Below are 144,179 nucleotides of genomic sequence, written 5' to 3' on the forward strand. Positions count from 1 at the left end.
GAATTGTGAGAGGCCAATGGTGATGGGTTTAAAGTGATCTCAATTTGTTTTGATGGATTTTCTTGAGCAATGTCTGCCCAAGTACTTGAAGGCTTAATTGCAAATGGTGCCTCTCTCTTCTTCTCCTTTTCCTTTTATAGGTGCAATTTAGCATGTTTGGACGAAGTGAATAGTAATTTTTTTTTTCAGCTTTGGCCGAATCTTCAGCAGCAATAGTAGCATCATCAAGTATTTTTCTTCAAAAGAAATATGATGACATTCTTGAAAATCTTTTTCGTCTTTTTTGGCCATTATCTCCTTTTAATAATTGGTGATTGTTATTGGTAATTTTTTCTATTCGTCTCCATCTTCATCTGACGAGTTGATGCCGTAGCAATCATTTTCATTTGTATTGCTAGTGTGATTGGATTCATAAAAGGAATTTAGAGATTTTTGATATGATTTGGTGATTGGTAATTCTGATAAAGGCATAATTCTTCTGGTGATTGAATGACTGCTAAATGGGCTTGGGCCAATGATTTTTGCTAAAGAAATTCGCTACTTTTGTGGTTAGTTGGTAATTAGTGATTTTACCAATTTAACTAGTTTAGAACTTATTTCTCGGAAAGGTTTTGGTGAACTTAAAATTGTCCCACTGCTTAGTTTTGAAATTCCTAAGTTGGTGCTAGACATGTGAAGAGTGAGGATATTGATGATAGTCGAATTCCCAAATAGTTATCTAGAAGACTCGAAAATTAATGAAAAAGTGCATAAGATTACAATATAGACTTTTGGATTTTTATGGTGAAATTCTTTTGCAACTATCATGAGGTTTTGATATTGGCTTTTAATGCTGAATTGTGATTTGGCTAAAAACCGTGAGTGATGTTATTGCAGTGGTAGTGGAGGTAGAGGGTTTAGCTACTATAGAGGAAAGATGTGGCTTTATGACTATTTCACTAGTTATTCTTTTAAGTGATTATGATTCTTTTGGATTATGAAATGCCAATGGTGATCGGTTTAAAGTGATTTTAATTTGCTTTGATGGATTTTCTTGAGCAATGTCTGCCCAAGTTTTATAGGATCGGATTGTGATAGTGATTTTTGAGTTTGCAATCTTGTTGAGGGCTTGTGTGATTGTGCTGAGCTAATTTTCCATTTTGCTTGTGAGAGTATTGGAGACAAATATGGGGCAAGATTAGGGATATTGATTGTACTAATGGTGTTTGTTGGGCTTTGATTAGATCTAACCATATTTGCAACTACTGGGGTGATTGTAATGATAGTAATGGTGGTGGTGATTGTTAAGCTTTCATTACATTTAACCAAGCTTGGAGCGGGTCTATTGTTGGTGATTGAGGTTGTGATTCGGAGGTCTCGGCAATGACTTTGTCTGTCTTTTTTGGACTTTGGCATTGTTTTCTTTGCAAAAATTCCTTTGTCAGAAAATTAGGCAAAGAATTTGATGAACCATTAATAAATTCAAGGGATAAGTGCAGTAGAAGTCCTAAAACTTGTCACGAAAATGCAATCGAGTCCTAAAACTTGTAAAAAGTGCAATCAAGTCCTAAAATTTGTCAAATTGTTTCAATCAAGTCGTAAAGTTAACACCATCAAATTTACTAATGGAAAATGTGGACGTGGCATTTTAAATAATTTTTCATTTTCCACTTGGCTTTTTAATTATTTTTCATTCAATTTTTAAAAAAATTAGATTTAAAAACTAGAAAAGAAAAGTTAAAATTTATTTTAAAAAAATTTAAATAAATATTAAACTGTTTTGTTTTCTAAATAAATTTTAATCGGTCACCAGCCCCTCCGGCGATGGGCGACAGCCATTTTTTTTTAACTGTTTTGTTTTTTAAATAAATTTTAACTTTTCTTTTCTAGTTTTTAAATTTAATTTAAATAAAAAATAATTTTAAAAAAGCCACGTGGAAATAAAAATTCATTTTAAATATCACATCCGCGCCACATCAGTATTTTCTATTAAAAATGTTGACAGTGTTAACTTTAGGACTTGATTGAAACAATTTGACAAGTTTTAGGATTTGATTGCACTTTTTACAAGTTTTATGACTCAATTGCATTTTCGTTACAAGTTTTAGAACTTCTATTGCAGTTATCCCTAAATTCAATGTAGAAATCAAAGATAGATATAGCTTGCCATCGAGCAAAAATTTCTTTTGAAGTAATATTTAATATATCCTTTTGTAATATTTCTTTTGCTGATTTGCAATCAATACGTAATAAGAATTTTTGATTTAAAAGATCACAGCCCATATCTTATTCTTTGATTGGTTTGAAGAATATTTCCTTCAACCTAAAGAAGTCTATGTCTTGGATCATGCTTATAAATGACAACTCATTAATGACCAAACTATAGAATCTAATCCTCCTCCTTTGAGAAATGTTAGAATCCACTATAGAGATGGTGAAATCACTGCCACCTCTTTCCGGGTCACAACTGAAACTGATGAATCCTCAAACTGCAAAGATAATACAACAAAATAATTATACTAACCAGCACCTTCATACTATTGGTAATCAATTAAATATGATAGAATCTTCTATTCAATCATTCTCTTCTCAATAAATTTTGAAACTCTTAAATCACCAATTTTTAAACCCTTTAAATTTCCTAAAACTTATAGTTCAAAATTTGCTAAAGCCTTACAAAATAGAATGAGGTCTCTAGAAAGATGCCAGTCCTAAACACTCCAAGTGTTAAAGGTCCCCCTCCAGTAGAAGAAATTTCTAGGATAAGAGGTCTTGTTATCAATGATACTCCTAACCAAATAAATGTCCTTGAAAAATCCATTGAAGAATCAGAAAATGAATCAATTCTCGAAATAAATAGACTTTCATGGAAAAATCTCCAAAACTCTATTACTAAAGGGCCACACCTCCTGATATTGCTATAGAAGAGTCATCACAAAAATTTCAAAATAAGTATTCTCCTAATGCCATTTATGAATGGAATATAGATGGCGTCTCAGAAAATAATGTTCATATGGCAGGCTCACAATATGTTTCTTCCTTTCCCAAAATGCACTAGGCAAGGTAGAACATATATTTTATTCAATGTGATTTTGAAGAGAAGCAATTTTGTCTTTTATTTTTGGTTCAAGCAATTTTTGTTCTATCCTTCTAAATTATACATACATACATACATACATACATACATACATACATACATACATATATATATATATATATATATATATATTGCATTAAAAGTTTCAAAACTTATCACAAAATTGTAATTGAGTCATAAAACTTTCCAAAAGTTCAATCAAGTTCTAAAATTTGTTATCATTTTTCATTTGTGAAGTTGGATGAGATTAAATGAAGAATTTGATTGTACCAACTTGACAAGCTTTATATTTTGATGGCACTTTTAAAAGTAGTAGAATTTCACTGTGCGTTCATAACAAGTTTTAAAGCTCAATTACACTCTTTAAAAGTTTTAAGATTCAATTGTACTTTCATGACGAATTTTAAGATTTTGAGTACATTTATCCCATTATATATATATAGTCTCAAAGTACCAACAAAAACAAAATAAAAAGAAAGCATCTATGAGTTTTTTGGTAACAGAGCTCAATAAAATGTATAACCAATTATGTTTTCCTTTGCTTAAAAATTTATCATTCCACACTTTTTGAAGATCCACACTTTACACCATAAATGTTATTCCGATTTTTTCATTTTCAACTAGATAGTCAAAAGCTGATCTAAAAGTTACTTCACCATATCCATCCACTTACATCACCTTGTTGTAAAGTTTAAAATAATTGACACTATTTTAACCCAACGACTTAATTGCCGCTACCATCTCTCCATGTTGTTTTGAAAGTGTTGCATATTTATCATTGTTGTTGCACATCTTCGTCTTTTGCAAGACTTTTTTCGAAGGCACAAAAAATGAAGATATTTTTTTATTCCATCATCAACTCATCAAAGTTATTGCCTAAATCAATTGGTGAGGAGTCAACTTCCGTCACATCAATATCTACAAATTGCTTAGCAAAGCTTTCAATGGCCATATCTCTCCCAACTACTAGAGCCATCTCATATACATTCCAATCATCTTATTCAAATACTTTCATAAGAAGGATGGACATGTTAATGCAGATTATCCATAAATAGTCTAATTTGGTCTCAGTCCTTTGTGCAACTCATTTTTCATTAGGTTGTTCAACGAGAAATGAACAAAATAGAGAACCAATAATTCTAATTTCAAAAGAGAAAAAACTCATTTATGGAAAGTAGTTGGAAATTTAATGGTTACCTTGTTCAAACTCGAGAAATTAAGACCGATACTTTAATGATGTGAATATTGGGCCGACACTTTTACTTGGGGTATTGAAGGCAAATGATTCCAGAAGGAAAGTGTGTAATCGGAAGCAAGTGAAGAATGTTCTCTTTTGAAGTTTAAATAGTTACCCTTCAGTATGGTAACTCTTTAAACTTCAATTGATCGAGTTGTTTAATCCACCAATGGTAAAATCGTGAGGTTTATGGGTAGAGAGGCTTGTTGTTCCAATTAAATGGGTTCACGTGGCTCCTAAGTTAGTAATAGGGTGCAAATGGTACAATAAGAAGGCTTTATGTGGCCTAAGGTAAATAGCTAGGGGAGTCTGTGGCTAAATATGATTAACCGCAAGAGGAGATAATTTCGAAATGCCTCTTCTCTATTAGCCAAGTGCCTGAATCACCCGTTTTCATTTATGAACTAAAGTTAAATTTGATGAAATATGGTATGACACAAAGCATGACATCAAAGCTTGAGCAAGCTCAATGTCTAATTTAGAGCATTAATTTAATTTTGGTAAATTAAGAAATAAACATATCGATCAAGGGGAAATTAAAGGCTAATTTTCCAAGGTAGATGCTTTAACAAAAATATTAAGTGAATCAATGCGTAAACAAGAAAAAACCAGTGACCGCTTAAAACATTGGCAATACGGAAAATATTTTAAATCCACCAAAAATTTTAGTGAAAATTACCGAACGAAGTGGAAATACTTAACTCGATAAGACTCTAACCATCACTCAAACGATATATAAACTCAGTAAATTTTCTAATTTATTGCTCATTTGATTAAAATTCCCACATGTAACATTAATCGCATTGGACCTTTTTTTTTTTAATATTAATCAATGTAGAAATTTTTTGGATGTCACAGTGGACATTGTCGCAACTAACCTATTAGGGGAGAAAGAGTTAGGTTTAGGGATATTGTCAACTTCGGGCCGACGGCCTTTTGTTAACTTAGATTTTTCCAAGCTCGTACCTTGTGCAACATCAGGCATTCTAATTTTTTATCAACTAAACTTATGCAAAATTTGACTAAGGAGTCACCGCTAGCCTTTTTGGAGTCGTTTAGAAACCCATAAGATATGGAAAATATCTTACTATTTACGCAATCTAAGATTTTAGACTTGTGGTCTTAATTATATTAGTCCTAAGACTAACGCCTTTTAGGTACCTTACTTGATCACATTCCAAGAGTTCTAAATAGCATCCTAACCATTCTAAAGCAAGATAGCAACATCTAAAATTGAAAAGCACAATCAATTGTAATCGCAGTATGCAAGTATCCTAAAATTGTCCCTAAAAAGAAAAATACAATAAAAGGGGGAACATTATTGTAAAGCCTTGTCCAATTTTAGGATTTAATTTCTAAGGGTTTTCCTTTTTTTAATTAATTAATTTATTTATTTTAATGACTTTTTTCCTTTTCTTTTTAAATTTTTAATGATTTTCTAAAACTCTAATTTTTTTTATTGATTTTCAAAATTTCTAAAAACTTTAATATCTCCTAAACTTTTAATTTTTTTTATATAAAATTTAAAATAAAACCTGGAAATTTGTCTTTTCTTGCATCACGTGAAATTTCTCGCTGGAGTTAAAAAAAAAAAAAACAAAACAAAAAACAAATTACTAAGATTACAGAAACCAGAGCAAAGAAAGTACTTTGCTTGCAAAGCAAGATCGAGCAAAGTACCAAGATCAAGCCTAGCGAGACACGAACTCCCCAGACAAACAAAATACCAAAGATCAAGCCTAGCAAGACAAATTACCAAAATAGTGACAAGAGAGCACGAATCAGCACACTAAAAATAGACTCGAAATCACAAACAAAGATTGCCAATGTAGCTAAAAACTAAGCCAGATCTGCAATTACCAACACAAATTTCCACCCCCAAAAAAAAAAAAAACTTACTTATATGAACAGATAGAAATCTTACCTGCGAAGAGAGGCGAACGCAGCAGGAGGAAAGACAGATTGGAGGCAAGAGCGCTTGAGGGCACACGTGCGGGAAGAGAGGCGCAAGAGAGCTTAGAGGCGAGTGGCTCTTGACCTTGTAGAGAGTGGGCAGAACTGATATCTCTCACGAGTGAAGTGTAGCGAGAGAAGTGCAGCGATCGGTCTTTGGGTTTTGTTTTAAAAGGGTAAGAAAGGAAGTTTGCTTGATAAATGAGGTAAAATAGGAGTTTTCACATTTTCATTAAACCAAAACTTAGCATTCCAAAAATGCAAGTTCTCAAAGGAGCATCAATCCTTCAGCTAAAGTCTCTTAAAGAGCTTTGGAGATGCAATTGCATATCCAAAGTGAGTAAAAAAATTTGTCATATGACATTTACATTTGTCCAAGAGACTTCATATGGTTCTAAAGCCCATTCCAAATGTTGATTCAAATTAGGCCTAAATCCGATTTGTCGAGGCCTTCATGGCGTGTATACATGAGTTTCTCTCTTATTTCCTTTCCATTTCTTCATTTTCTTGTTTACTCTTTCCCTTTTCTTCTTCTGTAAGTGTGTTTCTCTCTCTTCACTGCATTTGTCTTCCCCTTTAGTAATGCGAACGTCCACCTTTTTCTTTTTTCCTTTTTTCTTGCAAATTAACTTTTTGATTGATGGAGGGTTGGTTGGTCTTAGTAATGCGAATGACCTTCAAGCATGTCATGGATACCCCAAAAAACAGAAGGCTGCAGCGGAGCTGGGACTTGAGTCCTTCTATCTTTGATTGATGGAGGGTTGGTCGGTCTTAGTTTAGCCTTTGTCTGTTTGGGTTTCCTCTTCGGTGTTGCTCTTGTTGTTGTTCATTGGATCCAAGGCACCCCTACACTCTTCTTGACTTCAGTCTCTGTGAGTGTCTGTTTTGTTGGTGCCTGATATCGCCCCCTTGTATATTTTCTGCAAAATCTATTCATATCTTACCTTTACCAAAAAAAAAAAAAAAAAAAAACTTTTTGACTAGTCAAATAAGCATAAATGTTACATTTTCCACGTGTGAACAAGTTGCTCGCTCAAAGTGATTAATCAAAACTATTTGCAATGCAGAGTTTATGTTTTGAACTTGGTCGCGCCACAACACTCTCCACAAACCTTCGTTTTAGGCGAGCTTAGAGTAAAAAGAAAGTTCTTTCGAAGTTCAAGAAGGCTCATAATTTAATTGACCCAAAATCGAGCAAAAAACAAGTAAAATTGACATGGAAAGCAACTAATTATTACTGTTCATCATGCATGAGTAACTTCGGAAATTCGTTTTGAGCAAATCATGTGTACGAATTGAGTTCGGAAAATTTAGAGCTCCACCACACCCCGAATTATCAATCCTCCATAATTTTACAGCTTAACAACTTCTAAATCGGACGCCGTAGTTCCAATTTCTCTTAATTTCGATTTTGTATCATAATTCTAAGAACCACTCTGATCAGAAAAACAACAGGCTTAAATCCTTACCATGCATTGCGAATTGAACTAAATCCGACTAAGCAAGACTTACGTGGCCTGTACGCGCGAGTTTCCCTCTCTTTTTTTTTTCTCCCTTTTTTTCTTCTTTCTTTTCCTTTTTCTTCTTATGTTTATTGGTAACCCTTTTCACTGCCTTTCTCTTCCTCTCTATTAATTTGGACATCCGCCTTTTTTCTTCTTTTTTGCGAATAAACTTTTCCACTGGTCAAATAAGTACAAATGTTACATTTTCCATGCACAAAAAAGTGCTCACCTAAAGCGATTATTCAAAATTATCCACGTGAAGCTTGTGTATTGAACTCGGTTGCGCTACAATTCTCTCCACTGAATTCTGTTTCATGTGAGTTTACAATTAAAATAAAGCTCTTTCGAAATACTAGAAGTCTCATAATTTAGCTGACCTAAATTGGGGCCGAAAACTGATGATAATTGGCATGAGAACTTGCTGGTTATTATTGTTCATCATACGCAAGTAACTTTGAAGATTCATTTTAAGTGAATTGTAAATCTAAATCAAGTTCTATAAAATCCTATAGCTCGACACCCTAAACTATCAATCCTCCATAATTTCACAATTTAACAACTCCTAAATCAAATCTCTTAGTTTAAATTTCAATCAATTCCGAATTTGAGCTATAATTCCAAAAACCACTATGATAAGAAGAATAAATGGCTTAAATTCTTACCGGGCGTTGCGACTCAAGTAAATTTGACTTGCCGAGACCTCTATGGCGTGTACGCAAATTTCCCTCTCTTTTCCTTCCCATTTTTTCTTTTTCTTTATTTCCCTTTTCTTCTTCTGTCTCCCCCTCTCCCGAACAATTTGTCTTCCTCTTTATTGACCCGCACGTCAATCTTTTTCTTTTGCTTTTTTTTGCAAATCAACGTTTTGACTGGCCAAACAAGCATATATATTACAACCGCCTCCACAAATCGAAGCAAGCGTCAAGACTTCAATTCAAGGCTGCAAATCGTTGGCTCAGCCCTGACAAGTCCCAAAAGGCATATACCAAAGAGGCTTGGATGAAGAACGAAGAAGAAATTGAATGGGGAAATGGAGGAAAAAAAATAAGTGAACGAAGAAAACAAAAAGAAAAGCCCCTAGACAAACCTCATTATGTCTAGGGAAGTGGCCTGTGAAATACATGTGCTCGCTAACTAATGAAAATTCAGCTGGTCAGAAGGTCCGACCCTCATTTCAGACTAAATAAGCCACTGCAACCCTTATTTGAGACAAGGTCTACTTTAAGTTTTCTCTTTTTCAAAAAAAGACCCCAACTTCAGGGATATATTTGAAACTTTCCCTTGACATCTAGCGCATTCACTAAATCCTTCACAAAATAGTTTTACTTGCATATTATACAGAAAAGTAACTCCATATTTATCTCATTACCTCCGGTGCCGAATTTTCAAGGATGATGTTCTCAGTAATAAGACCTTTTTCTTCCATAATCATGCCCTCACATCCAAACTTTTCAATCCAATCAAACGAGACACTTAAAAGAAGATAACATTAGATTCATATGTTACACATCTAGTTGGAGGAGCGCTCTGAAATTCACTTTCAACTATAATCCAGAGCAACAAAAAGAGAGGACTTGGATGCAAGAATTGAGCACGACAGAGGTCGGATCGAGGACGAGCTTATTGCTATTGGAACCAAGTGGAATCAGACAAGAATGGCCTTGCAGATGTCAACCTCTCTACTTCGCTCTCTGTCGCGGGTAAAAGAGAAGCATGAGGCGACAGCGCATGACGAGGAGGAGCAGGAAGAGGAGGAGGTGTTGGATAATTCAACAGTTTTGAAATATTGTAAGCTACTAATTTTTGTAACGGTTTTTTACAATTATCAATTTGTAACGTTTTTGTCTACTATTAATATAAAACAGTTTTTGTAATGTTTAATAACAATTATTTAACGGTCATGTAATTACCATCTAACGACTTTCTAACGGTCATATAACAGCTTTATAACATTTCATTTATTTCTACATAAACTTTTCATTATTTTATAAGCAAACATAATTGGAAAGTGATATTGATATATCAAAACTAGAATATTTACATTTCTCTTTTCCTATCTTGTTCAGTATCTTTCCTTTATCTGATGGGTTTCTTCCAATATTCTGTGTGGAGTATAAAAGAAGATTTGTTGTATTTAGGAGGATAGCTTAGGAGGATAGCCGTTGAGACCTTATATACTGAGTTTCATACTCTGAAGGATGGACTTGTCCCTCAGGAAAATGCTTGCACGCCTCAAACATTTGTTTTTGCCTTCTAATCTTTTTCAATGTATTTCCAACAAATATTATTATTTTCATGTCATCTAATATTTTCCAACAACCTCAAGGATAATTGCATTATGGATTCCCAAATTGGAACTACCGTTGCTACCACCTCTATTGGAATTGAATGAGGAATCGGAAATGGCGAAGGACAAGTATTGCGTATTGGTGGGCAGTTTGTCATGGAATATTACCGAGTATCAGCACAAAAGAGCTTTTGGTCATTTTGGTAAGGTTATTGAATGTCAAGTAAAATAGTTTTTGGAAACTTTGAATTAATGCCTAAAGGGCGTAATGTCATGTTGGTATATTGTTTCAGCCTCTTAAGATATCATCAACTTTATCTCTTATTTTGTTGATGATCTTCATTGATTTCAAAAATTAGGTGATTTGAACTAATGTCAAATTTGGCTTTATGCATTTCTGATTTCTTAGCCTAAAATAGGATAATGATTGCTATTGTTGGCTTTACTAATTCATAGCAGTAGCTTATAAGCAGGTTGGTTAAATTTGGTGCAAATTATGTAACAGATTGAGGTGAATGCAAGCCTCCTTGCGATGTTCATGACACTTAAAACTAATGAACGCATTCATAGGTCATGATCCTTTCATTCCATCTTTCGAAATTTGACGTCACATAAGTGAGTTTCTAGTGAATTCTTGTCTTGTGTGCTCTCTTCAAATTTGATTTGATCGAGTCAAGCATATTCTATGAATGTGTTTTATACGTTTTATGAAGGGTGCGTACAAATTGTCAAATTACCCATTTAGAAAATCTTTAAAATGACATTGTGATTATGTGTGGTAAAAGGACAGAGAAAAGGAAAACTAGAAAAGAAACGGAAAGAAGTCAGGCTAATCTTTCTCTTATATATTGATTTTTATTTTGGGAAAATCACGGTCATAGATTACATGTCGTTGATCCTCGAAGTTAGGAGAAACGTGTGCGTGTGTCTATGGGAATGAATGGGCTACGCTTCTGTCTCTTCGATCTTTTCCTGGAGGTCTTATGTAAGGTCCCCGAAATGGAATAAAGCCTCAAATGGAGAGCAGCTGATTGTGGACAATTACCGATCTGAGAACTTATATTTTCATAAGGACTCGTTTTTCTTTATTGGTAAAATTCATAAGAGGACTTGTTGAATGGTTTAGTAGATGCTTTCTGTGACTGCCCTGAAGTCTAATTCCTAACCGGAGCAAATCCCTCGAGGCAAGGCTTGAACAACTTCATGGACATTGTCTTATGTGATGGAGTCCAAAGGTATAGTTATGCAAGCATCACAAACTGAAAATTTCGCAAATTGTCTCTCTTGTTTGGTGAATTTAAAATTGTTAGCTTATATGTTGACTCCATGCTTACTTTTGATACATGCATTGATGTTGTGGACGAAATAAAATGTTTTATGACTTCTAAATTCAATATGAAGGAAGGATATAAGAGAAACTAATATTAGTTTGGGTGTTAAAATCATAAAAAGTGAACGGAAGAAACTTTGCCTTTGATTTGAAATGTCAAGGGATAAACTCAGTAACTCTCGGAGAAACATTGGTTACCCTCTGAATTATTCATGCTAGAGATATTGGTATTAATTTATTAGTAAATTTGGTTCTGCTTTTTGTTCTTTGATGGCATTCAGTTGCGTTTTTCTAATTTCCACGCCATCAAAAAAAATAAAAACAAAAATATGGTGAGTGTGTAAAGGCATCAGTAATGCTTTCAAAGCTGCCGTTGTTCATGACTTGATGCATATTAATTGGCTGGTGGTATTTTGCACATCAATATGCATCTCTTCAACGTTTCTTGCCCATAATATTATACGCCTTTCCTTTACTTAAAAGCATTGAATGTACTACCACTTATTTCATATGTTTGAAGGTTGCTTGGCCGGGGCAAGTTCTGTAGTTCATACTGTTGACTTGGTACACTTAGTTTGGATTTATCGCAGTGGACGCTTTATTTTTCATAAATGTAGGTTATGTATGTGAAATATCGTTGGGCAAGGCCAACAGTTTTGGTTGGGAGTTAATTGTAAGAAGCCTTGGGCTCGCTCGCCCGATATAGTTTATGTAATGTATAGAATAAGTAGATCACTCAACTGCCTTGAGTAGTATAATGATACATCTGAGAGAAACCATAAACTATGGCATCATACATTGTGGATTTTCCACTGTATTAAATGAATCTTGAATTCAACGAGACAAAATCCACCAACGGATATGTGTTCATCCTTGGTGAAGGTGTTGTAATTTAGAAATCAACCACACAAATATTATGGAGGAAATGACAATTCTACTAAACCAAAAGTTGACTTGGTTGAAGCGGATGATTCTAATGACATAATAATTGTGTTCATTTCTCAAGTCCATATGATGACCAATGCAAAAGAAGTGAAGGTAGACTCAAGTGCTACCAAGCATTAAGTTAAAAACATAATGCTTTATCCTCCTACTCTCTAGTAAGGAAGGAGAAGAAAATATTTATCTTGGTGATTAAAGAACTACTCAAGTTCTTGGGAAGAAGAAGATTTTCTCAAACTCATAGTAAAATTGAGGCTAGGTAGTTGAGAAATTCCTTAGCCTATGTTCCTATGGAAATGAAATGACACCTATGTCTAGACATTGTGATTGCCAAAAGGCAATAAGCATTGCAAAGAATAAAACTTTCAATGGTAAAAAGAGACGTCTGATTAAGATGTGATGTGGTAAAATAATTCATTAAAAAAAGAATTATATTGATCAATTATGTTAAATCAGAAGTGATTTTGGCTTATCCTCTAACTATACATCAAGGGGAATGGGACAAGCCAATTGAAGAAAATCAATTAGTAATGGTAACCCGACCTATGCAATTGGCAATCCCATGAATTAGGTTCATATTGGTAGTAACAAATCATTTGTTGATCTAGTGCACCATTAAAAATTTGGTGTCCCTACTAAGGTGAGAATAGTGCGAACTGCAAGGAAAAAGAGGTTGAGTTAGGTTCTTAATGAAATTCCATAGCCATTATTAGTGATGTATTAAACTGTAGAATACACTTGATAGAATCACTTATATAAGTGTGGAGTGAGGCCACTCCTATGAGAATTACTAGCAATAATCTCTAGAGCATTTATGAATAAACCAAGCACGCGCATGGCTTATTAGCACAAAACTATGTTGAATAACAAAGTTTGTGGGAGTATAATGTGATTGATGAAAATTATAATTCACAAAAAGAAATTATTGATTCCTAGAAGTTTCAAACTTCACCAATGATTTCTTGAATCACTTCATTCTTTCTAGGTCTAGTTCATAGCCTAACAAGTACCAGTTTTGACACATTACTCTTCGATAACCCAACATTATTCTATTTTTGCTATTAAATTTTTTTTGAAATATGTTGGGGATTGTTGTATATTACTAAATTTTGTAATGGTTTTTCACCATTATCAATTTGTAACGGTTTTTGTCTACCTTTAATATAAAATGATTTTGTAATGTGTTATAATGGTTATTTAACGATCATGTAACGACCCTATGATAACTTTCTAATAGTCATGGAATGGCTTAATAACGTTTCATTTATTTCTATATAAACTCTTCATTATTTTATATTAGCTATGCAACCGTCATTTTCTTGTTCAATTACCGATTTATTTATAACTATTTCTTAATTGCTCTCTTTTTCTTTTACATATAAATTGTTACCGCAAGCATAATGGGAAAGTGATATCAATATATCAAAATTAGAATATTTATATTTCTCTTTTCCTATCTCGTTACGTATCTTTCCTTTCTTTATTGGATTATATACATAACGTTGTTCTGTTCCTTCTAATGTTAGTGCAGAATGTGTCCAGTTTCGTACTTTGAGGGGTGGAATTATCTTTAAATATAGTGTTTGCATGCCTTAGACATTTGTTTTCATCTTCTACTTTTTCCAATGTATTTCGAACAGATATTATTATTTTCATGTCATCTGATATTTTCCAGGAGGAGGAGCTCTGAAGGTAGAGAGAGATGAGCAAGATGGCAGAGTGAGGAAGGAGAAAAAGGTGCAGCGACAAGGAACGTTCAACCAAATGGGTTAGGGCTGCATGACACAAGAGTCTCCGTTTTCAGAAAGCAAGAATCTTTTCTCCCAATCACAAAAGACTTCATCAAAATAAAATTATCTTTTTTGACCCATTTGTTTTCCTTAGCGAAAAATCCGGAAAACCTTTTGATGGAAACGAACAGATCCTTAACACATTTATTTGTGCAATATTTATTACTGAAAGTCAAAACCTTTAATTAATCATGTTATAACGAGTTTCTACATTTTATTTCCAGTTAATCGATTATTTGAAAAGAAAATAAAAAAAAACAAGCCTATTACAGCATTCGCTGAATGTGGAAAGAGAGAGAATGTTCTCGTCTTGGTAGTTATTTTTGACGTGGGAACTAGGCTGACCATTATCTAAATCAATTCAATAATCAAAAGCTTCGCCATGAACAGAATTATTGCATTTGGAAAGATTCAATTCGGATAATTTTCATGATCGTGCGAAGATGTTGATCTAATGATCTGTGCAGATTCTTCTGCTAGAGTTGAACGTGAGCTGCCTCAGGCATGAATGAATGAGCCACGATCCGAACATGACATGGCCGAGAGCACATTGGTGGTGTTCGAGCCAAGTGACCATAGAGGTTGAATCGGTGGCCGAGTTACTTGGCAATTGACGAATCTATGAGTCCCTTTGGTAAAATAAGACCATGCCTCATGCATAAGCGAATGAGCCACATGCTAGCAAAGCTACAGTCCGAACAAGACATGGCCGAGCGCATCGGTCGTGTTTGAGCCAAGCAGCTGTAGAGGATGAATCGATGACCGAGTTACTTGGGAATTGACAAATCTACGAGTCCTTTTGGTAAAGATGAGACCATGCCTCGCGCATGAGCGAATGCGCCATGCGCTAACAAGCGACGACCCAAACATGACATGACTGAGAGCGCATGGGCCACGTCCAAGCCAAGCAGCCATAGAGGATGAATTGGTGACCAAGTTACACGGGAGTTGACAAATCTACGAGACCCTTCAATAAGGTGAGACCATGCCTCGCGCATGAGCAAATGAGCCACGCACTAGCAAAGCCACGGTCCGAACATGACATGGTTGAGAGCGGATGGGTCATGTTTGAGCCGAGCGGCCATAGAGGATGAAACGGTGACCAAATTACTCGGGAATCGACAAATCTATGAGTCCCATTGGTAAGGTGAGAACATGCCTCGAGCATGAGTGAATAAGCCACGTGCTAGCAAGCCACGATCCAAACAAGAAATTGGTTGTTCTCATGTCTAGCGGTGTGGATGTGACCTCTTTCGATGAGTCCGTGTGGTCCTCGAGTCATCATGCTTGAGGAGCTATGGGTGAGTCGGCTTGGTTCATTTCCAGACAAAGATGAATGCATCACGTGGCTCCCCTCATGCGGGCATCATGGCAGAGCGCATGGGTCATGTTCGAGCCAAGCAGCCATAGAGGATGAATCAGTGACCGAGTTACTCGGGAGTTGACAAATCTATGAGTCCCTTCGGCAAGGTGAGACTATGCCTCAGGCATGAGCGAATGAGCCATGCACTAGCAAGCCACAATCCGAACAAGACATGACCGAGCGCATGGATCGTGTTCAAGCCAAGTGGCCATAGAGGATGAATCAATGACCGAGTTACTCGGGAGTTGACGAATCTACGAGTCCCTTCGGTAAGGTGAGACCATGCCTCAGGCATGAGCGAATGAGTCGCCCGCTAGCAAGCCACAATCCGAACATGACATGGCCAACTTCATGGGCCGTGTTTGAGCCAAGCGGCCATAGAGGATGAATAGGGACCGAGTTACTCGGGAATTCTTCTGCTAGAGAGGAACGAAAGGTGGAATTCCAGTAGCTGTCTTTACTCTTCTTCACCCGAGTCATTTGAGCAGTGATTACCGATTGCTCTTCACCGCCGTGTTGTTTCCAGTTTGATGAATTTGGTGAGGTTTCGTCGCTTGATTCTGCTTAAGAGAGAGAAATGAATTTAGGGACGTTGTTGGGCATCGATTGTGATAACACAATAAAGTGCGACGGATTAAGCAATGGTGGCATTGAGAGTGTTTGGTTAATGCGCATGTCAATGGCAATTCATTTAAGCGGTAATGATCTCGTTGAGTTAAGCATCATGCTAATTCGGCACCGACATCAGATAATTCTCGAAAAGTTATTGCTCCCAGACAGACAGGAGGGCACCGATTGAGGAAATGGAGGCGAATTAGAAGAGAGTGTGAAAGAAGGCAATGCCAGTTTTGAAGCTGGTGACAATTTGAAGCAGGAGTTTTCTGGTTTGGGAAGACAAAGTGAATCGACAAGTTCTTTAGCTGATGTTGAGTGTAACGGTGAGGGCTCGATCGTCTCCGCAAAGGCAACATGGCACAGGGATGTTGCCAATGGTTGTGAATTCATGCCGTGTTGCCTTTGCGGACAAGCTTGGAGTCCAACTCGAGGCGTTTGCCAACTCGATGAGTTTGGAATTTGTATCCGCTAATGGTATGGCTTTTGCAGCTAGCAATGGAAGGAGGAATGGCATGGCGAGAAGCTGTGATGGAGAAAATGTAAAGGCGAATCTCGGGAGGGTGAACATCAGTTCAGCGAGGAGATTCAATCTGATAGCAGTAACGAGAGTGGAAGAGAATCAGGTAGATTGTAATCCACAAAATGTTCCATCTGGGGACGATTCTCGTGGACCAAAAGAGCAAAGTGTGATCCCTGCCCTCGGCAGACTGTGATCCTCTGAAGACGTCTCTCGGTACTCTCCAGCATGCAGAGAAAGAACCTGTAAAACGGTTGCCACTCTCTTTGTTCAGTTCCTTGTGAATGTACAGCTTCTTGCGCCTTTTTTTTAATGTAGTATGAGTTTAAGATGTGATTCGCTTCTGCATGAATATGCTCCGTCACTTGTTTCCTGTAAATGAACGTTGCTGCTGTATGGTAGAATTTGTTCAATGTCTACAACTTTTTTCAAAGTCGTGTTGTCTTCTTCTTTGTTCTGTTTTTTTCCCATACTATAATTGTTATGGTTGAGATGGGAAAATGTCGAAGTCATCCAGTTTCCAAAGATAACGGGGGAAGCTTCAGGCGTGTATAGATGAAGTACAAGTACAGTCAAGTCGACAAAGGAGGAGAATCTGTGCAATAGTTGCTGAAGCAGTTCTACTCGTTTCGGGTTCAATAATCAAGAACCAGAGGCATGGCGGAACCCCTTCGAAATTAGACTTTGTCGATGACTTTCATAATTACTCGATAGGAAGTGAAATGAGGAATCCACTTGCGATATTTAGACTGCAAATGAGAAGCCACTTTTGCTGTGAATGTTTCTGAATTCAGTCAAATGTCTCGTCGCTCGAATTAACCGGAAATTAATCACTATAGCAGATGGTACAAATAAAGAGAGAATTTGATTATATTTTGAATTGAAGGGTATGACGAGACAAGGTCTCTATTTATGGACTGATGCTTACTTGTCTAGGTGCTGGTGTGCCGTTGATTATGCCAGATTGAAAGCGATAACCTTAGCATTTATAGGCAAGGGGAGAAGTAAATGGAGAAACAGCAAATCCAATGACCTTGATTTGTCCATTCATACCATCCTGCTAACATCAGGTAGTGAGTCACCCAAAACTGAAGGACGTACTTGCTATCGCTTGGCTCTTGGATTTGGTTCGAGTCCTGAGTTTTGGGAATGCATCTTTGATCAGCTCTTTGAGATAATTGATATACATATAAGAACAACCAGATCACAAAAGCATCATCACCTTTGGCAAGCTTGGGCGAGGCCCGATCCCCGCCCAGCTCGCCAGATCTAGCGAGTCCCGAGCTCACCGGCCTCGGGCGAGCTCGGCTTTGCCAGATCAAGTGAGGCTCCACCTCGCTGGAAAATAGCAAGCTTGACCCTCACTGGCCTAGGGTGAGGTCAGAGTTTGCCAATGGCTAGTCACTGGCCACCACCGTGGCCGGCCACTGGCCAAGGCCAAGGAAGAAGAAGGAAAGGAAAGGAAAAAATTAAAAATTGATTTTAAAATAATAAAATAAAATGATTATTGAAAATGAGTGCATGTAAAAAAAGATTTTCCTTATCAAACGGCGCAAAACATCTTCTAGTTCATTTTCAGATTTTAGCCAAACATTATAAAATATGGTTATTTTCTTGGAAAATGGCTTCCTCAAAAACAATTTCCAGAAAGGCCACATTTTCCGCGAAACAAGGAGAACCTTACGTTCCTTTGTGAGTCTACTGTGGTCTGAGGCAATTCTTCCTTTAGGAACCTTGCCTGTCATCTGCGACTTGGTATGGTTGCTTGCTGTAATTTTATATGCTATAGATTAGTAAAGCTTTTTGCAGAAGTAACAAAATAGTTTGCCGACATGCACAAGGAACCTTCGGTCAGCTCACACGACCATCTCGATTCAGACGGTATTAGCCCTCGTGGTCCGTGTTCTTAGGAAATTCCGGCGTTTAAGTTTAACAGAAGAAGTGAGACGCCTAGAAGCCAACCTAGTGGAGGCAGAGCCATTCTCAAGACTAAGGACTCGGGGATTTCCAAACTTGAAGCCGTAATAAATAGCAGCAGATTGCCCAAGAAGGAATCGGAGAAGAAATTGAGCGAGAGAACAGAGACAGAGCTCGAGGGACTTTACGGGCAAAAGACTGAAGCTGAGGTTGAGCATTCGGCAATCATTAGGACAATCCAGCAGCTGAGATCTGCTGCCAACAGTCCAGTCGGACCGCTCAAACATTGAGCAGCTCTCCACCAGGAGAGCATGCAGATGCACAACGATCTCGGGGAAGCAGGAAATGAGATTGCAATGCTAAAGAAACAGCCAGACGATTTGAAGAACTTGCAAAGAGACAATTTAGGCGTGGAAGGTTATTGAGGTTGCAGATAGGGGCATGTAAGGCAAGTGCCTGTTTTGCAATGCAGTTGATATTGCTCGTAGCATCGTTTTGGATCGTCATCATGCAGTTATCGCCTGATCCTCCAATTCTTTTGCCGACATAAGCTCGTTCAACTGTCGATCCCTTTTGTGCATTTTGCACAGATCCGAGCAACTTCCCAACCCTTCAAACTTCTCCCTAGTCTTTCACAATTCTGCGCTGTACTTTCCCCTTTTGTCAAGTCTACTACGAGACGGCATTGTCCCTACGACTTAGTTGCGTTCGACGACCATCTGTTCCTAGTCGTGCAAACTTGTAATGTAAACCCAATAATTCTTCTCTCCTGCTTTTCGCACCTTCTATAATATCAACAGATGAGCCTTTTGCCCCTTCCTTTTTGGCTGAATTATAAGCAAAAGAAGAGCTTCTTGAAGTGGCAAACATGATAGCAAAAACTTGGTATACACCTTGGCCATGCGAAACTGTTCTAGGATGAACTTATTATGTAGGTGATGTGGCCGGACGTGCTCCTCCAATCGTCCGCACGCCCTAGTGATCATCCAGTTTTCTCTTCCCGCTTTGCGGTCTGTCAAAAGTTCTCCTACAGGCGGTTCAAGAACAATTATGAAGGTCTCTTCATATCCTTCCTTACTTCCCATTCTCTCTTCGGTACAGGACAAGATCGAATCAGTACTGAAAATGGGCGGTTTTATGTAAATAGATCGCCATGTTTTGACCATCAATATGAGCAAAAGAGGAAAAATCACAAGCACTTACAGCTCTAATGGTCGACATTTAGTTTTAGCGCATTGACTAGGTTCATTGAATATCTTCCCCACTTATTCCGACTAGCGCACCATTTTAAATGGTTTGATCAAGTAGCAAAACTATATTGAAAAATGCAATTATATTCCAAAATTATATTCTAAATCTTTCGATTTGTTCAATTAAACTCCAAAACATTTACATGAAAATGCGATTAAGTCCTTAACTTATACTGAAAATGGAAATTAAGGATGCCATGTCAGCAGCGTTTGAGTGCCATGTAGACAACTTTGAATATTGTTCATCAAGATGACTTGATTGCACTTTATTTAAAAGACTTATGGCTTTATTGAACTAATTGGAACTTTTTGAACTTAGGTTATGTTGATTTTGCAAAAAATAAATGATTTGAAAACTATTTTTATAAAAATAATTGCTTGTATCCTTAATATAATTAGTCAAATGACAAAAAATTATGCCCTAAATGTTTTAATGGACAATGAAAGTATTTTTCATTTACTCATTTTTATAAGTGATACAAACGACCATATCTTGCAAAATGTTTTTGAAATCATTTATTTTTCGCGAAACAAACTGGTTAAATAAAAAATTCACTTACTATACATTAGGATAATTTAAAACTAAATGATAAAAATAAATCTTTTTGAAAATTTAATTTTTTTCTTATATTTGTACAGTCCATTTATGTTAGTTCCGTACTTTAGAAACTTACTTATCTCATAGTTACTCAAACATTTATTGTTAGAAAATTATAGTTTATTTTACACATTATGTGTTTACACTTAATTTAGTTTATCTACAACAATTCTAGCCAAACTAACATAGCCTATATCATTAAAGAAATCTGCAATGAGAGAAAAAAAAGAAAATATTACATTTCAAAATCCACTTGATTTGAAATAATTGACATACTAAAAGAATTGGTAAGAGACGATGATAAGCCTTAGCCTTTAGCTTAGTTATATAAAACTTTCTCAAAACTCACAACTCAAATGAAGTTCAGAATAATGAATAATTAGTTATGGCCTTGAACTTTCGTTCAGCCATTGCCATAATTAAAGTAAAGTCAATCATTAAAAAAAATTAAGAATATAATATTCTGATTAGCCTCATTTTGTATATCACAGTTTCATATAATCAATATATGAATAATTGGTAAATACTTATGCCAGCCAAATAAGCAGTCTCTATGGAGGAGTTGGGAAAAGGGACACTAAAAGTACTATAATTTGTGCACGGTGCTTAATGTAGTGTCAAAATTTTCATTGGACCACTTAAGTACCGGTAAAAAAAAAAAAAAAGATCATTTAAGTACCAACTCTGATTGCGAGTCGGAAATCTGACGTGATAATTTTATTGTAAATTCGCCTACGTGACTCACTAAAGAAAAACCACAAGAAAACGACGTCATTTTATCTCTATCGGTTAAAAAAAAAAAAAAAGCTGAACAAATGCTAAATCCAAAAAATCGCTAGACCCAAATCAAAATGAAAAAGAATCGAAGCCAATGCAGACAAGCAATAATCAATTGCCAATCCATAGGAAAATAAATAGTCTCTTAATCAATTTCAGTTCAATTTTCCCTTATTGCCCTTTGAGATGAAAAAACTTTTTTTCATAAGAGATTCTCATTCCATTAGCACAATCCAAGATGAATGAACGAAAACGCGATCAAACTGATTCATGAGTAAAAACGAAACAAAAAAAAGGCGAAACAGACATGGACAACACTTCTGGTGAATCTTGGGGCAATTTCTTATCTTCTTCAAAAAAGACCCTAAACCCTAATTGCTCAAATTGGGAGAAAAAACTACCTTCTAAAATTTGCAATGGAGGGTAGGAGTAGAAGAATCTGCACATGCTCGTGTAAGGCGAAACAAATGGGCTATGTCATTGATATTTCCAAAAAGATTAAAAAAAAAAAAAGAGGATGAATTCCCCTCGGTTTGTTTCATGAAGTTAGCCTCCAACTATTCTCTGTAACACATCATTGAGGAGGCTGCTGAGCAATTTGCGGTCATCTTCCTAAATCTCGAACGCGATCTCCTCATCTATGTCATCATTAGTGCACCATCAAGAGTAGGAGAGAGAAGCACGAGCAAAAAAGAAGGCGTATTTTGATCACCCAAAGAGGGAAAGAAGAAGGAAGGAGAGAGAGATGAAAGGTTGTCATTGTAGTCCCATTTGCCATGTCTTCTCCTTCATTTTCCACTTTAGACTTGAATATGTTTTAAAATAGTCACGTTAGACTCAAAAATTTATTTAAAAGGTCATACAAGAAAAATTGTCAGAATTTATCGTCACAAACTGATCATTTTTTCTTCAATTTGACATTAAGTGATTTAGCGATAAGTTTTGATATCAAAGTGAGTGTCGTATGAAAAATTATGCCACTTTTAATATCATTTTCTCGAAGGAGTTATTAAATCAAATAAACCTAACCCTTTTGTGCTAATAGTCATATAATTGAATTCTCCTTAATATTTGCTAAAGATGATGATGGATGTAACTTATACTTTAGCAACTTTATCTTTAACTACATCCGCCATAACTTTAATTCCAGCACATAAGATAGCGGATAATGGTGTCTCACCTAACAAAAATAAAGTCACTCACGTAATAACTTCTGATTAAACCTGATTAGTAAGATAATAAAATTCTTAGAGCGTGATGATAAAGATAAAAGCTTTGTTTAGCCCGAAAATCTGATGAAATTGTGTAGGGCACGCCCTTTAAGCGCCCTAAGTGCGTGCAAATGTCCCATACGATACGATATTGACTTCCCTGGGTTTGATCTGGTCATTAGACGCATAAGCATATTCACTAAGAAGCATCTACCAATTACAGAGATTCAATGAGTTTGACCAAACTAATAAAAGGAAAACCCTCCTGAGCCTCTCCATCCTCTCGCTTTTAACCAGCCATCATGCTTAACTTTACGTTGGAGAAAACTTGAAGTTGAAACAACAATGACTAGATCTCCAAGAATCCATGGACTTTCACAGTGAAAAGAGACCCAAGAAACGATATGAGAAGAAAATTATTCATTCATCCTGTGTGAGTCAAACGAGAACAAACTAGCTAGTCAACTGCACTCACCTCCATATCCTAATTATCAAGAGTTCCTAGGAAATATCAAACAATTCTCATTTAGCTGATCCTTTTAGTGAAGAAGCCATACTCACAGTCAAGGGAATCATCATCCCTCTTGCTCATCCTCGTCCATAGGTGGAAGCTCATTGAGGTCAATGACAAGCATCTTACAACCCAATGCCTGCACCGACGGGGCACCATCACCGCTGCTGTCTCCAAGGCATTGAGCATCTGCGCCACCATCAGTTTCCGCTTCTTGGGTCGCGGCTGCGGCTACAGCTCTCTCGTCGGCTTCTAAATCTGCATCACCATCAGTTTCCACTTCTTGGGTCGCGGCTGCGGCTACAGCTCTCTCATCGGCTTCTAAATCTGCTGATGCAGATCCTTTATGATCATCTCCACTTCGGCTCTTTTTGATGGTGACCTTGGTGTGGCTGGACATGTGACCGCCCAAGGCTTGGTGGGTCGAGAATGATTTATTGCATATATTACACTTGAACCTCTTGGGTGCCTTGGAAATCTTCCGGCTATGGTTGATGCAACAAGCAACCTCCGCTCCTGCTTCTAAATTTCTGGGCAATCTCTTCCTTCTCTTTTTTTTGATGTTTCCCTTTTCAACAAGAATATTGAGCTCAAGTTGATATTGTGTCGATTTGTATTCTCCATCTTCACAATTCGACTCAGCTTCATTACTTCTTTCATGAGTGCATTCTTTGTCATCAGCATCACCATCACAACCTTGAAACTCGTCCATCTTCCCCTTGCCTTTGCCCTCTCTCACGGTATAGGCCAGATTAGCTCGTGAAAACTCTTTCTTAACTTTCTTATCAGGTGGGGATGATTTGATCTTTTGCTTTGTGGACACCTTGACCAATTCAGGGCTAGCTCGAGTTTTATTGTGCTCGCCCTTGATCACCTCCTCAGCATTGTAATTGTCGCCTGGAGCCGACTTGCCCTCCAAGCCACTTGGGCTCAATTTTGTGCTCAATGAATTGTGCAAAGTATGATTCCCTTTCGCAAGCAACAAGAGGTTATCACTAGCTTCTAGTTCCACGGAGGACATGCTTTTCAGTTTATTTCTCCTCTTGCCAGTGACCCTCTCGTCCGACGTAGATTGCAGCAATGCGTCCGATGATATCTGCCTCTTGCCAGTGAGGCTCCCCAATGTGGATTGGGGCAATGCAGGATGAACTGTTGCCCGATCATGGACCCTGCAAGGGCCGGCGGAGTCCACTATTGAGACCGACATGCTGTGGTTTGACCTCGCAGGAGGGTGAATTCCCCTCCACTCCCTGTCAGGGTGCGATCTCATGTGTCCAAACAAGGACTTCATCGAAGGGAAAGTTTTCCCACACATCAGACAAGTCGCATCGATATCATGCGATTTAGCCTTGGAGAGATAGCCATCGTCAACACCACCACTTTTCTTGAACTTGGGTTTATGAATGTTCTTGTGGAGAAACTGGTGATTTCTCTTGCTTGCTTGCGTGTGAACCCTCTTGTGCCCTCCTAATCCTTTTCCTGAACTGAACCTTTTATTGCAGAAATCGCAAACATAGGGCTTCTCTAATTGTACGTCGCCTTGCATGCCGGTTTCTTCACCGTTAGACTGTTCATCCATCGGGAACTTCAACTTGATATACAATCTTCCTTCCGCAATATCAACCGGCTTGTTCTCCCCAGCGTTGTCCTCGTCGTGATAGTTGGGACACGACTCAGTCTCCTGAGATTCATCCATGGATAGAAAAACCTAACCAAAAAACTGAACCCAGGTAAAAAAAAAAAAAAAAAAAAAGTGTAAAGAGACTTGTGACCAAAACAAAAGCTTGAAATCACGAGTACACAACTTGTCATGATGAGCTAACAAAGAGGAAAAAAGAAATCGACTTGAATTTGAGACGTTTTAAACAGCGAGACAATGAGGCATGTAGATTAAGTGCACCTAGATTAGCCGAGACAAAAAGTTCCGAACTCACCTCGTCGAAGATCGATCTCTTTTGAGACTGAAAACGGATAATAAAGACGAGATTTTTTTTATGATAAGAACTGCCAATTGAGCTGAGGAAGAAGAAGAGGGAGGAAGACAAGAAGCAGCGAAGGGTTGATAGAAAGAGAAGAAGCGGAAAAGCTAGAGAGAGGAGAAGAAATCAAGACTTGATTCTTTATTGTGTAGGATAAGTATTCTTAACTGCTCCCACGAAAATTTATTTATCACATTTAACTCCTACCTTTCAATAAATGATTTCTTTTTTTTTTTTTTTTGGAATTTTTAGGTGGCTTCATCTTTGATCAAATTAATCTCTTTTTTTTTTTTGAACGAAGCTGCAGAGAATTTTCAAAAAATAAAATTACATGAATTTTCGCTTGAACTAAGTATATGTGTGTTTTTTGTGATAATATATTAATTTTTTTTGTTTGAATTTAGATTTTGGTATCTATCAATCTCCCAAGATCTCTCCCCAAATAAAATTTCGAGATTTGTTTTCTTAAGTGCACTTCATATGGTGGGATATGTTTGAAAAAAAATCTGGTCAACGAGATTCTAGGGTTTCCCGAATGTCCATTGCCTACTAATCAGGATATTGTCTAATTTACTTGAAAGGAAATTTCAACTCAAAAACAACGCAAGTCACAAGGTTGGAACATGCAAATACATGGAAATATAAGTGATGATAAATGAGATTTGACCTTATAAATGGAATGTAGACATGATGTTGACTGGAATGAGCTTTTGACTGATACTGGTTCAAAGTCTATATTTGGTCATAATCACAGTTGATTGAGACCAAACAAGAGAAGAAAAGAGAGAATTGTGCGAATTAGTACGAGTCCATGGGGAGTCGAATTAGTCGAGATATGCAATAGTTTGGTCTGGGTATTATTCGATTTCTAAACTATAGGCTCCGTTTGTTTTGTAAATTATGATTGGTTTAGAAAATATTTTTTAAAAAATAATCACTTATATCACTTGAAGTGATTAGTAATTAAAAATGTTTTTATTGCCGAGAGCAATCTATAACTAAAAATTTTGATTTTTGCTCATTTGATTTGTAAGACATATAAGTGATGATTTTTAAAAATATATTTTACTAATCATTCATTTTTCGTAAAGCATATGCATTCTAAGGGAATAAAAAGAGCTAGCTAAATGCCGCCTAAGTGGCAAATTCTACAAAAGCATTTCAGGCTCCTTCAACAAGAGTTTCATTTTTTTTTTTAATTATTTCCTTTAATGGCCAGTAAAGATATTAATTTTTAACCACTTTGATATTCACTTATATTAACCCTTTATTAGGCGACCTTTTTTTCGGTGAGCAAAAGCGATTCTTTTATATAATTTTTTTGACTGACCTTATCCTATATCTATTTTAGAAACCACTATGTATGATGTGTGTGTAGATTACCAAACCGTGCTCTCTCATTCATGTATCCCTACCCTAGCAATAGAATATAATTTCACAAGCAATAGAATAGTAGGAAAAGAAAAGCAATAGAATATAAAAACACTTTCATTTCAACCAAACAATGCAAGAAAAAACACTTGCAATTTGCAGGGACAGAAGAGCATGAATCAAATACGTGAAATTTGCTTTTACCAAGAGAAGTTCCTCTAGATCCCAAAATCAAATATGCAAAAAAACAATTTTTTAAGAGGGATAAGATAATATTTATTTCTATCCCAGGAGATAATTGTACTTCAAAGGAGACAAATGTATTTCAAAGAAGAGACAATTGTATTTAAAAGAAGAAAAGAGATATCGTTTCATCACTGCTCTCAACATGATAGATTATTTTAAAAAACCAAATTTTGCTTGACGAGATTTATCTCCTTAATAAATTCAAATATAAGAGCAAATAATCGACGCATAATTTCACAGATTAGAAACTACGGATTCATACATTTTCCAGATGAGAATAAGTTTGATCAAACTGAATAAGTGAATATAAATCTTGGAAGCGAACCCACCTATCTTTAATTCAAATGCATCTAAATCAAATCGACATCTGCAATCTCGTCTAACTTCTAGTCTCAATTGGATATAGAAAAAGAGTCTGCAAAAACAAAGCTTCATGTTCCGACAAAGAAATGACAGTCACCATACGCTCCAGAGCTCTAAGTAAAACTAAAACTTCACCAAACTATATTACAAGCTTAGCTCAAAGTAAAGAGATTCAGCCAGCAGTTCTTATCAACCGACGATAAAGCAGAAAACCGAGGGCGACACCCTATGCACGACGTCTACACCGACAAAACAAGAGCATCGTTAATGATGGATGTGCAAAGGCGCGCCGGGGGTTACTCCACATATGCTACCAAAAGGATGAATGTCCGAGGAGCCCAAAAGAAGGAACCGAGCGCAAGAATTGGTCTTCCCTAGAACATGGATTGCCTATGCCTAGCTATAGACTAACCTAGGAGTCTAAACCTTGCCGATGTTCAAACCCTGAGACGACCGGTATTCCTGCATCTCGGACTTGTACCTCTCCTTGTCCCTCACGCCTTTCTCCTGATACACCTGCGCCGACAGAAGGAAAAGCTTAGAGACGATGACTAGAGCAAGCGATCCGCTTCATTAGCAGCTGCAGAAAGCATGCGCGAGATGCGTCTCGTGTTTACATGTTTACTGCGTTGTCATGCACGTGTTTGACAACAAATTTTCACAAAGCACCGTCAGTGCAGGAAAAAGTATGCATTTAAAGTGGTCAGTGTAGATGCTAAACGTGCATCATTGATCCAGTAACACTGCTGGAAGGCAAGCTTTTCTTCTTACTATTCTGTAGTAGAAGTATTCTCTAAACACATCAGAAACATACATATATCTTGACATCCAAATATACCGCACAATCATCGTTCTATTCACATATCCACATAATCCTAAAAAAAAGCACATATTATCCTGCAACTCAGTCGCCAAACAGCCAGGATCACAGTTATTCCCAATCTGCTAACTGTAGAGAGAAGGAAAATATTCTGCAGGTGCGAATCGACTGTAGTCAGACATCAAATTGCCCTGTCCATGTGCATTTGATGATATCTTTAGGTGCATCGAGCAGTGAATTCCATGTGCTCAACCACAACAAATGAAAGGTTGATGTTACAAGATACCTGTTGCAACTAGCTTTTGGTATGTAGATGTAATTTTTTCGTTTCAATAAGACAGTCATTAGCCAAATGACCAGAAAGTAGAAATGGAAAGAAAGGGACAGTGGTATTTCATAGTAAATCAGAAAAAAAGAGGAAAACCCAAAAGGAAAATCTAAGGCATTCAGAATAATCTCAATCGTCTGACTAAAACCTCATCATAAGCATCTATTTTAGGATGTGATCCGTCCAAATAACATTCCTCTTTAGAAAGTTTTGCATGACACGCAAGCGTGCACACAGGGAAAATAATAGGAAGGAGAGGGAAAGAGATGTAGCATAATAGATATAGTGTATTATTAGTACCTGCTTTTCAGCCTCTGTAAGGTTATTCCACAGATACCCAATCTTCTTGCTGATGGCTCTCTCACGGCCATAGTACTGAGGCTTTAGCCTCGCATAATGCTCAGCAAAGAAGAAATTGTAACCGCTCCTGTTAGACTTGGGGCGAAAAGGGTCACGTAATTTCATCCGTGATCTTCTTCGTTTCCGGTGAGTAGCAATTTCAGAAGGAACAGCACTCTGAGACATGTGCATGACCTGGGGGATATGATACAGGACCCCTTTCAGTTCATGATTACCCAAATTCACCGTAACAAGGTACCCATTATCGAATTTCCCATCGATGAACCCAGTTATTGAACTGCCAGGATGCATTTTCGGATTTCCTGCACACAAAAAGGTCACCAGATCATCACCTGGCTAAACAAGTACAGCTACTTAGAAATTGTAACCAATTTACCGAGAGCAGAGTGAGAAATGTTTGTGAGGCCACTATACCATGAGGAACAAAGCAACATGAGAAGTAGAAGTTAATTTTGACAAAGCGTCACGATAAAAAGTGCCTCCTGAGCTTTTGTTGAATATGCTTTTTATATTTTGATTTTCAAAATGGTGATTGTAAATATCACGAGGACAAACAGTGTATTGCAAATCGCAATATTTCCTCGTTTTGTTGCTTAACAAATGTCATGCAGCACCTTTTTAACAAAATCTCTTTTCCAAATTTTGCAGAACCCTAGTTGAGGAATCAACCAGCAATGCAAACAGCTAACCTTCTCATTGTGATTATGCTCTTGAAGAAAGAAACACAACGCACAGGTTACACTACCAACCTAATGAAACCTCTAAGCTGATGATATCTATCATGCTTATCTGGCATAAGAGCATCAGACATGAGGGAATAACCTAAAAATTGGCTGACATTCAGCAGAGAGCAACACTGGCACTTATATTTCCAAATACAACTGTTTAACTTGCATTTCGCAAAAAGGCAACTGAGAATGACCATGAACCTTATCTATATCCATGTCAGCAGCAAAACTTCATTAATCATAAATGCCACCTGTGATTTTTAGTTCCAGAAGACCGTCCAATGCAACAATTTAGACTATCTAATTTAAACTCGCCATGCCATCATGATAGTTCAAAATTGCCCAAAATATGCAGGTTTCTCAAAGGGAGGAACCAATAGGTCTCTGACTCTTTCTTTACCAGCAACAGAAAGTAAGCAGTTCTTTTTTTTTGTCATAAGAACTTCAGTGAAATTCTTTCTTTATGGAGTACACATCAGATTCTTCTGTAAATGACCCAGCTGCTCCTACTTCCTATCTTTATCAATTTGTTTTTTCCTTTTTCTTATTTATTTTGCCTTTTCTCACGACTCACTTTACTCCTCATACCACTACATAACATGCTGTCTCCTTGACATTGTTCCTTTCAATTAGTCAGTCCTTATCAACCAATTGATAAGCATGATATAATCAAAATCAAGCCATTATCACAAAAACCAAAGGTCGTACCCTGACTAGACAAGAAACTTGTGGACGCTCCATTGTTCTGGACCAGTGACCCCTCAACCTCATTCCCACTTTCAAGATCTGCATGAATGTATGCACAATGATATGATTAATAACACTTCAGAAATGACATTTCAAAATAAGTGAAACATCTCTATTTATTATAGACAGCACCTGCAGCCAAAAGTGAAGGGGCTTGTCTGTGGAAGTAATAGAGCTGCTCAAAGTGATAAAGCAAGGACATATAGTACTTTCGTAAAACAAATGATGCACTGGTTATAGTTGTTGGGAAGTTGAACACCACAATCACTTCCTTCCATTTACGATCTTTGATCACCTGTAAAAAGTTAAACGAAATTAGTGGAGCTAATACATCTAGCCACTGGTGGCACACTCCAAAACAAGATCATATAAATTTATCAACCGAAATGGAGCATCTTGCAAGTCTATATTCAAGTACTTTCAACAAGGTTCTAGCTTAAGACAATACAGTTCAATCATACCAAATATATCAAAAAACAAGAACGAATTACTCATAATTAATTGCTGAATGCTTAGACTTTCAAGAAATAAATGAAAGCTGCATAGGGTCCAAGAACAGGTGCCCTAGTAGTTTCCAATTGAAATATTAAGTTTCAAATCATGCAATACATGGAAGAAGGAAACAAGTGTAGAATCCATACCTTTTCAAGACCACCGCGTGACGTCACCTCCACAAAAAGGAGATGCAGATCAAGAGCCTTGCCTCCAACCGTAGGAACCCTGTGTGAATAATATTACAAAAGTGTTTATGCCTGTCTTCCATGCCCATGCAGATGTACTTCATAATGATTTAGAAATCTATGCGTCACAAGATCTATGAAATTCAAATAAAAAAAGATAAACAGAGTCACAAGAAGGCGGTCATGATAATACCAAGCCATTTGATGAGCTAATAAGTTCATTTGAATATTCTCCACCATGGAAAAAGCTCTCTTAAAGCAATAATCAGAGCGGACTTGCTATCTATATTGCTTAACATTATCATGCTAATAAATATCGGGTGCTTCATATAAGAAATCTTTTTATAAGGAAATTGCAATGGAAACTCCTCGCTGTTAACATTCATGGTCTGATCACAAGCAAAGATAGCCCACACAAGATACGGGATAAGATGTTGAGCAAGGGAAAGGTACTTTGAGAAACAGATCAGCCTGAAATGGAACAAAAGGTCCATTTATTATATATCGGAAAGCTCTTACATGGCAAATCACGATGATAATGTCGTCAAGAAATTACCAAAATAGATCCTCTCATAAAGGTAACATTTACACACATTGACATCACCCACACAAGCATAAAACAACTTCGTTCGCAATTAACTGCTCCAAATGACATTAGTTCTCTTTCAATACCGAAATGCAGATTAAAATAATGATACCGCCGTATAGCAATCATAGCCTTCTTATTCATCACTTCTGACGGTTGCACCAGTTAACAAACAATCAAAACAAGTCAGCCAGTGAAAAGACTCTTCTCAAAATGGCAATTGCTCAATCCGGAAACCCCCCCACCCACACACACACACACACACACACAAAAGGAAAAGAGGAACTAACCCGCAAGGAGTTGTGAGAGGTTTATCATATGCCAGTCAGATTGCAGACAATATTCGTTAGAATTCGAAACAGAAACTACATGCAAAACAAATCTATCTAAGGCCAACCCTCGTGTCTTTTCACAACCAAAATCTCTCTCCGAGCCACTTCGGCGAATCCGCATGCATGCACCATCTCTAAGAGCTTAAAATCCAACACTAATTTTCAAACTGAGAAAAGGGGCACCAACCGAACCAGCCATAAACCAAAACCCAGAAACACAAGCACGAAAAGAAAAGAACAGAGAGACAAGAATCCGCCAGCCCTGCACTCAAAAATCAAGACCCAGAACAGCAAAGCAATCCATTTTTCGAAAAACTTGAAAAGACTCACATGAATTTGGTGCCAAAAGACTGGTGGAAAGCCTTGAGCTTTTCCCAGAAAAGCTCCGAGCTTTGCACGAGCTCCTCGTACTGGGCCGTCGCAGGAGGGTAAAGCTTGGAGCTTGACGCGACCGAGGGGTGCCCATTTGCGCTCTCGGAGAGAGGTTGATTTTGCGGGGATATGACCATGGCCATGGACATAGTTCTTTGGTAGGGCGGGGTTAAACAGACGAAAGATCGATGGGTTCTTTTTTTTCTTTCTTTCTTTCTTGGCCCCCTTCCTCTGTGAAAAAAGAAAAAAAAAATTGAAGAATTACAAGTCACAGCAGGGCCTTACCTAATTAAAGATTCCTCCTTTTGCCAACAAAGTAAGATAAAAATCCAAACTTTACTGCTAGAACCGGTGAGATAAGATCTGATATCAGGAATAAAAGAGGGGGGGTTGAACTTGAACTGTGCTGCAGAGGCAGAGAAATTTGGGGGTGATTTAGGGTAATGGGGGTGGAACGAAAAAGAAGGTGACAAAGGTATGATGGGAATGATGATTTTTTTTTGCCTGGATTGAGGCTGTGAGGATAGGTGGTGATGGTGGTGGTGGTGAATCTGGTGATTTATATATACAGGGGGGAAGAAGAGCATAGAGATTAGCGAAATCTTAAAGTTAAGGTAGGAATTGGACGGTGATGATATTTTCGGTCAGTCCACCGTTTTAAGCAAGCCCTTTATGCTTTCCCCCCATATATCTTAATAAATCCTTGATTGATTGACTAATCTTTTGTCCATTTCCCATAATTGGCGACTCAATATTACACCGCCTTGTAAAGTTTTTTCCCCTTCCCCCTTTTTATTAATCATTCATTGAATTCATCACATTATGTTGGTTCGGTGCAATCGACTCCTAACTTTGATTTTGATGTTGGAAAATCTAGGTGAAATTGCTTTTGCCGCGAACTTACTTTAAAGAAGTCTTGTAATTCTTTTTTCCCCTTCCCCTTTTTTACTTTCGTTGACCGTTCATTGAATTCACCGCATTATGTTGGTTCAATGCGATCGACTCCTGACTTTGATGTTGATATTGGAAAATTTAGGTGAAATTGCTTTTGCTGTGAACCTACTTTAAAGAAGTCGGTTATCGATTTTTATAAATGAGAAAATTTTATGAATGACCGTTTATTAATAACCTTACTTGGAAGGCTACTTCGAAATAAGAATCTTTTCTAATGATTTCACCTCCGAAAAGTTACTCCTTCTTTAAAATTTTTAACTTAAAAGTCAAGCTATTTCCTAGTGCATGTGTCCGTCATTTATTGATTTAGAACTTCTATGTTTGCAATTTTAGGATTCGTCTTGACTTATGAAAAAGCAAATCATCTCTTTTTTACTTTCTTGTGAAAGTCTTTAATTTTATTCGAATTTTAAAAATTATGAAAACTTCATAGGAATTGTCTATGAATTATATATTATAAAAATTTCAGGTTCTTAAGATTAAAAATAAAATAAAACGCATGACCCCGCGAGATTTAAAAGTCACCCCAAAAACGCACACCCACTGTTACATTTATTTATATTTTAATCTCAAAGAGATTTGGGTATAAATTCCCATATAAAAAAAAAAAAAAAAATGGTTCGATAATGGCACCCAAACGCGAGGCGATGAGTACGAGCCTTTGCCCTCTTTAAAATTTTCATTTTCCTTATTAAGCCCTTACTTTTCTATTAAGTGCACATTTGATTTGTTACCCTTTTAAAAGGTTTAGTGATATTACATATTTGAATTTTGAACTTTCAAATAAAATTTTAATCTGCAAAACACACCGAACAATATTGTAAAATGCAATTCCACTATTTCCTCTGATCTATGCATAGCATTTATAAAAATATCTCACTCAAATAGTATAAATTTTGGTTTAAAGTGCAATGTAGTTTCTAAACTTTTAATTTGTTTATTTTGATCTCTAAACTTTAGCTCAATATGCAATGTTGTCTTAAATTTTTAATTTATTTAATGTGGTCCATAAACTTTTAACACCCATTCAATTTAGTTCTTGGATTAAAAAAAATGTTCAATATTGTCATTTTATTAATTCAAGTTCAAAGATATTATTGAATATTTTCATATAGTCCGAGAATTAGATTGAACATAAATCAAAAGTTTAGGGACTGCATTAAACAAATCAAAAGTTCATGAACAATATTGTACATTGGAATAAAATTCAAGGAACAAAATGAATAAGTTAAAAATTTAGGGATTACATTATATATGAATGAAAGAGAGAGAGAGAGGTGAGGGATGGAAAGATTTTGTTCATTTTATTCCTAAGCTTTAGGTAGGCGAGAGAATACCTGAGTCTGTCAAAGTAGGATAAGAAAAATAAAAGCGAGACCTTGGATTGCCCCTAGTCCTAGGGCAGGAACCATGGAGAGAGAGAGAGAGAGAGAGAGAGAGAGAGAGAGAGAGATTACGACTGGTAGAAACCTGCCCAAATATTGGACAGCAATCAACATATTCCGCCTGGATATGCAGATTTATGGGCATCTGGAATATGTTGGTCAAATAGCACTGACAGCTAAGTTTTACTTTGAGAAGGCACTGAATGATCTAGCCTTTTTGAGAAGTTGCATCAGGGTGTGATAATCGACATACATTACAAAAACCATAACCAGTTCCTATGTCTCAATTAATGCGAATGAAATCGAGGTTAGTAAGTCACCTATCACTCATGAATTTAGAAAGCGGAAGAATATTATGACGAATCTTTCACATTCACCCCTTCCTGAGAAAAGTATAGAGATGCATTGTTTCGGATTCTTCATCAATGAAGCCAAAGCTGAACAATCTCCTTCAAAGAACATCCTTAAACTGGCTTGACAGCGCCTTCCTTCCACGAAAAAGTAGAGGCCTTCCATGGTGTGCTGAGGTGCTCTGGGAAGTTCGAAAAGAGTTCAGGGAAAGAGCTTCCTTCCCTTTGCCTTTGCTTTCCGTCATTCTACAAATTGTCAAAAGAGGGATGCGAGAAATCATTCGGCATTAAAGAGGGTGAAACCTATGAATTTGTGTCCGCATAATCGAGCTTCCATATGTATAGTCTTTGCTCATTTGTGTGAATATTGGTAAGAAAAAGCTTGGTTTTACCCAACTTCCCTTCTTTTTCCCCTTTAAAGGAGCGAACTTCTTTCCGCAGAGCCCGCGAACCAGAGTAACTACTGGCCACCCCCTCCTCACGTTTTGTTCAACTTCACTTGAATCTTTGGATTTGTCTAAGAACCTTCTTACTTTTAAACTGGGTATGAGTAGGACACTGAAGATTGGATTTCTTTATCGTTGGTAATGTTGAGTTCATCTGATTCTATCGATTCGGAAAGTCCTCACTGTTAATTACATCAGTAAATTGCTAAGGCGACAATATTCACTCGATTATTGGATTCAAACATCTGGTTCGGGCAAGACCTACTTGACCCTTGCATCACCACCAGGACAGGTCGATGTTGGACCATGCCGACAGGGCATGGAAAGAGTGGTTTCTGTCTAAGAATGAAATAGTCAAGACTAACCATAAAGATGGCTCTTCCCAGATTAATTGAAATTCGGATCCATATAACAGTAAGTCTTAAAAAAATATAAGACCGTGTAACAGTAAAGTAGTGGCGCGACACATTAGATAATTCTAGCCACTAGAGAGACAGCACGTAGTAACCAAAGAAGAGTTTGCCTCCCGGCAAGGAGGGCTACACAAAATCCTGAAATCCCAGTCTGTAATGCCGAGCACTAAACCAGCATGGACAAACCAGACAACTTACAAACAAGCTAGATATCCCCCTCCACAGAAACGTTTCTTAAGCTGAAGGCGATGATGACCTTGACGTATTAGACCTTGAAACTGCTCTGGAACGTGCACTAACACTATGACACAGAGAGACTCCTAGAAGAATAGCTAACCCTCGAATACCTGCACCCGGATGAGTAGCTCCGCTTAGAACTCCTCCTCGGGCTTAGTGAGATGCTACGAGAGTAACTCTACCTTGACCTTCTCCTAAGTTTTGGAGCTTCGCTAAGGGAGTATCTCCTCCTCCTCAGGAATAGCTGTTCCTAGGGTATCTTCCTCTTCCTGATGACACAATTCTAGAAATAGATTGACAGCGGCTCCTTCTGTGATAATGATCATCCGGTGAGTAGTTCCTGGAGTCATATGGAGAGTAGGAGCAATCACACCAATACACTGGCAACCTACTGCAAGGGGGATGGGATCTAGAGTACGATCTTCATTGACTATAACAAGTCCTTAATGCACCGCTCAGCCTCCTCAATAGTTGACATAATTACAAACCCAAAACCACAAGATTCCCTTGTCTATGGGTCAACCATGATATGCACATCCACCACCTACACATCGATGAACTAACAGTAAGAGAGGTTTACAGAAGCTCCAAAAAAAATTGATACAAGACACAGATCAAGATTCAACTAGGTGAATGAGAAGGAAAACAATTGTACCTTCTGGAGTAAGACATCTGGTAAGATTAAAAAAGACCACATTTGCATATACACAATGCCATCAACCATCATTACAATGCCCAGACAAGATGAAGAAAAGCTGGAGAAAAACAGAGCAGATGACCAGCACAGCAATTCATCTCAAATGCCTTAAAACAATGATTCTTGAGCAATTGATGTTCGTTCTCTAGATCATATTCTGCATATGGTTGATCACATGACAGATATGGTTTCATAAGTTGGTTCAACAAAGAGTAATCACGTCCCCAAAACAAAGCTGAAAACCATCCTTTTGAACATCGAGCACCTTCCATTGAGCATGAGTAATTCCACACTAGAAACAAGCAAGCTACAAAGCCCCGTCTCTCAGCTCCAAAAAACAACAGGAGATCGTCTTTCTTTCTTTTCAATTTGACAAGGCCAGGCAACCTCTCATGCCCTATAAAGGAATATACAATCCTCTCACTCCTCACTTGTCAGGTACTTACCAAGATAAGAATAACAAGATATTCTCACCCAAAACATTTTAAAAGGCCAGAAAAGGAAAAAAAAATTACCGAAAGCAGGTCACCAATAACAAAAAAGTTGGAACTGATCATCATATGATTTTCAAGCACTAGTGGCAGGGGGACACAGTAATCCACTACTCCAAATACCAAGCAACAACATCTGGCAAAATAGCTCAAAAGTGCATGGTTCAAGCAAATTTAGAGAACTTTCTTCTCTCATTAGGTCCAGCACATCAATCAACAGACCAAGAAAACATTAAATAGCATAACCAGCATTCACTTTGCAATTTACACTTCCCCAACACAGGAAAATAACGGGAAAAGAAAGCCAGAAAGAACCACAATCGTGTCTGTTGATTATGCCCTCAGCGATTGCCCAGAACCCAGGATAAATAGCAACAAATAAATATTTTTTTTTTTGTATAGGACGGTTAACTGGAGTGGTCGATTCCACAATTCAATCGACACGGAGGATAACAAGCATAGCACATACACATCGAGCTTAGTCGATCACATCCAGTCATTTTTGTGACAGACACAAAAAGATTTTCCCCATAGCAGAGCCCCAAGCGTCAAGGGAGCAAAGTAAATCCAGCTTCTGCCTCTTCTGCCTTCCTGCAGCTCTCTCCCTCCCATCACTGTAAAAATCAAAGCCGAAAGTTCAACTAGCTAAAGTCACAATATGAACAGGTCTTGATAATCAAAAGGCTATGTTACAATTATTAGCCCTCTAAGGACCAGTTTGCAAAAGGCCTTACGACCAAAATGAATGTCAACCATACATACCTTAGCATTGGAGAAACGAGGAGCATGAACACAATTCTAGCTTAAAATCAACAGTAAATTACTAGGAAGACACTGGTGGAACAGAGCCCCTAGGTGTAGACCCCAAAGATGATGGCAGTGCTAGTGGTGGAATGGGTGCAGAACTCAAGGGTGCGGACACAGATTGCACATGATCCTGCTGATACTGCAGAGTTGCCAGAGGGGGATGCAACGGAGGCACCGTCGATGGGTTCGATAGTTGGTACTGTTGATAAGGAGGGGGGGCATCATATAACCATAAGAAGGGTAAAAATGGGAATAATATTGCCCATGAGGCAGGGCCACTGCGGAGTAAGCATAATGCTGCCCTGTTGCTGCTGCTCCGAAGGTGGCCTGTTCTCGCTGGACCCTGAGGGCCCACTGAAAGACCCTTCCTCGGAAGGAACAATTGCACTCATCCTTCAGGGGTCCATGGAGGGATAGAAGGTTTTCTCTGGCTGCAGAGGCAGTAGCATGTTGTAGTAGTGCATTGCTGGACCCTGGTCCTGAGAACCAGGCGCTTGCATTTGGCTCTGTTGCTGAGATATAACTGCCCTTGGTAGCAGCCCACCAGGAAGGATGGCTGCCTGCTGCCGTGCAACTTCTGAACCTTCAGTTTGTGGTTTTGGGGCTTGAGGTCTACCTTACATCAGCTTCAGCCTTAACCCCTTTATCACCAGTTTATTTGAGAGCTCTTCTGCAGCTTTTTCTGCACCTTCCCTGGTTGTATATGTCACAAAAGCACATGCTTGTTGAAGCACCATCCTTATAGATTCAATTTCAATGTGGGTGAAGAAATTATCCCTCAAATCCTGCTCGTTGAACCCACATACAGGGTTCTGATGCTCTCATCCTCAGGGGGCTCCAATGAGGGCATCTCCCCAGCTTTGTTAAGCAACTTTAGAGCCACTGGAGCATTTACTCTGGAAATATTATGCAAAAATCCATTAAAATAAGCAATCAAATTCTGACATATACAAAACGGAAGGGGTAATAGATGTCGTATACACAAATACAATATCGAGCAAATTGTGTGCTCCCTATTAAGATTCAATTATCAAAAAACCTTCATTAATCTTACACTCGTCAAGAAGTTTGAGCAGACTACATAATCATCTAGCCGGTCATGTGAAACATTACCTCACTTACACAAAACGGCAAGAGAAATTCCTCTGAAAAAAACTCAATCTAATTGAGAATTTTACTGACAGCATTAACAACAACAAATGCACAGATGAAAAGCTTCACCTGGAGCTACCAAAACCTGGCCAATATTTCACTTCTAGCGGGCCTAATAAATGGCACTATCAGTGTCTACTCCCTTGCATCCTCTCTTTATTGCCATGTCAAACTAAAAATAGTAAAGAGAAATACCCACAATAATTGCAGTATAAGATTCTTGAGGATCATAACTCGACACAATAGCATGAATGGATGTTTCTGAAAGCCCCTAAAAAAATAACTCACAACATAAGAAGAAAAAAGAGAACAATCTTCACTTTAGTCTCAAAAGAACATAGAACTAATTGCAAAAGATAAAAGAATTTAAACATAATCCATGAGATGAACTCGCCCAACTTTCCTATATGAACTCATTCAAATATGCAAAAAGAGGGAAAAAAAATTCGTGAATAACATTTAAATTCTCAACTAAAAGGTAGGTCAAAACTTAAACCAAAATGCATAAGCTTTTGACAAAAAATGCATTAAGTAGCTTTGCCAGGGTGAATAATAACATACCACGCACCCAAGCAGATGAAAAGACAAATATCAAGAAAAGAACATCAAAGTAACATCAAACAATGAAGGAACAGTTTTATGTAGGAAGGGATGAAAATTTTCATAATTTGGTACTCTTTTCTTCTAAAAAAAATTTAAAATTTCTCCCATTTTCTTAACCCACTACCAATATTCCTCACCTCTCCCTCCTCCCCAAACAAATCATTAGAGTCTCGAATGCATGAGCATACCTTTGGTAACATATATAACTTGCAAAGAGGCTTTCTATTTCACACCAATACAGTTTGAGATCAAGAAACCAGGAAACCATGAAATGTGTTTGTCCAAGGGCAAGAACATGGATATGCACAGCAAGGGACTAATTAAGGAGGTTTTACACAATAAATGCAATGCAAGGCAAGAGACATGCCCAGAGTAACGATCTTTCATATTTTGCTGAGACAACTCCCCAGTTACTGGCATTTCATGCCTATATGGACACTCGGCACCTCTGGTGCACTCCCCCTAATGTAGAAGCTGCACACACATACTCTGTTTCTTTTGTAATACAACGTTGTTCTTCGAAGTCTCAGAATAGTATCATTGGGCCAAACCTTGCGATATGAGGATTCATAGTCTAAATCAGCCCTAGCCTGCACAGGAATGGTAACAAGTTTCATGATAATACTGAACTACTGGTGAGACTCACTGTCAATCTCCACATAATATAATTTCATGGTTAAGGATATAACACAAAGGTCCACCCCAAATGATGAAAAAGAACAATGAGCATATACAGAAGTACATTAGAATAACCTACATACTGAAGAAGGGAATCATATTAAGGTTCTCTATTTATCACAGACAAGTGCGACGAGTAGCAAAACATTATCATGCAAAGACCTTTCAAGGATGGGTTGAAGCCTGCGAATGTAGCGCTATCCATGCAAGCCATTGGGTAGCCTAATTCTTTCAATGAATAATATGAAACATACCATTTAAGGGTGAAACTTCTCACCCCTGGCACCAGAATCATACTTATCCTATGAACCAACTCGGCATAGCTCTAACTAACTAAAGATGGACATGATAATCAAGGCTCTTTGCTAATCAAAAATAAATGCAATTATCAGAAGAAAATTTTTATCCAAAGAAATCTCCTTATTGATCAGAGCTCATGTGTACTGCAACTCGAACCCATTTAATAGACAATATGACAAATTCAAGCACAATATCTCTCACCACCACCGTCTCACATCAGGTGCATTTAGCCTAAGAACCTCCCTTTAGCAGAATTTATCACAAACCAAGGGATGTCTGCAAGCAATCATCACATACTGTGACAAATTTGCAGCTACCGCTCTTAACAGCCTTGCTGTTTCCAATATTCTCCTAATTATAATGTGAATGCACATGGATGAGAGTGAAAACATGAAGTGCAACTGTGCAAGCAAGGACGGGTGTGGACTCGGTGCATGAGGGAGAGAGAGTACTTTTTGATCGTGCTCCTCTGCGAACTAGTCCCTGTTAATAACACTCTTGGTAATGGCGTCGTGTGAGCTGATCAATAAAGCAGCATCTCGAACCTGAACTGGCAACACATATTCAAGATCCAAAGGCAGACTTGACAGACATTTTTCAACTTGCAATAAGTCAGGCGAATTTCAGTTTTCTTGTATCTAGCGTCGCGACCTGGTCCCCACCTGAAAACTGTAAATGGATGGTGGCAGATTCTGCATTCAATTACATACGCCCAACAGCACAAAGAGAAAGATAGGCCAGATGAAAACAAATCAGAGCATGGCACTATAAACCCTTCAGCGAAGGAACCTTAAAAAGGGCAAATTGCAGGAAGACTGATACGATTAACGAGGTAGAATATAAAGAACGTAAAAGCAAACTATGCAGCATGCAAAGAACATGGCCGAGAGAGCGCAAAGAGATGTAACGGGCCATGCGAGGGGGGGGTGTGTATTCGTGGTCAACGATCCAAGCCAACCTCGTCTCGAGAAAACCGGAACCAACTACCATCGCATTTTATCGAACAAGGAACCCTCGTTACGGAAAAAGAAAAGGGCAGGCAAATGAACAAGAAACTAAGGCGAAACCATTCGAGGGAAGGACTGAACGGGTCAATGCAACGCACAGCGGCACCGTTCCAATGTAGGAGGCTCGCTGATCAGCCGTTCTGCTTCTGGGCTACTCTAAAACAGCTCGATCAGCGAGCCCATACGACAACGCGCGGTGCTCCTCCTGCTGCGATGCCGGCTTCGAATTCAAGCTACCATCGAAGGGGGCTTTGGTTGTAGAAGCCGATCGCCGGTGCAGGCTGCAATGGCGATGGAGAAGCGCGGGAAGGGATTGGTACCGACGAGCTAAGCACTTTCCCATCCTTTTTTTTCCCCCTCTCTTTTGTCATGAGAAAATTTCAAATTAAAGCCCAGAGTACACTTCTTCTTTTTTTTCCCCAAAATAAACGTTATTTCAATGAAGGCTTGAGATAACGATAATAGAGTCAAATAAAAAGACTCGATCAATTGCATTTTCGCTTGGCAAGATGAACAAGGAAGAGCGGTGGCCTTAGGGACTAATCAGAGCAACAGCCGAGCCAGAATCGAACGAGAAAGTAAAGGTGCATTCGATAATCATTTTATTTTTAGAATAATTTCTACTTAAAAATAATTTTTTTAATTATGCTCGCTGGACAAGCTTTTGAATATTCGAAAGCATTCGATAACTATTCAAAATTTCTATTCTCGACATAGAAACACATTTCATACGACTCAAAATTTTTATGACTTTGAATTTCTTTGAATTTTGTTAATAATTTTATTACATTTTTCTCTTCTTCTTTTTTTCTTTTTTCCGTTTCTTCTTCTTCCTCTTCTTCCTCATGCCGATCGCCATTTTCGGCCATGGCTGGCGACCTGCCATACGAGGGTTAGTGAGGTTGAGTCTCATTAGCCCAAGCCTTTTATCGATCAGAGGGCTAGTGAGGTTGAGTCTCTAGAGGAAAATGAAGAAGAAAAGAAAAGAGAGAGAGAGAGAGAAAAAAAAAAGACTTGATTCTAGAGTTGTTTCCAAAGACAAAGAAGCAATCTTTTTTAACTTCTTGATCTTGTTCTAAATTTATTTTTTAAAACAAAAAAGTTATCAAATGAATTTCTATTCAATTTTTGTCTTGGTGAACAAAAGCATAGAATCAAACATAGTTTGGTACGTTATCAAACAGACCCTAAGTGATTAAATAGAGATTTTCCTTGGCGCAATGTCCAAATCGAAAGCCGCCCTTGGCCAAGGAACCTAAGGGAACAAAACGAGATGACATTTTTGTTTAGTCCAAGCTTGTTGCTTGCAACTTCAAGGATCGAAAGGGGGGATGGAAATGGAGGAATACTCTAAGAGATAGAGTCTAGTGTTGGCCATGGAGCTCTCTATTGTTTGGCCTTTTCTTGTTCTTCTGGCCATTGAGGTGCACATGGTAACGCATGGTAACGCTTTTTAACTGGTAACAGTTTTTTTTCAAAAATAGTTCTTTTCTATTTCTACTTCGAGGAACAATTTCTAAATAAAATAAGGTGTTTGGTAAGTACACAAAATTTCTACTCTCGAAATAAATATAAATGTGTTTGGTATGAAATGGTTTCTTTTTTGTATTTATTCATTTTTTATTCTTGCTCACGAATTGCCGACCGCCAACCGCCACCTACCGCCGTTGTTGCACGACCCTTGGTGGCGGTGGTGACAGCCGATCAGTGGCGACCGTCAACGGCGGTAGCAACGGCCGACGGCGGCCGATTGGAGGTGGCCAAGACAAAAGAAAGGAACAAAAGAAAAATAAAAATAAAATTAACTTATTTTTAGAAATTGTTCCCGAGAACAAGAAGCAACTGTTTTTTGTTTCTTGTTTTTGTTCCCGGAACAAAAAAATAGAAAATTGTTCTCGGAAACAAAAATTTTACCAAACGGATTTTGTTTTTTTTTTTTTTTTTTTGTTCGGGGAACAAAAGAACAAAAACAAAAATGTTAGCATGCAGAGCCTGAGTGCTAGAGTGATGGGTTCTTTCTTCTCTCTCCTTTTTTTTTTTTGGGTCTAGTTGTGCGGAATGGAAAATTCCAAAACTTATATCCTAGGAAGCATCTACACTCTTCAAAAGTCTTTGTGTCGTGTCGCATATTCTAACACGTGTCTCACACTCTTTAAAACTTGGTCAACATGTATTGGAAAATCTTACACCTGATTTTGACACCCGAGTTGGAATTCTAACATGCAAGTTTCCCATACGTGATTTCAATAGGCAAAGTCAATTAAAAAAATTAATAAATGAAGAGTCAAAATGTATATGTGAAAAAATAAAAATAAAAATAATAAATGGGGAAAAATATAATATTCTACTCTTTTCGACTCTCACTTCTCATAATATATAATTGAGTTAATATTTTGAAAAACCTCAAACTTGTACACATGTGACAAATTTACCCAAAACTAATTTTTGACCACCAAAAACCCTAAACTGATACACCTTTAACAAATTTACCCAAAATTGATATATTTGTGATAAATTTACAATCTGTTAGTTTTCATTAAATTTTACTGTCAAATTACTAAATTGATAGACACGTGATAGTTAACTGGTATATCAATTTAGGATTTTATTCTTCGTTTGTTACAGTTATACAATTTTTTTGATTTTTGTTGGTATTAATTTAATTTAACATAGGGTATATTTGTCACAAATAAACCAGTTTGGGGTTTTTAGCGGTTGAATAAATTAGTTCGGGGTAAATTTGTTACAAATGTATCGGTTTAAGGTTTTTTATGATCTAAATTTGTCATGAGTATACCAGTTTAGGGTTTTTTTTATGATCAAAAATTAGTTTTGGGTAAATTTGTCATATGTGTACTGGTTTGGAGTTTTTTCAGGGTATTAACTCTATATAATTCACTCCCAAGTTTTTTTCTTTTTTCTTCAAACACGTCTGACACAGGAGTTTAGATTGTGAATTGCTTGTTTTTTTTTTTCCTCCAAGCTTATGGATTATTGAAATTGAGTTGAATTTGTCAAATTATATCATTAATAAATGATGGATTAATTTTTTTAATGTAAATTCATTCTAAACTTTTTTATTATTTATTTGTGAATTTAATTAAATTAATTTGATCGAAATAATCATAAAAATATATATTTAATATATAATATGTCCAATGTGTCGAAATTATCTATGTTTGAGAAACGACATGTCGACATATCGTGTCGTGTGTCACATATCAATATTGGTGTTACTTAGTTTACACCGACTGACAAGAGAGTTTTCCCAGTGATATGCTTCATTCTTTGATTTTGCTGATGAATCTTTGATTTTGTTTGTGTGGCTGGGGGGAGTGGGAAAAGCAATCGTCCAAAGCGGATTATGTTTGGGACAGAAAAAGGACGTAAAAGAGAGGCATGGACCAAACAAGCGAAAGAGCGAGATCGGAAGAGAGAAAAAGGAGATGGAGAAGGATCGTACCATGCGAATGCAAGGGTTGTCGTCGAGGCAGGACTTGCAGGTGATGGGGAAATCGGAGCGCTCCCATCCGTCGGCCTCCGCGTCCCTCAGCAATCGGTGCGCCATCCGGAGCCCCGAAGATGGTCTAGGGCCTCTTGTCCAAGTGAGCATGGATTCAACATTTCTCTCCCGCTCTAATTGTAAAATCCTATCGTCGGTGCAGGCTGCAATGGCGATAGAGAAGCGCACGAAGGATTGACAAGACGAGCTTAGCTGTTTTTTTTTTTTTTTTTTTTTTTTTTTTTCAGTTAATACCATGAAAATCCAAATGAGTATATTTAAAATAAATTTAATCTTAAATTAGTATATCTATAATAAATTTATAAATTGTTAAGTTGGATGACATATGACAGTTAACGAGTGTATATTAGTTTGGATTTTACCTTTCATTTATCATAGATGATTCAATGATTTTAATCTAATTCAACAGAAACTAATAAATGATAAATTTGTCATAAATATTTTTTGATAGTTTGGTTAAATTTATCATAAGGTACATTAAATTGAGGTTTTTGGTGGTTAAAAAATTAATTTTGAATAAATTTATTAGTGAATATGCCAGTTTGTATCTTTGGGATATATACTCCTTTTCTTTTTCTCTGTTCTAAGTGGAAAGTCTCTTAACTTTTGATGAATCACCACTTAGACATTTTTAATTTCGCAAATGAAATTCGCAAATCTTTAAATAAAATTTCACATTGGAATAACCAGATTGCCTCTCCTCCTGCAAAAAGCTGATCATCTCCCCCGAAATCTCAAACCTTTGCCCTATTGACAGATCCTGTGGCTGTCACTGATGGTTTAATCCCACAAGGAGTAAGTTCTTCAGCTCACGAGCACTAGGATTATAAGTTAGAAAATTGAATACCGGCCTTTGAAATTTGGTTCGGAAGAAGCAGCGGTTTCATGGAGCTACTCTGCCTTGATTCATCGCCGGCAAGTGTCTCCCATTAATATGCTTGAACATTTACTTTCTGAAAAGCTCTACTTACCAATGATCCAGTTTGGGCATGCACCTCCATGTCCCCTCTCCCATGTAAAATTTAACTTTCTGAAAAGCTCTACTTACCAATGATCCACTTTGCCGCCAGACCCTATTCCCTCACATAGCACATGCACACTTTTCATCCTATCATATTGGACTCTAGAAGCCTATTAATGATCAAGACAAAAATGATGAGCGCTATCTTATGTGAGAAAGGGTCTTTTTAGCTACTTTGCAAGAGCAATTTCTGATGCATCGTCTTCTTTTGGCGGAGAAAGGAAGATCCCAGCACCAGTTGCATGAGTTCTTGTGCATTCCACTGGCATTACTGCTGCCTAGGCATCGGAATTATAGTTAAAAGTAATATCGTTGAATCTGAACATTCAAATTATCCGAGTTTGATGACATTATAGTTGCTAATCAAGTGTTGATGGCTATTGCGCCGTTGCATACTTAGACAATTCGAGTAAATACAGTTGCAATATATTTCTATAAAAACCACGATTTTGATGAATTTTCATCATTTCTTAAGAAGCGTGTGAGTTCCTTATAGTGACGTCTTAAATATATAAAATGGGGTTACTTCAGGAATGAGCCAAACTCTTATTATATATATAGAATGACGTACTTATCATTTTTTATGGAGCATATGAGTTCCTTGTAGAAATCATGAATTTTGGTAAATTTCATTACGAGCTACTTAAAATAGGAGCTAATTGGTGCTGTGGAGAAGGCACTGTCAATGTCAGGAAGGCGACTTTAATTATAATTTTATGATTGCCTATCATTATCTAATTGTAAATACAGTTTTTTAATTTGAAAATTTAATGCATACGCACACAACCACGTGTTTCCTTACTTAGACACTAATGCTTCCAAAACGATGAAAATCTCTTGCTGATTCGGTCAGGAAAGAAGGGAAAGGAATCGATGCCGAATCGTATTCTTCTGACAAGGGCGAGTCACATTCCTATGCGAATAAATTTCCATCCAATAATTCATTGGGGCGGCGAGAAATTCAATGCAAATTGATGTAGATGGATAAAATAATATGAAAACAGAATCCGACCGATTAGATTCGAAGATCCGGTACGCGATACAGACTTGTGAAGGGCAAAGTAAACTTTCTTTAATTCTTATGCGTCATTCTTACTCGAAGAGCAAATCTTGACTAATACCAATTAAAAGCTAATCGATGAAATACATAAATATCTTAACCCTGCAGAAAAGATTATCTTTGAGAGGAGATGAGTGTCTTAAAGTCACAAATAATCACGTGTTGTAGACAGTAAATTCTTGTGCCCATTGTTGTAAAGATCGAAACGGACAATCAAATTTGAACCATTTTCTATAAAGCTAGGTATCGAATCTTGACCGTCAATCTTTGAGAAAAATGCTTTGGCTAGCAAATCTAACTTCTATTTACCATGCCTATGATAGGGAGTTACCTATGGGGGTATAGAAGGAATCGGCAATGAATCATCAGCTCACACAAACATGTTCCTTTAAGGTAAAAATGAGGAAAAAAAAAGGTTAAAACCGCGAGACGAGGAACACGTGTCGGGCGGGATGTCGCCACGTGATACTTAAAGAATATATAGATTAAAGCTGAGAAAACCTAACAACGAGGATCCGTGGCGCAATGGTAGCGCGTCTGACTCCAGATCAGAAGGTTGCGTGTTCGATTCACGTCGGGTTCAAATCCCTTTCCTCCGTATCTCCTTTTTCATTTTTTATTTTTATATTTTAATTTATCCCTTTTTATTTTTTTAAGGCAGCTCAACACGGTCAATTGCGTTTCTTAATGTGTATAATTTAATAGTCCCCGTCCTTCTCTTCTCCTTCCTTTTTGGGTCTGATTGAGTTGACCTTTTCCAAAGGCTTACTTTTTATAAGCTTTATAATAAACTATTCTTCTCTTCCAATCATCCGGCTTCGCGCGTCTGGGTCAACCATCGCGACTCCGATTGCTGAGGGCCTTCCACTGGGTCCGCGCCACCCTCGGCGCCGCCTCGCCTGGCCTCTTCCGCCGTCGCCGGCGGCGGGCCTGGCCGGAACGATCCTCAAAGCCCCCCTCGATCTTCTCTGCGAGCCACGCATCTCTCTCTCTCTCTCTCTCTCTCTCTCCAGGATCTCCTTAGTTTCTCCGAACGGCAGGCAGTGATTTTCTCGGGGTTTCGCTTCAGTCGTCTTTCGGACCGGTGCTTCTGCAATGATGTGGTGAATTTTCCGGGAAAATCTTCGGGAAAGAAAATTCGATCCTCGAAGAGGCCATATAGACCAGGGCCCTCGTTTCGCCACGTGGCGCGTGTTGTCAATGACCACGTCATCGCCGTTTCCCACCCCGCCTACCAAAAAAATGCAAAATGATGAAAAATCCTCACTAATCTCACCTGCCCTGTCTACAATGCTCCTTCGTCTCGCCGTCCGCTCCCCGCCGCCGCTCCGGCCGGCGATGTCGTCGATCCTGAGGAAGATCGTCGAATTGGCGTCCAACCGGCCGCCCTCCGCCGCCGCCGGCGGGGCGGCCTCGGCCCAGCCGTCGTCCCTGGGGGACTTCGAGAAGCTCCCGGTGGACGTGCTGGTGCAGATTCTGCGGCTGCTGGGGCCGAAGGACGCGATGCGGACGAGCCTGGTGTGCAAGTCGTGGCGGTCGCTCGTGTCCGACGATCGCCTCTGGATTTGGTTCCTCGACGAGGAGTGCCCGAACCAGCCCCGGGAATCGATCTTCTTCGCCGAGACTCATCTGCGGCACGGCTACCCGATTCAGTGAGTTCTCTTCGGCCGTTTCGGATGCGAGTAGATTATTCAATTCGTAATGATCGATATGATCGCGATCGTCAATTTGTCGTTCGTAATGTGCTTTGAAGAGGTCTTTGAAGTCAATTTAGCCGATGATTTGTGGAACTAGATTGAGGAGTAGTTGGTTAATGGAGGCGAAAGCATTGCAGGACGGTCCCTAGTGAGGTGCCCGAGCTATCGTTCATGAGTATGTACAGCCAGCGAGCGCAAGTACCCGGTGCCGTCATAATTGATGGTAAGCCCTCTGCTTCTCGAAGGTGATTCGATACCGATTAAAGCTGTGCGATGAAGAAGAGATGCGTGGACGCCGATTGCTATCTTTGTCGTAGGGCATTGTTGGTCATCTTGCCTGACTTTTTTTTCCTTTTTTATGATTTCACGTGTCTTGATCATAGTGTTCTCATTGCCTCTTTCATTGTCTTGAGCTAGGTGGTTCTGGATATTGCAAATATGGTTGGAGCAAATATGATCGTCCATCTGGCAGCTCAGCAACCTTCCTGGTAAGGTTTCAAGAATTCACATTCCCTTAATTTTAGCAAGGCGCATGGGAGTCTGGGAACACCCACAAGACATGTCTTCATTTGCGTGAAGCCCCAGGACCAGAAGTTGCATCTGTTTAAATATTGTTGGATAATGTGTAGGAATTTGGCAATATCGAATCTCCAATGCACGCCAGACTTCGGCATTTTTTCGCGACGATTTATAGCAGGTTCTTCTCTCTCCTCTGATTTGACTTTGGGAATTCTAGTAATCTGCAATTATCGGATTAATTGAAATTTTAATTCTACCAAGAATTTTGATGTTTTCTTTTTACGAAAATTATGTAAACCTTAGACTTCGTTATTTCCTGTTAATCTTGAACTTTTACATTTAAAGATGTGGATTCTGATATATTGCAGGATGCAGGTGAGGCCATCAATGCAACCAATCTTTGTGTCCATTCCAATCTGCCACTATGATGGTGAGTAAGTTGCTTGCATACCATGTATCATGGAAGTAGTGTCTGAACCCGGATCTTGATGCTTCCTTGTCAGAGCCCCTCCATATGGCAAATTGCATTGTGCAGTGATATAGACTGATCATTTCTCATGTCTTCACTGTATAATACAGTTTGTATCCTTCATTAGTTTTACCCTTTGCCCAAAAAAGGGAATCTCATATTGTCTTGAGAGATTAGACCTTTTCTTCTTCTTGTTTAGATACTGAATCTGCAAAAGCATCAAGACGGCAGCTCAAAGAGGCCATCTACTCTACTTTGTTTGAGATGAATGTTCCTGAAGTCTGTGCCATTAATCAGGTTTAAATCTCATTTCCTTTACTATGCCCTTAGTTGTTTGAATATTAGAGAGAGGAGAAAGAGAATTGTGGATTGCATGTTATTCTTATTTGTGATGCGTTGTTACCAACTAGCAAGCTAGGGCTGCTCTGAAGCATCTGTTTGTGAGTCTGCCAACAAACATTCAAATGCACACTTGTCAAATGTAAATCACTTACTTGGTCACAGAAAAACCAGAAAAAAAGGAAGGGGGGGCAATTTTTATCTGTTGTATCACGATTTAGATTTCTTGATGCACAATCACTCTAGTTGGATGCCTTCTTTCTCTTGGTGATATGTGCGTTTGTGCTCGACTTATTGAGAATTGAAAGACCTTGCCGTACCTATTGCTAGGAACTTCCTTCTCCTTTTCATTTCAAACTGGTTAATTTCTTGCTTTGAGCCTAAGCTCTTAATGCTTCTTCTTTGACTGTAGGCAACTTTGTCACTCTATGCAGCAGGGGAAATTTCAGGAATTTCCATCAATATTGGTTTCCAGGCGACCTCCATTGTTCCAAGTAATCATTTCTTCATTTCTATTTATGAGTGATGCAGCTTTAGTTTCTGGTGGGAGTGAGATGCCAATCAGGCCTCCTGCCTCATCTATTTTCTTGACTTCTTCTCAGGAAGTGTTACATGGACCTAAATCTGTTACTTCATCAATCCCATAGAAATCCATTTGATGGTTGGAATTTGGTGGTTTCAGATCACCCGTTCGTCTATGCTTAACTTAGTTATTGATTTTGGTTCTTCTTGCGAAACATTCTCTTATTTGTTTAACGTGAACTCATTGTGTTCTAGAAAACTTCATTGATCTGTACTAAATTTTCAGCAAAAGAGAACACAAATGTTTGTTAGTCTAATATGTAAAGAACACTATAAAAGATGTTATATAAAATGTGATCATAATCTTGACATCCCAAACAGTTTTGATCTCATGCTACCCCTTCTTCAAAAAACTAAATTTCTAGCATTTTCTGATGTTAAAGGGTTAACAATGAGATAGAGAGTGTACATTTAACACACTAGGTTCGTGAAAAAGATAATGGGATGGTGAACCTCTGGAATATCCAAATGCAAAATCGCTGCTTCCTGCTTTTTGTCTGTTTTTTAATTCTGTAAGATCTGAAACTTCCTAATTTACCCCATTTTCTCTTTCTCTCCCCAAGTTTTGCATGGTAAAGTTATGCGCAAGGTAGGTGTGGAAGTTACGGGACTTGGAGCTTTAAAACTGACAGGATTCCTCCGGGAGCTGATGCAGCAGAAGAATATTAGTTTTGAGTCATTGTATACCATCCGTACATTGAAGGAGGTAACACATTCTTCCTTGATGGTTGAGCAGGGTTCGCTCGTATCTTGTATTCCAGAGTGCATTGGATTCTTTCTAAATCTCTCCGTCATTTAAACATGCTGCAAAACAGTGAGGATTCATCAGCTGACTCCCCATGACAATGTTAGTCTGTGCAAGAATGGTACCTGGAACAATGGAATTTCTAATAAAGTCTGACCAGGTCCTGTCCTTCAAGAACACTCTTGGTTAACAAGACTAGAAAAGGGACTCGAGGTCCCAAATGCTGATGCTTTTCTTCTGCAGTAACAACTTTCTGCTAATCGACTTGATCCTCTCTATATGTGGAACATTTGAGTGAAATCGTATGCCTAAAATTTGTTCCCTCTTCACAATCCACATAAAATTTGAGGCAGATCTTGGCCACTCAACCATGAACTCAAGCTGTACAATGTCTAATCTATTTTATTGGCTTCTTCAAGCTCATCTTTTACACTTATGTAGCACCACCATCTGATGTCTGCTATTGTTTTTATGTTGGACGAAATGGAAACGCAGAAGCTATGTTATGTTGCGGCTGATTATGAAGCCGAGTTATGCAAGAACACGGAAGCAACTTATGAACATCCAGTGGAAGGGTCATTTACTCTTTCCAGAGAACGCTTTCAAACAGGAGAGATCCTATTTCAGCCTCGCATGGCAGGAGTGTAAGATCATCTCTTCCATTTGCCATCAATTTTTTGATGTTTGAGGAGCTTAGTGCTCCAAGCCTTATATAGATTTTCTCAGACAAATGTCGACTGCCTTATAAAAGCAGATTCTTCATCTGTCTTATTTGTCTCCAGCCTCTCTCTCTCTCTCTCTTCTCTCTCTCTCTCTGCATTTTGTAATACAACACTGCAGTCTTTTTTCTGACTTTGTAAGATGAGAAATGCTTTTGTTAAAGTTATATCATATGCTTCACACAGACAAACAATGAGCTTGCACCAGGCAGTAGCGCTTTGCATAGAACATTGCCATGATGCAGAGCTAAATGCTGATGACACATGGTTCAAGACCGTGGTCTTGTCTGGAGGAACAGCATGTTTACCTGGACTAGCAGGTATATGCTGTCTGCTCCTGTATCAACATTCTTGTTAGAAAATGCTATGCAATGAGCAATTTTTTATATGCCTTAATAATCATACTTTGAGAATATTTGTGAATTACCGTTCAGGTCCCAAATTTTGTCAAAATAATATTTGACGTGCATTTGAAAATTCTTGTTCAGAGAGGTTGGAGAAAGAATTGCATGGACTTCTTCCCCCTTCCATTTCAAGTGGGATCAGGGTCGTAACACCACCTTTTGGTGCGAATACTGCTTGGTTTGGGGCTAAGCTAATCACCAATGTAAGGCTTCTTCACTTTTTTTTTTTGCCATTTAAGGTCTAATCTTAACTGTGTATATGCTGCTTGCATACATATTTAAGATCTAATCTTCGACGAGCCAAAAAAAGTGGGGGGATGAAGACTTCCTCTTCAGCCTTTAGGTGGATTCTGATTTCTCTAGACATTGCCTTGTTTTCTGGCATAACACAGTTGAGCACATTCCCTGGGCCCTGGTGCTTGACAAAGAAGCGGTTTCGACAGAAGTCTAGGTTCAATCTATGGTGAATGCCCCGTGACTTCGATCTGTTAAGGCTGGTGCTTATCTGGGCAGCAGTGAACCCTTGAGGAAGTTGACTGGACAGAGAAAATCAGCGTTTTGTTTTTCTCAGACAACAAACACTTGAAGCTAAGATAGGTGAATACATGATTAATTGGCGTCGCAATTCGGCCTTCTCTTTTCCTGTATGACTTGTCCACGATGTCCAAGATCTTGCTGAATAATACTGGCATGAGGATTCCGCTTTTGCTATGTTCTTGTGTGTGTGAAGATTACAACATGTGTTCGCGTTGGGAATATATTTCAAGTGCCAACGATTTTGTAATTGAAGAATTGCTCAGAATAACATAGTGAATCTTCCTCTTCTCAAGTTCTCTCTCAGATCTCTCTTCAAAAAGTTCCAAATTGTCAGAGTGGTATAGACTTTTCGGGCTCACTTTCGAATTGCATTGGTTTTCCTGCTATGTATGACGGTTCGGATCAACTGTCCAATCAAGCCAGATGTCTGTCCAATCAAGCCAGATGTGACCGGAATTATTTTCAAAAGAAGTACCTCTCTCTCTCTCTCTCTCTCTCTCTCTCTCTCTACAAGTTCGGCTCAATCACTAGGTGCAACTGAGATAGTCATGTCATCAATGCACTCGGCCGGGGAAATATGTTGCATTCCAGACTCTTGAAACGACGACCATCCGAAATGATTTTGTTCCTCGCAAGAATTGACCACTCGAAAACTATGGCACGTCGGGGGCAGGTGCGTACCAGAAAATTAGTAGATGGAGGCCGTCAAGGCTGGTGGCTGTATTCCTCGAATTTGCAAAAGGACAACAATCCCAGGACCTGGAAGACACGGACGACGACCAAGCCAGATGAATGTACTCGCAAAAGAGGTGCACTGCGTTTGATTTGAGCCCCACTGTCAGTGGCTAAGGTGGATGATGGTCGTGCCGGGCATTCGGGAAGAAGAAATAAGATTGCACGCCAATCGCGGCCTTAGCTTAAACTGGAGGGAGGTGTAACTCCAGTGAGAGGTAGCAGCAACTGTTCTCAACCGGCAATGCATCTGTGAATCAACAAAGGAGGAACGACTTGCTTAAACCAAACCAGGGACAAACCCAATGGTAGCAAAGTCCACGAAAAGTGAGGAGCGCAACACAATGTGCCAATGGTAGCAACAAGCGAAACCGTCGTGGATGCTACTCATCACAGTGCCTCGACTTCGACCCTGATGACGTCTTGACTGGCTGAAGGAGGACAGCATAGTTGTGAAGGCTGGCGTGATGGTAGTAGGGACAAACTCGACTGGGTCGAGGAAACGAGGAACTTCAGTGGTGGTGGAAGAGAGAGATGTAGCAGGATGGTCTTCAAAAGGAGTGATGCAGAAGAAACAGCTAAAAGGAGGGGAAATTCGCATTGAAAACTTTCATGAAGGACACTTTGCAGAAAGAGGAAACGATCATAAAAGAAACTCGTCGATCCACAGCAGCATCAGCAAACGACTAACCGAAACCCGTGGGAGTTACAACTTATCAGATATAACAAAAATCAAAGTCTAAACATCCATACGAAGATAAAATAACTCTTGCAATAAAAAAATAACACAACAAAGACTTCTTCGCAATCTGTCTCGTGCTTTCCCGAATGCAGACACGCTTCTTAATCAAACAGGAAAAGAAAGGTACAAAAAAAAATATAGAAATGAGCGATTGAGAACAACAGAAACTGTTCGGACAACAAGATCGATTGAACATTCACTTACGAATTCAGGATACGGATCGTTGAATCGTCGCACGTTAATGAGAAATGCGAGGGTCTTTCTTGGAGAATTAGATTTATGACCTTGAGTTTTTGCAGCATTTCTTGGAGGAGGAAAGTTTGGAACTTATCTTCTTCACCAGTTGCTATTAGCTTGTGTCGTCCATCCGGTGTAGCACTGGCAAAAGCGAATTGGGTTGGACGGACTTCTTTCCGGAGCAAAAGCCCAAAAATTATTTTGAAGTTTTTGTCACATGAAAACTAATTTGAGATATATGTGTGATAGGGACGTTAATTTGATATCTTTTATGATACAAAAAATAGTTTGAAGTAAATATGACGTAATTATATACCTATAATTTGGGATAAATATGGCATGAGTTTACAAGTTTAGGAATTTTTTTTGGTATTAACTTAATTAAGTAGAATTTGACTTTGCATTAAATACTATATAGCTCTTTTTTTATTTTGATAAATAGTTGCACATCAATTGTATTTTATCACCAGAAATATTTAGAATTGATGGTTTTTTCGTGTTGCTTTTTATGGCGAAGGATCTAATAAGGAATTTGATCATTAAATATCCCAAAAACAAAACCCACTTTTACATACAAGAAAAGAAAAGATTAAAAAAGGGAAACAAATATTTATGGGCCAGATATATCGAGTTTCTGCTCATTCTCGCGGTCGCTTCAATCCCAAGTTTCCCGTTTTTTACAGTAGTGCAGACCAAGAAACATTTGACTTTGGTAAAAGCAAGATCTTCCAAGGCGCATGTAATCGATTCTCTCTTTTGGTAATTGCCCCTCCTGGTTATTTCCTGTTTCGAAACGCCATGAAGTAAAGAACGCCTTGAATCGGTAAATAAACTGGCTTGATCCGTCCTATGCTCAAGGCTTGACAGCCATGGTCTGAATATCATTAGTTATTGTTAAGTTCTGTCTCTCTCCTGTCCAAAGTCCCCTCCATCACCGCAAATTACAAGAGGCGAGAGAGAGAGAGAGAGAGAGAGACGTGCATGGAAAACACAGCGATGGAAGGCGTGACCCACGACGAGAATAGTAACTTTTGGAGCAAGGATGGTGATCAATTCCCAAAGGGTTTAAGGGTTCTCTTGGTTGACGACAACGTCACCTGTCTCCACCTTCTGGAGAAGATGCTTCGAGATTGTTCGTACCGAGGTAACTTCACTAGCACTGCTTCGCTTCGCACCTGCAATAATGTGTGTTGTTATGTTGTTTCCTGAGTCGATCGCTGTGGTATTATTGGCTGTACGTACAATTAGTCACTGCAACTGAACTGCGGAAGAGAGAATTCTAACCGTGTACTCGAAGTAGTCAAGGAATTAGCTTTCTTGATCGCGAGTTGATGTTCAGTGTAGGCATAGACGATCTCAAATTCCCATCTAACCCTAGAGATAAAATCTTAGATACTGACTCGTGTTTAGAGACAGAGATGACGAAGGTTGATTCCTTATGCTTGTGCCTGAAGGTAGACCGTTAAAATGATATAGAGAGGAGAAGTTTGATACTTGAATCCATCTTATGCAGATGGTTTAGCCAAGAATCTGCATGCATGATATGTATAATGTGTTTTTACAGTGACAAAGTGTGAGCGAGGAGAGGATGCACTGTCAATGATTCGTGAGAATAAGGGCAGGTTCGACATTGTCCTAACGGATGTTCACATGCCTGGCATGGATGGCTTTCAGCTTCTCGCCAAGATCGCTGCCATGGGGATAACCTTGCCTGTAGTCAGTAAGTTCTTATATGTCAATTAATTCAAGCCAGACTCACAAATTTATGGGAATTAATGTGATATATTCCTTTTCTATTGTTTAAATTCATTAGTGTTTTCAAGCGACGCTGAAAAGGACACTGTCGTGAAAGGAGTAAACAGCGGCGCTTGCAATTATCTAGTGAAGCCCATTCAAGTCAGCACTCTCAAGATTCTATGGCAACATGTGCTTCGGAGCAACCCATCCTCAAGCAACAATTCTACTAAAGAATTTGAGACGTCGCACCTTCTGACCACATCTTCATCTGACGATAGTCATACTCGGGCAGAGAACGAGGAAGTGAATTCTAAAAGCTTGAAAAAGGGCAGCGAAGATGAAGCCAATCATGGCAAGAACAAAGTGGGGGCGAAGAAGCCCCGCGTTGTATGGACATCTGAGCTCAACAGGACGTTTGTTATGGCCGTCAATAGTCTTGGAAACCATGGTACGTGATGCGCGCATGAACTTGTATCCTTTTTGAGAGAGATGATAGTTGACTTGACTGACGTGGTTTATATGACCCGCAATGCAGATGTCAAACCCAAGAAGATATTGCAAATTATGAGGAAAATGACGAGTGTCCCACATCTCACTAGGCAAAACGTCTCCAGCCACCTTCAGGTAAGAGTCCCTGATTCAATCTTATTTAGAAAGATCAAGAGCAACTTGGGAAAAAAGGAATATGAGTGCCTTAACAATTGTATTTATTCCTTAAATTCCCACGAGAAATGTTTATGAAATCAAGCTTGTTAATTATGCAGAAATACCGCACGAACTCCAAGAAGATAGGTGAAGCCTCGGAGCATCAAAATGCAACTTCTTCTCTCATTAACGGCCCTGGCTTCACCAATCCGACTCCTTCCCCTCCACCATCAATAGGGTGCGGCGGTATCCAAAAATATGCTGCTGCAGCTCAATATCCGTCGCAGGCTATGAGTATCGCCCCTCAACAGCACTGCACAGGCTGCAGCTCAAGGATGCCTAATCCTGTCGAGTTCCCACATCATAACGCGCTCCCAAGGTACCAAATGGGGCTCCAATCACAACCGCTTGCGCCGTTGCAGCAACCACACCTGCCTCTCCAGAACTACGGTCGCCAACAGCAAGTGAATGAATCAGTTCAATGCCTGCCATATGCTCCTGCACCATCCGTTGGGTTCGCCCCACCAATGAATAACGCACCCCCAGTTCTTCCTAAACAAAGTGACAACTCGCTCATCATGCAGATGTCCCATACACCTACATATATGCAAATCCCGGATGCAGCTGCACATCCAAGACACTATCTTTCCGCCACTACTCACCATCATCCATTGCATAGCCAGATTCCAACACATGCCATTCAAAGCCTTAATTCAAGTACTCCCAATCATGCCTCTGAGCAGGGTCCGCTTGTAGCCCTCAGCACCATCGGAGTGAATGAATCTTACGGCAGCAATATCGCCCCAGTCAAAGGAGAGTTCAGCTACCAGAATAACCATAATCCCGTTGTTGAGGACCGCCAAGTATCTGGTAACGAGGCTATGTTCACAGATATGCTTGATACGGTAAGTTGATTTACTGGCTGGAGCTATTCTCCAAATTTGGTCGGTCAGTTTGGTTTTAATATAGCGATCGACAATGATGACCCATTTTGATGACTATTATGTTCGTCTCTAATGCAGAATTTCCTTGATGATCTTGGGTTCCTCGAGGAACTTGGGCTTGGGGAAGACGCTCCTTTTCTCGACAGCAACATCCAGGACAACGGTGCCATGTAGGAGAAGACTAAAGTAAAGAGGCTTCCTGCGGCGGCATATTTCTGTTAATAATTGCATAGATAAAGTTGAACTCTGGTTATTCTGATTTGTATTGAAGCGATAGCTAAAACTATTCATTGATACGATTTACGAATCTCTTTTTCTTAAATCACAGACGACGATGAAGCCCGATGAATTATTAACAGAAGAGATGCACTGAGTTTTACTTGAGCCCCACTGTCAATGGCTAAGGTCGATGGTGGTTGGGCCGGGCAAACGAAAATTGCACGCCACAGCCTTTGAGACGACAACCATCCAAAGATTTCATTCCGCAAGTTGCAAGTTGATAATTCAAGAAGTATGGCATATTGGTATACAGCTAAGTATACATAATCACGAAGTGACTCAATAAATATCCAACAACAGTTATGTGGAAACCCAGCACAGATCAGGGGCAGGTCATTCAAGAACACGCTTACCAAAACATGACAAGACAAAAAGATGAAGAGGCCAGCAATCATATATTTCTCGATATTATAAAAAGAATACGATCATAACAATGAAGAGAGATTATAGTCGTGGTCCAAACAGAACGTGGAACACGAGGATGATGAAGCCAATTGAAAGGACTAATCGAAGGGGGGCATGGAATGTGCTTTGAGCCCCGCTACTGTCAGCGATTACGGATGATGGTGCTGATGCTGGGCACTCGAGCCCTTGTTTTCCTTCTCTGCATTCGGCAGCAAAAAGGCCAGGTGGGTACTTCCCGTAGAGGTTAATGTAGCTGAACATGGTCGAAGCGCAGTCATTCGTTAGGTCGTTTATGACATCAACATAAGGGCACGCAAACTCCTTGAATGCTCCACAACAGACGTTGGCAGGGTAAGTAGGTCCTTTACATTTGCCTGTGATGATCGTGTAGTTCAGGAACTCAAAATTCACTGGACAACCTGCAAAATTCATTGCAGAAAAATGAGATTCTAAATGCTATAGACTTGGATATGCGACACGATAATCAAATTAAAGAAACATGCAGGTTGAGCGAATCAGTGCAGAGATGAGGCTGGGGCATTATTTGCCCATATCTTTGTGATCATTTTTTGCCTTTTCATTAATATACGTATGCAGCATGAATGGTGGCTAGCTACAGCTAGTGCAGTATTGATAACATACATCTGTCAAAAGTAAAGTACTTTGCTGATAATGTTTCTAAAGAGCTCCCTCAAGGGGGTCATCAATTTGCGGAGTCCCCAGTTATGCTACAAGAACCAGATGATGAGAACAGCACAAACCTAGTCGTAACACCACGCTTTTCACACGCTTCCAGTTAAAGGTTTTGTTCTTTTTCCCTTTCCATACTAGATCGAGGCTCTTCAATTTCATAGATTTGAGAATTTCTTGCGGAGATAGAACAATAGTGGCCCAACTATAGCATTCTAAAATCCTCCCAAATCACAAATTGAACTTCCTAAGACAAAGTTCCATCTTTCCTACAATTCCATCGAGAGAGAGTGTAAGATAACCCTGAAGTAGAAGCTGGACAGACATCTGATTGGAATTTGATCTGCACTTCACCGAACTAAGTAGTCATTGAGCATAAAGGACACTGGACATATGCTAGAACTAACTTACCTAAGAGCTACAACTCTTGCATAATTCGAGTAACTAAACAAAACCATCAACCAGGGATCTTCTGCCACAATATCTCCACACCGGAAACAAATTTGGGACTCCAAGATCCCGAAATGGCCCGATGCATCAAAAAGCCCGGAAGAAATGACAATAAAGAAACGGGGTCGTGAAAGATCTTTACTTTGTTTAGCCTGAAGGAGATGCCGACCCGCAAGAGCCCGAGATTCGAACGTGTCATCTGCATCCACATATCAAGAAAATAGAAAATCTCAGGATCACATTCACGGGTCCACCACGAGAGGATGAATTGGCGGGTTCTGGAGAAGAGGAGTCTCCAAATAAAGATACCTGAGATGGAGTTGGGCAAAGGAGCGGTTTTGGAGGCACATGCCGAAAGAATCAAGAAGAGGGCACACAGCATGCAGGGAGAGAACCCGTACGGCGCCATTGATTTCTGGGTTCTTGAGCTAAAAGTGCAGAGACCCAGAAAGCAAGAGCGAGAGAGGGAGGGAGGGAGAGGAATCGGGTTTCTTTCTGCGGAGAAGCAAGCGGGTTTGTTCTTGCGTCGTCAATTTCTGCTTTACGCGGAAAGAAAAGGCGAGCGCAGGTTCAAGCAGCGCGTGGCAAAGCCATGTGGAACGTCAGCTGAAGTGGAGAGTTGAAGACAGCGTAACATTCGGTGGTGAGTTGGGTAGAGAGATGGACATTGACAAACAAGTCGTACGTGGGGAAGGTGCAGAGAGAGAGAGAGAGAGAGAGGGGGGGGTGACTTCAAGCTCGCGAACGTCACTTTCTTCTCTCACAGTCGCAGTTTCTTCTGTCCTCGCCATCGCCAGCTGTTGACCATTTTTTAATACCTAATTTAGTTTGAACCATTTCTTCTTCTGTTTTCTGCTAAGTTATTATATTTTTAGAAAGCAATTCACTTCACCTCAAGAAAATATGACATAAATGATTCATAAACTTTAATTCAACATGTAATATTATTTTTAAAATTTTAATTTATTCAATATAATTCTTGAACTTTTGATTGATGTTCAATTTAGTCCGCTAAAATTTATAAAAATGTCCAATATTATCTCTAAACTTATAATATTAAACATCTTCATATAATTTATAGATTAAATTGAATACTTATCAAAAATTTAAGAATCATATTAAACATATTAAAAATCCAAAACTGATGTTGTACCTTAGATCAAATTTCGGTAACTATTTATGGAATTATCCCCTTGATTTAATACAATGAGTTCAAGAAATAGGTTCAAGTCCGGAAGGTAAAATTTCTTTCGAGTTGCAGTCCCCATCCCTGCAACTGCCCCCGCTGATTCCGGTCCCCCTTTGTCACCCTGCTCAAGACTTCACCTGCTTTTCAGTAATTAAAAGGTTTTCCATGCTTTGCTTAAATGAAGAGAGGACGTAGTCAGATCCTGCGGCGGATTATTGACAATCGTCCGCACGAGCACTAGTTTTATTCTTTGACCAAGTAAAGAGAACAAGACAGCTATAAATTTGACGTTTTGCCAAACAATACGAGGCTCGTCAATCTTAAATCATGTCCTGGAATTTCGCAGTTTGACAAGTTAGCCTTGCAACAATCTTAAATCTGACTCTGCTTCAACTTTGATCCGTGGCACCATCCTGCTAAAGCACAAATCCATGTGCAAAATAATTAAATGCCGCTGCTGATATGCTTGATATGTTACTCCAACGTTGCAAAGACTTTGCAGAGATTTTCGGGCGGGGAAGATCTCATCGAGAGACCATTTCATGATGATTTGACAAAATTTCAAAAGCAATCCCTCCATATCAAAAGGGACTGCAATTTACTTTACTATCAGTGTCTCCCACTTTTCTCTTCCATCCCATTAAAAATTCACCGACTATACAATGCTCCCGATATACAATGGCCACCAACATCGTGCCGTGCAACAAAAAGAATTTCTTCAGGCGTTTCTTTCTTCCATATACTGTGTCGAAACTGCAGGACAACCGTGAAGCAGCGGGCATCTGTTGCCAACTTGAGCATATATGCTAACAGTGAAAAGCAAGCGTTGGGTGCAAATAGTGGATTCGAAAACCCAATATTATGGACCACAGCACCAACTTTTCTGTGTTCTCATCTGCACTTTTCGCGTCATCCATGGTTGACTCTTCAAGCATCTAACAGAAGAACCTCCTTTGCTGCAATAATGATCCAGTAAGATTTGCATTCCAAAGAAAACCGAAAGCATCAACGTTTCTAGCGTGGAAATCTTACTTCACTTTTGTTGTTTGGCGTCTTATACTAGCCATCCACACACCTAAAAAGCATAATCAAACAATTCTAGTTTTGCACATTCGTCTAGATCTTGTTACTGTCATGCATTTACGATTTTTATGAACAGGCATGTAAATTGGTTCAGCAAAGTACAACAAGATGCTACCAGATTCGTGAGGGATGTTATTGATCTCCAGGGACAAAATTCAATGACATCTGTAAACAAGGAAATTTCTAAAGATGTCAACTTACTCGACACCTTGAATCCTGCAAATTCTCCCACCGTTGAGTGATCTCCAGTTGCTTCATCACCGTAGCATGAAGTACCTGTAAAAAAATTCCAATGGAATGAGAAAATTACCCACAGTATTGCCATCATGGTCCTTCTTTCAGATTCAAAATTAAGGAGAGCATAACTCACTCTCTTTGTTTTATCAAGGTCAAACTCCACTGACTTTATTCTTTCCAGAGATTCCAAAAGCATTCTCTCCTTTTCCAATGGAATTTCCGCAGGCTTATGAATAAGTTCCTCAAGTGCTTTCTCTAATTTTTGAAGACGTTCTATACATGGGAGGATATGATCTTCTTCATCTATATCATCTACAACTTCCAGTTGGCTGTTTGTGTTGCTCTCAATCATGTTAGATGGATGAACAGTATTCCGCTTTCTCCCTAATTTAGATGCAAAAAGGCGGAAGAATGCAAAAAGTTTGACCATGAACGAGACAAATATTCGTGCCGCACTCTGGACATTCCTGACATCCACCTTTTCCCTGATGTTCCCCAACCAGTGAACAATGGAAGTCCCTAGAGAGAGATGTATCAGTATATCAATAGTCAAAGAATACTTCACCAAGAAAGATTGACAATTACAAAATGCATCATCATAAGAAAGGCTGTCAACAATTATGCCTGCTCAAACATAAATATATATATATATTTTATCACTTTTGACATTCCTGACATCCACCTTTTCCCTGATGTTGCCTAACTAATGAACAAAGTTCCCAGAGAGAGATGTATCAGTATATCAATAGTCAAAAGAATACTTTGCCAAGAAAGATTGACAATTACAAAATGGATCATCATATAAAAGGCTGTCAACAATTATGCCAGCTCAAATTTTATTTTTATTTTTTCCATTTTTCTTGATCCCATTTATGCCTGCTCCTTATCAGAAGCGTTGTTTGTCGATTGTTTCTAAAGAACCACGAGTAGGATAGAATCTGCTATCTAGTCAATCAGGCAAACAATCAAATACCTTCTGAGGTCTGTAGATCCTTGCAAGACAAACTTCTATTAAGCAGCAGATCCTGAGCAGCTTCCACTCCCAGTTCACTTTCACTGGCTTTCCTAATTGAAATGAAGTTATCATGGCAGCTGTAATAGGCTTCTGAATCCGATGCTCTTGCCTGCATCAGTTACGTCCTTATTGGGTGATATACAAATAGAGACACTAACACAGCATCTAACACACACAAGGTAATCTAAAGACATCATGTCCCAATTTCTAGTAATCACCTCTTCATGCACTGGGTCCAAACAAGGAAAACTAGAACTTCTTTGCGCTGTTGGAGAACAAGCATCATCTACATCTGACCCTGATTCAGCTGCTGACATATCACTAGCTCTGCCCTGATAAGTAGAGTGCATAATAACTCAGCAAAAGAAGTAGAAGAAGAAGAAGAGCTGACAATCTAGATTAGAAACACAACAAAATCAGTCCTGTCAACATGCAAGCGGTTAACCCTTGCCTTCAATGGGAGTATCTGAATATAAGAGTCAACTTTCTCTTGATCGTCAGAAACTCTGGTAATTTGTCTCACAAGCGTTGCTTCCGCGTTGCGCACGAGCTTCACAATGTCAGAATCACTTCAACTTAACTTTTGATTCACCAATTTGAGTAAAGAAAGAAATATAAATAAAAAGATGCAGTACCTTCATTATGTCAGGATCATTCCATGGACCCTTGTTAGACCTAAGGCACCCTCCTTCACCGGAACAGGTGCAAGAACCACCCAAAAAGTCAGGCAGTTGGCTGGAAGGAAAAACCAAATCTGAAGTCAACACCTGCATGTTCGAAGTTACTTAACAACAATAAATCAGCATAAAAAATAAAAATAAAAAACAAACCTTGAGTCAATAACTTCGAGGAGTCGAGGTAAGGATTTGGAGTCCAAAACCTGAAAGATGGGAGGTAACCATAGATTAGCAAAACATTAAACGAAGGAAGGTAGGCAGATAGTATGGGACTCAAGGTAGGATCATTTTACATGTATCTTCCTTATTGTCTTCGCGTCAAGAAATTTCTGAGCTGCAGGCCAGAGCATTTTCTTGAAGCCAGTACCAGCATTAACAATGTACATGCGATGAAGAGTCTGCAGAATTCAGACCAGTCAGAGACATTACAAAAAGTGCACACAATGGTGTTCATGGTAATCAAATACCTCAGGGTAATAGCTGTTGTCTATTTTCGCCATAGCAGCCAAAAGACTTGCGGCAGTTCGAGTGAAGTTCTTCATGCTCTGCATCTCATATGAATTTGAATCAACAAGTTAAAAAGACCAGCACAATTACTAAAAAAAAGCAACTATCAATGGATAAATTAATCTTTTGTTGCTTATCACCATACTCAAATTCTACAACAAAATGAACTAGCAGTCATCTAGGAGGCCAAAATAACATCAGAAATTTTTCTTAAAGAGGATATATTAACAATCAAACATTGGAAAGCACCCTCAAGAAGAATGTTTGAGCAGACATAAGTGCTGCCAAAATAAACTTAGGGAAGAAGAAACTTTAAAAAATTGCCAATGGCATAGAGTTACCAGCAACATACCAATCCATCTACATCCAATATAGTTGTCGTTGAACATATTCGCTTCTTTGCTGCAATCGAACACGCTGGGAATTTCTCCTGTAGAGCCCTCTCAAATTCTTGGACATGATATCTCAGGTATCGCTCAATATTGGTTATACGCATGATCTTACTAGGATGAGCTTTACCCAGCCTTTCAATGTACACTGGCCTGCCCTCCTTATCAACACCATGGTACCCTTGGGGATAATATTGCAAGACTTCTTCCAACTCATGAAACTCAAAATCCTACACATTTCAAACAAATTAAGGATGTGACATAGTGAACAATCCACTTCTCACGCATCATCTATTTTGTCCTTGTTTTCAATATTGGGAAACATCTGCTTAATTCAATAATTGCCACGGAGCATAGATTAATGATACAGATTCTTCAGATGGTAGAGCATTTGTGAAAAAGGATTTCTAATTACCTCCAAGATGGTATCAGTTTCATATTCTTGCCTCCAATTAAGCATTTCCTCCCACATTTGGATTGTTTTTTCAATGTTAAAATCCCTAGCTTTCAGAAACCTATATATAAGAACGAAAAGGAAGAGGTCAGCATGTTTAATTCTCACTCAAGAACACTGAAAAACAGGAAGGACCAACTGAACTAACCTCAACAATGTATGATAGTCATCAAGCCTAGATGGCAACAAATCTCTGTCGAGAAGCTTTTGACGCAATTGAAGAACTGCTACTTCCTCTTTTGCATCTCTTACATCCTCTATGGAAACCGCTGGAACCCTGTAATCGACTTTCCTTTTTCCTCTCTTCTTGAGGGAATGAGTGAACTTGTTCGAAGCATTTATAGCTTTCTTCTTAAGAGTCCCAATTTTAGATCTCCGTCTTTCATCATCGGCGTTCTCAGGATCTATTCTTCTTTCTCTTATGTCATCGTAACCCCTCAATCCTTCTAGTTCTTCTGCAGAAAACATTACCATAAATCAATTTATAGATCACCGGGATTGTGGTCTCAGATTAAGGAGGAATAAAAACACGTGAGACGTACCTGACATCTCAATCCACTATAATATATCACCAGCTTAAGCTTACTCTTCGGGGGAAGAAATCGAGCCAGACTCAATCTCAGCAGCGCACATGTGCCTGGGAAAGACGTATGACAAATATCAAAAGCTAGAAAGGCATAATAGAAATAAACCAAGATAGTCTGATTCTGGAAACGACGACGATGAACATCAGATAAGATGCAATTCAAAAACGGTCATCTATCTGCAAATGGGCATCAGCACCCACATCCAAATGAAAAAAAAACGAACAGGTATAAAGAAGACCCTCTAGTCTGCTACAAATTCCCTTCGATCATTCCAGAGTCTGATTGCTTTTGAGAGTACAAAAGAGCAATGAAAAGATGAAAGCGACCATACAAGCTCGAGCAAAAGAAAGCAGCACTCGCGATCCCCGGTTCTTGCCTGCCCCAGTATCTAGAATGCATTTAATGCAGGACCCTCATCGCGCGAGCTCAGGAATTGCAAGAACAAGACGCGATCGCTCACTCCGGTGAGCTGACGTGCCATTACCAGACACCGCAGAAAGACCTCGAGATACCCACAAATTTCGACAGATCTGGAAACTTGGGGAAACTGCTGCAGCTGACAACCGAGAGTGGAAGAGGGGGAAAAAAAAAACGCGACTTTCCTTCTTTACAACCGGCTCGCACTTAAATTCGCCGCCTTTCACGCGCTATACTCGCTACTGAAATCAATGGAACACCGGGGAGCACTGTTCACTGCCCAGAAATTGCCTTAAACAACAGCCAGGGAGAACCCCGAAACGAGGGTCGACACCGACGCGCACCTCCCGAACGCGCCGTCGCGGAGCAGCTCGAAAACCCATCAGAATCCTCGCTCGAAAAAAGAAGAAGAAGAAGGAAACGTCCAATCCAACAGCAACAATAAATCGCAGTGAAGAAGGAGGAGGAGGAGCAGAGACCGTTAGGGGGACTCCGGAGCGTACGGAACGGCCGCCGCGAGCATTTACATTGACGAGGGGCGGGCATTGAAAGCTCGTAAAAGCTGAACCCGCATTGAAACTCAACAATGCCGAGCGGCGGCCGTACGGATCTCCCGTAACGCCCCCGCAAAAGAAAGTTAGAGAGAGAGAGAGAGAGACAGAGAGGAAGCGCACCGACAGTGCAAGGAGACGGAGCCGCCTCCGCAGAAGAGAGAGAGAGAGAGAGAGAGACGCACCGTCGCCGCGAATTCCCTAATCCGGCGGGGGCGGGAGCTGGATCGGCGGCCGGCGGGGATCGGCGATCGGAATCTCTCCGGCGGGGGTAGGAGGCCGAGAAAATGGATTTTTCTTTTTCTCGGGAAAAGGAGGGGGAGGAGGAGGAGGAGGGGTTGGGGGCGTTTTCTCGAGAAAATGCGACGGGGGAGGAGGGAAAATAAAAGGGAGAAGATGGAAGAGATCTGGTTTCGTGTTTGTTAACGGAGGGGGCTACTATTCTCTTTCTCTCTCTAAAAAATGGTTGAAGCTTCGAGCATCGTCGCCCCCCCACCCCTTTGCCTTCCCTTCCTTCCTTCCTCCCTTCCTCCTGCTTTTGCTGATTTGTCATTGCTGTCACTTCAGTTTTTGCTGACGTGTCCTTTTCTTTCCCCAGGGGCAGGGTGGAGGCGAAATTGGTATTTTCGTTTTCTTCCTTCTTCTTTTTTTTTTTCTTTTTCTTTTTCTTTGGAGAAGGTGGGAAAAATGATAATTAAAAAAAGGAAAATTGAGCCTCCTCAGAAAAAGTAACGGCCTCTCGCGATTTTTTTATTCTTTTTTTTCCGTTTTCACCTTTTTCTAGTTAACGGCCGTGAGCTCTTATGTGACTGCGCTCGCGAATCTCTTTCTCGCTTCGAGAGATTCTCGTTCCCATTTTTATCTTTTGTTTTCCAAAGCTCAGCCGCAATTTTCTTACCTTTGAATGTAGTTATCTTTTCTTTTTTAACGTTCGTCCACTGCTTATCATGATTATTAACTATGTCATGAAGTGTTGCGACTTACGCGTTAGGTCCGGTCTTTTTTTTTTTTAATCCACGAATGTACATGGACGGGGAAGTCAAAGAAAAGGTCGTCTCGAGCTAATCTCGCCAAATGGTGGTGAAATATTTTGCAAGCTATGGGATCTAGCTTGCAGTTGCAAGTGTTGTTGTATCGTTTGTTGGTGAGGCATTTGCTGTGATTACTGTTGTACCGAACAAGTTCTTGGATGGTATATTGCGGTTATGTAATATATTATCCAATTTTATAAAGAGATTATAACTATATTTGACATGACAAAATGAAATAAGAATAAAGAATGGAATATGAACAAATGGAGGGATGATCTTTGATTATATGGTCCTGTTTAAATAAGAAAAGCAGGAAATAAGAATTCTCTTACCTGATTGCAATTTTTGGGAAAAAAAAAAGTATCGGAGTGGAAATTCCAATAATTTAAACGAAAAATAAATTTCTGGGTATTTATTCGGATGTCAAGAAGAAAAAGGGAAACCCAAAAGACTTCTGATAGACGCGTCCTCATCCCCCCATAGGTCCACGTGTCGGCACGTCCTTGCGCCGAGAAAACCCTAATTAATGCATGCTTCCGTGTCGTTCCGTAGATCCTAGGATGTGGAAACATCAACGCTTGCGCCATCCCCACCCAAATTTTTCCTTTTTCTTTTCCTTTTTCCTCCTCATTTTTTCCCTTTTCCCTTTTTTAAATTGTTTCGCACGAAATCGAGCAAGCGGCAGCAGCTGCAGCCCGCGGTAAAAAGTTAAAAAAAAAAAAAACTGAATATAAAATAAAAGGACATTGTAATTAAGCAAGGGGAGGCATTTAATGGCAAACTGTTTTTACTTTTTTTTGGGGTTGGGCCTAAATTCCTCTGACTCGATGGTGCAATTAAAGCGAGGCGTCCCTATCGCTAGGGCTGAAAGAGGAAGGTATTTTTCAGAGAATGAGAGAGAAAGACATTATCATTAATTTCCTCATCATGTAATTATCATTACTCATGCAGAAAAATAAAAAGAACAAAGAAAAAAATAAAAGGAAGGATGGGTGTCTTGATCAACTCCTCCTTTTCCCTTTCTCTCTCCCGACTTACTCAATAATGAATTACACGCACACAAAAATATATATGTATATGTATATGTATATGATGACATATGCTCTATCGCCTGGCACCCAAAAAATAATGAGTCAAATGTTATTTTCATTCCACATGAAAAGAATTAATACCCATTTTAATTATATCGAGTATTTACGGCCATCCATAATGCCTTTCTTTTTCCGTGCCTAGCAAGGAAAGTATATGTATTGGTCACCTACCCAGCCAAAAAAAAAAGGTCAAAAGTTGGGAGGGGGGGGGGGGGGCACGTGTCAGTGTACAAAAAGAAGAAGGGGGAAATAAAAGAAAAAGGGAGTGATGGAGAGAGATGGCATGGCATTTATAAAGGGGCCATGACATAGTGCATGATGCCCATCATCTCTCTGTCTCTTTCTCTCATCAATGCTTCCGCGAGAAGGTCCTTCTCCAATTCGATTTCTTCTTTTAATGGAAAAGCACTGATCGGATTTTAGTGCGCTATGCCTGGATTCGCCACGGATTACGCATGCGGTTCACGCGTTGCGGGAGCGCCAATTAAAGTCACCTCCCTCTCTCTACTTCCACTCCACCTCAATTGTCAAATCTCTTCCACCCAGAATAAAAATGTCTAATCTCGCCAAACTTATTCCAATTCAATGAGTACTTAGCGACTAATTGCAGGCGAAGATGGTTACCAACCCGATTTTGTGGAGGCTAACGGCGAATTTGTGGGTTGGTCTTCACGTTCCAGATCGACCCCCCTCATAGCCATCGCATATGATTTTGTGTGACTTGGAAGAGCCCCCTGAAATTATTCCCCTGGTTTAGAAATTTATATGGTTTGAGCGGGTTTCCTAGCCACAAGCAAGGCAACGACGAGCCGTGTAATGAGAAATAACAAAAGTTCTATCTTTTTTTTTTTACGCGGCAACGTCACTAATGCATTTTATGTGGCCTTTTTTCTAAAAAAGGAAAGAAAGGGACAAAATAGAGAGATGGGGGCAACGTACGTGTGACTTGTTATGGCCATCCGAGTACAAGCCCATGTGCACGCTCCTTTGTCAAAGATGAAATTCACCTTCCTTGTCCCCAATTGTAAGTTACAAAAATTAGCTCCTACACCAATCGGTGTTGAGAGAAATTCTGCGTGAACGACATTATATATCCCAAAATCGAGAATTGGGAGGAGAGAGTGGACGATTAAAATATTGAGATTATCTCATATTAATTGTGGGAGGAATTGGTAGTCGATTTATAAGTGCAAATGAAAATCTTATTTTTTAAACTAGCTTTTAGGACAAGAAGAGCTTGAAATCACCCAACATTTAAACAAAATTAAAAAAAAATGAAACCTTACAAGGGAGGAGCAGACATGTTCGCTCGCGTAAAATAATTTTCGGGCCGTCGGCGGATGTTGTAATTACTACCTTGGAGGGTCCGTGTCAAAGTCGAATTTCGATGCGTGGATCGACAAAAGGAATTTGTCCTTAACTTGTTGCGAACTTCGAGCCCTATTTCCAACCGGTGGCAGTTGATTTTGGATTTTGGCCCTGGAGATTAGAGGCTAGGAACTAGAGAGTGTAGGTCAAACCATGCACCTCCGCCAATCAATTCTCCCCACCATCAGTTACCTAATTTTCTTTTTTATCGCGATGATTTTTCATGTTAAAGTCTTATTAGCATGTGCTGATGGGACATTTATAAAATATGCTTATTAGAAAAATATTTTTCGATTTTAAATGCATTAATAGCTCATAATACGAGAGACGGCAGGTTGGATCTTTTTCTTAAATGAACATGTACGGTATAATCCTTTATATTGTAAAATTATAAAACAGATGATGGCGTTAGATTCGCAAAATTAGCAAATGGCATTTGCACAGATGTAATACTATCATGAATCTTTTTATATATTACTATTTTTAGCTTAATGTGGTTGATGTTGAGTCATGATCATTTATGTCTCCTAAACAAATCTATCAATAGAAATGGAGGGAAATACAATGCTCGTGATTATGTTGAGTGGTGTACTTATTATATGATGTGCTCTCTTTCTCACCCTCCACAACAATGTACATTGGCAAGAGAAATTGCTTCGGCGTGACGGATTTCAAGATCAAATCACATCTCCCACTTAGAGTAATTCAAAAGCTATCTCATGATCATGCTAGTAAAGCCTTACTTGGTACAGTACAGCCAATCAAAAGGATTAGATTGCACATTTTAGAAAGGAAAAGGCTTATAACATAACAAGAGATCAGTTGAAATATTTTAGGAGTTTGATTTCACTTCACGTAAAAATTTAAGGACTTTGCTTTTTTCCCCTCGAGACAGAAGAGGTCAACCATTCGGTTGCGGTGGGGTGCAGTAAAAGCGGAGGCAGGAGCCAACAGAGCAGGGAAGAGAGAGAGAGAGAGAGAGTGAAAATGGCTGAAACGTCGGTAGATACGTCGCTGTCAAGGAAGTCGCGCAGAGCCGCGGGACCACCCAACGCCAAACTACCCCCCAGCCCTTTTTCCTCATTTACAGTATGACAGTTACTCGTCGCTTTCGCAACAGTACCCCACCCCACAACGCGCTCTGCCACGCTCTGTTCTGCCCTGTTCTGTTCTGTTCTGTTCTCGACGACGCCCCTTCCTCTCTCTCTCTCTCCTACTCGAAATGCTGGGAATTCGCTTTTATCAAGAGAGGCGACGCTGCTGTTGTCTCGACCCGTGTCGGCTCCTAGCCGGAAACATTCTCGTCTTCGACAAAAGCGACAGCTTTGGAGATCCACCCTCAGAGATCTCGCCTCCGTAAAAAGGTTAAAAAGAGAACACGCGCTCCCTCCATTCCCTCCCTCTCTAGACTCTATATCTCGAGCACATGCACATGCACACGCACCAGGCGCGCAGCAGCAGCGAGACACCCTTTCTTCCTCCAGTGGGCAAGTCCCGATTTTTCTACTTTTTTTCCCCACTTCGCATCTGGGAAAACAGACCCTTTTTCCGGGAAATTACTTCTTGAAAAGGAGAAAAATTTAGTCCACGCCCGTGATTCTCTGACACGGCAAATTTCGTGTTTTACGAGATACAAAGATACAGATCGCTTTCGTTTTGGTTATTGGCGTCGTGTTCTCTTCCAGATTTACCGCCGGATCTCTCGTCGGACCGAGGGGGTTTCACAATAACTACTTCGGGGGAACGGCTTCCGACCATCGTGACCGTCGGAAAAAAATAAATAGAATAGACCGACTTTTCACGACCGTCGGATGGGGAAAAATAAATAAATCTCGCACGCTAATTAAATTTTTTTATTAAATTTTTGCGTTATAAAGTTCATGTAGAATTACAAAAAAATCTAAGGAGCAACAATTCCATAAGATCCAAGAATTAGTAATGTGGATCCCACATAAGACACTTTGAATTTTAAGAGCTAAGGACGCACAGCAAGCTAAAAAAACCCGATTTGAACCGCCAAATAAGATCCATCGGATCGAATGGCTCGGATCACGTTAGTCTACTGAAATTTGGGGTATGGTCAAATTCCGGACAAGATTTTTAGAATTTTCGTTCTTTATTACTGGAACAGATCTTGCGGATTCCATTTCTTTCTGAGCAGAACAAATGAAGAGATTCCATTCGCGTCACGTTAGTCAAACTCAGGACCGATCTCCCTCTTCTCTAGTCCTCCAGTCTTATTTCTTTATCATCCATGTGCCGAGGGAGAGTTGAATATTTTATTGGGCGAGGCATTTCTTTTCTTTCGAATTGAGCTTGGATTTCCAGCTTGTACAAATCTTTTGTTTCGACAAAGATCGGGTGGTGTCTGGCTCAGCTCTTCACAAACCTCAGACTAGCCTAAGCATATTTTCCTTATCGACCCGATTCATTTGGGATTTTATTTTAAAATGCTCCCATTATAATTTGAACTTGCAACTACCAAAAGAGAATAAAACTCCCTCACCGACTTTAAAGTTACTTGATAGTTTTTGCAAGAACACGTGACTAAAATTCTTATAATGTGACCATCTGGGCCTAGAATATTTAGTTGGATGTGGGGAGATTTTCCACCTTGAATATCGAGAATGATTTGTATAAATCGTAGCAATTGAATACAAAATGCATTCAATTGTCCACTTGGATAGACTAAAGGCCTCAACTTAATCAATACGGAACATACAATGTGTTTCATGTGTGTAGGTAGTCGAGTATCTGCTTTCTTGTCTCGAGATTATAAAGAAAAAGGGTATTCTTATAATATGACTAAATTCTGGTCACGATTTTAAGGTTAAATTCCCTTTTCGTGCAACATGTTGGGCTTAGTATATCCTCTAAAATTTTTCTTTTCTCGATTGTGCTTCTCCTATTTTGTGAACTTTTAGATAGTCAGGTCTCTATAATTTTATTTAAATATTCAAAAAAATCCTCGTAATCGGTTTTTTTTTTTTTTTTAATTAAGAAATTACAAGCAATGCCAGGCAAAAAGTGGAAACTAAGCTTGGTGGGAAACGACAGTCAAAAGCACTAAAGAAAAAGGGGAGCGCCACAAAGTACGCATCGGAAACATCGTATAGGCGCCGACACCAATCCCCTTTTCTAACTCTCTTTCTTTTTTTTTTCCTTTTATTTATGCTTTTTTTTTTTCGCGTGCCAAAAAAGAACAACGCAATGTCGCCGATCCCAAAACTAAGGTCGAAGATCAATGCACTGAAAAATGTTAGCTTTTTATCAGCCGGAGAAACAGAAAATGCGATTCACATTATCCTTTTTTTCGAAAAGAAGAGAGGCAAATTTTCTCCTTTTTGCTATTTAATTCCCTCGTGATCTTTGCCGAAAGGAAACCGTAGAGATCTATTTTACGAATTCTTTTAGAACTCGTTGCAAGAACCCTGTCATTTGATATTTGAGTCGAACCATCGTGGGACAAAAAATATGGATCTTAATAGGGATCTCTTTGCAAAGCATCAATCGCGGGTTTATTTGTTCCTTTTCATTTTATTTATTTATTCTGGTTTACTTTTATTTTCTATATATGTACGATCATTGACCTAATGGTCCAAAAAAAAGAAACAAAGGGTCATTAGCAAATTTGATGTAAGCGGTCAAGGTGGTCTTTTTTCTTTTCCTGACCAAAGTCAAGAGGGGTCTTGTTTGGAATTTACCAAAAGACAATAATAAAGGAGGAATACAGACTGGAATATGGTAAAGGGGTGTAAATTCAAAGTGAGACCTTTTTCCGCTCAAAATCAGCACCCACATCGCCAGAGGGGGGATTTACCGATCGTTCCACTAATGTGCAAATCTGAATTTTTAATTTACTCAATATGATTCATGAACTTTAACTTAATATGTAATATGATCCATTAATTTTTAATTTGTTTAATGTGACTCCTAAAATTTTGATATATATTCAAACGAATCTCTGAATTCTATGAAAATGACCAATGTCGTCATTTCATTATTTTAAATTTAGGGACAATATCAAACAATTTCATATAACACATGGCTAAATTAAACACCTAAATTCAAGAACTACATTAAACAAATTAAAAAAGCTTAAAATTTTAAAGATTACAACGCATATTCGATCAAAATTCAGAGATTACTTATGTCATTTTTCTAATACAATGATATATCTTAGATTTAGCCAAGCAACTCCAATCGACTTCAAGCCGTGTGAATGCGAATCTTTTCTTGCGAAACTGGAGCCCTTTGGACAAGGAAGAGAATCTGGTCCTCCACAGAAAAAAGCTTTTGGCGTTCTTCCTACTCCGGAAGGCGACAAGCAAAACACTGGCCATGAAAGTCCCAATCACACCTATGCTGTCTTTTATTTGTCGACTAGCAGTCTCGTTCCACGAGTTACAAGCCCGCAACGATCCAACCGAACGGACCAGACAACCGCGATACGGATCGTGTGGTCGCTGCTGTGCAGATTTGTCTCGGGACGACCAATCGATGCAGAGAAACCGATCGAAGGGAAGGGCCCGCCGGGAGCGAGCGCGACGCGTCATGAAGTTCTTTCTGCCTCCCCTCCCCTCCCTCGCTCCCTTCGATTTGGCCCTTTTTCGATTTTCTTTTTGCTACTGTTTTGGAAATTATGAGCAGATTTTTGATGGTGGAGATTGAGCTAAAATGCGTCCGGTTTCGTGTGAGGCCATGTGATGGGCTCTATGACGAGGCCCTTGTGTTTTTGTCCTCATGTGCGTTGGACCGATGAAATTGATTTTCGAGGCGTACTGTACGGACTTGTAGGTTTCCAATATCTAAAATGTTTCGTTCAGAAGAAATACATGGAGTCCCGAGATTCTTATAAAAACGACAAAAAGAAAAAGGAAAAATCACAAAAAATCTCAAACTATGTCTACCGTGATGCATTTATCTTAATTTTTTTCAGTGGCACAAAAAATTCCCAAACTTACACCTATGGACATGTGTACTCTCTTCTGTCAATGTTCTGTTAATGAGTACTATTAAAAATATGCCTACATGCATGGCGGCAATATGGTGCCCATGTGATTTAAATGAAATAAAAAAATCTTTTTTGTTAAAAAACTATTGATAGGACATTGACAAAATATGATATGTGTGTCACATAAATATAGATTTTGGGTTTTTTAATTTCAATAGAAAAAAATTAGGATAAATGTGTAACGACAAATATAATTTGGACTTTTTATGTTATAAAATGTTTAGGATAAATATATTATAAAATGGCATGGTTTTAGATTTTTTTTAGCTTTTCCTAAAAAAAAAATGGAGAAGAAAAGCGACAGCCTACAGGTACTAACGTGTACGAAAACAAAGACAGCTAAAGGAAATCTCACGTGAAATGGTTGGTGGGTGTGAGCTTTGACGGGGCCGAGTTGGTAAAGCCCCACTGTCCCGTGCCGCGATCCGCATTTCGCGGCATTGTCGTTTTGGGTTTCTTTCGTTCATCGGCGGAGGGAGCGGTAAGAAGACTCCGCCGGTAAGAAGACTCGGCTGGCCGTTTCGTTTGTATTGGGGTTTTGACTCGTAGTGCAATGCATCGCTTTGCTTCCCGGAAGAGAATTCACTTTTCTTGCTCCAAGATTTCATTCCATAATTCAATCTTTCCTCCCAGTAAGTGCAAATAGATGTTTGAGAAATTGATACTTCGACTAGAGCATTGATTTAGCATCATGACGAGTTGAACTATAAATGGTTTTTCTCGCAATCCATTCCGATAATGGGTCAAATTGATTTTTTTTGCGAGTTGGGCATCCGATTCCTCCTTATAGGCCATAGAAACCCTTATCATTAGTATATTTGAAAACATTTTTGATATTAGATGTCATTTTCCAAGTGGGGAAAAGCTTTTTTAAAGGGGAATTCTTATTCGATTCGCTCTCTGGCTTTAAGTTGAGAGTGATATTGGGCATATTAAGCCCAACTTACTAAATTGATGTAGTAAATGTCATGATAAATTATAATTGGACTTTTCAATAATAAGTGGACCGTATTTTACATTTAAAATGATTTCGTTACACTGCTTAATATTAAAAATTTGGTAAATTACCATCGTTGCATCTAAGATTTTCTTCTTAATCGTAGATTGTCTGAATCTCAACCATCGAAAGTGATGGGACTCATGTGAATCCTACACGAAACTCGTGAAATACGACGGTTGAATCTAATTTAGTACTTATAATGTTGGTGTGTTTTAGGAAGGTTTAAGGGGGGACAACAAGGAGACAAAAACAAGCGACCAACTTCAATGCTATTGTCTTGTCTTGCATCGAAAGGTGAACCTACAACGCTAGTCGACGATGGGCTCCCGTGGTCGTCGGCGGAGATCAAGAGGGGAGGCAATGGGCTCGACTCGATCGTGCAATAATCAACGTTGGATTTTTCCTTTCTTTTGTTTTTTTCCCTTTTCTTTGTCGTTTTTGGAAGTGGAAATTGGGTAACCCCGGGGCTCGTACTTTATCAATTAGGTTGGCGGCCTTTCAGCCTTAACCGTTTCCAATTTTGACATAATCATCACGATAATCCTAATTTTATTGATTTTGAATTTTTGAATTTGATCAATTTAATTCAAAATCGTTAGATGATTTAACCAATATAACCATTCCACCAAAATAATATAGTTATTTTGGTCAATTTTAATCGAAAATCGTTGATATGAATGCTGATTATTATATGTGTCATGACCGTTATTGATATTGACAATTTTTTTGATTTTTTTCTTTTCTTTTAGAAAAATGAAAAGTTTGCTCATTTTAACATTGACCAAGCCATGTAAAGTAGCTGGTCTTCAAGTGAGAGATTTGCTACTAATAAGGGCTACATTACTAAATTGGTCGATTTTTTTTTTTTTTTAAAATTGAGACTAAATTGGCATTTGTCCAATAGTTCCAGAACTTTGTTGGTAATTTTTCCCGCACTCATATGGGGTTAATGATTCGTGGTGTCTATAATTTTGAGATATATAGTAAGGACATGTTTGATATGTAGAACGACAACGAAAACACGAAATCGAACACTTCTCATTGAAAGAATAGTCATAAGGTACGAGGTGGGGTGGGGTGTTATATGGCTTATCACATGATGTGATCGAAGATATTAGGCAACTTGGGATCTAAGTTGGTGGTTTAAACTGAGTTATGTGTACTGTGAAGCAAATGAGTGAACAAATGGGCCTATCAATTGTGAAACTGTCGAATTGGATGACACCTTAGTTTTTGTTTCGACCTCCTTTTGGATTGACTATATTTCTTTTGACGCAAAATGGGACATTTCAATTTTAGGATACCGTTCGATATATTTGATGTCAGGGCATTCAGCCCTCCTCTTTCATTATGCCAAAAATAAAGCGGACAACATTTATATTCCTAACATAGGCTAAGATGCTATATTGCACGTTCAAAAAATAAGGGCAAATCCCCCCCAAACTTATAAACTGTAACCCTAGTGGCACAATTACTGAATTTTTTATACCAAAAACTCTAAATTAGTATACCGTGACAAATTTATTCAAAACTAATTTTTTGACAAAAAAAATACATTTCTAATAAATTTATCCTTTGTTAGTTATTGGTCAATTGTAAACATTCTAGCATGAATCACCAGTTGTTAATTGATGTAGCGTCATCATGTTCACGAACTCATTATTTCCAAATCGAAAACCATCACATATGAGTTTGATCCAATCTTGCTATTCACCGATCCGCGTTCTCTCTGCTTCCAGTACTTGTTGATCAGTTTAGTGATTCTTGACCTGTGATTTCGAAATAGTAAAAGTCGGACACTTTGACTTGGTTGTTAACTGACCTCTGTTTCACTTAGACTATTCATTGTCCAATGCATCGCGTGAGCATTGCTGACATTTCCAGCGCATCCTATGTGCATGCTGATGAATTTGTTGCGGTAGCGGTGAGGCCATTTTGATCGTCGCCGAAGGGTTTATGAATGCAAAGGAAAAAGAATTGTGCATTGGAACTGGATGTGGATTAGCATTTGGCTTTAGTAGAAGTGGTCGACAAGATTTCGATGTTTGGTATGGTATAGTCCTGCTCTCCGATTGTTTAGGAAGGCTTCCTCGTGTTTTCTTCCTATGTTTTTCTTGAGAGAAAGTCAATTTGGGCCTATTATGTCTGCCAATTGTTGAACTCATCACCCAGGCTTGAGGGTTTAAGGGATGTTAGTGTTTCAGCGCTCGTATTGTTCAATTACATTTTTTTTTAAACTTCAATTTCGGAAGACTAAAGTCGTACAAAAATATGATAGGATAAGTACATTAAAAATTCTAAAACTTATCACTAAAATACAATTGAGTTATAAAACTTTTAAAAGATACAATTAGGTCCTAAAGCTTGTCAAGAAGTGCTTCAAATTTTAGAACTTTAGTGCAATTAACGGAACAATTTAATCTGACCCAATCGATAGATTTTAGGACTTAATTGTACTTTCTTGATAAGTTTTAAGACTTCTAATACACCAATCTCATTTTAATTTTTTTCTCTTAAATGTGAATTTGCTGAAAGAGACTAATATCTTATCTTTCGTTGGGAACGTATCTGTACTTGCTGATTTGTACATCCATTCAAGTCTGGTTTGATGCTAAGATCATGTAAGTGCGTCGAGTCATTTTAGGGTTAACTTGTATACATCTTTTCCCTTCTAGAGTTTCTATGAATTATTATACAGAAGAATGATTGGAGCATGCCGAGTCGCAAGTGCTTGTTGATGGTAGCTGGTGCTGTCGTTGGGAGTGTAGATTACGTTATTTTCTCTTGAACATGCCTTCTGTGTGAGCGAATGTACTAAGGTTCGAAAACAACTAAGAATGCTGGAGCATATCAGTCATTGTATGAACTTGCTTTGTTATCTCAGCATGAATGTTATGAACCCGCCATAGATTAGTTTCGTTCTGGTCATGTGATCTCCATGCGAACTCGCTGCGGTCGGTTACGTGTGGGCATGGGGTGAAGGTCGAATAAAGAAGGATGGCGAAAGAATGAGTGAAAGAAAAGTAACTAAGAAAAAGAGATTTGTAAATGGTATTAATGAAATATTTACAGATTTAGCTATCGCTTCAACGCAGAACAGAATAACCAGAGTTTTACTTGATCTACTCAACTATTGTCAGAGATACGCCGATGCAGGAAGATTACTCTTTAGTCTTCTCCTGCAACGCACCGTTCCCCAAACCCAAGTTCCTCAAGGAAATTCTGCATTAAAGACGAAAATAATAGTCATCAGAACGAATCGTTGTTGCCAATTGCTATATCGAAACTAAACTGACCAACCAGATCTGGAATTAGTTCCAGCCACCAAATCAGCTAACCGTATCAAGCATATCTGCAAACATAGCCTTGTTACCATATACTTGGCAGTCCTTGGCAACGGGATTATGGTTTTTCTGGTGGCAGAACTCTCCTTCGACTGGGATGATATTGCCGCCATATAATTCATTCACTTTAGCTCCGATGATGCTGGGGGCTACAAGTAGATCCTGCTTAAAAGCATGATGGAGAGTACTTGAATTAAGGCTTTGAATGTCATGTGTCGAAGCCTGGCTATGCAATGGATGATGCTGAGTAGTGGCGGAAAGATAGTGTCTTGCAGGTGCAACTTCATCCAGGATTTGCATATTTGAAGGTGTTTGCGACATCTGCATGATGAGCGAGTTGTCACTTTGTTTAGGAAGAACTGGGTTTGTGTTATTCATTGGTGAGGCAGACCCGACAGATGGCTTAGGAGCATACGGTAACCATGGAGCTGATTCATCTACCTGTTGTCGGCGACCGTAGTTCTGGAGAGGCGGGTTCGATTGTGATTGGAGCCCGATTTTTACCTCGGGAGCATGTTATAATCTGGGAACTCGGCAAGACTAGGCATCCTCATGCTACAATCCGTGCACTACTGTAGAGGGGCGATGCTTATGGCTTGTGATGGATATTGAGCTGAAGCAGCATATCTTTGGATCCCGCCGCACCCTACTGGTGACGACGATGGTGGAGTGGAACGAGTCAGATTGGCGAAGCTAGGCCTCTAATTGGGAGAAGAAAGGCCTCGTTTGGTTCAGTATTCCTAAGGGGCCCCCAAAGCCCCTTGGGAAAAATATTAGGCGTTTAGTTCAAATTTTTGAGACTCCATTTGCCAAATGCTAGCATTTGGAATGCATTTTTGTAATGCTAATATAAGGTTTAATGAGTTTTTTTTCTTTTCAATATTGCCCTCATTGATAATTATGTTTTCCTTTTTTGCCCTCAAAAAACACTGTCCATTGTATTCTTCTTTGGATTTGGACTTGCTGCTCCACTGCGAAGCTCAGCCAGTGGGCGGCACTCAGTTGTGAGGGCCAAATCTAGCTGCCGGGGGGCCAGATTTGGCCACTGGGAAGCCTCGCCTGAGGTTGCGTGACCTCAGGCGAGGTGGATTGAGGTCGGGCAACCTCGGGCGTCACCTAAGTTGCGCAACTGAGGCGACGCCGCTTGAGGTAGAGCGACCCAAAGCGTTGCATGAGGTTGGTGTGACCCGGGCGGCTAGGTTGCACAACCTAGAGTGTCACTTGAGGTCGGTGAGGTCGTCAACCTTAGGCGAGTCACCCCCCACCGCCACCACGGCCGCCGCCACCAATCGCCTCCCTACCACCGGCACCATTGTGGAGCCACCTCCCCCACGATTTTCCCCTCTCCATGCAGTTGCATCTCCTCCTCCCTTTTTTCTTTTCTTTTTTTCCTTTTTCTTCTCACTTTAAAGTTGCTTTGCAAAATATACACAAAAAATGAGTATCCAAACACTCTTACCTTCACAAAAGTGTCCATTCATTCAAAGATACTTGGGGAAATGTAAAGTCATTTTCCCAGAGTTAAACCAAACGGACCCAAAGTGCACTTTGATGCTCCGAGGCTTCACCTATCTTCTTGGAGTTCGTGCGGTATTTCTGCATAATTAACAAGCTTGACTTACTAAGCATTTTTGACAGGAGTTCAAGGAATAAATACAATTGTTAAAGCAATCATATGTCCTTTTTTGTCCCCAATTTGCTCTCAATCTTTCTAAATGAGATTGAAGGGGCTGTTACTTGAAGGTGGCTGGAGATGTTTTGCCTAGTGAGATGGAGAAAATATTAGGTGCCCAGTGACAGCCACCTCAACTTCATACTAGACATGTGTCATTGTAGGCCCACTAGTAAGAAATCCTTACATTATCTCTTTTCAATTAATGTATTTCCTTTGTTTTTTTCTTCTTCTTCTTCTTCCTGCTCTCTCTCTCTTTCTCTCCCCTCTCCCCTCTTTCTTCTGTGTTTTCTTAAATAGAGAACAAACCCACTCTTATTTTTTTTCTTCTTCTTCCTCCTTTCACTCCACCAAAGAATTCCTCCTTTCATTGCGCCGAAGACTTATTCCCGCGAATCGCCTTCCACCACCACCTCACCGTCATCTCAGTTCTTGAGCCGGTCATCAAGCTCGAGCTCCGCTGGTAAACTTGAGCCTCATATTTTGGATTTAAGCTTGAGTGAGCCCTATATTTGTGATCTAGAGCTTAGCTCGACCTTGAATCTTCAAGGTCAACCAAGGTCAACGTAGGCAACGGATGAAGCGGAGGAGGAATTGAAGGCATGACGTGGTTCGTTGACATGGTGGAGGGCCCTCAAGCTATTGGCCAACGTGGGCACCGATGCGGAAGGTGCAAGAGGAGTTGGATAGAAGGCAATAGCACCGAAGGTCGGAGAAGAAGCGGGTGAAGATGGAGGCGACATGCGAAGGCTGTAGGGTCTTGAAAGCGAGAAAGCATTTTGACAAAAAAGAGTGGTTTGTTCTTTGTTTAAGAAAATGCAGAAGAGAGAGGACATAGAGAGTGAAAGGAGGAAGAAGAGGAAGGAAAAAAAGGAAAAAATGTAAAAAATTTAATTGAAGAGAGATAATGCGGGAATTTTTGACTAGTGGAAACAAAATGACACATGTTAGATGTTAAGACTAGTATAGTGTTGAGGTGTTTGTCACTTGGGCACCTAAATTTTCTTAGTGAGATGAGGGACACTCGTCATTTTCCTCCCAAGTTACAGTATCTTCTTGGGTTTTTTTTTTTCCTTTGAACAAACATACTGAAATGCATTAGTAAGAAAAGTTTTAGTACAAACAAGTCTAGCATCGGCACACAATAAATTCAAAAGAGCAGACGGGGGACTATGAGCCAATTCCTAATAAGGCATCCCATTCGATGGGCTTTGGTTAGCTAGTTAGCCACCTTGTTTGTATCTCGATTGCAATGGGCTAAAATAATACTCGAAGAGTCTTCTAGTTTGTGCTTGGCCTTGTCCACTAAAGGTTGTACCTCCCAACTTAGGATGTTTGAAGAGAGAACCGCAGCCACCAGCGTACTACAGTCAGAGTGTATGAGTATCTCTCATTTTGGTCTATTTGGGGCAATCTTTGAGGAAATAAAGTCTAGGGTTTTAACCAATGCTTGTGTCTCTGCTACTTCAACTGATTTCGCCTCTATGGATTTAGAAAACCCATTAATGATCCTCCCAAGGGCGTCCCTGCAGATACAAGCCACAGCTACAGACGAGGGGGGAGTTGCTGTTGGGAGTCTGAAGTGCTGCCATCTTCATCAATATCCAGATCTGAGCTTGTGGGGTGCTCACACCTGGCTGCAGCCTTGAATCTACGCAGATCCATCCCTCTCCCGAAGCTGGCGTTGGAACTACAGCATTCTCCACTCTTGAACCTCTCGCCTGACCCACGGATGATTCGAGTACCACCGTCGGCTATTGCTTTTCCCAAATCAGTTCTGTGTCTTCGTTCATTGTCCACAACAATGGACAAAGACGGGATGGCTGTAGCTTGGCTGCTAAAAATGGGTCTAGCATTGGAGAGGGGATTTTGCTACTTTTTGCCAGAGATTCCACCGTTTTCTTTCCCTATCAGATCTGGGCTCGTGTGAAGGCTACTGCTGTCAACATTTTGTATTCTTCTTAGAACTTTCTTTCCCCTGTGATCTGCGTCTAAGTTACTAAGTAGACAGGGGAGTTGTCTAGAATCAGGGGTTTTGCTGGTTGGTTTGAAGCAATCGGCACCAGCACCAACTTCTCGGTTCAGATCCATCTCACGAGTAATCACGTGGTGTATGGGTAGTTGAAGTGTGGCAGCATTCGATTCGCTCACTAGATTCGTTGATCCCCTATCATCAATGGCCAATCTGCATGTTAATGGAGGATGATTTAAGCCCTGTCTGATGAGGGTGGTTTGGTCTGATTCGTTGGTTGGGTGCACAGTACGCCACTCACAGGTTCGAGCTCTCTGTGTTTTATGATTTGGTTCAGGTCGAACCATTTCCTCACTGGTGCTCGAGATTTGGGGGTCATTGTTTGTACTTGAAGCGTGACTGACCTTTTTTGCAATCTTCTATGGACCTCGCATAGCTTCTGAGCTAATTTGAACTGCTGCCCAGGTTAAATTAGGAATTGTGGGTATGGTGGTTCGAGGGGTTACTAGGCTTGATTGGTGCCTGAGGTAACGCTAAATGATGTCTAGTACATGGCAGTGGGTTTTCTTGGTTTGAGTCTATTGTTGTGTATGCTGTGGAGGCTTGTCCAAATGATGCATCTATGTTGATTTTGAGTACGCTAGGGCTTGGGGCTTGCCATTTTCTCTGTAAGTTGTCGCCATGCTTTTGCCTTCTTGGTTTAGGATTCCATGTAGCATAGCTTTCTTGTAATGTTCTGGCTCTAAACAGGGTGTGATGAGAATTAAGGGGGTTCTTCTTGAATATAAAATGGTTTGTATCCTTCCATATGCACCATAGTGCAGTTGCAATCAGGTCAAAGCATTGCGAGTTTCTTAAACTTGTGTGAGCTTTATATAACCATTTATCAAAACGGGTTAAATCCACTCGGTTCACTTCAACTTGCAGGGATGGGTCATTCAAAAGCTGTGTTGTCCACAGGCAGAGGAGGAGTGTATGCTCAATAGTTCGTAGCATGTTATTAGGTCGAGGCGCAATGTGGATTATGAGGTAGCTTTCACTGTAATGTTTTCTCATTGGATGGTTTAGTCTTGGTTAAGTTTCAATATGGGATTTAGCGGGTATGTAGGCCAATAGCTCTTGTTACATTGGTGATTATGTAGCATAAGAAGATGGCTATATTTCTTTCTTGTTTGAAATGGATCATCTTCTTTCACCAGCGGGGTTTATCATAGCGTGTGGATGAACATAATTGCAGCAGTAATGCCATGTGGCTTTCTGGTAGGAGAACAGTTACTGGATGATAGCTGTTATACTCATGACAAAAGTATACTTATTTGGAGCTTTTTAGGCATCTTATTGCTTGTAGGTTGCGTTATTTTTTATTAATCTCAAATATATTTAGTTTATATAAGCTCTTACTGGAAGAGTTACATGGACATATCATTTGATTTTCCCCTTTTCAATTCAATATTGTCACTGAAGTAGTAATAGGTGTTGGAGGCCCAAAGGTTTTCCATAGGAAACCTTTTCTTCACTTACCTTGAGTTGCAATGGTGAAATCCCACTTGTCCCACCTGTAATAGAAGTAGATGCTATTAGTAGTCAGCATCCCGCCTCATGAAAAAAAAAGGCTTATCTAAATGCCATGGTGATACCAAACTCTAGCAAATGAATCCAGTGAACATAATAAAGGGAGTGATTATAGAAGTGGAATTAAAACTTATGTATGTTTTTAGCTTGAATAACTTATGCTAACACCCATAGTGGAGCATCAGTCATATGGTGTTTTAGGATTTTAATGTTGAACCCCAGTATCCTGGAAATCAGATATTGTATGAGCAGCTGTATAAGAACACTAAATTTCTAGTTTCCGCAGGCTAGGTAGATAAGCGCATATGCTTTTCTTATATGAATATGTTTCAATCTTTACTTGCTGTTTCAACATATCAATTCTCAAACATTCGATTATACTAGTCCACATAAATTGAAATACTTGTGTACTTTCCTTAATCTCTCAAGTATCATGTTGGGTGTTGTCTTAGTGTATGGTAGGATTTTCTGGTGAGTCCACCAAAATGGAATGAACAGAATTGGTGCTGTAAAAGCATGTTCTCTCTTATCCAATGGATTTGGTGTTAATAATATCATTTTGATGCAATATCAATGTTACTAATTATGCCTAATTTGGTTGTTAAATATGCTTATTAACTGACGATTCATGCAACCCTACCTCCTTTGTTGTAAGTTTTTAGTTGTCTTTGTTCTGTGAGATGCAGTGGATGTCCTTATTTCACCCAACAATGATGTGGTGCTCTTTACTATTTTGGCAGAAAGAGAAGGATAGAAAATTTTGGGCTAGATCCCTGGCTGACTGAGGAACCAAAGTTGCGATTACTCTCATAATAATAAAAAGTTAGGTTATAGAGAAATGCATATGCATACAGATGAGATCTCATGTTTTCGCAATTGGATGCTAATACCAAACAGAAGTCACCAAATCAGCGTAGGTGGCTGAGGCAATCATGCAGATGGGCTTCAGCTGAAATTTGAATAGCCTCAATGTTTTGGCTCTTCCATTTGCTTAGCCTATTCTTTTTGGTTGATATCTTGCTGGACTGTTGCACCTTTGTGGTGCTTAATTCTTATTGTCCTACTTGAGCCACTCCTAATATAAATATACAGTTTATAGAGACAAAACACATGCTTTATATTCAATGTAGATAATCTACAAAATGTCAAATCTTGTTATTTTTTCCCTACTTAGGAATGGATCCTTTTGTAAGAAGTAAATGAACAAGGCAGATTTCCTATTGTAGAGCTCTCCTTTGGTGATCCTTGCTAAAGTATTAAATTGCCACGGTGCCAATATGAGAGTAACTTTTGTATTTATATGATCGGCTGGTGTAGTGATGAAGTTTTGTCCAAGTAAATAATGTGTCCTTATCCTGAATGGTGATTGTGGCCTCGGCAAGCAGGGAACTAATTATGTGAAGCTTCATTTGATCTTCATTCAAAGCTGACTTAAGATCAAATGAAAGCTCCATATTAATGTGAAGATGGAAAGCGAAGAATGCTAGAATACTACAAAAGAGTTTGAATTTTTGGGCATTGGTGAAGCACTAAAAGATGAAAGCTGTAGAAAATTGTTATTGGGTTAAATTAATGGAGGGTGAATTGTGGCGAAGTTTCAAACCAAAAAATAAAATAAAATTGTGGTGAAGTAAGGGTGTTATCGACACAGGTCAGTTATGTAAGAAATTGACTTTTTAATTGCCCAAAAGGAAAGTTCTGTCGGCATGTTGCCTAGAAATGCATGAGCTGAGTTGGTGAACAAGCCATCCGTTGGAGTAGTTAAGAATTTGGTAACAGAATTTAAGATACAGAAAACCTGCGGACATGCTGCTTTTTGTTTTTTGTTTATTTTATTTTAAACAAATTAAAGTAGAAAATTTTTAAATTTGGCACATGAAAGGACTTTTCAAATGTATGTGTTTACCAAACAAAATTTTCCCCAAGTTGCATCTCAAGGCATCTTTTCAATTATAGTTTACCAAACAGTATTTGTATTTCGCCAAACCCCTTTAAACTAAAGGCCTTTGTATTTCCCCAAGGACATTCCCCCAAAATCAAACCAAACGGGGCCTTATTGTTTATCCAGACCAGTCTATCTTTTGAAGTAGGGAGGCCGATAGGGATAGCGAGAATTTCCGATACCGTCTGATGATCAAACATTGACCACAAGAGATCTTCTTTCCACTCAGCAGCTTCAAAATCTATCAACTCCATTACTTTGTAAGGTTCATTCCTTCTTGTTGGTCCTCCGATTGGTCCCCTGTTCAGCCATTTACCCTCCCTAATAGAAATTCTCTATCCATTTCCCACTACCCACCTAACCTGGGGGCGATCGCTTCTCTTCCTGCTAGTAAACTCCGCCAACCCCATGATAGGCGTGAGCCTCTCCCTGCTTACCAGAAATCACAATTGGGAAAATATAACCTTTTCATGATTTGGCTCCATAGAGTATTAGGATATCGAGAGAGACACCAAGCTTGTTTTCCTATCATGGCGATGTTAAAAGTGAGTAGATCCTTAAAGCCAAGCCCACCCTCCTCTTTTTGGATCTTAAGAGTCCCATTTTCTCTAGTGTAACCCAGCCTTTTTGTTGTTATTTCTCCACCAAAAGCTAGCTATTTTCTTTTCAATAGCTTTGAGAATAGATACAGAGATTTTAAAAATTGACATCGCATTCTGGGGTATTGCATGCACTACTGCTTTAAGAAGTATTTCCTTAACGGCTTTGGATAACAGGTTTTCCTTCCAACTCTCTAACTTCATATTTACTCTAGCGAGAATCCAGACAAACATTTCTTTCTTGTAAGCACCCCTGTCCAAAGGGATTCCTAAATATTTCCCTGATTTCACAATTTCGGGAACTCGTAGCTCTGTTGCTATGTTTCTTCATAGTTGTTCTGGACACCCTTGACTGAAAACCCTAATTTATTTAAATTTATAGTTTGACCTGATGCGTAACAATATTGGTGAAGGATAGTCGCTAGATTTTGACATTCCAAGATTGTTCTATTTAGGAAAAATATCGAGTTGTCTGCAAATAGTAAGTGGGAAAGGGTAGGGCAGTTTCTATTCAGTTGGATCCCATGGAGTGTGCCTGCTTCAAGGGCTTGCTTCATTATAAGAGAGAGGACATTAGCTACTATGATAAAAAGATAAGGGGACAAAGGGTCTATCTGGCGAATACCCCTAGTTAGCTTGAAATATGGCAAGGATATACCATTGAACTTGATGCTGTAAGAAACTGTTGTGACACACTGTGTGGTCCGTTTAATCCATTTTTCACAGAACCCCATCTTTCTTAGACATTCTTGAAGGAATTCCCATTCTAATCGATCATAAGCCTTTTGCATATCGAGCTTAAGGACAGCTTGGAATTTGCGGTATTGATCACGAGTTCTTAAATGGTGTAGCACTTCCCGTACAATCAGAATGTTATCCTGAGTTTGCCAATTTCCCATAAAGGCGCTTTGTTCTACTTCAATTAGGTCTGGTAAAAGGGGTTTCGGTCTGTTTGTGAGGATTTTGGATATGATTTTGTAGGAAAAATTGCACAGGCTGATAGGACGATATTGCCCTAACTTTTCTGGGTTTTAGGTTTTTGGGGATGAGAGTGATTTGTGTTTTATTCAAAGCTGTGTTTAGAGTTCCTGTTTCAAAGAATTGCTGGACCTCTCGACATATATCGCCTCCAATGTCGTTCCAATGATGTTAAAAAAATAAGCCATGTAACCCATCCGGCCCGGGAGCTTTAGTAGGTCCCAATTGGTTATTAGCTTCTTTAATTTCTTCCATGGTGACAGGTGCCACTAGTGATCGGTTCATGGATGCATCTACCAAGGTTGGGATATGGTCTAGAATGGGCTGAAAATTCCTAGGACCTTCTGAAGTATAAATATTTTTGAAGAAATTCACCGTCATGTCCTTAAGGGCTTCTTCATCCCTAACCCACTCTCCCTGATCATTCAAAAGCATGGATATTCTATTTCTACTCCTTCGTTGAATAGTAGTTGCATGGAAAAAATTTGTATTCCTATCCTTCCATTTCAGCCATTTGGTTCTTGATCTTATACCCTAGAATATTTCCTCTTGTTGCCATAGTGATTTGATCTCTTGGTTGATGTGTTGAATTTTGTGATGGTCGTACTGTATGTCTTAGCTGTTCATCAAGGTTTGAAGCTCGCATTTCAGCCCATTTATCCTTTTTTGTGCATTGGAAAATTGTTTTTTACTCCACGCAGTAAGCTGAACAACCATTATATGTAATTTGTCGGCCATATTTTTACTTTGGGACTCTTCCCAAGCTCGCTTCACAATTCGCCTACATTCCTCATCTTCTGTCCAATATGCTTCATACCTAAAATCTCGACATTTACGACATGTTGTAGGAAAAAGTGATAGAATAAGTGGACTATGATCCAATCCGATGGCTAGTAGGGCAACAACTTCTGCATTTGGATATGTTATTCTCCACTCCATGGTACATAAAGCTCTATCTAGCATTTTTTTTAACGTTTTCTTCTCCATCCCTTCTATTTGTCCATGTGAATGCACACCCCTTGCTTTCTAGGTCCATTAAAGGACACTCCTGTAAAAAATCCCGGAATGCTGTAAGACGAAATTTTTTTGCCATCCTCTTTCCCACCTTTTCCCAATGGTACAACACTTCATTAAAATCACTTATACACAGCCAAGGTAGATTATTTAAGACCCTTACTCTTTTTAATTCCTCCCATAAGAGAATTTTGTCGTTAAAATCTGTTGGGTCATGTAGGAAAGTGAGTCTCATAATTTGCCTGTTGTCGAGAAGTTGGCACTACGCATTTATAAGGGATGCCAAACACGAATCCACTGATATGGTAACCATGTCATCCCAAAAAATAGCCAAACCCCCTGAGATTCCTTCAGGATTCACCAAAAAGCTGTTTTGATACTTCGTCTTCTTCTCAAACGCTGCACCATCTGCTCTTGGTTTTTAGTCTCCATTAAAAAGATAACATTGGGCTTTTCCTGAGTCATGAGGACCCTTAGAGCTTGAATTGTCAGGGATGAGCCAAAACCCTGACAATTCCAACTAAGTAGTTTCATGGATTCTCCGGTGGCTTATTAGGGCTAGCCATCAGAGCCCAGTGTGTGGATGCTCCTCCTTAGTAATAGGAATGTCCATTAGTTGTAGCTTGTCAGTTGTTAGAGTCTTCGAGGATTGCGCTTCATAGGGAAAAAATCCCTTCCCTTTTTTCAATGAAGGAAGTTTAGTGCTTCTGATTTTGCCCTTATTTTGGGGTCAGTTGGTTGTTGTTTGGTGTTGTTGCTTTTGTTCTCGTTCTTTTGACTGTTCGTTATAGATAATCATCATAGATTCCTCATCAAGGCAGTTGCTATCTCTCTTCTATGTTCCTATCCATTCCCTTATAGTTATGGCTAGAGAAGTGTGGAGTGAATCGATATTTTGTTTCGTAGCCTCCTTCAGAAAATGTTGACTTTGTAAGGGTAGAATAGGCTGTTCATTTGCGTTTTCCACATGTTGATCTGCACTTGTTTCTGTAGCAAGAGGGGATTCTGGTACAATATTTGGATCTTCAAGGAGTGCAACTTGTTTCCCATAAAAAACTTTTCCATAAGGACTGAGTTCCCTGACTTCAACACGTAGCCAATTCCCAAAGTTACCTGGTAAGTCCTCCAGCCTTGTGGTTTCATATGGAATTTCTTTGCATGTCGTGGCATAATGCCCGATTCATATGGAATAGCAGTAGTGCGAGAGTCGCTCATAGTTGAATTCTATCAACAACTTTTTACTTCCCAAGTTAATGACAACACCTATTTTTAGGGGGTACCTAGGTTAAGAATAACCCTGGCTTTGCTTTGCCAACCTTATAGGTGGTGCTTCCTTTGGCTTGCAGTTTCACGTCTATAACTTCACCAATCTTGGATGCTATTTCTTTGACTACTTCTTTTGTCACTTTGCCGAATGGAAGGCCATACAGGTGCACCCAAAATGGGCAATGAGTGAAATCGTAACATATTTCAGGAACATCCGGATCACATTGTTGAGCATGAAGAGATTACTTGAGAAAGACCACGACCTAGAGTCTAAAACTTTCTGCTTGTTAGCTTTGGACTTGAAGGAAAATGAAAAGAACCCTGGTTCTAATATGGTATAAGATACATTCTCCGTCTTCCAAGCCCGTTTCATAGTATTAAGAAAAGCCTGAAAGTTCACATTCGAGCGAGAGTAGAGTTTTCCAAACAAAGCTAATTGGCATTCTGTTAGTTTTTCTTTAGAGATTCCTTCCATAACGACTATCACATCATCCTCAGACCAAAGATTACCCAAGCTTCTACATAGCGCCTCTAATCTACTGTCCTCAGATAGCTGATTAGTCATACTTCACTTGTTAGTATAGGGCACAAGAAAGAAGAGGGCTACCTCAACATTGACGACTTAGCGGGGTGCCTATTCTCTTTTAAAAACATGCGTGTCATATTAACTATTGTCTCGCTTGAAAAGGAAACGAGTTCATGCATGCATCACGTACCATGGTTTCCAAGACTTTTGATGGCCACGATAAACATCTGGTTGAGCTCAAATGTCCATACAATGCGGGGCTTCTTCGCCCCGCTTTTGTTCTTGCCATGATCGGGTTCAATTTCATCTTTGCTGCTCTTTTCCAAGCTTTAAGAATTCACTTCCTCATTCTCTGCCCGAGCATGGGTATTGTTAGATGAAGATGTGGTCAGAGCATGCGGCGTCTCCAATTCTTTAGTAGAATTGTTGCTCGACGATCGATTACTCCTAAGCACATCACAGAATCTTAAGAGTGGAGATTTGAATGGGCTTTATTAGAAAATCACAAGTGCCGTTGTTTACTCCCATCACAACAGTGGCCTTTTCAGCATCATTGGAAAACACCGGCAAATTTAAATAAGAGAAACTGAATGTATTGTATTAATTCCATAAATTTATGAGTCTAGCTTGAATTAATTGGCATATTAAGAACTTACTAACTACAGGCAAGGTTATCCCCATGGTAGTGATCTTGGTAAGAATCTGAAGTCCATCCATGCCAAGCATGTGAACATCTGTTAGGACAATGTCGAACTTGCCCTTATTCTCTCGAATCGTCAACAACGTATCCTCTTCTCGCCGGCACTTGGTCACTATAAAAACACACATTATACATATCATACATGCAGATTCTTAGCTAAACCATCTGCATAAGATGCATTCAAGTATCAAACTTCTCCTCTCCATATCATTTAAACCGTCCACCTTCAGGCACAAGCATAAGGAATCTACTTACATCTTCTCATCTGTAATAGCGCTAGATGATGTTTAGAGATTGGTCATGGTTATTGTCTGAGCTCAAAGTCTCCTTGATTTTGCCCTAAAATATCTTCTAATCTTACCTTCGTCATCTCTACAAGAGTGCATTAGGGGAAATTAGAGTCAGTATCTAAGATTTTATCGGTAGGGTTAGATGGGAATTTGAGTTCGTATGTGCTTGTGCTAGATTCGAAAATCTGGTTGCAATTGGAGAACACCAAACCAGGATCAAGAAAGCTAATTCCTCGACTACTTCAGGTACGCAGGTGAGAATTCTCTCTTCAGCAGTTTAGTCACGGTGACTAATTATTGATGGGATAATTTGAAGGTGCAACGCTCGCAACTCGCTCAAAGAAGAGAAAAAGATAGATAGGCTTTTTGATTTATTTCACCTTAACAAAAGAAAAATTATAAGACTCCCTTATTTATAGACTTGTTACATGACTTTTGCTCTTCCCAATAAATATAGCTAGTGTTCCGGAGAAGATGAATCTCTAGAAACTTACAAAATAATCACCATATCTTACAATATCTCATCATATCTCACCATATCTTTAGACACAATCACTACACCTAGAAATACAAAAAAAATCATTAAAAGTAATGCAACAATTATGATTCTTCTTCAATATGAATACCGAACAATCTTCGGTATCAATTCGGGGATCTCAGTGTCGAAGTATCGGCAACTCAATGGTCTCCGTATCGAAGCATCGGCAACAATGAATTTGGCTTAATTTCTAACACTTCCCCTTAAACCAAATTCTCTTCCATTGATCATTCCAATGAGGCTCTTGAACTTTTGGAAAGTATTGATCTTGAAAGGTTTAGTAAAAATGTTTGCTACTTGATCTCCTGTATTCACATGCAATACTTCAATCTAATTCTTTTTAACTTGTCCTTGAATGAAGTGATATTAAACATCGATATGTTTGCTTCGTTCATGAAAAACTAGATTTTTTGCCAATACAATAATGGAAACATTATAAAAAAAAAAAAATCTTAGTTACTTTAATTTGGTCCATAAGAATATTTTTGACAAATATGAGGATGCAACTACCTATTCAGCTTCACTTGTCGATAGAGTGACATTGGGTTGCTTCTTTGATGACCATGTGATGTGTACGTGGGTGAGTGATTCCAAGAGGTAGGGATTTTTGTGGTTAAGTGTATGGGATGATGTGTATAAGGATGGATATCGAAGGATGAAATGCAAAATGCAAGAATAGATAATAATCTCCACCAAGGTATAAAGGACATGCCACCAACCAAGGATGAGAATCGGGATTAACAAAATTCACCACCGAGGCTTAAAGGAAGAACCACCTGCCAAGGATAAAGGATTTCGGGATAAGAGAAGTTCACCTCTAGGGCCTAAAGGAAAATCCATCGATCGACAATAAAGGACTTCTTGGCTCACCACTGAAAAGTATCCACTCTCCAAGGATTAAGAGATCGAAATAAGAGTTATCCACTCACGCAGAGGAAATCTCAAGTATTTATATTCATCAAAATCATCTTCCTTACAATGGAGAGGCTTCCTTTATTTATAGGAGGAATTCAACTTAGGAAATGGAAAAATAATAAATAGACATTAGAACTAGCCTAACATTAAAGACCTAAGAACTCATAACTTCGACTCTTGAAACTTTACATTTACAATAAAGACTCCTAGGGAAATAGAGATGCATTTAATGACTTGGGAACTCATATTATTGATTCTTCAACCTTGCAAAATTCATGCTCCCATCATGACCGTAAGATAAGTACTCCAAGACTTCGTCAAATATCCAAGGAAGTTGTTTAGAATAGCTTCCCATTGTTATGTTGTTGAGAAACTTTGAAATCAACAGCTAAAATAGCTTACCAAGAAAGCAAGGCTAATATACCACATTGATAACTTCAATAACTCCTTAATTGTTAGTACCGATAAGTCGACAAAAATGGTTCGATATCGCTTAAGTCGGAATTTTAGTCTCAACCCATTGAAATACGTTATACCCAAATTCGATCTTGGCTTGAATTTACAATTATGGTGTTAATTGGGTTGATGAAGCTAAGTCGGATGCTCCTGCATCAAGCACACGAAAGCAGTGTCATAAAAGAAAAATACAAAACCTGTGGTGCTCTTTTGATCATCGATATCTCCACCATAATCACTATCTGAATAAACTCTAAGTTGGAAGGATTCAGAGCGATAGTAGTGTAAGCCATGAGAAGTAGTATCTTTGATGTACTAAAGTCTCATCTTTGCAGCTTTAAGATGAGATGACTTTAGCTTCTCCATAATATCGACTCACAATTCCAACACTGAGTCTCGTGCATGTCAAGTATCTCAAACTCCCAATCAAGCTTCTATGATATGTTGAATCAACATAGACACCATAATCAAACTTTAAAAGCTTGGTTTCGACTCCATTGGTGTATTGATCGAAGTACAATTCTTCATGTTGAATTTTTTAAGGATATTTTCTACATATCCATTTTGGGAAATAAAAATTCCCTCGGCACTTTGCTTCACTTCAATCCCAAGGAAATAATTCATAAGACCATTATCGATCATTTCAAATTCATTGTCGGATTATTTCCTATAAAAACAAGATCATCGACATATAAACAGGTGAATAGAACATTATCTTTTTCTTGCTTCAAATAGAGTGTATGCTTGTATGGACATTGTAAGAATCCATTTGCCTTCAAATAAGTATCGATTCTGGAATTCCATGCTTTCATTGCTTGTTTAAGGCCTTATAGAGCTTTCTTTAAATTTAGCACTTTGTCTTCATGACCTTCCACAACAAACCTTTTTCTTCAAGGATGCCATTCAAAAATGCTGATGTGACATCTATTTGATAAAGTCGCCAATAGTTTTGAAAAGCAATGTAAATGATCAATCTAATCGTTTCGATGCGGATGACAGGGGCAAGAACTTTATCATAGTAAATTCTGGCTTTTTGCTTGTACCTCTTTGTGACTAATCTAGCCTTGTACCCTGTCACTTTTCCTTTCTTGTTCTTCTTGGCTTTGCACACTCATTTGACACTGATCGTTTTCTTGTCCCATGGGAGATTGGCAAGCTCCCATGTTTGATTCTTCTCAATGGCTTCAATTTCTTCATTTATGGCTTTCCTCCATTTTTCTTCTTTGGTAGCATCTTCATAGACAAGTGGTTCACAATTTGCAAGAAGACATACAAGATGAAGCTCATCGATAGCTTCATAAACATTGGACAATCTCCTCAATCTTGGTACCGGCGGTTCATCGACACCATTTGAAGAGGTTGGTGATGATGAACTTGAAGAATATATTGGAGAAGAAGGTGAAGAATGATCGGTATCACCATGAGCATCCACTTCATCTTTTGGGTTGTCTTCCCATGTGCCATCTTCTTTGAACTTGATATCTATTTTTGCTTGTCTTCCAGTTTTGATCTTTTTTGGTCTGGGACATAAGTATAGGCAATGCTCTCGAAAATCCTCAATTGCGAAACACTTGGTGTTCTTTCGGTCATGCTTCTTATGGAGTTACACTTTCGAGTCCATATGTGAGACTTCTATTTTGAAGATAGAATGCACATGAAATAGCTTCAGCCCAAAGCTCCTTGGACAAAGTTTTACTCTTCAACATGTCAAGAATAGTTATATTTTTCTATTTAGCTACGCCATTTTGTTGAAAAGAATACTGAGCTATAAAGAAAGGCCGAATACCATGATCCTCACATAATTTGTTGAATATGGTTGAGGTGAATTCTCCGCCACAATCAATCCTCAAAGCTTTAATAGAATAACCGCTCTCCTTTTTAGCCAGATTTTTGAATTGTTTGAAAGCATCGAATACTTCTGATTTTCTTTCAAAAAATGCACCCAAGTTTTCCAAATAAAATCATCAATAAAAGTAATAAAATATCAATGATTACCATATGAGTAAGGATTGATTAGGCCACACATATCCAAATGAATCAACTCAAGTAGCTTCCTCGCTCGATAAGTTGCTTCCTTCAGAAAACTATTTCTAAAATGCTTACTGATAACACACCCTTCACATAATTGATCAGGATGATCAATATGTGTTAAGCCATATACTATCTTCTTGTGAGAAAAAAATTGAGTCTGTCAAAACTGAGATGGCCGAACCTCAAATGCCATAACCATGAAGAAGCATCCATGCATTCCTTCAGATATCAAGACATTTCATTTTTTATATTGAGAGTAAAAATCTTGTTCTTCGATATTTTCATATTTACAATCAATTTATTATTCCTGTCTCTTAACACAAAAGTAAGATATTTCTTATGAACAATATAATCTTTCTCTAGAAGTTGTCCCAAACTCAAAGTATTGCTTGACATTTTCCAGACATGATAAACATTAGTAATAAATTGACGTACACCATTCTTCAAGTGAATCATAATTGTACCTTTGCCTTCGACAAGAATTTTGGAGCTATCACTGAAAGAGATTCTCCTTTTAATTGTCTCATCTAAATCGGTAAGCATCTCCTTTCTCCCGCACATATGGTTGCTTTGCTTGCATTGGTATCCAAGTACCATGTATCATTTTGTCCTCATTCATCTTCTTTGAATGTCAATAAGAGAACTTGATCAGCATCATTCACTAAATTTGCCTTTTCAACTGCTTTGCTACTCTCCTTGTTCCAACAGTCATAAACATAATGGCCAAGTTTATTGCAATGATAACGTCGAATTTTAGATTTATCATACCATTGGCCCGTTGAGTTCTTTCCTCATACACGAACACCCCTTTGATACTGATATCTACCATCACTTTGAGCAACATCTCCTTTGCTTTGTCCATGACCTCTTCCTTGAAAGCGACCTCGGCCTCGCCCATAATCATGATCTTAGTTTGTCCTGCGAGTTTATGCGTGTTCTCTTCTTTGTTCCTTCTCATCTAAAATGGTCAATCGCGTTTGGAGAACTTCCTCCACTGGTTCAATCTTTTTTCTTTTGAACCTTTCTTCATGGGCTTGTAATGAACCCATAAGCTCATTGATCGTCATGGCATCTAAGGTTTTGGATTTTTCAATTGCAATAGCAATGTAGTCGTACTTCTTGTCCAAGGATATTTTCTCGACAACATGAACATCTGAAATAATCAACAATCAATTCAAATTATCTCATATGAATTACCTTGAATTCACCTCTCAAGGTTTGAAGGCAACTCTTATGAACTTTCTAAATTCCTTGGTGTGTGTTGTGAAGAATCTCCCATGCCTCCTTAGTAGTAGTGGCGCACATGGAATCATATAAAGCTTGATAGATGATTGACAAGGTATTTTGATCTTTCATCCGAACCTTCTCCAAGTCATTCCTCTGGTTTTGGTTCAAAGTAACTTCATCTTGTGGCTCATCATAGCTAGTGTTGACAAGTGCCCATGTACCGTAAGTGTTGAGTGGAGCTCTCATTCTAACGGCCTAGTTACCATAATTTTTTTTTTGGTAAGACGAGGGTATTGAAGAGGAAACTGATTGTTTGTTGAGGTCACGATCACAAACTGTAAGCTCTAATACTAATTTAATGGGATAACTTGAAAGTGAAACACTCACAATTCGCTCAAAGAAGAGAAGAAAATAGATGGGCTTTTCGATTTATTTCATCTTAACGAAAACAATTACAAAACTCCCCTATTTATAGACTTGTTATATGAATTTTACTCTTTCCAATAAATATAGCTAGCATTTCGAGTGAGATGAATCTCTAGAAAATTACAAAATAATCACAATATCTTACAATATCTCATCATATCTCAAAAACAATCACTACGAGTTTGTTTGTTAATGTTCTAATTTCTTTGTTTTTTTGTCCTTTTGTTCTTCATAATAAAAAAAGAACATAAATCTATTTGATAACGGCAATTAATTTTTTTATTTCTCGAAAAAGTAGCTGGGGAATAGATTTAGAATAAAAACAGGTAGCAAAAAAAAAAGCTTCTTGTTCCCAAAAATAATTTCTAGAAATAAGTTTTTTTTTTTCTTCTTATTTCTTGTCGCCCCTTGGCCCCTGCCATATGTCACCCCCACCCGGCCACCGATCGTTGGTTGCCGGCCATTAGCTACGAGCAAGAAGAAACAAAGAGAAAAAAAGAAACTCATTAAAAGTAACGCAGCAATTATGATTATTCTTCAATGTGGATACCGAACAACCTCCTCTATCAAGTATGGGATTTCAGTGTTGAAATATCGGCAACTTGATAGTCTTGGTATCGAAGTATCGGCACTGATGAATTCAGTTTAATTTCTAACAATTATACATACAGCCAGTAACACTAGAGCAATCGACTCAGGAAACAACATAACAACACACATTAGCACTAGTGAAGTTACCTGGTACGAACAAACTTGAAGCATCTCGTCCAGAAGGTGGAGACAGGTGACATTGTCGTCAACCACGAGAACCTTTAAGCTCTTTGGGAATTGATTGCGATCCTCGCTTCAAACATTTCTATTCTCATCGTGGGTCGTGGGTCACCTCTTCCGTCGCTCTGTTTTCCATGCACGTCAATCTCTCTCCCTCTCGCCTCTTGTAATTTGCGGTGATGAAAGGGACTCTGGACAGGAGAGAGACAGAACTCGACAATAACGATAATTTATCCCATGGCTGGCAAGCCTTGAGCACAGGATGGATCAAGCCGGTATATATCCTGATTCAAAGCGTTTTTTCTCTTCATGGTGTTTCGAAAGAGGAAATAACCAGGAAGGGTAATTAACAATATAACATGCGAGAGAATCGATTGCCTGCGCCTTTTGCTGGTGCTAGATTGGTTGGGTGAGGCAAGCTAAATGGCAACTGGTGAAGAAGCGAAGTCTCGAACTTTCCTCCTCCAAGGAACGTTGCAAAACTCAAAGCCATAAATCTAATTCTACCAAAAAAGACCCTTGAATTTCAGATTAACGCGTGACACTTCAACTACCCGTATCCTGAATTCGAAAGTGAATGGTTGATTGATTTTGTTGTCCGAACAGTTTCTGTTATTCTTAATCGCTCATTGTCATTGTCCCCCCCCCTTTTTTTTTAATTACCTTCCCTTTCCTGTTCGACTAAGAAGCTTGTTTGCATTAGGTGAAATAACGAGACAGAATGCGAAGAAGTGTTCGAGTTTGTTTGTTTGTTTTCTTTTCACAAGAGTTATATTGTCTTTGTGTGGATGTCCAGATTTTGATTTTGTTCTGTCCGATAAGTTGTAATTCCCATGGGTTTCTGCTAGTCGTTAGCTGATGCTGCTGTGGATCCGACGAGTTCTTTTATGATCGTTTCCTCTTTCTGCAAAGTGTCATTCATGAAAGTTTTCAATGCGAATTTTCCCTTTCCTCCTTTTAGCTGTTTCTTTTGCATCACTCCTTTTGATGACCATTCTGCAACATCTCTCTCTTCCACCACCACCATTGACGACATTCATTTTATGAGTGCTAGAGCTAGGCGATAATGGGGCGGTGAATTCCCCACCTTTCTCACCTTCAACCGGTAATCAGCCCGAGTACTTGGCTCAATTGAATCCATTCCTTGGCTTCGCTCGAAGTACTGGAGTCTCCAAATTCCAAGTTCGTCGTTGGTGATCCAGAGGCCAATCTAGATGCCAGCCGCGAGAGGACGGCTCTTTGAACGCCGGGCCGACGAGTTGCTTTCTAAAGGTGGCCGACAAGCCCCCCAACGGGACCGTAGAAGAAACGTCCCAGCTGGGCGGTGCTCAGTGTCCATGGAACAGGATCTGGACTCTCGAGTCCAATCTTAGAGTGTCGACTTGAAGGGCAAGGTCTCATGTCCCATGTACCAAAGATTTTGGAACCAATAACATCAAGTGCCTCTACATAGCGATTTAAGACAATCATATAGAACTAAATACCAAGTACTTGAAATTTATTAATATATAGGAGGAGAAAAGTTATCCGATAGTGGGGTTGATCAATAGACAAACCCAAGCCTGATTGGACCTTCGGATCGGGCCTAAAATAATGCTCAAGCCTGTCCATCCCCATAACATCAATGCAGGTCTAGCTCGAACCTAATTGGGGTGGGTCTTACATTGATAATGATAGAACGAGCCAAATAATTGACCCATTTGCCAAGTAGAGTCTCCCAAAATATTCTCTCTTTGCCTTCAATTACATCTGAAAACGACTTGTAAACCTTATTATGACCATCTCTCATTCGTTGTCCATCGAAAAGTTGGATGTCTTCACTTAGTTGATTCAACGTGAGGGTCTCCCCTCATCCGGCTCTCTGCAGGGGGGTTAGATCTATAGAGAAACCAGTTGTAGTACCTTCCCTCATCTACCGCTCTTTCATGAAAGGAAAAACCTTCTAACCTATTGCAGTACTTGCCCCTTAGATGGGAGTATAGGTGCCTAGTGCCTGAGGGGATAAGGTTGGCCCTTCTATGAGTAAGACATACCTTTATTGCTTGTTAAATGTATTGATTGCATCATGTAATGTAATTTCTTTATTCTATTCCAATTGTATTTATGTACCTTGATTTTTTCTTTTTTTGGGTTGCCGTAACCTATGAAGCACGGACACGTTTTGAAGCTTCCGTGTCGTGTTGGACACATGTCGACGTATCTGACACGCTTAGACATGTTCAAACACGTGGTCAATGCATGTCGGATTTTTTGACACGTGGTCAACTCTTCTCGACACGTTTCGACACACGTGTTCGAGAGAAAGATTGTTGAAGAAGACAATGGAGGGTGGAGGTGAGGTTGAGGGAGCGGAGGTGAGGCCACTACGGCGAGGGAAGGCCAGAGGGAGAGCATAAATTGAGGCGACGGTGCGATGGAGGGCTGGTGACGAGGCTGCAATTGCGAAGGAGGAAGGGCCGGAGGGCCGGAGGCGAGGCAACGAGCGATTGTGATGAGGCGACCGAGAGAGCTGAGAGGATCGTGTGATAAGGAAGAAGAAGAGGCCGTGGTTAGGGTTTTAGCAAGAAGAAATGGAGGGTGGTGGGGGACGACGGAAAGAAACTAGGGGTGGAGAGGGGGTGGATGGGGTGGCGTGGGGTGGGGAAGAAACTAGGGGGCGGGGAGCTGCTGGTGGTGCGGGGGAAGGTGAGGGGGAGAGAGAGAGTAGGGGAAGAAACCGAGGGGGGGGGAGCATGTGGTGGCGTGGGGGAAGGGGAGGGGCGAGAGAGAGAGAGAGAGAGAGAGAGAGAGAGAGAGAGAGAGAGAGAGGAGGGGAAGAACAGGGATGGAGGTGATTGATGGGGGCAAGGGAGAAGGTGGTGGTGTGGGGGAAGGGGAGGGGGAGAGAGAGGAGAGAAAGGGAAGAAACCGAGGGGTGGGGGAGCAGGGGATGGGGGCGGGGAGCAGGTGGTGTGGGGGAAGGGGAGGGGGAGAGAGAGAGTAGGGGAAGAAATTGAGGGGGGTGGATTTTGGGGGTGGCGTGGGGAATAGGGGAAGAGAGAAATGAGGAGGGGGTTTTGAGGGGATTAATTTTTGGGCGTAAGGTTATTTTTGTTTAAAAAATAAATAAATGAGTTAAAAAGTAATTTCAAAAATAAAAATATTGAATGTTAAATAATGATAAATTTTAATGATTATAGAAAATCATAGATTTATCTAAATAAAGTTGATTCTATTCTTTTGTTTTGTTTTGTTTTGTTTTTGGTAAAGGTAAAGAATTTTATAGCTTGGACAAAAGAACAAACAGACGGCTCCAAGACTTACACTCTAATTGCAACAGCAAGCAGAGTGGAGGGGAGCCGAAACAAAATAGCAACAACAGAGAACAAAAGACCGAAGAGGTCACACAAAAAACACCAAGGCACTAAACCCCTCAAAGATAAGGAGAGGGCCGAGAACCGGTGAGCCAAAAGGCTTGAAACAGGACCGCACATGAGCTTCCACTTCCGAAGCTAAGTAATGTCAGAGTGATTAGCAAAGATGGAGGGGTCGAAACCCCAACTTCTCTGAAGTCTTCTATTTCTTGGGATATCCGGGACATTTGAGAAAGTGATGGCTTTATCCTTGACAATCTTGACAATATGATTTTTCAGTGCAGCAGCAGTCACCGTTTCCCTATAAAAGATGATGGCATTCCTTTTCTTCCAAATAATGTAGCACATGGTAGCAAAAGAAAAGCGAGCTATACCGTGAAAGAAATCTTTGCCATTAAGAAAAGACATAGCCCATTGGAGATTCTCCACCCAAGTCCTAGGGCGCCAAGGGAGGTTGCAACGAGTTGCCCAAAAGAAGGCAATAGACGCCGATGTGTGGCAATCAAAAAACAAGTGATCAATGGAATCAGGAACTTCATTACAAAAAGCACAGGTAGCGAAATCAATCCTACCATAAGAAAGAAGAAGTTCCTAAGTAGGTAGATGATTTCTAGCTATCGACCATAAATTGAATTGGAACCTGGGTGCAATGTCGTTATTCCAGATAAGAGAAGCCCAAGGAACTCGACTTTTCTTAACCCTGATGTGGTCCTAGACAGAACCCACCAAAAAGGAACCGGATGGATGCCAACGCCAAGAGAAAAGGTTCGGGTCTAAGGATAGCGTCGAGATGGAGAGTCCCCAACTTCCTAGAAGAGATCGAAAGGAATAGCCCATTGGTGAAAGGAGATAAGCCACAACCGCATGCTTAGGAAGGCTCGAGTTCTGAATGAGATGATTTGGAATAAGAAGATCAAAAGGGCCCTTCGGGTGCCAATGATCAAACCATAAGGATACCGAAAGTCCGTTACCAATTTTCCAAAGGAAGGAAAGCCGAGAATCTCTTCTTAGTTGCAAGATTTTTTTCCAGGCCCATGAGCAAACTTTAGGAGATGAGGTGATCCAAAAATTATCCCTCTTTAAAAAATTGGAGTGAATCCAACGGCACCATAAGGATTCTTTATCTGTGAAAAGAATCCAAATGTATTTCATCATCGCTGCTCTGTTGCAGTCTTTCAATTTTCGAATACCAAGGCCTCTCTCCATCTTTGGAAAGCATATATCATCCCACGAAACCTTAGCCCCTCCCCTACCGAGGGTGGCTCCTTTCCATAAGAGTTGCCTCAAAATTTTTTCAATACTATCAAGGACCGAAACCAGCAAGGTAAAGACACTTGACCAGAAAGCTTGGATGGAATGTAAGACTGACCTAATCAGTTGCAATCTTCCAGCAAAAGAAAGAAAACGATGAGCCTAAGATTGGGCCTTAGCTGTGATCCGATCAATCAGGGCAATACAATATGTTTTCCCAAGCCTGGAGGAGATGATAGGCACTCCTAAGATTCTATTCTTTTGTTAGTCATTAATTTCATCCATAATTTTTGTTAAATTTAAAAACATGTTCCCAAATATAATTATGCATTAATTATGAATATGTTTTTCAAATTTTCTATGAATAGATTTATTAATATTATTAGCGTAAATTTATAGTAAGTTCTTCTTTTTATTCATTTATTTATTAATTTAAAATAAACATATTTATTTAATATATAACATGTCCCAACGTATCGGAATTCTTTATTTTTGAGAAATGATATGTTGGCCTGTCGTGTCTGTATCATGTCGTGTGTCTGTGTCACGTGTTAGTGCTATTTAGGCTGTAATTATAGTTCCTTGCGTCACAAGTCGGGCTTGGGTGGGATTAGTCGTGTCAGGTAGGTCCGTGATCAAGTCTACTTGGCCCTTCTGTAATCAATTAGGGCCAAGTAGACTTGATCATAGGCATGCTAATGGCCCGCCTGTGGTCAATTAGTGCCAATTATACTTGATCTTGGGCCTAGCCCACCCAATCCTGGCCTGTGATGCAACGAACTATAGTCATAGCAATCCTTATCAAGCCATTATCTTTTGTAGATAACAGCAAACCCAAGTCTACTTGGCACAAATTATTATGTTAATTTGAGGAGGAAGGTAAAGTAATCATACTTGGGCTCATCATCCATGTCTTTAAAAGCACGGAGGAACTCCAGTAATACTAGGCGTGCACAGAAAAAGGGTTCTTCCTAAAGATCTACGAAAGCTCAACCTAATGAATTTCTTTTCAACTTGAAAACAAATAAATAAATAAAAACCAACAAACATGATCAATTGTGAGAAGAGATGCTGCAATCATTTGTGCTTTATTTTTGTTATTCTTTAGGAATAATGAAAATGATTTACACCGTTAATGATTCCTAATTGATATTCCAATAACATAGTTGTTTCATCCTTGACCATGGTTTGTTTTTCTTCTTGCAGCAAAAAAATCTCAAAAGATCTATACACCTGTTTATTGAAAGAAGAATTTGGGATCTCATGCTAGCGCTCCTTTTTCTCCGAAGTGGCCTTGCCCTAAACAAAAGACCAGAAATTCTACAAATGACTTCTCAAGCAAGGTACTGGGATGCTTCAAATTAGTACATACGATAAGGGCCATCAAAATCACGTAGCCTTCTACATTAGAAAACTTTCATATGGGTCTACAGCCGAGAAATTTTCCAACCATCCACAATGAGAGTCCCAATTCTATCAGGTTTTGTAAGTTAGACGAATCGGATAAATAGGTAAATCTTTCGACGATTCTGATTGGTCGAGACCATGAATCTCGACTATCCATGGTCTGTTTGGCAATTCAAGTTAACGAGGAACTGAAAGGAAACAGAAGAGAATTTTTCGTTTGTGTTTTTGGTACGTGCGTGGAAGTGAAAAGAAATGAAGGGAACATAAATTGGTAAAAGGAGCTTATGTCGCATTTCCCTCCGTTTCCTCCTATCGTGGGCCCAGTGGAATCATTCGTTTCTTCCATCCTTTCTTACTTAATCAAACCAAATATGAAGCATTTCTCTTGAAAATTGCATGTATCATATCATCCCATGATTTCCCTCAATCCACCCCAACCACATGAAATGTCACTTCCCAAGCAGGACAACTAGATTGCTTGCCGAGAACTTAGTAGCTCGGGAACTATGAAGAACAGTGATGATAGGAAAGCAATCTTAGCTGAAAGTCACCGACGAAAGTTTCCTCCATCTTAATTCAGGGAGCCTCGGGTTTTCTCGCTTTGGGAATTCTTCGGGTGTAAAATTGCAGGCTGTCAAATGTCCATTAAGTTTGAATTCTACTGATACTCCTTTAGTTTTGTGGAAAGTAGTGTTTTTGAAAAATATTTTCTAATAAGCTGTTTTCTAGAAAAATGATAATATTTTCCAGTATTCAGCTGAAACTTAAAAATGAATTAAAAAATATTTCCACCGTTCGGTGTGGAAAATTCGATTTGATTTTCCTTTGTGCACTCATTTTAATAAATTTTTATTTTTCTAAAAAATGTTTTAAAATTTTTATTTTCTTTCTAGTTCTTTATTTGTTCTATTTCTTTTTTTTTTTATTTTTCTTTCCCCCTTTCTTCTTTGGTTGGTTGCTAGCCATGGCGATCGACCATAGGTGAGCTCAGGCTTGCCACTTTCCAGATGGACAAGCACGAGCCTCGAGCTTGATGCTCGCCATGGCCCGTGACTTGCCAAGAAAGAAGAAAAGCAAAAAGAAAGAAAGAAACAAAAAGAAAAATAAAAAATAATCGAATTTTTTAATAAATAAAAAGATATAAAGAAGTGGGGAAATTTCTCGGCACCAGAAAGGTCGAGAGCATAGCAAAGAGGCATTTCCTTCAATTGTGGGACTGGGGAAAAACTCACAAGACTTCTACATAGTGATGATTTTAATCTGTTTCTATTGACTTGTCTTTTGGTAGTTTTGTTCTGTAAAATATTGTTGTATGATGTAGGATTGGGCTTGGGTTTGTGGCTGTCAAATTAGGCCAGGACATGATTTGTATGAAGTAGAGTTTTTGGGCTTATAAGGCAATCGGTCTACCCTCTCTCTTTAGGAGCAATAAATTTCATCGAATTACCAAACAAAAAAACAGTACTGCTCGCGGAGGTCTCTCTCCCGCATCGGAAATCCTCTCTACTTTAATTAGAGCAAAAAAAGTGAACCCGTAATCCATTATCCCGCTTACTCAAATATAAGTATAGATAATATATAATTATCAAGTCATAATTGAATACTCATTTAATTTTGCGTTTACTGGTCATGTATAAATTAAAATATGATGTTTCTCTTCATTATTAAATAAGAGTCTTACTAATCATGTAAGGTTGATTTCACTTTTTTCGAGTTGTCAAATTATTAGGAAATGTATATTGCACGTGCTTTATAGAAAAACCAATACGCATTCTAAGATGCTTCTTTACTCATGCTGAAATTTTTTAAGAGTCGTAAGACCGACACATGTTATTTGTTATCTATAAATGCAAATGAAGTCGAGAGTTCCCTGTACCAGATTGATGTAACGAAAGTGTTGGCACTGTAAAATCCGAAGCCTAGAATGTTTTGACTAGCATTACTCTTGTTTCCCCACTGTCTAACACAATTAGTTCATTGTCTCCACTACTTGTTTCACGAGTAGATAAAATCTTATATTCTAGGGAGATGTTTACATCAATCAATTTTTATTGTTGTGTCCTTTGCTGCATCTATTGCATCCGACTAGAAGTTTCCCTTGTACTAGTCTATAAATAGGCTCCGAGTAGTGGTTCTCTGTGATAGAGAGAAAAGATTTAGGAAAAAAACTGTGTATAGGGATTAAGGCATAAGGCTAGAATAAATAGGTACAATGAATTCTAATCTAAAACATTCTAGGAAAACAATCCCAGAGAATATACAAATAATAATTCTAGAATATCCTAGAAGATATACAGGATCCGTAAAAATATTATCCCGATTATAAGATATTCTAAGACCCCCTCCAAACTCAAGGTGGATCAAACAGCTAGAGTTTGGAAAGTAGATACTAAAAACATGGCACTATAAGAGCCTTTGTAAAACCATCGGCTTATTGATCTGCAGTCCCACAAAAGAAAGAGAGATGGTGTGAGCTTGAAGATGATGACGAGTGAGATGGCATTCCGATCTCAATATATTTGGTCGCTCATGAAAACAGGATTACTCCCAATATGGATGGCACTTTTGTTGGAACAATACAGAGGAGTGGGATCTTGGAGCGAGATGCCCATGTCAGCAAGCAAATGACGAAGCCAGACAATCTCAACAGCAGTGTCAGCCATAATGCGATACTCAGACTCAGTAGAGGAGCGCGAGACAATCTGCTGTTTCTTGGCGCGCCAAGAAATGAGGGAATCGCCAAGGAAAATGCAAAATCCCGTGATGGATCGACGATCAGTTACATCAGAAGCCTAGTCGGCATCATAATAAGCACGCAACTCGAGAGGAGAAGAGGACGGCAAAAACAAAGACCCCGTCAAAGTACCCTGAAATAGCGCAGAATTCGCAGAACAACAGCATAATAAGTTGATCGAGGGGTAGCGCAGAATTTGCAGAACAATAGCATAATAAGTTGGCCGAAGGGCAGCGACAAACTGACTGACAACATGAACTGCATAAGCAATGTTAGGCCGTGAAATAGTAAGATACACAAGACTATCAACCAAAGTCCGATAACGAGTCATACCAGAAAGAGGCTCCTTGTCGTCAAGGCGAAGCTTCTGATTTAACTCAAGAGGAGTGACCGAAGTATAGGAATTCGAAAGAGCATCCCTAGAGAGAATAATGGCATCATACTTCTGCTGAGAAAGAAGTATACCAGGAGAACTACTAGTAATCTCAAGCACAAAAAATAACGCAATGGACCAAGATCCTTCATGTCAAAATGTCGCTAAAAATGCCTCTTGGTTTGAACAATATAATCATAGTCATTGCCAGTAATGACCATGTCATCCACATAAAGAAGAAGGATGGTATAGTGAGAAGACGAACTATGAGCAAACATAGCATGATTAGCCTCACTTTGAACACAAAGTCCACAGAACACATAGCAATAGTAAACATCTCAAACCAAGCACACGGTGCTTGTTTGAGGCCATAGAGAGCCCTTCAAACACGACAAACCAGACCGGGGGTATGGGCAGGACTACACGGTGGCTACATAAAATTTTCTCTTGAAGATACCCATTAAGAAAAGTATTCTTTACATTGAGTCGATAGAGAGGCCAATTGCAAACAGAAGCAATTGCCAGAAGAGTTACAAATAGAAGTCATCTTTGCCACTGGAGCGAAAGTCTCCTCATAGTCAGTGCCATAATCTTGCGAGAAATGTCATGCAACCAAACGCGCCTTGTAGCACTCAATATCGCCGTCAGGATCCAGTAACAGGATACCAAGGATCGACCCGGTGAAAGAGGGAGAAGTTTCGAAGTACCAGAACTCTATAAGGCAAAAAGTTCTATAGCCATGGCCAAATGCCACTCAGCATGTCGTACTGCCTTGCGATAACTAGTAGGTTCCTACACATCATGGACAATAGCCAAAAAGAAACTAAACTCGGCAGAATAAGAAGCATCAACAACATACTGAGCAGGGGGCGATGATCCCCAGGAGGATTATGACGCAGCTCTAGAAGGGTAGAATCATCAATGGCAGGGGGAACAAGAGGGGCGTGGCAAGAGGTAGTTTAGGCAAAGAAGGAGGGGTAGAGATATCTAAAGGAGGAGAAGTAGGGGGATGACGTGGGTTAGAACAAGGGTCAGCTGGGAAATAAATAAAAGGAATAGGAGTAGACACTGAAGGCGTTGGTAACAGAGAAGTAAGGAACATGCTTATCAGAAATGACATTATGAGAGATACGAATGCGTTGAGCAATCGAATCAAAACAACGACATCCTTTATGCTCGGTGTTGTAGCCTAAAAATGTACGCAATGTGGATCAAGCAGTCAACTTCGTACGTTCAGTAGGAGGAAGAAGCTCGAAACACGTGCACCCAAAAACTTGAAGATGTGTATAGGTAGGAGAACGCGAATGAAGTCACTGAAGGGGCGTATCTTGATGGAGAATAGGTGAGGGAAGGCGGTTAAGAAGATGAACATCAGTGAGAAAAGCCTCAGACTAGAACTCGATAGGAACTGAAGTAGAGAGTAATGGAGCACAAGTAGTTTCAGGAAGATGTCGATGCTTACGTTCAACAACCCTATTTTGAGTTGGGACACCAACATAGGTAGGAAAGGTGTGGCAATGTCCCATCACTAACTAAGAGAGGACGAAAAGAATCCAAGAGATATTCCCCCACTAGAGTTAGAGCGAGAAAACTTGATTTTCTTTTGAAATTGTGTAGATATCATGGTAGTAAAAGTCTGATATATAGTAAGAAAATCACTATATCGACACATAAGATAGACCCCAATATAGTGAGAATAATCGTTAATAAACGAAACATAATATTTGAAACCACTCTTAGATAAACAAGGGGAGGGCCCCATAAATCAGAATGAACAATATCAAAAATAGCACTAGAGCTAGAAGTGCTAGAAGTACTCGTAAGAAAAGGTAGAACAGACTGCTTTTGCTAAAAGACAAATAGAATAAGGCGGCAAAGCACTAGAGGGTATAGGGCCAAGAACCCCCTATTGTTGAATGATAATAAGGTGAGAAAAGGAAGCATGCCCAAGATGCTGATGCCATCGCGCAAGATCCATGGTAGTCAACATAGGAGGTGGATGGAAGATGAAGAGACTGCATAGTGTACAACCCGCCATGCTTACTGCCCTTGCCAATCAACCTGCCACTCGAACGATCCTACACAAAGCAAGAGCGATCGGTAAAACTCACAATATAACCAACATTAGTAAGCCGGCTGACAAATAATAAATTGAGTGCTAGAGAAGGGACATGCAGTGAAAAGAGGAGAAGGTAGACAAGAAGGTAGACAAGAATCCCCTGTTGGGCAGCCAAAAGAGGAGAACCATCAGCTATAAAGAATCATGCTAGAAACTTGAGCTCAAAAAGCTCAGTGAGACAGGCAGTGAAAGCAGACATGTGGAGTTTGGGACACTTGGAGTGCCATAACTTGGCACAAGAAGACACTTAAGTGCCATAACTTCGGAAATGTACACTTAATTGCCAATTTCGGAGTAAAGTGGAACACTTAAGTGCCAATCCGGCAAAAATCTGGCAAATGGGTGACGTGGCAATTTTCCAATAAGTTGGATACAAAATGATGCCGTTTTGCATGCCGACGTGGCGAGAAAATGCAAAAATGATGTCGTTTTCTATCGATTTGTAAATAATTAATATAAAAATTAATAAATGAAATTAAAAATTAATTTTATTTAAAATATTCTAAAAATCAAAATTTAAAATTTAAAAAATCAAAATTTAGAAAACTTAAAATTAAAAAAATTAAAATTTAAAAAACTTAAAATTTAAAAAACTTAAAATTTAAAAACCTTAAAATTTAAATTTTTTTAAATTTTAAGTTTTTTAATTTTTTTAATTTAATTTTTTAATTTTAATTTGTTTAATTTTAATTTATTTTAATTTTAATTTAATTTATTTTTAAGTTTTTTAAATTTTAAGTTTTTTTAATTTTAAGTTTTTCAAATTTTGAGTTTTTTTAATTTTAAGTTTTTTATTTTTAGAATATTTTAAATAAAATTAAGTTTTAATTCAATTTAATTAATTTTTATATTAATTATTTACACATTAGATACAAAACGACGTTGTTTTTGCATTTTCTCGCCATGTCAGCATACAAAATGGTGCCGTTTTGTGTCCAACTCGCCAGAAAATTGCCACATCACCCATTTGGCCGGATTTTCGCCAAAGTGGCATCTAAGTGTTCCATTTATCTTCGAAACTGGCATTTAAGTGTATCTTTTCGAAGTTATGGTACTTAAGTGTCCTCCCGTGCCAAGTTATGGCACTTGGGCTGTTCTTCTGCCCAGACATGTGTCTAGCAATTCCTAAGTAAAAAATCCAATCACTAGAAGAGCCACCTAATGAGGAAGCAACGGCCGTAAAAGAATCAGCAGGAGTAATAACAACCGAAAGACCAGAACTGAATGACAGAAAGCTAAGTTGCAACTTATTTAAGCGAGCTCGTTGAGCCTCAAGAGCAGCAAATCACCCATCCATAGAATGAGAAGTGAGAGAGACATGTTGAGCCAGAGTAGGAGCGGGTGAAGTTCGAGAGGAGCACTGGGCATTGCACTGCTTCTTATTACAGCGACAATCGATTTGACCACATTGATGATAGTAAAAACATTGAACAAATTGTTGAGAACCCTAACTGGGAGCATGAGGCGATAATGTAAGTTGAGGAGTAGCAACTAGAACAATATTAGGATCAAGCATTGTAAAAGATGAGAGAAGACCCAGCCGAGCTTCCTCATACTGAAGTTCCTTGACAGCATCAAGAAGAGAGGGTGGAGAATTTCAATAAAGAATCTAACTACATGCACCCTCAAAAGCAGGTCGAAGCTTCGTAAAAAAATCATAAAGTCACAGTCCATCCTGAGTTTGTAGCCATAGAAGACTGACACGTGACATAGCTTGAACATGTGGAACATAAAGTGGAAGACAAAATGTCAAGCTAATTCCAAGCACTTCAAATAATTATAAAACTCATGAATAGATTGAGCTCCCAAAGTAGCAATTGCAATTTCTTGCTATAACTGGTAGACACGGATATAGCCAGTCTAAGTAAACATGTCGGCGAGTTAATCCTAGAAATTTTTTGCACCCATGATGTGAGCAGACTATGAGCGAAGCACATGATCAAGAGAGCCAAATACAATGGCCCTGGACCTTGAGTTAGCAACAGTCCAAGTTCGAATGTCAGATTTACGCTAAGCAATCGCTTTAGAAGTGAGTTTGGATTGCTCAGCATCCTTGAGTTGGGCAGGACAAACGTGAATATCCTCAACAAGCCCAAATAAGTCTCGATAAACAAGTGCAGCCATAGCTGATGGCCACCAAAAAGCGTAATTGGAGCCCTTGAGTTTGACATCAATCCAGTCACCCAAATCACCCATATCAAATCCAATAGAACATAAAACAACCAAAATTCAAGAGCACCAATAATGAGGGCGTGTGAGAGCGTGTGTCAAGATTTCATCGAGTGGTGCATGTGAAGTGTGAGAGGTTACCGGTGACTAGACGATGAACATGTTGTCGTCAAATTGATGAAACCACAAGAACGCAATGGTGAAGAGTCTTGAGCTTCGAACGACAACGTCAAATCGTGATGAACTTGATTGTCGATGATGTAGCAATGCTCAAAGGCATAGTGTGTTATTAATTTTTGTGATTCCACATTTCCGGACCCACATTTTCTCTTTAAAGTGACGGTTATTCGACATGTAGTTTTTCCACATTTCGTACATTTTCGTGACAACCGCCTATTTAGTAACCATCTTGATGGGGGATGGTTTATAAAAAGAACGATCGTTTATTTCTAACGGGTGATCACAAGGTCTAATACAAATCCTCACATTTGGAATACACCATCAATACATGAGGGAATTGGGTTAGTAGTGTGTGCCCAATATTTTCTTTGATTTTTTGGGATTTTCGATGAATGTGAATACGAACAATGGCTGGAGGTTTGTCTATATCTTCATTATGAATTAAATCTCTTACATTTGGTATCAGAGCATGTTTAGTGCCTTTGCTTTGTTTTTGTCGAATTTTTGGTGTATCTTCGGGCATTTTAAAGATGAACAGTAACTCAGAGTTTTGAGGCCAAAAGAGAAACTTGCCGATTCCGGGCAAAATCCGATGACCCTTCGCTCGATTTTGGACCCATACGGTCGCACCGCCATGAGGAACATTAGCCATGAGTTATTCCGGTATATTGGTGTTAGCCGAAGGCTAATTGGACGGCGGAAGTCGCGGTGGTTGAGGATTTGTGTTTTGGGGAATTTTCTTTTGTTTTGGGGCTAAATTCTTGCTCATTTTCACCGAAACTTGGACCCATGTGGTCGTGCCGGCATGTTCTCCAAAACCCATTATTTAGTTGTGTCAAAGATGGGCTGCCGGAAAAGAAACGGCAGTGAAATCACGGTGGAATGGCGAAAAATGATGAAGAAAATGGTTTTGTGCGCAAGAGAGAAGGCGTTTGGGCTTCATGCGCATGTTGCAGTTGCAAGCGCGTGGAACCCACGCGCCACGCATGCGGAACTGCCCGTGGTAGTTGCCAAGCATGTGCGTTGTGCGTTGGACGCGTGCGTGCGGGGCACGCGCCCGCGGCGGATGCAGGCATGTGCTCGGCACACGCCTGACGTACTGCGGCGCTGTTTTTACTTTTTTGCGCCTACGCCAATTCATAAATTCCTGTTTTGCCATTTCAAAAATTTTGCAATCCTGCCCTTGACCAATTTATTTACTGTTCTGCCCCTTGGTACATTTATTTATTATTTTGTCCTTTCATGCATTTTATGAATATTTTGTGCATGAAATTAAATGTACAATGATCCATATATTTAATTAATTAGAGAGTACATCTTTAATTAATTAAATTATATATTAGGAGTCTTCGGATCATATTTAGAAGTGGACATTGATTGTAATTAATTATATTAATATTATGAATGTTATCCTACAGGAATTTTCATGACATGTTTACAATGGTAAAACATGATTTATGTATATTTGCCTCAAATTTTGTGACATAAACATGATTATTTGATATGCAGTTTCGCAACCTGTGAATTTCTCTGAATTTAAGTGTGATGTTCCCATAAAGTTCTTCTTCAATTGGGGTGGATGACATTGACTATGCTATAAGGAAAGACAAACCACCTGCTCCTATTGATTTGAGCACTGCAGCTGAGATAGCTCTCTATAACAAATGGGAGCGGTCTAATCGCGTTTGTGTGATGTTTATAAGGGCTAAGATATCTCTTAGTATTCGTGATTCGGTTGCTCAGCATAGCAATGCTAAGGCCTTATTGGAGGCCATAGATGCGCAATTTGAGACTTCTGAGAAGGTGCATGCCATGACCCTGATTATGAAGTTTTCATCGTTGAAGCTCACTAGTGTTAGAGGTGTGTGTGGGCACATCATGCAAATGAGGGACATAGCGACTCAGCTTAAAAACCTTGAGGTTGAGATATCTGAATCTTTCCTCGTGTATTATATTTTGAACACTCTCCCGCAACAGTATGCGCCTTTCAAGATCTCTTATAACACACATAATAATAAATGACCAATTAATGAACTTATGACCATGTGTGTTCAAGAGGAGGAAAGATTGATTATGGAATTGGGAGAAAGTGCTCATTTAGCGACACAAGGAAAAAAATAAGGGCCATGGCAAGCATAAGGGAAAGGTAAAATACCTCCCCAAGCTGACATTAAAAAAGAATCCAAATCTTTCTTCTGTAAAAGGAATGGGCATATAAAGAAGGATTACGTCAGATTTAAGACCTGGCTTGAGAATAAAGGTAATCCAATCTCTTGTGTTTGTTATGAATTTAATATGGCTGATGTAAGTCACAACATTTGGTGGATTGATTCTAGATCTACAATCCACATTTCGAATTCCTTGCAGGATTTTCAAAACCACTAGAAGCTAGTGGGAAGTGAACAAAGCATCTATTCAAGAAACAAGATGTGTTCGCATATGGAAGCTATTAGGACATACATATTAGTTTTCAATAGTGGCTTTGTTTTAAATTTGGAAATGACCTTTTATGTTCCTAGTTTCTCTAGAAACTTAATTTCGGTTTCAAGACTTGTACCTTTGGGTTACTCTTTTAACTTTTCAAATTCAAAATTTTGTTTATCGTTTAAATCTGAAATTGTTGGGAGTGGTACTTTGTCTGATGGTCTTTTTCGAATTAATTTACAAGACAATGCCTATTATGATGCAATGCATGTTCATGATAATGCTGGTATGAAACGATGTGTTGTGAAAGAACATTCCTCTATGTTGTGGCACCGGAGATTGTGACATATCTCCATAGAAAGAATTAAGCGATTAGTAAATGATGGAGTACTTAGTATTTTACATTTTACATTTTACTGATTGTGATACTTGTGTGGACTGCATAAAGGGAAAGCAAACCAACAAGATGAAGAAAGGTACCAAGAGGAGTACAGAAATATTAGAAATCATACATACGGATATTTGTAGTTCGGATATGGACTAGTGTGGTCAGAAATACTTCATCTCTTTCATAGATGATTGCTCACGTTACATATATCTCAACTTGTTTCATAATAAGCATGAAGTGTTAGATGCCTTTAAGGTATTTAAGGTGGAAGTATATAAATAATGTGGTAAACAAATTAAGATCGTGAGATCAAATAGAAGTAGAAAATTTTATGATAGATACACTGAAGATGGACAAGCACCTGGTCCATTTGCAAAATTTCTTCAAGAGCATGGGATAGTTGCTCAATATACTATGCTTGGTTCTCCGGACCAAAATGGTGTAGCGGAAAGAAGAAACCAGACCTTATTGGACATGGTGCGGAGTATGCTTAGCGGCTCCAAACTTTCTAAATCATTGTGGACAGAAACACTTAATACGGTAGTGTGCATATTAAACCGAGTTCTGACCAAAGCTGTCTCAAAGACACATTTTGAGTTATTTAAAGGTTGGAAACCGAGTTTGCAACATGTATGCGTTTGGGGATGCCCATCTAAAGTGAGAGTTTACAATCCACAAGAGAAAAAGTTGGACGCAAGGATCATAAGTGGGTATTTCATTGGATATGCCGAAAGGTTTAAGGGTACAAGTTTTATTGTCTGTCTCACACCACTAGGATTGTGGAAGCAAGAAGTGCTAAATTTCTTGAAAATGATTTGATTAGTGGGAGCGAGTGATTGAAAGATCTTGTTCCTAAGAAAGATTATACAAACACTCAACCTTCCACCTCAAGTTTAAGGTTGGTTGTTACTCATAATGCCCATTCAGTTCAACCGGCTATTGAACAACCAATTGGTGAAGTTCCACAATCTGCTAATATTGATCTAGTAGATCTAGTTGTTCAACAATTACCAGAAATTGTTACTGTTGAACAACCAGTTGAACAACATGCTCCTCAAGAGAATGTTGATGCAACATCGATAAGATCTACTAGAATAAGGAAATTGGCAATTCCTAGTGATTATCTTGTGTATTTACAAGAGTTTGACTACAATATTGGAGTTGAGAATAATCCTGAAACGTTTTCACAAGCCATGGATAGTGATAAATCTAATTTGTGGTGCAATGCCATGAAGGAAGAGATGAGTTCTATGGCATCCAACAAAATTTGGGATTTGGTTGAGTTGCCTAATGGTGCGAATGTCATTAGTTGTAAATGGGTCTTCAAAACTAAGAAAGATTTATTGGGTAACATTGAAAGATATAAAGCTAGACTCGTTGCCAAAGGATTCACTCAAAAGGAAGAAATCGATTACACGGAGACTTTTTCTCCTATATCTAAGAAAGATTCTCTTCGTATTGTTTTGGTATTGGTTGCCCATTTTGATATGGAATTACATCAGATGGATGTGAAAATGGCGTTCCTCAATAAAGAACTAGAGAAGGAGGTTTACATAAAACAACCTAAAGGATTCATCTCTAATAAAGGTAAGCATTTGGTGTGTAAGCTTAAAAAATCTATAGATGGCTTGAAACAAGCATCCCACCAATAGTACTTAAGGTTCCATGATGTTATTTCTTCTTTCAGTTTTGTAGAGAATGTCATGGATCAATGCATATACCAGAAGGTCAGTGAGAGTAAAATTTGTTTTCTTGTGCTATATGTGGATGATATTTTACTTGCAACTAATGATAAGGGGTTGCTACATGAGGTGAAACAATTTCTCTCTAAGAATTTTGATATGAAGGATATGGGTGGGGCATCTTATGTCATTGGCATTAAGATCCATAGAGATGAACTTCGAGGAATTTTAGGACTATCTCAAGAAACCTATATCAATAAAGTCCTAGAGAGATTTCGGATGAAAGATTGTTTACCAAGTATTGCATCCATTATGAAGGTGACAGATTTAATTTGAATCAATCCCTGAAGAACGATCTAGAAATGGAACAAATGTACAACATTTCATATGCTTCTGCTGTTGAAAGCTTGATGTATGCTCAGGTTGGCACTCGACCTAACATCGCTTTTGCTATGGGAATGTTAGGAAAATATTAGAGTAATACATGTATAAACCACTAGAAAGTTGCAAAGAAAGTGATGAAATACCTTCAATGTACCAAAGACTACATGCTTATGTATAGACGAACTGACAACCTGGAAGTAGTCAGTTATTCGGATGCGGATTTCGCGGGCTGCATTGATTCACGGAAATCAACATCTGGATACAATTTCTTTGTTAGCTGGCGAAGCCGTGTCATGGAGAAGTCTAATATTAGGTTAGTGGGCCCCAAAATAAGAAAAAGAAAAAAAAACAAAGTTGAAAAGTCAATAAGCAAAAAGGAGAGGGGTCGGTTAAATAGAAGCTGAGAGGTCCCTCGACCAAAAAGAAAAGAAGAAGAAGAAGAAGAAGAAGAAGAAGAAGAAGAAGAGAAAGGGGAAGAAAGGAAAGGGGTTTTGGCATGTGCACGCCACGGATGCCTCGCCAAGTCGACTCGACTCCATAACGTAGCACTCGGTAAGAGATTAGGCCCCTCGTTCGTCCAATTGAAGTAATTTATGGGTTTAGGGTTCAAATTCAGAATTTTGGAAAATCGAGCGGCGAAGTCTAATTTTGGAGTCGTTGAGCCGTGTATTTTTGTAGGAATGGTAGTTTAGGGTGTTGTGGAGCTGTGGGATTTTACGGATTGTGATTTGAGCTTATGGTTTGTCCGAAGCAAAATTTCAAAGTTTCCCGCGCGCAGTGAACCGTTCGTGTCTAGCAGCTTTGGGCCCGTATTTTGTCATTTTTTGGCTTGATTTTGGGACGATCAAGTTGGGATTCTTGTAATATGTGTCAAGGGCTCTCTATTGACTATAAGTATGTTCGGAACGGGGTTCAGAGGAGGAAGTTACTACGTAACTAAGTTTTGCGCTTAAACTCCGCGTCACGAATGGCTTGAACAATCATTTTGGTTATGCGATTTGTTAGCGCGTAGAAGTCTTTTTGTTAGAGTTAAGGTGTAATTGAGTTGTTTCGTAGTTGATATAGAGTTTTATTAGATTTTAACATTTTTCCCGGTTATTTGATAAGGCCTTGAGTTCAACGATACGAGTATCGTTTGTCGTTTGATCGTAGACGACGAGGTGAGTGATACAAATCTTATTTGGTTTTGTAAAATCATGTCTTGAAGTATATATATGTATATATATTGAATTGAGAAGAGCATTTTTATTGCATAAAATTCAAATCGAGTAATTGCTACTCTTTGGTTGATTGTGGATGTTTGAAAAGCGTATTATACAAAGTAAATGGATAAAGATATATGAAATTGCTTTGTGAATGATTTATGGAAATATTTATGATAATTTGAGAAATGGATATGAAATGGATGATGGGCTATGTTGCAAATGTTCTTTGTTTAGTTTAAAATATTGATTTCTGGATTGTATTTCTAGTATTGGAGAATGGTTATTTATGCTCAATATAACTGTGAACGCATTTTGGGGTTTTTGGGGTATGCATACCAAGTTTAGGATATCCTTCTGGGCCCATCCATCGGCTTTGTAAGTGGAGACCTTGCCAAGGGAAAATCTTGGTCACCTTGTCACAAGGCGTTGTTTCATGACTATGGTTAGTTATTGAGCAAAAGATTGGTCGATGGATGGACCATCGACGTGTGTTTGATATGAGATGAATCAATGGATAGACCATTGATATGTGTTTTTGATGGAGATTATTCAATGGATTCGACCATTGATACTTGATTTTTGATGGCGATTTAAATGAGTTTTTCATATTAGTATAAAGCTTTGATGGTAAGAAATACTCTTATAAGATTTGATATGTATTTTATATATTGAGTTGGCGTTATGAAGTTTGGTATTGCTTTGTATATATGCATAGTAGTTGTTTGATCTGCTTAAAAGATATGTACTACTCACCGAGCTGTTGTTGCTCATTCTACTCCTCCTTTAATCTTTTCAGGTTCCTCGGTTAGCGGCGAATAAAGCGAGAGCGCCATCGGTGGGAAACTTTTGGGGATAACTATTTTGTTTTTTTTTTTTTTTGTATGGTTTAAGGAAGTGGTGCACATGATCCTTGCTAGTGGTTGGATTGTCTAAGTTCTAAATGTATCTTTTTTTTGTGGATTATAGAAACTCTGATGTTGCAACCAATTTGTTAGTTTATCATATATGTACATATATGGTTTGAGACATATATAAGTTGATATTAGGTTATTGGTTGTGTTTGAGGCTGCGTCCTTCATGTGGAAGGACGACCGTATCATTTTCATTTTTTGTAGTTTTGGGGTGTGACATCTTTTGGTATCAGAGCCTAAGTTTTGATCTTTTTGGATGTAGTTATGGTACGTTGTGAGGTTATGTGATAGATTTTATTTTTGCGTTAGTCTTTTAGATTCTAAGGTGTAGTTTCGTTCTTGGATTCAGGTGATCATGAGTATCGACTCTGAGACACTTGCCTCGCTTCGTAGGAGTAGCAAAGTCAAATGAGTCGCTACCCCTGATGCATGCCTCAAACTTCTTGAGGTCTGTCTTTGAGAAGGAGACTTGAGGACCGCTATGATAGGAGTCCTGACTTGTGCGAAGTCAGAGAAGAGGATCAAGAGCCAACCCCTTCAACTAAATTTGAACAAGCAATGATCCATTGGTATCGCCAAGCAAAAGAATTAACTGGAGATAGAGTGACTGGCTCAGGCCCATTTTAGAAAGGCGAAACCACCCACTTTTGATGGGAAAGCTGATCCTCTTGCGGCTGAGCGTTGGATTAAAAAGATTGATGGGGTCTTTGAAGTTGAAGAGGTTCCCGAGGATCGGAAAGTTAAATTTGCCACCCAATACTTAGAAGGTGAAGCAGAGTTTTGGTGGGATGGAATGAAGCCAAGTCTTGGAGGTAGGGATGTTATTATATCTTAGGAGGACTTTAAAAAGGTGTTTAATGCTCAATTCTTCCCAAAGTCATTCCAGGCAAAGATGAAGGGTGACTTTGGAGTATTCAGTCCGCTTTAATCAGTTGAGTAGATTTGCGGAGCACTTGGTAGCAAATGAGGAAGATAAGGCCGACCATTTCCTAAAAGGGCTCCGACTTGAAATTAATTCCGCATTTGCACCTTTCATATTAACAACTTATAAGGATGTGCTAGAATGAGCAATCAAGGTGGAACAAAGCATTCTGAAGCATGGCACACAAGGAGCGCCTCAACCCAAAAGATTTAAGCCCATAAATGTACAAGGTAGCCATACTTATGGTAGTGGAAGGCGAAGAGGTTTCAGCTGACCAAGACAGTTTAGAAAGTCGAGTACTGGGGCCCCTATAATACATGTGGAAGTTATTATCGCGGTGAGTGTCATCGGAAAACCGGAGTATGCTTGTCATGTGGGAAAGCGGGACACATGCGGCGAGATTGTCTTACACAAAGGAATCTCCTATTGACAATAGATCATGTTATCTATGTGGGCGACAAGGGCACCTACCACACCATTCTTCCATGCGAAAGAATACCCCTTTGGTTGGTAGGCCCCAAGAAAACCAACAAAGACAAAGTACAAATGGGAAAGTTTTTGCGATAACGAAGGAGGATGCGACAGCATCTAACGCAGTTGTAGCATCTAACGCAGTTGTTGCAGGTAATATTTCTATTGCCTTGCAATGTGCTTATGTGTTATTTGATTCTAGTGCTACGCACTCATTCATTTCAACTGAATTTGCAAATAAGCTTGATGTGTTGCCTGACCCTCTTGAATGTGAATTGTGTGTTGATACTCCTATTAGCAATATCTTAGTTGGTCATCATGTGTTCAAGTGATGTGAATCATTGCGGAAGGATCATTCTACGAAGGCGCAGATGGTGCGAATTGCAAACCTCGACCTCCAATCAAACCTGTGATTGGCAACCTCGGTATGAACATGACCTGTTGACGAACACGTGTCAACCAACCAACGTTATAGACGCCACGAGCGAAAGAATTCGCTATCTTGCTCGATAAGTCGAATTGACCGCCACAAGAGAATCTTGATTAGGTCAAGTCCTCAAAAGAACAGTAAAAAGAGAACCTCTCAATTCTTTTCCTCCAAAAATAAAATATATCTGTCCCCAAAGAAATTTGCCAAATCCTTTATATAGGTTGCCACACAAACCCTAAAAAACCAACCCTAAAAATCTAATGCGTTATATTCTAAAATATTCCTATTTTAGAATATTCTTAAACAAGAATATATATAAATTGACTTGGTCAATTATTTGGTGACAAGATAACTAAATTGCACCAAGATTTCCAAGATTCTTCAAAATTTGATCCAAGGTCATCTTCACGCCAAAGATCACGAACCATGGCGCCAACAGCTTGCCTGAATTGTTTGGCCCGCGCTCGAGTAATCGAACCAGTAGGAATAGACAATGGGTCCCTAGCACCTCCTCCTCGATATGACTCGATGTCCACATTATTCCCTCCCCCGTGCAAAGGATTTGTCCTCAAATCATCACCGGCATAAAAAAGTCAAGTCGAAACATTAAATGTGGCACTAACGTCATACTTACCTGGAAGATCAATCTTGTAAGCATTATTGTTAACTCTTTCCAAAACCATGAATGGTCCATCCCCTCGTGGTAATAACTTAGAATGTCGCTGCTTAGGAAATCTCTCTTTGCGCATATGAACCCAAACCCAATCGCCAGGTTCAAACACCACTTCCTTGCGCCCTTTGTTAGCTTGCCTTGCATATTGCTCAGTCTTGCACTCAATATTTGTGCGCGTCTTCTCATGCAACGCCTTGACAAATTCAGCTTTCTTTGCTCCATCTAAATCCACACGCTTATCAACAGGTAAAGGGGTTAAATCTAACGGAGTTAATGGATTAAAATCATAGACAACCTCAAATGGTGTAAATTTAGTAGCAGAATGCATGCTCCTATTATATGCAAATTCAACATGTGGCAGACAATCTTCCCAAGATTTTATGTTCTTTTTAATAATAGAACGCAACAATACCCCTAAAGTTCTATTAACTAACTCGGTTTGACCATCGGTCTGTGGATGACAAGTAGTAGAAAATAACAACCGTGTTCCTAGTTTTTTCCACAATGTTTTCCAAAAGTAGCTAAGAAATTTAGAATCTCGATCTGAAACAATCGATCTAGGCATGCCATGCAAACATACAACCTCCTTAAAGAACAAATTAGCAATATCAGATGCATCATCAGTTTTATGACAAGGTATAAAATGAGCCATCTTTGAAAACCGATCAACAACCACATAAATAGAATCTCTACCATACTTAGACCTAGGCAATCCTAACACAAAATCCATAGAAATATCAATCCAAGGATGCGTTGGAATAGGTAATGTTATATACAAGCCATGCGGTTTAGTTGTAGACTTCGATTGCTTACAAGCAATGCATCTCTCACAAACACGTGTGACATCTCTCTTCATATGTGGCCAATAAAAATGTTCATACAGCACTTCATAAGTCTTATTAATGCCAAAATGCCCCATTAAACCACCACTATGCGCTTCTCGCACCAACAATTCACGCAAAGAACACTTAGGCAAACATAGTTTGTTTTCACGAAAAAGATAACCTTCATGCCTATAAAATTTATCAAATGCAGCGTGTTCACATGCTTCATAGACTCTCTGAAAGTCATCATCATCAATATATAAACCCTTGATATGCTCAAAACCTAGACACTTTGCTTCTAAAATAGTTAGAATCTCATACCTTCGAGAAAGTGCATTAGCTACCACATTTTCCTTACCTTTCTTGTACTTGATCACATATGGAAAAGTCTCAATGAACTCCATCCATTTGGCATGTCTTTTATTCAACTTTTGATGTCCTTTCAAGTACTTCAAGGTCTCATGGTCGGTGTGGATCACAAACTCCTTTGGCCATAAATAATGTTGCCAAGTCTCCAAAGCTCGCACTAAAGCATACATCTCCTTATCATAGGTAGGATAATTCAATGTTGCTCCACTCAATTTTTCGCTGAAATAAGCTATGAGAGGCCCTCCTTGCATCAACACGACTCCAATCCTGTACCAGAAGCATCGCACTCTATCTCAAAAGTAGCACTGAAATTCGGCAAAGATAATAAATGAGCATTAGTTAACTTATCTTTTAGCAGATTAAATGCTTTCTCTTGCTCTTCTCCCCACGTGAAACCCACGTGCTTCTTGATTACCTCAGTTAATGGTGCGGCAATAGTGCTAAAATTTCTCACAAATCGTCGATAAAAACTCGCCAATCCATGAAAGCTACGCACCTCTCCTATGGTCTTAGGCGTTGGCCATTCACGGATTGCTTTAACCTTTTCTTCATCACCCTGTATACCATTAGCACTAACAACAAATCCTAGAAATACTAATTTGTTGGTAACAAAAGAGCACTTCTTTAGATTAGCGTATAATTGCTCGGCCCTTAAAACTTGCAAGACAACTCGCACATGCTCAATATGGTCGTTAGGACTTCGGCTATAAATTAAGATGTCATCGAAATAGACAACCACAAATCGACCAATAAAAGCACGCAAAACATGATTCATAAGTCGCATAAACGTGCTCGGTGCATTAGTTAATCCAAATGGCATTACTAACCACTCATATAATCCATACTTGGTCTTAAATGCAGTTTTCCATTCATCACCTTCTTTCATCCTAATTTGATGATAGCCACTTTTCAAATCAATCTTAGTGAAAACGCAAGAACCATGCAACTCATCCAACATGTCATCTAACCTAGGAATAGGATGTCGATACTTTACCGTAATATTATTGATTGCTCGGCAATCGACACACATTCGCCAAGTTCCATCCTTCTTTGGCACTAACAAAACAGGGATGGCGCACGGGCTAAGACTCTCTCTCACATACCCCCGTTCCAATAGTTCGCTAACTTGCCGCTGAAGTTCCTTTGTCTCTTCGGGATTGCTTCGATATGCGGGTCGATTAGGTAATGGCGCACTAGGAATCAAGTCAATTTGATGTTTTATGTCTCGAATCGGTGGTATCCCTCCAGGAAGTTCATCAGGAAAGACGTCTTCAAAATCCTGCAATAAAGATACAACAGGACTAGGCAAACTTGGGTCAAGATCGTTAGTAGAAAATAAAACCTCCTTGTACACAAGTACAAGCATTGGTCGATCTAGAACTAAAGCTCTCCTCACTTCACTTGATTTTGCATAAAAATTATTTTGCCTCTTTTCTTTCCTCTTTTCTTTTCCCTCGGTTTTTACCACAATCTTTCTCTCGGCCTCTCCTTTTCCTTGCGTCTCAGACACACCACGCAAGCCCTCGAATTTCTCACATTTTCTCTCTCTCTCGGCTTCTCGTTGTAACTTTAGTTGATCTTGATACACCTCACTAGGTGTCATTGGTACCAAGGTATAAGTCTTTTGATTCATCATCAATTAATAACGATTAGTATACCCATCATGATGTACCTTCTGATCATATTGCCATGGTCTTCCAAGTAAGATATGACCCGCTTGCATAGGTACAACATCACACTTTACTTCATCCTTATATCTCCCTATCTCAAATGGAATTCGAACTTGCTTCGATACTTTCACCTCACCACTATCATTTAACCATTGAAGTCTATAAGGCCTAGGGTGCTTTGTTGTCTTCAAGCCCATCTTATCCACCATAATACAACTTGCCACATTCGCACAACTACCTCCATCAATTATCATACTACGATCTTACCATTCACCACACACCTTGTATGAAACAAATTATCTCTTTGTTGGTGATGCTCCTCCTCCTTTACTTGCACACTCAGAGAACGTCTAACCACCAATAAGTCTCCTTTTATAGCCACTTCTCCATCACTACAATCCTCCAATGGTGGCATCTCATCATCATATTCTTCCCTTTCACTTTCGGACTCAATAACACCATGTCCAGTCATGATCATCACCCTCCTATTAGGGCATTGATTCGCCATATGACCCATGCCCAAACACTTAAAACATTTAATTTCACGAGTTCTAGTGTTAGAATTTTCGATTTTACCTGAAACCGGATTCGTTCCAACTTTACCGTCCCTCTCCTTCTCCTTTGAAGTTTCGGTTTTTGTGTTGTTTCCTCTCCAATTTGGCTTCTCATCTCTTTCCAATTGGATCTCCAATTCTGATTTGAACCTCCTCCACTCTTGTGATTTCGGTCCAACTTCAATTGCCGCTCAACTTTGATGGCTTTGTCCACCAATTCTTCCAATTCAACATAGTGTTGCAGCTCTACCACCCTTGCTATGTCTCGGCTCAAACCAGTCAAAAATCTTGACATTGTGGCCTCACGATCCTCCATCACATTAGCACGGATCATGGCAATCTCCATCTCCTTGTGATACTCTTCCACGCTCTTATTGCCTTGTGTGAGGTTTTGTAACTTTTGAAACAAATCTCGATGGTAATGACTTGGCACAAAATGCCTCCTCATCACTGCTTTCATTTCATCCCACGTCTCTATCGGTCTTTCACCATTGCACCTCCTACTAGTTACAAGTTGATCCCACCAAATTATAGCATAATCAGTAAATTCAACAACTGCAATTTTTACCTTTTTGAGCTCAGAGTATCGTTGGCAATCAAATACCATCTCCATGCGTTTCTCCCACTCTAGATACGCATCGGGATCATTCTTCCCTTGGAAGGAAGGAATCTTCATCTTGATGTTGCCAAGTTCATCATCTCCTCGGTGTCTAAACCTTTGGCCTCCATTCCACCTTTCAAATCGAGCATCTCGATCATCCTCCATGTCGGCCTCATCATCATCATATTGCCGTTGCCTTCTATGTTGTGTTCTAGAGGCATCTCACTGATGTTGCGGCCTTCCTCGGGGTATCTCTCGGTCACCATCAACCCTCATGCCATTCCCCATCATTCGGCCACTAAGCTCCTCCACTACGACCCTCAATTGCTGGATGCTTTCCACGAGCGCTTCATCCCTTCATATGGAGTCAACCTCCCGTTGATTCATGCTTTCTTCGCGCGACATATTTTAGACCTGCAAGTAAACGTTAGTCTAAAAAAAATCCTCACCAATCACTCCCTCACGTGTTTCTCTCGAGATATTTGTCACTCCTCTCGTGTTTAACTCAAGTCTAGGCTTTTTCCACCCTCAATTAAGCTTACACACTCTTGCCTTTTTCCTCTCGTATTCTCTTTTCACAAGCTCTTTATTGGATTCAAAACCTGTCTCTCAACCCCCTCACGACAATCAATCAAACTAATCAAACAAGATTAGATCACTATTGATTTTGTTTCAGCAAGTAACAATTTCAAACCAACAAGTACAACTTTCGAAATTCCAATTGAAACGCAAATCACTACTGATTTTGTTTCAATTTGGTCTACTAACAAACGAGTCGCCTTCTTGATTTTTTTTTTGTTCGGCTAATTTTTTTTTTTGCCAAATCTGTTTTTTTTTTTTTTCTCTTGCACACTTTTTTTTTTGTGCGTTTTCTTTCTCTTTTTTTTTTTACTTTTCTTTTCTTTTCTTTTTTGACGAACTCAGATACAATTTAAGATGCTAGAAAAGAAAATTTAAAACTAATAGCAAACAACTACGTATGGAAGCACAAAAGCAATCTAATCCCTAAATTAGCTAGAACTGAAACCCTAACTCAATAAATCTCAAATTGTTGAATATCAACAGAAAATTAAAGATAAATATACCTTGTAGAAGCAAGCTCGATACCAAACTGATGTGAATCGTTGCGGAAGTATCGTTCTACGAAGGCCCGATGGTGCGAATTGCAAACCTCGACCTCCAATCAAACCTGTGATTGGCAACCTCGGTATGAACGTGACCTGTTGACGAACACGTGTCAACCAACCAACGTTATAGACGCCACGAGCGAAAGAATTCGCTATCTCGCTCGATAAGTCGAATTAACCGGCACAAGAGAATCTTGATTAGGTCAAGTCCTCAAAAGAACAGTAAAAAGAGAACCTCTCAATTCTTTTTCTCCAAAAATAAAATATATCTGTCCCCAAAGAAATTTGTCAAATCCTTTATATAGGTTGCCACACAAACCCTAAAAAACCAACCCTAAAAATCTAATGCGTTATATTCTAAAATATTCTTATTTTAGAATATTCTTAAACAAGAATATATATAAATTGACTTGGTCAATTATTTGGTGACAAGATAACTAAATTGCACCAAGATTTCCAAGATTCTTCTAGATTTGATCCAAGGTCATCTTCACGCCAAAGATCACGAACCATGACGCCAATAGCTTGCCTGAATTGTTTGGCCCGCGCTCGAGTAATCGAACCGGTAGGAATAGACAATGGGTCCCTAGCACCTCCTCCTCGATATGACTCGATGTCCACATCATCAAGAGATGTGTGATTCGGATTAATGATGTTGAAATGCCTGTGGATCTAGTGGAGTTAAATATTTGAGATTTCGATGTTATTATAGGGATGGATTGGTTATCTACCTATCGTGCTATTGTTGATTGTTTTTCAAAGAAAGTGATATTTAGACTTTTGAATCAACTCAAATTCTCTTTTTCGGAAATTTGTCAAAACACTTCTCCAAGGTTGATCTCGGTTTTGCAAGCGAGGAAACTTTTGAGAAAGGGTTGTTGTGGTTATTTAGCTTGTGTAAAAGACACAAGTAAGGTTGTAGTAAAGTTGGAAGATGTTCTTGTCGTTAGAGAGTTTCCAAGTGTGTTTCCTGAGGATTTACCAGGCTTGCCTCTTGATAGAGAAATTGAGTTTTATATTGAATTGATGCCCGGTACAGCACCAATCTCTAAGGTATCATATCGGATGGCATCCACTGAATTGAAAGAATTGAAAATGTAGCTGCAAGAGCTTTTGGATAAGGGTTTCGTCAGACCTAGTGTTTCGCCTTGGGGAGCTCCTGTTCTATTTGTGAAAAAGAAGGATGGTAGTATGCGGCTTTGCATAGATTATCGAGAGCTTAACAAGGTAACAGTCAAAAACAAATATCTTTTGCCCTGGATTGAGGATTTATTTGATCAACTTCAGGGAGCTTAGGTATTTTCCAAGATTGACCTTCATTCTGGGTATCATCAGTTGAAGATAAAGATAGAGGATGTGCCTAAAACCGCTTTCAGAACAAGATATGGCCATTATGAATTTCTCGTAATGCCTATTGGATTAACAAATGCACCTGTTGCCTTCATGGACTTGATGAACATAGTGTTCGGGGAATATCTAGACAAATTTATTGTGGTGTTCATTGATGACATCCTAGTGTATTCGAAGAGTTTAGAGGAACACGAACAACACTTAAGGTTTGTCTTGCAGACTTTGCATGAAAAGAAGTTGTATGCCAAATTTAGTAAGTGTGATTTATGGCTTGATCATATAGAATTCTTGGGTCATGTGATCTCGAAGGATGGCATATTAGTGGATCCAAAGAAGGTTGAAGCAGTTGTTAAGTGGAATCTCCAACTAATGTTATAGAAGTGAGAAGTTTTCTTGGGCTAGCCAGCTACTATAGGCAATTTGTAGAGGGATTCTCAAAGATTGCCAGTCCACTTACCCGTCTAACTCAGAAGAAAATTAAATTTGAATGGCCAAACCAATGTGAACGTAGTTTTCAAGAGTTGAAGAGACGGCTGGTGTCAGCTCCTATTCTAACTCTACCTTTTGGAAATGGTGGCTTCATAATCTACTGCAATGCATCCAAAGAAGGTTTGGGTTGTTTTGGTTGTTTTCTTATGCAAGATAGCAAAGTTATTGCCTACGCTTCTAGACAATTGAAATTACATGAGAAGAACTACCCTACTCATGATTTGGAGTTAGCGGCGGTTGTGTTTGCCTTGAAGATATGGCGGCACTATTTGTATGGTGAAAAATGTAAAGTCTTTACCGATCACAAGAGTCTAAAGTATATCTTTACTCAGAAAGAATTTAACATGAGGCAAAGAAGATGGCTAGAACTTTTGAAGGATTATGACTTATTCATTAATTATCATCCGGGTAAGGCTAATGTTGTAACGGATGCTTTGAGTCGTAAATCCTTTGGAAATATGGCAGCTTTGCTCACTTCTCAGAAACCCATTCTTGAAGATATGAGGAAGTTAGACTTGGAGGTGTTGGTGCAGCAACTTAGTGCTCAATTAGCTAATCTTCAAGTACAACCTATGTTGATTGACAGAATTAAGGCTAAACAAAATGAAGATCCACAATTACAAAAAATTAGAGAAGGTGTGGAAGCTAGAAGACAAGTGGATTTTAGTTTACACGTAAATGGATCCTTCAAGTTTCATGGTCGACTATGTGTTCCTAAGGACTTAAAACTGAAAAAGGAGATCTTGCAAGAAGCTCACAATACTAGATTTTCAATTCATCTGGGAAACACTCAAATGTATAGGGACTTGAGAGAAAACTTTTGGTGGATCAATATGAAAAATGATATTATTAGATTTGTCGATCAATGTTTAGTTTGCCAGCAAGTGAAAATTGAGCATCAGAAACCAGGTGGACAATTGCAACCTCTAGAGATACCTAAATGGAAGTGGGAGCATATTGCCATGGACTTTGTAGTTGGTTTACCGAGGACACCAAGTGGTAGGAATGCTATTTGGGTGATTGTTGATTGATTGACTAAGTCCGCTCACTTTTTGTCATATTGATTTGGTCTTTCAATGGAAGATATGGCAAAGCGATATGTTAATGAGATAGTGAAAATTCATGGAGTTCTTGTAAGCATCGTTTTTGATAGGGATCCTAGGTTCGTGTCTAACTTTTGGAAGAGTTTGCAAGGAGCTTCGGGCACTAAACTCAACTTGAGTATAGCTTTTCATCCACAAACAAATGGACAGTCAGAGAGAACGATCCAGACATTAGAGGATATGTTGAGATCATGCATCATTGACTTTGGTGGTTCTTGGGATGAATATCTATATTTGGCAGAATTTTCTTATAACAATAGTTATCACTCCAGCATTAAGATGGCACCCTTTAAAGCTTTATATGGCCGAAAATGCAGAAGTCCTATTTGTTGGGACGACGTTGGTGAGAAAAAACTAACTGGCCCTGAGTTCATTCAACAGTTAGAAGAGAAAGTTAGTTTGGTTTGGGAATGTCTCAAAAAAGCTCAAAGCCGTCAGAAAAGTTATGCGGATCTGAAAAAACGCATGTTAGAATTTAATGTGGGGGATCACGTGTTCTTAAAAGTTTCTCCTACGAAGAGTGTAATGAGATTTGACACACGTGGAAAGTTAAGTCCAAGGTACATGGGACCATTCTTGATCTTAGAGAAAATTGGTGAAGTTGCTTATAAATTGGCTTTGCCACCGGCACTATCAAGTGTCCATAATGTATTCCGTGTCTCTTTGTTACGGAAATATGTGCCAAATCCTGAACATGTGCTAGACTTTACTCCATTGAGATTACGGGAGAAATTGACATATGAGGAGCAGCCTATTTGCATTGTTGATAAGAAGGATTAGGTGTTACGGTGACGAACTATTCCTTATGTGAAAATACAATAGCAAAACCACACCGAGAGAGAGGCTACTTGGGAACTTGAGGAGGAGGCAAGACACAAATACCCTCACTTGTTTCATGATTGAAGTACATGTAAATTTCAAGGACGAATTTTTTTTAAGGAGGGTAGAATGTAATATTAGGTTAGTGGAGGTTATGACTTTTAAGCATGTTCCTGATGTGCCCATGAATAGAAGACTTCAACGAAGCTGGAACATCCATCCTTCTATTTTTGATTGATAGAGGTTTTCTAGTTTTTGTTGTCTTTTGTTTCCTTTTGTTGTTGTTGCTCCTTTTTTCTGGGAACCATGGCACCCTTACACTCGTTCTAGACTTTTGTCTTCTTGAGTGTCTGTTTTTGTTGGTGCCAGGCCTCCCTCTTGTCTTCTTTCTTGCAAAATCAATATATTACTTACATTTACCAATATATATATATATATATATATATATATATATATATATATATATTAGGTTAGTGGGCCCCAAAAGAAGAAAAAAAAAAGAAGTTGAAAAGTCAATAAGCAAAAAGGAGAGGGGTCGGTTAAATAGAAGCTAAGAGGTCCCTCGACCAAAAAGAAGAAGAAGAAGAAGAAGAAGAAGAAGAAGAAGAAGAAGAATAGAAAGGGGGAGCAAGGAAAGGGGTTTTGGCACGTGCACGCCACAGATGCCTCGCCAAGTTGACTTGACTCTATAACACAGCACCCGATAAGAGATTAGGCCCCTCGTTCGTCCAATTGAAGTAATTTATGGGTTTAAGGTTCAAATTCGAAATTGAGTGGCGAAGTCCGATTTTGGAGTCGTTGAGCCGCGTATTTTTGTAGGAATGGTAGTTTAGGGTGTTGTGGAGCTGTGGAATTTTACGGATCGTGATTTGAGCTTATGGTTTATCCGAAACAAAAGTTTTCCGCGCGTAGTGAACAGTATGCGTCCAGCAGCTTTGGGCCCGTATTTTGTCATTTTTTGGCTTGATTTTGGGACGGTCAAGTTGGGATTCTTATAACATGTGTCAAGGGCTCTCTATTGACTATAAGTATGTCCAGAACGGGGTTCGGAGGAGGAAGTTATTGCGTAACTAAGTTTTACGCTTAAACTCCGTGTCACGAATGGCTTGAATAATCGTTTTGGTTATGCGATTTGTTAGCACGTAGAAGTCCTTTTGTTAGAGTTAAGGCGTAATTTAGTTGTTTTGTAGTTGAGATAGAGTTTTATTGGATTTTAACATTTTTCTCGGTTATTTGATAGGGCCTTGAGTTCGACGATACGAGTATCATTCGTCATTTGGTCGTAGACGACGAGGTGAGTGGTACTATATCTCCTTTGATTTTGTAAAATCATGTCTTGAAGTATGTATATATATATATATATATATATATATATATATATATATATATGTATGTATATATATTGAATCGAGAAGAGCATTTTTATTGCATAAAAGCCAGATCAAGTAATTACTACTTTTTGGTTGATTGTGGATGTTTGAAAAGCGTATTATACAAAGTAAATGGATAAAGATATATGAAATTGCTTTGCGAATGATTTATGGAAATATTTATGATGATTTGAGAAATGGATATGAAATGGATGATGGGCTATGCTGCAAATGTTATTTGTTTGTTTAAGATATTGATTTTTGGATTTGATTTCTAGTATTGGAGAATTGTTATTTATGCTCAATATGACTGTGAACCCAGTGAGGGGTTTTTGGGGTATGCATACCGGGTTTAGGATATCCTTCTGGGCCCAGCCATCGGCTTTGTAGGTGGAGACCTTACCAAGGGGAAATCTTGGTCACCTTGTCACAAGGTGTTGTGTCGTGACCATGGTTAGTTATTGAGCAAAAGATTGGTCGATAGATGGACCATCGACGTGTGTTTGATATGAGATGAATCAATGCATAGACCATTGATATGTGTTTTTGATAGAAATTATTCAATGGATTCGACCATTGATACTTGACTTTTGATGGCGATTTAAATGAGTTTTCCATATTAGTATAAAGTTTTGACGGTAAAAAATAACTCTTATAAGATTTGATATGTATTTTATATATTAAGTTGGCGTTATGAAGTTTGGTATTACTTTGTATACATGCATAGTGATTGAACAATCTGCTTAGAAGATATGTACTACTCACTGAGTTGTTATTGCTCATTCTACTCCTCCTTTAATCTTTTCAGGTTCATCGGTTAACGGCGAATAGAGTGAGAGCGCCGTCGGTGGGAAACTTTGGAGGAGTCCTATTTTGTTTTTGTTTTTGTTTTTGTTTTTGTTTTTTTTTTGTATGGTTTAAGGAAGTGGTGCACATGATCCTTGCTAGTGGTTGGATTGTTTGAGTTCTAAATGTATCTCTTTTTGGTGGATTATAGAAACTCTGATGTTGCAACCAATTTGTTAGTTTATCTGATATGTACATATATGGTTTGAGATATATATAAGTTGATATCAGGTTGTTGGTTGTGTTTGAGGCTCCGTCCTTTGTGTGGAAGGATGTCCGTGTCATTCCTATTCTTTGTAGTTTTGGGGTGTGATAAGAAGTGCCAAGCAGACTTTGACTGCTACTTCCACTATGGAGGCTGAGTTCATTTCTTGTTTTGAGGCTACCTCACATGGTGTGTGGTTGAAGAGTTTTATTACTGGGCTTAGAATTGTTGATTTCATTTTTAGACCATTAAGAATATATTGTGACAATTTAGCTGCAATTTTTATAGCTAAAAATGCCAAGAGTGGTAGTCGAAATAAGCATATCAACATTAAGTATTTAGCCATAAGGGAACATGTTAAGGAGAATAAAGTGGTCATTGAACACGTTGGTACTGAACTGATGATAGCTAAATCTTTAACTAAAGGCATGCTACCAATAAAGTATAAGGATCATGTGACTAGTATGGGAATAGGTCCCATTATGTGATTTGTCGTCATATTGACGATTTTTTTTTGTATGAAACTCTTATTCTGTTGTAATGTTGATTCTCAATTTTGGTGTACACATTTTGTTGTTTATGAGAATAACATTTATCCTTTATTCTGGAATAAACATATGATTTATTTATTAAGATATGTTGTCACATATAGGCTGACATTAAAGAAATAAGATGCATTGTGATACATGGAAGATATTACTCACTCTTAGAGGACATGTCGCCATGATCCATGTATTTTGTTTCTTTTCTTTAAGCATAAACTTTTTCATGGAATTAGTTGGATAATTTGCATGATGAAAATGATGGGATCAAGTGGGAGAATGTTATTTATTTTTGTGATCCCACATTTCCGGACCCACATTTTCTCTTTAAAGTGGCGGTTATTCGACATGTAGTTTTTCCACATTTCGTACCTCTTCATGACAACCGCCCATTTAATAACTGTCTTGATGGGAGGCGGTTAATAAAAGGAACAATTGTTCATTTCTGACGGGTGATCACAAGATCTAACACAAATCCTCACATTTGGAATACACCATCAGTACGTGAGAGAATTGGGTTAGTAGTGTATGCCCAATATTTTCTTTGATTTTTTAGGATTTTCGACAAACGTGAATACAAACAATGGGTGGAGGTTACCACCGGCCGTGGTGGCTCCGCTGGATAAGAGCTCCAGTGATTCTTCCCCAAAAGTGAGGGGTTCAAAACCCAGTGGAGGCATTTGGTGTCTTAAGTGTGGCGCCGGGGTGGTGGGTCCTCCGCTAGCGTCGCCCCAGGGTTTGCTCGCTAGCTACCGGCTGTACAGGGTTCCCTGGGTCATCAAAATAAATAAATAATAAATAATGGCTGGAGGTTTGTCTATAATTGACCCTCGCTTCCGCATTATGAATTAAATCTCTTACATAGTGATGATGTACGTCACTATAGAGAAACAAAGGCATAGAGCAATTGCTCCGATACCATGATAGAGAGGAAGTATTTAGGAAAAAAACTGTGTATAGGTATTAAGGCACAAGCCCAGAATAAATAGATACAGTGAAGCATAATCTAGAACATTCTAGGAAAACAATCCCAAAAAATATACAAAAAGTAATTCTAAAATATACAAGATCCATAAAAATATTATCCTAACCGTAGGATGTTCTAGCACTCCCAGCCACATATTAATCTCTTTATCAAGCAATGGGATTTGCACCGTTTCTTTCTTGGTCACTTGATTCAATGTAGTCAAAACAAACTCCCTTGAGATCTCCTCCCATCGACTACCGGAGCCCGCAATTGAGAATTCGAGTCTATTCTAGACCTCTACTTGAAGACCTAAGATCGAGTTTGTGCTCTTTTCTTAATCGTCATTCGCTTATCTAATGCATAAGGACCCATTGCACCGAAGTTTCTGCTCCGTTGAAGTCAAGCCACAACCAACTTGGCACGACCTGCATTTTCCAGACTTGTGTCGTTTTAGCGCGAACGCAGAGAGGGAAAAAAGCACAATGGAGAAAATCGAAGTTCAAAGTCCGTCAAGGTAATTGTGGCAGCCACCAACTTACAGGCGGAGAAGATCCTACATTTCTTCATTGCCCAGGACGTGGAGACCTTTGCAAGGCGATTTAGAAATTTCTGGTAGCAAATGACCCAAATAACTTGTAGCGAAACTCATCACGTCTTATGTATAAATTAAAAAAAAAAAAAAAACAGCTAAGTATAGATACTTTTCAATCTCAGTCTAAGGGCAAGAACGTTTTGTACACACAACATATAGATATACATAGAAAAGATGATGAGCAATCTGAGCAAGGCATTCAAATGCCGCCACTTCTGATTGCGGATTGGAAGCTGCCCATCATAACCTTCCTGATCCAAAAGCTGAAAAGGGACATATAACGCGAGGCAGCATCCTGCATGAGACAACAGTAATACGACATGTTTCCATATTCGCTAAAACAGGCAAACTTTCCAACGAGTCGCAGTGAGATATATGCAGTGTTTCCAAGTTTTGTAAGCTGGAAAGATCAGGTAGCTCTTTTAAAGATGGGCAGGAACTAATATGTATATGCTCCACTGATTCTGAATATTCGAGACCTTGAACCTCAATCAGCCGTGGGCAATTAGTAAGCCCCAAAAACCATAGCTTTCTTAAGCTTTGCATGCGAGACAGTCTCTCGAGGAATTGACAGTCCAATATATACAATTGGCGAAGGTCCTCCAACTGTGCAAGCACATCCAGTTGAATTTCTGTCAAGGATGACCTGCATACATCTATTCTGTTCAAATATTTGAAGGTGTGAAGGCATGACCATCCATGTGTGGACTCAAGATCAAAGAACCTCAACCCCTCAATATTGGGTGGAATCCGCTCGAGAAATTGAGAGCTGAGGCCTGGTAATTCAAGAACACGGAGTGCGGTAAGGGTACTTAAGTCAGCAGGCAACATGGTCATGTCTAAAAGGTCCAATCTCAAACTCGTCAACTTAGTTAACCTCCCAATCCACTGCAATTCTTGAGCTTGGCATACGTTTGGTGGTGCATGAGGCATATTAAGAGATCTAGAACGATCGCCATCAGACAAATACAGGTATTCTAAGTTGATTAGGTTTGACAGATCCGGAATCCTCTGTAAAGCTGAAGATGAAATGTCCAAAGATTCCAAACTTGTCGGAAGCTGTGGCAATTGTTGAAGCTCATGACAACCACGCAAACCCAAATCGTGAAGTTGAGAAAGATGACTAATAGTTGGTGGCACTACAGAAATACAGGTATTTCCTAAGCTTAGGATTTTCAAAGATGATAGTGCCTCAATTTCCATTGGAATTTCTCCCTCCAAAAATCTGCAATCGCTAGCTTCTAAATATTCGAGCTTCTCCAACATCCCTATTGCCTTAGGTAGCTTTCTCAATTTACAGCTTTCCATGAGTAGCACCTCCAATCTCTTAAGCTCTCCGATCGAATTGGGCAGCTCTATAATGTTTGTGCGAGATAGATTCAACTCGACTAGAGATATCAGTTTTCCAATTGACTCTGGAAGTTTCTCCACAGATGAATCACTCAAAGACAACTGTTGAAGACTGGGTATCTCTCCTATTGAATCTGGAAGTTCAAGGAATTCCAAATTTTCCATCCTTAGTGTTGATAGACACATTAGATTACCCAATGAGTCTAACCATGATTGACACATTGTGCCTGGATTGAGCACGGTTGGAGCTCCTTTAAGCATCCTCAAACCATTACACCCATTAATTTCCAAGTGCTTCAAATCCTGCAGCATGCTAATGGATGGGTCAATTTCAACCAGCCTTTCACAATCCTTCACAACGAGTCTCTCCAAAGTCAAGCACGTAGAGAAGCTAGGCGTCTTGATTAACCTTCTACAATTCACGAGATACAGGACTTTTAACCTACGATGTCCCTGTGAAATTATTCATACAAGAATGTACAAAGATTGTCATATTTACTATGGGCAAAGAAAAAGGAGTAAATGTAAATTGCTCATATTACATAATATCGTACCATGATCTGGTTCCATCCACCCCAATCATTTGTAAGGTCAGATTCTGAAATTTTGAGAACAACCAGATTGCTTGGAGAGAAGTTAATAGCTTGAAACTCCGACGGACAATTTTGCCAAGAGAGCCATCTTAACTCCAAAAGGAGATTCCGGAAGTCCCCAACAAAGTTTCCTCCATCGAATTCAAGGAACCTTAACTTTACCAGCCCTAAAATGTCTTCACGTGTAATATTGCACCCTTGAGATTGTCCCCCTAGTTTGAGTGCCACTATTTTTGTTGTTCCCTAGTAAAGGACATAATAGGTAAATTAGGCCTCAGCTTTGGCGGACATAAAAAGAGGCTCATGAATTTAAAACAATATCTGTTCGTCTTGTTGGTAAAAGAACGAAAAGGGGCGGTAACTATCTCTTTGACTCACGAGCCATAATTACGCAATCCACCCGTAAGTATACGAGTCCGTTACCACAACCCAATCAGCTTGGCAGAAAGCAAGAAATTTCCCCACACGAGGTAGCAAATGCCAAGACACAAATCAGTCAAAAATTCACTTATAACATGGCTGAACTAATGATCTGATAGAAGATAAAATGATCCCTTTTACCGATGAGCTACCACGCTCAGTTGTAAATTAACATAGTACTGGCCTATTCTATTTTCTAAACAATGTGAAAAATAGAACTTTAGCCAATACATACCTCTTTTCTTTTTATAACATCCATGGCTACGGTGGAAGACCATATCCTACTACGCTCTCCAGGATGTTTGATGCTCTCCTTGCGAACAAGTTCCCTCCCTAAATCTCTGAGTTGGTCATGCATCCAAAGGTCGTCATTCATAATTTTTATTAGAGACATTTTAACAAGAACTGAGATGGCTTCGCTTGGAAAAAAATCACAAGCTCTCCACATGGAAATTGCATCACTTCTTTTTTCACCAGCCATGTGACATGCAATGTCAAGGAATATTTCTTTTTGCTCATATTCCAACATGTCATAACTTACCTTCAATATGGCCTGAACTTCTTTGTGTGGCATTTTCTTCAACTTGGCTAATACATCATCCCATACTTCTTCGCTCTCGTTGCAAAGTGTGGATCCGATAACCACGAGGGCTAGCGGAAGTCCACCAGTGACTTCCACAATATCTCTTGTTCTTCGATCATATTGGAGGGGAGGAGTATCGGCATCAAATGCGTATCTACTGAAAAGTCGGAGGGCAAAAAAACTATGCATCTCCTCCATTTCATAGAAGTGATACACTTCAGGATGCATTGAGGCATTAGTCTTGTAAATTTTCAAAAAACTGATGTCCCTAGTTGTCATTATAATTCTACTTCCCGGACCGAACCAATCCCATTTTTGTGCTAGCTTCACAAGTTGGTCCCTTCTATCCAAATTATCAAGAACAATCAAAACTTTCTTGTGGCGACATCTTCCTCTAATCACGTTGATCCCAGAGTCAGTGTCATGAACCTTTATGGAGGGAGACTTAAAGATGTCAGATAATAATCTGTTTTGCAATTTCACAATTTTACCCTGTTGTGAAAATTCTCGAACATCTGATAGGAAGCTGCAACCTTGGAACTGAGACGTGATTAGGTTGAAAACAACTTTGGCAAGAGTTGTCTTACCAACTCCACTCATTCCATGTATTATGACAAATCGTATGTCGAGAGAATCTTTACCTAACAAATCCATCACAGCTTGCACATGATCATCGATTCCAATTAAATCATCAGGCACTACTCGAGCTCCTCTTGACAGTTTCCTTGAGACCTCATCGGTAAGAAGTTTTATAAGCTCCCCTTGGCTGCCGGACAAGAAATTCAGATTGAGTAACAACACAAAGAACATCAAGTTCCGTGATTTTTTACATGTGGATTTGGCATTCACATCAGTGGCGGAAATGGAAAATTTTATTTAGCAGCCAAAGCAAATTGCGACCAAGATATCTATTTTATACACGCACGTGTATCACATCTTTTTACAATGAGAGAGGAACAAAATCACGCAAACAGAGAGAGAAGAAGATTTGTGGCAAAACTACCAAGTCAAAAACACAACAATCAAAGGTTAAACGCCCATGGCGTGGAACCCGGAACTCGAGAAAGACAAATACATTCACAGCAAAATAACCACAGAGCGATGTGTTTATTTAGTGGAAAATCACTCATTGAAAATATTATTTCCAAAAAACAACAGTATAGATCACTTAGAAAGATCAATGGACTAATAATATTTTCATTTTAAACAACAATTATGCTTAGACATTTTCATTGACAATAATGGCATTTTCTATTGATTCATTGTCATATATTATATTGAAAATAAATTTTTACAAAAATATTTTCTATATCATCATCACGTTTCCGCAAGAAAAATGCGGCTGTCTAAATGAATTCTCTCACTAAATTTAAGTGAAAGCCTCCACAAACAGCTAAAATGTTCTTCCCTTAAATATGCAACCGGCTAAATCAGTTTGCTCTACATTTAATCTTGGTAAATTTAACAAACACTCTTAGATATTTGAAAAACCGTACTAATCATAGTCCTTGACACAATTATCATTTGTAGCTAATAGCGGCAAAAGTAAGCATAAGAGCTAGAATTTGGGGTGGGAGGACATTTAAGTACCAAAAGTTGTGAAGATACACATAAATATCACTCTTTTTAAAAAAAAAAAAAAATTGGGACATCTAAACGTTAAGTTCGGCAACCCCGGCCGGAAATTCTATATGGCAATTTTTTATTAATATAATTTGTCTACGTGGCTTGCCGAAGAGCTGAATCCGCAAAGAAGAGCCTCTTATTTGAATTTTGATATAAATATTAATTAACTAAATTCAAAACTAAATTAAAAATGGGAGATCGCATAATGGCGAGGGCTGTGCAGGCCCTTGCCGCTGCTACCTCCCCACTATCACTAGGAAAGGCTAGCGAGGATGGGAGGAGGGTCAGCTAGGGTCATCGGGCACTAGCCAACTGATGGCGAGAGCATGCGAGTTTAAGCTAATAGCAATACAAGAATATCAACTCCAGCAAATCAGAAATCATTTTTTTACCTTTCCGTTTTCTATGTCCCATCAATTACATTCTAAACCCCTTAACACAGAGTGTCGTCATCCTCAATATCTGATAAACATCGAGCCTAAGAAAAAAAAAATCGATGCATCGGAGCATCACTTCAGAAACAATTCTCCGACATCACTTCGTAACACCTCATAAAGAGGGAGTCTAGAATGTTAAGCAACTACAATTTACCAGAAAATGCACATAAAAATTTTAAAAGATTTCTTATCCACGGACCACATAAGATTTATTCATTGCACCCAAAAAAAAAAAAAAAAAGAAGGGAAAAACGGTAAGAAATCGGCAGATCTGAGTTTTTTTTTTGGTCGGTAGTAGATCTGAGTTGATCACCCGAAAAAGTAACCACTGAACCAAATCACACCAATTACAGCAAAATCCATTAGGATAACCTCACTTGAATCAGCAATTTCCTTCAAACACATGCATCTTGCAGTCATACACTAATCTAAATACGAGGGTTTGTCACAGTACTTTCGAAACTCAACTAAAAAGCCAATAATCTTTGTTTGTCGCGCTGGGGTATTGTATTCATAGGCGTGAAAAAGGAGTGAAGAAAAGCCTCAAAACTCTCTTACCCCCTATCTTTGCAGTGCCATCCTTTGACCGAAGCGACCTCTCTTAGGGCCTCTGTCCAGCGTTGCACTTCATCGGAGCTGAACCTGTCCTCATGCCTTTTCAAGGCATCAACGTATAATTCAGTTCTGAGCTTAACATCGTTAGGATCAACGTCGAAGAATATGGGAAGAATCACTTTGTCCATCGATCTTCTCAAGCAATCCACCATATGAGCAAGTTCGCGAAGACACCATGCACTAGATGCATAGTTTTTGGAGAAGATGGGGATGTAAATTCTGGAGACGTTGATCGCGTGTAGAAGCTCGCCTCCAATCTGTTCACCTTTTCGGATCTCTGCATCGTCTAAGAAGACGCGAATCCCAGCTCCATTCAAGGAGTGATAGAGGAAATCAGTGAAATTGAGACGAGTGTCCGGCCCTCTGAAATTCAAGAACACATCAAATTCAGCTCCCAGTGGCTCGCTACCTCCACCCGTGGAGGAAGATGTGGCTGTATCCGAGTCTTTTTTCTCTTCTTCGTCACCAACGCCATGTTCTGAGTTGAATTACTTCTGGTGTGTGCGATTCCGGGAGAGGACGTCGATTGTGAAAGAGCTAAAGAGTGTAGCAAATCACAGTTGCGTTTCTTTTATGAGGGTTTTCTATTTCATTTTTTTTGGCAGTATTGCATTTCCCACAGGAAATGATACCAATCACGCGTGCTAACAGCACCTCAGATAAATAATTCGGATCTTGGGGGGACCAAGCATCGCGACTTTTTAAAAAAAGTTTCAGAAAGGAAAAGCTGTTTCAAAAGACGTCATCGCACGTTCACAGCCTAAGGTGAGTTGACCTGCAAGATTGTCTGTGCCCTATAACACGCCATCACACCTTCACAGCCTTCTCGTTTAAGCTTGTAAGTGATAAACTCTCTCGTGTACGGTGGTCCAGCTAACTCTACGCGTGTCTGTGCGTATTTAACACGATCAATAAATCACTTGAACTCACAGTCTAAACCACTAATTACGTAGATTTCATGATGAAGTCTACATAACTTAATGATTAAATGACTGTGCTCTATAAAATAGTTATCATGTCCTTATTATTTTAACATAGATTTAGCCTAAATGAAGCGACATCAAATCAATGTGGTCCCATACAAGACCCGTCAAATTTTAAGGGCAAAAGATGCATCGCAAGCTAAAGAAACCCAATTCACACCGCCGAATAAGTTCAATCGGATGGAATGACTTGGATCCCCTTGGTCTACCGAAATCTAGCAAATGGTCAAAATCCGAACAAGATTATCAGATTTTTCGTTCTTTATCCTCGAACAGATTTTGCAGATTTCATTTTTATTTTCTGAGCAGAACAAATAAAGAGATTTCGTTCGGGTCACGTTAATCAAACTCAAAGACCGATCTCCCTCTTCTCTAGCCCTTGTGTCTTATTTCTTTATCATCCATGTGCCGAGGGAGAGTTTGAATATTTTATTGGGCAAGACTTTCTTCTTCTTCTTTTTTCGAATGGAGCTTGGATTTCCAGCTTGTGCAAATCTTTTGTTCCGACAGAGGTTGGGTGGTGTCTAGTTCAGCTCTTCGTAAATCTCAAACTAGTCCAGTGCATGTTTTCCCGTATCATCCTGATTCATTCAAGATTCTACCTTTAAAGTGCTCCCAATAAATTTGTACTTGCGACTATTGAAAGAGGATAAAATTCCCTTGCCGACTTTAAGGTTACTCAATAGTTTTTCGTGGACACATAACTAAAATTTTTATAACATGACCCTCTGGGCCTAAAAATATTCAGTTAGGTGTGGGGAGACTTTCCAACTTGGATATCGAGGATGAATTGTATAAATCGCAGCAATCGTACACAAAGTTTTTTCAATTGCCCACTTGTATAGATTAAATGCCCAGACTTAATTAATACAATATATATAATGCATTCCATGTGTGTAGACAGTAGAGTGCCTGCTTTCATGTTTTGAGATTATAAAGAAAAAATGTATTATTATAATATATCTAAAAGTTGGTCACAATCTCAAGATTAAATACCATTTTTGTGTAACATGCTGAGCTTGATATATCATCTAAAACTTTCTTTTTATCGATCGTCCTTCTCCTATTTTGTAAACTTTCAAAAAATTGGGTCTCTATAATTTAATTTAAATATTAAGAAATCATTGTAATTTGCTTTTTTTTTTTTTTTTTTTTTGGTAAGAAATTACAAGCAATGCGAGGCAGAAAGTAGAAACTAAGCTGGGTGGGAAACGACAAAGTCAAAAGCACTAGAGAAGAAGGGAGGAGCGCCACAATGTACGCATCGGAAGCATCGAAGAGGCGCCGACGCCAATGCCCTTTTCTAACTTTTTTTTTTCTTTTTGTCCTTTTATATATGCTTTTTTTTCTTTTGCGTGCAAAGGAATAACGCAATATGACCGATCCAAAACTAAGGTCAACGGTCAATGCACTGAAAAATGTTCGCTCTTTATCGGCCGGGGCAACAGAAAATGCGATTCACATTATCCTTTTTTTTAAAAAGGAGAGAGAGAAATTCTCTCCTTTTTGCTATTTAATTTCCTCGCGATCTTATCGAAAGGAAACCCTAAAATTTATTATACGAATTCTTTTTAGAAATCGTCGCAAGAACCGTGTCGTTTGATCTACTTATGTCGTTTTTCTAATGCAATTATATATTTTAGATTGAGCCAAGCAACTCCAATCGACTTCAAGTGGTGGGAATCAGAATCTTTATTTGGTGAAACTGGAGCCCTTTGGAAGAGGAAGAGAATATCGTCCTCCGCAAAAAAAGAAGAAGCTTTTGGCGTCCTACTAACTCTGGAAGGCGACAAGAAAAAAGCAGGCATGATAGTCCCAATCACACCTACGCTGTCTTTTACTGTCGACTACTGGTCCTGGGCACGTTCCGCGAGTTACAAACCCGCAACGATCCATCCGAATGGACCAGACAACCGCGATTCGGATTATGTGGTCACTGCTGCGCGGCTTTATCTCGGGACGACGCGATGCAAAGAAACCGATCGAAGGGGCCACAGGAGCGAGCGCGACGTGTTGTGAAGTTCTTTCTGCCTCCCCTCTCCAATACCTCTCTCTCTCTCTCTCTCTCTCTCTCTCTCTCGGACTTGGCCCTTTTTCGAATTTCTTCTTTTTGGCTTTTGCTACCATTTTGGAAATTTTGAGCAGATTTTTGATAATGAAGTTTGAGCTGAGATTGGTCAGGCTTGTGTGAGTTAGTGCGATTGGGGATGGACCGGTAAAATTGATTTTTAAGACGTACCGGCCGGACCCACGTTAGCTGTTTTGCTTCTTATTTTGTTCGCCTATATTTGATATTCGGAATATGTAGATTTCTAGTGTCTAAAACTTTTTGTTAAAGGGAATTACATGGAGTCCCGCGAATATTATAAAGACAGTAAAATGAAAGAGGGAAAAAGTCACAAAAAATCTCAAACAATATCTATTATGATACA

General features: G+C 39.1%; 7 protein-coding genes, 1 non-coding gene and 1 pseudogene across 9 annotated transcripts; 3 read left to right on the forward strand and 6 right to left on the reverse strand.

Annotated features, from left to right (window-relative positions):
• Nucleotides 1-22,943: 22,943 nt before the first annotated feature.
• On the reverse strand, nt 22,944-24,575 carry LOC120294400. Its single transcript, XM_039314465.1, has one exon. It carries the CDS (start codon nt 24,573-24,575, stop codon nt 22,944-22,946), a length of 1,632 nt encoding a protein of 543 aa, XP_039170399.1.
• Nucleotides 24,576-26,841: 2,266 nt separating this feature from the next.
• On the reverse strand, nt 26,842-32,326 carry LOC104449072 (high mobility group B protein 10). The gene is made up of 6 exons (XM_039316073.1): nt 31,750-32,326; nt 30,463-30,541; nt 29,954-30,116; nt 29,783-29,860; nt 28,287-28,648; nt 26,842-27,354 (listed from the first exon to the last, which is right to left on the reverse strand). The coding sequence occupies exons 1-6, from the start codon at nt 31,938-31,940 to the stop codon at nt 27,259-27,261; spliced, it is 969 nt and encodes a 322-aa protein (XP_039172007.1). The 5' UTR covers nt 31,941-32,326; the 3' UTR covers nt 26,842-27,258.
• A 3,042-nt stretch (nt 32,327-35,368) lies between these two features.
• LOC104449073 lies at nt 35,369-39,897 on the reverse strand (annotated as a pseudogene).
• Nucleotides 39,898-47,426: 7,529 nt separating this feature from the next.
• TRNAW-CCA lies at nt 47,427-47,498 on the forward strand. The gene has a single exon. It is a non-coding gene; the product is annotated as a tRNA-Trp (tRNA).
• A 221-nt stretch (nt 47,499-47,719) lies between these two features.
• On the forward strand, nt 47,720-53,222 carry LOC104449074 (actin-related protein 8). 2 transcript variants are annotated; one of them, XM_039315962.1, is made up of 12 exons: nt 47,720-48,567; nt 48,750-48,835; nt 49,030-49,100; nt 49,242-49,309; nt 49,500-49,561; nt 49,800-49,897; nt 50,352-50,433; nt 51,085-51,227; nt 51,762-51,910; nt 52,172-52,305; nt 52,474-52,592; nt 52,673-52,809. In XM_039315962.1, the coding sequence occupies exons 1-12, from the start codon at nt 48,116-48,118 to the stop codon at nt 52,676-52,678; spliced, it is 1,470 nt and encodes a 489-aa protein (XP_039171896.1). In that variant the 5' UTR covers nt 47,720-48,115; the 3' UTR covers nt 52,679-52,809. The 2 variants fall into 2 exon arrangements, with proteins under 2 accessions (XP_039171896.1, XP_010061393.1); XM_010063091.3 differs by having other exon boundaries at nt 47,723-48,567; nt 52,782-53,222.
• A 2,411-nt stretch (nt 53,223-55,633) lies between these two features.
• On the forward strand, nt 55,634-58,137 carry LOC104451766 (two-component response regulator ARR2-like). The gene is made up of 6 exons (XM_010066359.2): nt 55,634-55,781; nt 56,202-56,357; nt 56,451-56,822; nt 56,910-56,998; nt 57,139-57,924; nt 58,042-58,137. The coding sequence occupies exons 1-6, from the start codon at nt 55,634-55,636 to the stop codon at nt 58,135-58,137; spliced, it is 1,647 nt and encodes a 548-aa protein (XP_010064661.2).
• A 322-nt stretch (nt 58,138-58,459) lies between these two features.
• On the reverse strand, nt 58,460-60,496 carry LOC104449075 (GPI-anchored protein LLG1). The gene is made up of 3 exons (XM_010063092.3): nt 60,097-60,496; nt 59,930-59,986; nt 58,460-59,066 (listed from the first exon to the last, which is right to left on the reverse strand). Exons 1-3 carry the CDS (start codon nt 60,194-60,196, stop codon nt 58,687-58,689), a joined length of 537 nt encoding a protein of 178 aa, XP_010061394.1. The 5' UTR covers nt 60,197-60,496; the 3' UTR covers nt 58,460-58,686.
• Nucleotides 60,497-61,168: 672 nt separating this feature from the next.
• LOC104449077 (phosphatidylinositol/phosphatidylcholine transfer protein SFH13) lies at nt 61,169-67,401 on the reverse strand. The gene is made up of 15 exons (XM_010063094.3): nt 67,079-67,401; nt 65,881-65,975; nt 65,487-65,793; nt 65,300-65,399; nt 64,848-65,114; nt 64,456-64,533; nt 64,282-64,386; nt 64,142-64,191; nt 63,947-64,046; nt 63,763-63,861; nt 63,530-63,643; nt 63,270-63,420; nt 62,430-62,815; nt 62,261-62,335; nt 61,169-61,932 (listed from the first exon to the last, which is right to left on the reverse strand). The coding sequence occupies exons 2-15, from the start codon at nt 65,885-65,887 to the stop codon at nt 61,912-61,914; spliced, it is 1,860 nt and encodes a 619-aa protein (XP_010061396.2). The 5' UTR covers nt 65,888-65,975; nt 67,079-67,401; the 3' UTR covers nt 61,169-61,911.
• A 67,656-nt stretch (nt 67,402-135,057) lies between these two features.
• LOC104449078 (disease resistance protein RUN1-like) lies at nt 135,058-141,317 on the reverse strand. Its single transcript, XM_039315444.1, has 4 exons — nt 140,708-141,317; nt 137,739-138,852; nt 137,045-137,326; nt 135,058-136,943 (listed from the first exon to the last, which is right to left on the reverse strand). The coding sequence occupies exons 1-4, from the start codon at nt 140,914-140,916 to the stop codon at nt 135,381-135,383; spliced, it is 3,168 nt and encodes a 1,055-aa protein (XP_039171378.1). The 5' UTR covers nt 140,917-141,317; the 3' UTR covers nt 135,058-135,380.
• Between the last annotated feature and the right edge of the window lie 2,862 nt (nt 141,318-144,179).

This window comes from Eucalyptus grandis, chromosome 6 (genome assembly GCF_016545825.1).
Source record: "Eucalyptus grandis isolate ANBG69807.140 chromosome 6, ASM1654582v1, whole genome shotgun sequence".
In the NCBI taxonomy this organism is placed as follows: domain Eukaryota; kingdom Viridiplantae; phylum Streptophyta; class Magnoliopsida; order Myrtales; family Myrtaceae; genus Eucalyptus; species Eucalyptus grandis.

What these genes read in the sequence shown, in the direction of transcription:
- LOC120294400 (XM_039314465.1), bottom strand. Translation starts at nt 24,575, where the DNA reads ATGGATGAATCTCAGGAGACTGAGTCGTGTCCCAACTATCACGACGAG.
- LOC104449072 (XM_039316073.1), bottom strand. Translation starts at nt 31,940, where the DNA reads ATGTCCATGGCCATGGTCATATCCCCGCAAAATCAACCTCTCTCCGAG. An exon ending in CACGCGGTGGTCTTGAAAAG is followed by an intron (nt 30,117 to 30,462) that starts GTATGGATTCTA and finishes AACTTTTTACAG; the next exon opens with GTGATCAAAGATCGTAAATG. An exon ending in TTACAGAGGCTGAAAAGCAG is followed by an intron (nt 27,355 to 28,286) that starts GTACTAATAATA and finishes CTGTCGGCGCAG; the next exon opens with GTGTATCAGGAGAAAGGCGT.
- LOC104449074 (XM_010063091.3), top strand. Translation starts at nt 48,116, where the DNA reads ATGACCACGTCATCGCCGTTTCCCACCCCGCCTACCAAAAAAATGCAA. An exon ending in CAGCCTCGCATGGCAGGAGT is followed by an intron (nt 51,911 to 52,171) that starts GTAAGATCATCT and finishes TGCTTCACACAG; the next exon opens with ACAAACAATGAGCTTGCACC. An exon ending in ATGTTTACCTGGACTAGCAG is followed by an intron (nt 52,306 to 52,473) that starts GTATATGCTGTC and finishes ATTCTTGTTCAG; the next exon opens with AGAGGTTGGAGAAAGAATTG.
- LOC104451766 (XM_010066359.2), top strand. Translation starts at nt 55,634, where the DNA reads ATGGAAGGCGTGACCCACGACGAGAATAGTAACTTTTGGAGCAAGGAT. An exon ending in CAATAGTCTTGGAAACCATG is followed by an intron (nt 56,823 to 56,909) that starts GTACGTGATGCG and finishes CCCGCAATGCAG; the next exon opens with ATGTCAAACCCAAGAAGATA. An exon ending in TCACAGATATGCTTGATACG is followed by an intron (nt 57,925 to 58,041) that starts GTAAGTTGATTT and finishes TCTCTAATGCAG; the next exon opens with AATTTCCTTGATGATCTTGG.
- LOC104449075 (XM_010063092.3), bottom strand. Translation starts at nt 60,196, where the DNA reads ATGGCGCCGTACGGGTTCTCTCCCTGCATGCTGTGTGCCCTCTTCTTG. An exon ending in TTTGCCCAACTCCATCTCAG is followed by an intron (nt 59,987 to 60,096) that starts GTATCTTTATTT and finishes ATGTGGATGCAG; the next exon opens with ATGACACGTTCGAATCTCGG. An exon ending in TCTCCTTCAGGCTAAACAAA is followed by an intron (nt 59,067 to 59,929) that starts GTAAAGATCTTT and finishes TGAATTTTGCAG; the next exon opens with GTTGTCCAGTGAATTTTGAG.
- LOC104449077 (XM_010063094.3), bottom strand. An exon ending in CTCGAAGTTATTGACTCAAG is followed by an intron (nt 64,047 to 64,141) that starts GTTTGTTTTTTA and finishes TTTTCCTTCCAG; the next exon opens with CCAACTGCCTGACTTTTTGG. An exon ending in GGATCTACAGACCTCAGAAG is followed by an intron (nt 62,816 to 63,269) that starts GTATTTGATTGT and finishes ATCTCTCTCTAG; the next exon opens with GGACTTCCATTGTTCACTGG.
- LOC104449078 (XM_039315444.1), bottom strand. Translation starts at nt 140,916, where the DNA reads ATGGTGGATTGCTTGAGAAGATCGATGGACAAAGTGATTCTTCCCATA. An exon ending in TGGCACTGCAAAGATAGGGG is followed by an intron (nt 138,853 to 140,707) that starts GTAAGAGAGTTT and finishes CTTGTCCGGCAG; the next exon opens with CCAAGGGGAGCTTATAAAAC. An exon ending in ATGTTATAAAAAGAAAAGAG is followed by an intron (nt 137,327 to 137,738) that starts GTATGTATTGGC and finishes GTCCTTTACTAG; the next exon opens with GGAACAACAAAAATAGTGGC.